Source organism: Pristis pectinata, chromosome 4 (genome assembly GCF_009764475.1).
Source record: "Pristis pectinata isolate sPriPec2 chromosome 4, sPriPec2.1.pri, whole genome shotgun sequence".
NCBI classification, from domain to species: domain Eukaryota; kingdom Metazoa; phylum Chordata; class Chondrichthyes; order Rhinopristiformes; family Pristidae; genus Pristis; species Pristis pectinata.
The window spans coordinates 74,897,937-75,042,115 of record NC_067408.1 but is presented as its reverse complement, the minus strand read 5'-3'; the positions used below and the strand labels follow the sequence as shown (position 1 = coordinate 75,042,115).

At 41.8% G+C, this 144,179-nt stretch overlaps 2 protein-coding genes across 3 annotated transcripts in view; one reads left to right on the top strand and one right to left on the bottom strand.

The window, feature by feature from the left end:
- The window catches only part of upk1a (uroplakin 1a), a 10,590-nt gene extending 5,878 nt beyond the window's left edge, over nt 1–4,712 (top strand). Inside the window, exons 4-8 of the mRNA XM_052015056.1 lie at nt 1–12; nt 890–1,012; nt 1,266–1,445; nt 3,129–3,212; nt 3,705–4,712. The exon at nt 1–12 is cut by the window's left edge and continues 63 nt beyond it. Of these exons, the coding sequence (XP_051871016.1) occupies nt 1–12; nt 890–1,012; nt 1,266–1,445; nt 3,129–3,212; nt 3,705–3,755 (450 nt within the window). The 3' untranslated portion in view covers nt 3,756–4,712. The remainder of the gene's footprint in view (nt 13–889; nt 1,013–1,265; nt 1,446–3,128; nt 3,213–3,704) is intronic.
- A 24,328-nt stretch (nt 4,713–29,040) lies between these two features.
- On the bottom strand, nt 29,041–113,731 carry arhgap31 (Rho GTPase activating protein 31). Of its 2 annotated transcripts, XM_052014948.1 has the most exons (12): nt 113,122–113,731; nt 74,750–74,852; nt 65,723–65,867; nt 62,487–62,569; nt 61,426–61,533; nt 56,339–56,484; nt 55,121–55,319; nt 52,616–52,740; nt 48,476–48,535; nt 45,407–46,036; nt 43,735–44,033; nt 29,041–32,172 (listed from the first exon to the last, which is right to left on the bottom strand). In XM_052014948.1, exons 1-12 carry the CDS (start codon nt 113,222–113,224, stop codon nt 30,031–30,033), a joined length of 4,143 nt encoding a protein of 1,380 aa, XP_051870908.1. In that variant the 5' UTR covers nt 113,225–113,731; the 3' UTR covers nt 29,041–30,030. The 2 variants fall into 2 exon arrangements, with proteins under 2 accessions (XP_051870908.1, XP_051870909.1); XM_052014949.1 differs by lacking the exon at nt 45,407–46,036.
- Nucleotides 113,732–144,179: the final 30,448 nt, after the last annotated feature.

Sequence of the window (144,179 nt, the reverse complement as noted above, 5' to 3'; positions counted from 1 at the left end):
CACAGAGACTTTGTAAGTAATCATTATTCAAGGTGGTCTTGCTAATTTCATGACTAAACAAGAATTTGATTTAATGAAGTGGTTCTGTCTGAAGTGCAGCATAATGCATAATGTCCTTCTGTTTGATGTGAATTTTCTATTATCAAATTGAATATTCTATATGGTTAACAAGGTAATGACACCAAGTTTAAATAAATTTTACTCTTGCCATACACTAATGCGGCCAAAGGTAAATAGAGTTCAAAGTGGCACAACTTCTGTGGGGCATATCTTGTACAATTGAAGTAGGTTAAGTCCTAAATTATAGTTTATAATAAAAATAATTGGAAAGTGCTATGCTGGAGATATTCAAAATCAAGCAGGAACTTAGAAAAATGCACTTCACCCTTCATCAGAATTGTATTCTAGACTCCAGTGTGTCTGAATGCTGTTCAGCTTTCAGTGTTATTGACACAATAAATCAATCCAGCTGTAGCCTTGCTGCAATATCTATTAAATCCAGTTCTAGTCTCAGCCATATCTTAAAAATGCAGAAGACTCCTGTCACCACATATATTTATATCAGCTTTGATTTTTAAGATTGGATTATAAAGTTTGATTTAATCAAAAATCTATCAATTTTTACAGCTGTTCATTGCATTTTTGGTGGTCCTATGTGGGTAGCTGCAATTTTAGACAAAAGTCCTCAAGTTAAACTAATTTTCCATTCTTTGATGATTACAGATGTTTGAAATAAGCTTGTTCAGCACCTAAATTAACTTGGTCAAGCCAGTCTTCGGGCATCAAATCTTATTGTTTTTTGCCTCTTTTGATTGGAAATTATTCTGGTGGGGTGGTGTGGTCGGTGAGTGGATGTGTAAATTGACTTTTCAACATTATTTTCCCATAGTTTGTTCCGAATTTCTTCCTCAAACAAATGCTTCAGTTGTATTCTAACCGAAACTGGCAGAATGAAGCAGAGTTCCAAAACTACGTAGGCCTCACAAATACTTGGAATAGCATCATGCCTGATGTAAGTAAGCAGGGGTGAGGTTGGGAACATTATTAATGAAGTATCTAGTTAAGTAATATTTGGATGGAATAACTCAACACTGATAGCAGTTCCTAATAGAAGTGTGCTGTGGAGGCAGTGGCTTGAATGAGGATTTTGGTAATAAAGCTAAATGGGCAACCATTGTAGACCTGGCCAGGAATCTGCAATACTGTAATTTAACAGTTTTCTAAAGCACATGTAACTGAAGTAACTTGCCTTTTACTTCTTGCAGAACAATTGCTGTGGTGTAAATGGACCTCAGGACTGGATTCAGTTTAACTCTGCTTTCAGGTCAAACCATTTAGATTCTGACTTTCCCTGGCCTCGACAGTGTTGCACCACAACCCCTTTTGGCCAAATCCAAGATGTTAATGCATGCAAGCTTGGTATTAATGGCTATGTTTATAATCAGGTAAATATGATTATTCCACTTGAACATTTTTAATCTAAGGGGTGGTATTAAATGAGTTGTAATCACTATTGGGAATACTTTGGTCTTGGGCATTCCTTCAGTGGAGGATGATTTTGTTTTTCCACTTTGTGGAAGATACCTATGGATATTTTCATTCATGCTGGGGTGGCCATTATGCACCATCTCCTACAGTCTTGAGGCAATAATGCTTCCTCCAATCTTATTTGACCTCTACTGTTGGAGACCAGGCTTTGTTGCATGGGCTTGGCATGAATGAACACAGTAACACTCCAGCCCCACATTCCTGGACACGTGTCTATGCTGCTTCCTCACCCCTACCCCAAACTGTCAGCCTTCTCCAGTGTTGGTTTCCACTATCCTGCCTTTGTTCACTTGCCCTTTCCCTTCAACACCATTTGTCTGCAAGCTTTTCCATGACAGGACTATTCCCTCCCCCTTTTTGGTTTTTGATACAGCTGCACTCCTGCTTGCTGCCTTCCATCACCATTTGTACCCTCCAAGGCCAAATACTCTTTGACCTAGCCTGAGATCCTTTGTCTCCAGTTGACTGGGTGACCACAGTGCTTTATCAAGCAGTGATTTGTGGGCAGGTTGATGTGTTGACGTGCATTTTGGAGGAATATAAACCCTGGAAAATTAACTTGATCATTGAATGTGCTGGTATTTTGAAGATGAGGCCAAAAAAAATCTCATCTTTATTCATGAGGATACAATAACTTGCAGTGGACAGCTCTTGTGTTTGAAGGCTCTTTGCACTATAAGTGATAAGAACAAATTCTGTATTGACAGAAGTTGCTGTGGTAAGAGTTCTGAACTTGGCTGTCACTGGCATGCTATTCACCAATAAATATGCATGTGGACAATATTTGTTTCATCAAGGAAACATGACAAGTTCAACCACTTTCCCCCACCCCCTCTGATTTTTGGTAATCCTTACACAGCTTTGAAAAGGAAAATTTTGCATGTCAGATATTTTGTCTTACCAAGTGTCAAAGTTCCTTGATCTATGTGTGGTCAACTGAGGCATAGCTGAGATTGACGAGGAGATCATAATCCTAGTCTTAGCTAAGAGCCTGTTGGGTTTCTCTGCTTTCTTTTGGTCTTGCACATGCAGAATCATGGATTTGCACTTCTGGAACTGTTGGGTACAGTGTGTAAAACTGGAAGAATTGACTTATTTGCTATGTTGTGAATGCTTTTGAAGGCACTTTTTAATAGGATTGAGCAAGCCATGGTACCATTCCATTGATCTTTAATGATCCCAAGATTTGGGATATCTGTTAATTGTTGAAGGGAAATGTGTAAAAGCTGAGGAAATTTCTTTGAGAATATTTCTTTCAGTGTGACAAAGTGAATAGTATCTCTTCACACTTGCAAGGAGTTGATAGCAACTTCTAAAGGTAAACACCTTTTAGGAGATGCATACAAAAGATACCTTGCTTATTCATTTGTCTTTGGGCTGTTTAAAGAAATAACTAAACAAAAGTGAGTAAATGCCAGCAGTAAATCAAAATTGTAACTCACCTGTCCACTGGCTCTCAATTGAGTAGCCAATAAGATCTGTTGACACTATACAATCCCTACATGATCTTGTTCAATATTAATAATTTTTGACTTGAGCAAACAATATAACATTTGTATTAATGGTTTGCTATTTTTCAGGGTTGCTATGAATTTATCTCTGGACCTCTGAATAGACATGCTTGGGGTGTAGCATGGTTTGGATTTGCCATCCTTTGTTGGACAGTAAGTCTTTATCTTTTAGAATGCATTGTTCACTAGTATTTTTATGTTCAGTCTAAAGAATTTTCAATTTTCAAGTGTATGAATACTATTTAGTCCCAGTGCTGCCTTCTCCATTAATTCAACCTGACTGCTACAACTTGTTATGGAATTGAATTTATACATCACTGCTGTAGAAAACATTAATTTGATTCACTTTTTTAAACTCACTTTCTCTGCCTTCAAAATGAATCAACAAATGTTCAGTGGGTAGGACTGAATCAAGATTAAGTTCCTGTCTAATGCCAATCTTCAAAACCTAGTACAATAAAAGTTCAGTACAATAATTGAGTACAAGACCTCTCCTGCACTTTAGGGAACATTCCATATGCACAATCTGAAGAGTAGGAATGGTTCTCCATGTCCTGTCCAATATTTAATCTCTGACAACTTTTATTTCAAACTTTTTATTCAAATTATTGTGAAATAACACAAGCTAACATTTTCTTGTTTCAGTTTTTTGTCCTTGTTGGAACAATGTACTACTATGCTGTCCTGGAGAATTGAATCGCACTATTGGACTTCTAATGGATTTGAGTTAAATGATTACCAACTGTCTACCACTTGCAATACTGAGGAGAGCACACTTAACCTGCACCTGTGACGTATTGGGAATTGTAACCTGTTCTTGTATAACATTTCATGGTTCTCATCTGCATCTTGGCCTGATGAAGGGCCTCTTGAAGTAGTTGTAATTCCTACCTAGGTTCTTATCAAGCAATATTGCAGTCCTCTTCTATGGAATCATGAATTTCAACTGATTTCTTTATGCTGCTATAACCCTGCCATGAGCAATTGACCACTGTAGAAAATTGGATTTTTACTCCCCATATTTGCCTATTTTAGTTAAAAGAACATGTTTTGGCCAGACTAAGTGACTTAATTCACTAATTGATATAAACATTAGCTGCCTTGGATTTATGAATGGGCATACCTTTAGCTGCTCTTTGGTGGATTCAGATTTATTCTTATCAACTGGTGATAGTGGACATTGCTTTTCTGAAGGTGATAATTTGGAAAGGAAGTAGCAGCTTGAAGCCATTCCACAAAACAGTGTAAATTCTAATTCTCCCTTCAGCTTTAATTCTATTACTTTAATAGGTTTGCAATTTTCCATGTTTTTGTTTGAAAAATTGATCTTGTTTGTTCACTATACTTTTCATTTAAGTAGTGGTAGAACTATATGAACAATAAAATCAGTGGCAGAAGTTGTGGTGTTTTGTATAGTGTAAACTGAATATAACTGGAGATGTGCTGTTAGCTTGCATGGAGAAATGCTGGACAAATCTAAGTACATAGAGGCATTGTCTTGGAAAGTAAGTGCAGGTAAATTTGGAAATTGTATTAGTCTTTCTACCTGTAAATGGGTCATGAGTATTGAACATGTACATTAAGTTTTCTTTTATATCATGTTAATGTATGAAAGCATTAATTTTTAATAAATTATGAATCTTCAGGACATAATTGGTTAACACAACTTTCTTAAGTTGAGAATACAGCTGTTCCAGGCTACAAAATGACAATGGATGATCAAGTTTTAAGTATGAAGTCATGACAGAGCTGAATAGTGACTTGGCCTGAATCTCCCTCCCTTCCCACTGCCACCCCCCCCCCCCCCCCCCCCCCCCCCCCCCATTTAGAAAGGTACCATGAGACCAGATTTGAAGGGGGTGCAGTGGCACAGCTAGTAGAGCTGCTGCCTCACAGTGCCAGAGACCCAGGTTCAGTCCTGATCTTGGGTGTTATCTGTGTGGAGTTTGCATGATCTCCTTGTGACTACACAAGTTTCTTCTCACATCCCAGACATGTAGGTTGGTAAGTTAATTGGCCACTAAATTGCTCCTATTTTGTAGGGGAGTGGTGGAAGCTGGGGGAGAAGAGAATGTGGAGAGAATAAAGACTGTTGCAAATGGGTGATTGTCAGTGTGGACTCAATGGGCTGAAGGCCCTGTTCCGTACTGACTTTATTCTCAAACTCTTCAGCTTTAACCATAGTCTGCAATGTAACTCCTAAACTTGTGCAGGATTGATGCATTCTTGCTACATTTTCTAAAATTTAGTCTAGTTGAAAATGATTGATGATTAAACTATATTTGCATTACAATCTACTGGAGGAACTTGGCAGGTCAAACAGCATCTGTTGTGGGGAAAGGAATTGTCAGGACTCCCACTGTAGGGTTTCAACCCAAAAAGCTAACCATTTCTTCACTACTTCCCCCCCCACCCCACCCCCCCCCCACCCAAATAAAAACAGATGCTGCTTGACCAGAGTTCCTTCTGTTGCTCCAGATTCCAGCATCTGCAGTTTTGTCTCTACATTTTGATCATGCTCTTTCACAGACTGTAAAAAGCCTTTGTAAAATCATGGGCTCAGCAATAAGGTTGATGCAGTTTTGTTTGTTTGAGCTGCAGTGAACATCTTGTCCATTGTGCACAGAACACTTGCTCCAATTTGAGGAACATCTCGATAGCAAAGTGAAGTGGTTAAGGATGACCAGCTTTCCCTGTGGCAGGTTGATTTGTCTCCCTTAATAGTCATGACTCCAAGTGTATGTTCACCAATGAACTTTATAGATAAAGCTGAATTTGATTGACATTAAGGGAAACTTTCTGCCCTGAACACATTCTTCCTAAGGTGGTGTGTGGCCTTTACAACTTGGTCTGGGGTGGCTGTGAAACTGGACTGGATAGTTCAGTTTTCAAGGGTGAGGGAGGAGCAAAGCAGGTAGGCCTCTTAGCCTGACATTAACAGATGTTAAGGATGTAAATGCAGAATGTATTAGAAAATGAAGCAATCAAATAGAATCCACGTGATTTTATAAGAAAAAATGTGTTACAACCTCTAACAAATTTGTCAAATGGTGAACAAAGGAGACAGAGATAATGTATTTGGGTTTCTAGAAGGCCTTTAAGGTGCTACAAAAGGTTACTGCATAAGACAAGAGTTTGGGCAGTTGTGGTTAATTGTCTTGGATAGGTTATTAGCTAATGATCATGATAAATGCTGTCCAAAAATTAGTTACTAGTGGTTACCTTTGATCATTGCTGGTACCTCAACTATTTAGAATATATGGATGAATGGCTTATGTCCTTGAGCTCGACTGTTCTTGGTTCCCTGTAGCAACCAACCTACCCTTGATGCACTCCACCCCTTCCCACTGAGCTGGGAAAATCTGGATCACTTTCCAGGTGTCTTGTATTTTATCTCAGGAATCACTCCAAAGGAAGACATCTAAAATCTTCATTTTCAGACCATAAGCTGGACACTAAACTTGTGGCCTACAGTGATATCACCCTCCTGCATACTTCAAAGCCATGGACTGCCTATTGAATGTGCACAGAACAGCAGCAAAGGAGTCTCCAATGTTGTCTTGCAAAATTCCTAGCAGTTAGGATCTAATTGCATGGAGCCAGCTCCAATGCATAGCCACTTTCTATGTAAATAACATGCACTAAAAGCAGGTGCCATTGGAGGAAGATATGAATGTTTAGGTTGGTGGAGGGATGCCAATCAAGTGGACTGCTCTATCTTAAGGTGTGGAGCTGCACTCATCCAGGCAAATGGAGAGGATTCCATCTTGATAAGTGGTGTGAGGACTTTTGGGGTGGCAGGAGTTACCACATGATATCCAGATTCTGACCTCTCATAGAGCAGCAACACAAATATTGCAACTATGATGATAGTGTCTTACTTACAACCTTTCCCCCCCCGCCCCCCCAAGGCCTTTGGTGGTTGGGGCTCAGTCATGGTCATACCATTGAATGTCAAGGATAGGTGGTTAAATTCTCAGTAGGTCATTGCCTGGCACTTGGTACACATAACCAGCACATGCATGAATGTTGATCAAGTCTTAGATCAGAGAAACTGGCCTGTTTGCCTAACTTGTCCATGCTGACTCTGATTCGCATCTAATCTAATCCTATTTGCCTGCATTAGGCCCCTATGGCTCTACTCCCTTCCTGTCTAAGGACCTGTTCAAAAGCTTTTTAAACATTGTAGTAAAGGCAGATACAATTACATCCTTCTGCAGCTTATTCCAGACAACCACTACCCTCTAAGGGTGGGGTGGGGCGGGGAGAAACTTGCCCCTCAGATCTTTTAAATTTCTCTCATCTTAAATCTATGTTCTCTAGTTCTTGACTCTCCTACCCCTGGGGAGGAAAAAGACCATCTATCCCCTATGCACCCCATTTTGTCTCAGCCTCCTATGCCCCACTAAGAACAAGCTAGCCTATCCAATCTCCTTGTAACTAAAGGCCTCTATTCCCTGCAACATCTTAGTGAATCTTCTTTGCACTCTTTCTAATGCTACTACATCCTTCCAAAACTGCACAGAACTCCAAGTGTGGCCTAACTTGTACAGCTGCAATACAGTGTCCCAATCTTATACTCATACCTCAGCCAATGAAGGCAAGCATGCCAAATGCTGCCTTCACTACCCTATCTGCCTGTATTGCTGTTTTCAGGGAGCTATGAACTTGAACCCCAAGGTCTCTCTATAAATCAAAGGTCCATGCTATTTATGTCCTGACACTATTTCAAGTCCCAAAATGTATTCCCTCATAATTGGCTGGATTAAATTCCATTCATTACTGCTCTGCCCAATTTTCCAGCTGATCCATGTCCTTCTGTATCCTTGGACAACTTTCTTTCCCATTTATGTGTCATCAACAAACTTGCTAATCGGTCCATCTATGTTCTCATCCAAGTAATTTGTGTTATATAACAAATGTCAAAGGTCCCAGCACCAATGCAGTACACCACAGGTTGCAGACTTCCAGGCAGAGAAACAATCCTCTGCCTTTTCGCCAAACCAACTTTGGATCCAGTTTGCCAACACACCAGGGATCCACATGCTTTAACCTTCTGGACCAACCTACTGTATGGGACTTCTTCAAAAAGGCTTGCTAAAGTCCTGCTTCCCTGCCTTCATCAATTTTCTTAGTATTCTGCTCAAAAAGAGAACTCAGATTTGAGACAGGATTTCCCTTGTACAAAACCATGCTGATTTCCCCCTAATCAGTCTCTGCCTTTCCAAGTGAACATAAATCTAGTCCCTTAGAATGTTTTCCAATAATTTCCATGATAATGCAAGGCTCAGTGGCCTGCAGTCTCCTGGATTATCCCTATTGCCCTTTTTGAATAAGGGAACAACATTTGCTATCCTCCAGTCTTTTGTTATATCACCCGATGCAAAAAATCTGTCAGAGCCCTGGTAATCTCCTCATTTGTTTCCTGTAGTGTCCTGGAATAGATCCCAATCAGGCCCTGAGGATTTATCCACCTTAATGTATGCCAATGTCTTTAACACTTCTGCCTTTCTGACATATATTCAGAATATGTAGACCCCTCCCCTAACTCTCTATCCTTCACATCCTTCTCATTGATGAATATTGATGTTAAGTATTCATTTGGGACCTTGCTCATATCCCCTAGCTCCACACTTGGATATCCTCAATGATCCCTGAGGGGATCTACTCATTCCCTTGCTACCCTCTTGCTTCTAGTATACTTATAAAGGGATTTAAGTTTCTCCTTGGTCCTGCTTGCCAAGGCTATTTCATGTTCCCTTTTTGCCCTCCTATCTTTAAATTCTTTCTGATATCCCCAATAAACTTCAATTGCCTATATCTAACATACGCTTCCTCCTTTTTCCTGATTAAACCTTCAATTTTTTTTAAACAAGGTTTCCTAATCTTACCATCTTTGCTTATTATCTTCATAGGGACATGCTGACTCCAAATTCTTACTATCTCAGTTTTAAACGTCTCCCACTTACGGATGTTTTTCTCTGTAGCAGCTACTCCAAATCTGTTTCACCAAGTCCTGTCTTATTCTATTGAAATCGGCCCTCTCTCAATTTAAGACCCTAACTCTAGGACCATCTTTTTTCATGACAACCTTGAAACTTATTGAATTATGGTCACTATTCCCAAAGGGTTCCTCCACAGACACTTCCATCACTTGCCCATCCTCATTCCCTAATACCAGGTCAAATACAACCCCTTCCTTAGTAGGACTCTCTGCTTTTAAAAAAGCCCTTTTGGATGCATTTTACAAATTCTACCACATCTAAACCCATGGCAATCCCAGTAAATATTGAGAAAGTTAAAATCCCCCAATATTACTACCCTATTATTTTTATAACACCCCACTGTGATTTGCCTACTTATCTGTTCTAATTCCCACTGACTACTGGGAGGCCTATGGTATAACTCCATCAAAGTGATTGCCCCTTTCTTATTTCTGAGTTCTACCCATTTGGCCTCATTGGCCAATCCCGACAGAATATCCTCCCTGAGTACTGCTGTAATGCTCCACTTGATCAGCAATGCAACGCACCTTCCCACTTTGTACTCCTCTCTGTCATACCTGAAACTTCTATACCCTGGAATATTGAGCTGCCAGTCATGCCCTACCCTCATTGCAACAATATTGTAATCCCATGTGTTGATCTGTGCATTCAGCTCATCTGTCTTACCTGAGAGGCTCCTTCTACTGTAAATGCAGTTAAGCCTACCAGCCCTATCAGGTCTTGCTGCATATAGGCATAGATCGCATTTGACAAAGAGTTTTGAATGGAATTGATCATTGTGAAATCATCAGTGAATATCCCCATTTCTAGTCTTATGATATAGTTGGTTGGACCTAAGACGTGGTCGTGAAGAGCTCCTGTGGCAATGTCCTGGGACCTTCAACAGCCAGAAACTTTGACCTCTGAGTAACCTATGCCTGCACCTGATGGAGTATTTTTCATTTGCTGCTTTCTGTCTTTAGTTTTATCTAGATGCTACACTTGCTCAAATACTGCTTTAACATCGAGAACAGTTGCTTTCACACAACTGTTCACCTCTCCGGTTCATGTCTGGACCAAGGCTGTGATGAGGTCTGGACGTAGCAACTCATAAACTGGATATTGGTGAGTAAGTGCTAACTGATAGATTGGATCATGCGTTCCATCATTTTATTGACGAATGAGAGCGAACTGGGTGCTAATTACCCAGATTGGACGCATACTGCTCTTTGTGGACAGAATGTCTCTGGGCAATTTTCTCCATTGTTGGGTGGATGCCAATGTTCTAACTTTACTGGAGCAGCTTGGTTGAGAGGTGCACCTGGTTGAGAGGTGCACCTCTTCAGTACTACAGCCAGGATGTTGACTGATTCCAGAGCATTTGTTGTATCTACTGCTCTCACCCGTTTCTTGAAATCATGTGGAGCTAATTATATTAGCTGAAAACTGGCTTCTGTGCTGGTGGGATCTCAGGAGGAAGCCAAAATAGATCAACAAAACAAAAGAGCTGGTCATTGACTTCAGGAAAGGGGGCAGGGTAAATGCAGCTTTCTACATCAACGGTGCTGAGCTCAAGAGGGTTGAGAGCTTCAAGTTCCTGGGAGTGAACATCACCAACAGCCTGTCATGGTCAAATTATGTAGATGTCACGGCCAAGAAAGCTCACCAGTGCCTCTACTTCCTCAGGAGGCTAAAGAAATTTGGTTTGTCCCCTTTGGCTCTTACGAACTTTTATTGATGCACCATAGAAAGCATCCTATCTGGATGCATCATGGTTTGGTACGGCAACTACTCTGCCCAGGGCCACAAGAAACTGCAGAGAGTTGTGGACACAGCTCAGTGCATCATGGACACCAGCCTCCCCTCCTTGGACTCTGTCTTTAACTCTTGCTGTCTTGGTGATGCAGCCAGCATAATCAAAGACCTCACCCACCCGGGTCATTCTCTCTCCTCTTCCATCAGGTAGAAGATACAGGAGCCTGAGGGCATGTACCACCAGACTTAAGGACAGCTTCTACCCCACTGTGATAAGACTATTGAACGGTTCCCTTATACAATGAGATGGACTCTGACCTCATGATCTACTTGTTGTGACCTTGCACCTTATTGCACTGCACTTTCTCTGTAGCTGTGACACTTTGTACTGTTACTGTTTTTACCTGTACTACATCAATGCACTGTACTAACCCAATGTAACTGCACCGTGTAATGAATTGACCTGTACGATCGGTATGCAAGACAAGTTTTTCACTGTACCTCGGTACAAGTGACAATAATAAACCAATACCAATACCAAAAAAACCCAATGTACTTCTGGCTGATCATGTTGCAAATGCTTCTGTGTCATGTGCTGCTCTTGTTGAGAATTGGGATGTTGTTGGAGCAGCCGCTGCCATTTAGCTGTTTAATTGTTCATCACCATTCACAACTTGATGTGACGAGACTGCAGAACTCTGACCTGATCCATTGCTCATGGATTGCTTAGCTCTGGTTATTGCAGGGTGTTTTCATCAAGACAACAACAAAACTGGATGGACCACCTAGTGTCAATCTAAGTGCTGAATTCAGACACAGGAAAGCCACTCTCAGGCCAGTCAACCTTGCAAAGTCTTCCTCGTGCATGGATATTTGTGTTCCAGCTTCACCAGGTTGGCATCTCATTTTTAGTCATAGCCACACAGCACAGAAGCAGGCCCTTCAGCCCCTCAAGTCCATGCTGATTGTCAAGCACTCACTTGCACTAACCCTACATTAATCCCATTTTATTCTCTCCACATTCCCATCAACCACCACCCACACACACTACGGGCAATTTATTGTGGCCATTTAAGCTGGCGTCCTACCCAACATTTGGGATGTGGGAGGAAGAGTGTGGTGTGTAGTCTGTGAGTATGACTATGTTAGGCACCATGGAACAACTCTCCTAATTTGGATGCCAGATGTTTGTGAGGAAGACTTTGCGAGGTTGACTGGCCTGAGAGTGGCTTTCCTGTGTCTGAATTCGGCACTTAGATTGACACTAGGTGGTCCATCCAGTTTTGTTGTTGTCTTAATGCTGCATTTATGATACAACTGAATGGCTAGCTAGACCATTTTGGAGGATACTTTAGAGTCAACTACATGCCTATAGGACTGGGGTCGCTTTACCAAACTAGGTAAGGATGGCAGATGTGCTCCTTTGAAGGGCATAAGTAAATCTGATGCACTATAACAACAATCTGGTGGTTTAGTGATCACCATTACTAAGACCAATTTTTTTTTAATGGTCTGATTTTTGCTGGGCTATTACATTTGATGGGGAGTGGAAAATGATAATTAACAGGTGGGGACTAAATTTTTCCTCCTTATCTGGCTGCTTTAGTAGATGCAAACAATCCCATGATATGAAGAACAACAGGTGATCTCTCTTAGAGTTCCAAGGAGATTCACCCCTCAACAATATGAATGAAACATCAATTACCTTAATGCCTGGAATGCATCCTGATTAGTATTACACAAGCCCTTTGTTGTTGCCTTAAATACTGGAAGCTGAATGCACAACCACAGGAAGAGCTTGCGTGGGCAAGCACATGTATGTCACTGTATAACGTGGGTACAGCACTGGTGGAGACAGGTCTGTCACCATGTAACACTGGGGTGTATGATAGTGATGGGACAGATCTGGTTACTTCATAAATATGAGAACAATGCTTATAAACACAGGTCATTGCATAACATTGGGAACCATACTGAGGTTTTGTCACCATATAGCAATAAGGTAACGTACTGGTGAGCAGAGATCTGTAACACTGTAACACCATAATGGTGAGCATGGTTCTGTCACTATATTACACTGGGATACCACACTGGTGGGCACAGATCTGTCACTGTCTAACATTGGGTTAGTGTATAGTGGGAACAGGTCTGTCACTATCTAACACGGGGTAGTGTATGGTGGGCACAGGCTTGTGACTGTTTAAACTGGGCTTGTGTAATACTAATCAGGATGCATTCCAGGCATTAAGGTAATTGATGTTTCATTCATATTGTTGAGGGGTGAATCTCCTTGGAACTCTAGGAGAGATCACCTGTTGTTTTTCATATCATGGGATTGTTTGCATCTACTAAAGTAGCCAGATAATGAGGAAAAATTTAGTTCCCACCTGTTAATTATCATTTTCCACTCCCCATCAAATGTAATAGCCCAGCAAAAAACAGACCATTAAAAAAAAACAATTGGTCTTAGTAATGGTGATCACAAAACCACCAGATTGTTGTTAAAGTGCATCAGGTTTACTTATGTCACTGTGTAATACCGGGTTAGTGTATAGTAGGCACAGGTCTGTCACTAACACTGGGGTAGTGTGTAATGGGCACGGGTCTGTCACTGGCTAACACTGGGATAGTGTATGGTGGGCACAGGTTTGTGACTGTATAAACTGGGGATAAAAAGTCATTACAGGCACAATGGGCTTTAAGATTCCTTGAATTATTACCTGTGCCCTGCCCATCCTTTTGTTAGAGATAGACGTGTCCATGAACTCGAGGGTTTCCCAAATAAAGTTGATGCTGTAAAGTACAGTGGTTACTGAGGGTGACCATGGAGGAAGTGGGTCTAGCTTGCTGACCTTGTGAAGTGGAAAGTGTTTGGCCTCTGAGAAGTTAACACAATCAGCTAGCTTGGGTTTTTGTATTTTTTCTGAGTCAAAGTCAAGTTTATTGCCATATGCACAGGTGCAATGAAGAACTTCCTTGCAGCAGTATCACAGGCACATAGTATCACATAAGCAGCATTCACAAGAAAAACATAAATTATACATAATTTTTACAAGAAGGAACACAATTAGAACAAAAAAAAGTCAATTTTAGTGCAAAATGGCTAAAGTGGTCATGGTGTTGCTAAACTGTAGTGATTAGGGTTGTGTTGGTTGGTTCAAGAACCGAATGGTTGAAGGGAAGTAGCTGTTTTTGAACCTGATGATGTGGGACTTCAGGCTTCTTTACCTCCTGCCTGATGGTGGATGCGAGAAGATGGCATGGCCCGGATGGTGGGGATCTTTGATGATGGATGTTGCCTTCTTGAGGCAGTCCCTCCTGCAGATACTACCAATGGTGGGGAGGATGTTCCTGTGACGTATTGGGCAGAGTCTACTACTCTGCAGCTTCTTATGTTCCTGTGCATTGGAATTGCCATACCAGAACATGATGCAACCAGTCAGGACACTTTCAACAGTACATCTGTAAAAGTTTGTTACAGTGTTTGGTGACAAGCCAAACCCCCTGAACCTAAGAAAGTGAAGATGCTGGTGTGCCTTCCTTGTGATTGCTTCTATGTTCTGGGCCCATGATGGGTCATCTGATATGTTAATGCCCAGGAATTTAAAGCTGCTGACTCTCTCCACTGCCGATCCCCCATTGTAGACTGGTGCATGTTCACCCTCCTTCCCCTTCCTGAAGTTAACAATCAGCTCTAGTTTTACTGACGTTGAGCAAGAGGTTGTTGTTGCAGCACCACTCAACTAGGTGTCCTATCTCGCTCCTGTAAGCTGATTCATTGCCACTTGTGATTCGTCCAACAACAGTGGTCTCATTAGTGAATTTGTATATGGCATTGGAGCTGTGCTTAGCCACACAATCATGTGTGTATAGAGAGTAGGGCAGGGGGCTAAGCACAAAGCCTTGAGGTGCACCTGTGTTAATGGTCAGCGAGGAGGAGATGGTATTATCAATCCTCACTGATTGAGGTCTGTCAATGAGGAAGATGAGTATCCAGTTTCAGAGGGAGGTACAGAGGCCCAGGACTTGAAGCTTGATGATGAGTTTGGATGGGATGATTGTGTTGAATGCTGAGCTGTAGTCGATGAACAGTAGGGTGATGTATGAGTTCCTGTTGTCCAGATGGTCCAGACCAGAGTGAAGGGCCATAAAAATCGCACCTGCTGTTGACCTGTCATGGCAGTAGGCAAACTAAAGCAGATCCAGGTCATCTCTGAGGCAGGAGTTGATCTGCGCCATAACCAACCTCTCGAAGCACTTCATTATGGTGATTGTAAGCGCCACCGGACGATAGTCATTGAAGCAGGTCACCATGCTCTTCTTGGGCACTGGTACAATCGATGCCTTTTTGAAGCAGGTGGAAACCTCAGACTGCAGGTTGAATATCTCTGTAAGTACTCCAACCAGTTGGTCCGCACAGATCTTTAGTACTTGGCCAGGTATGCTGTCTGGACTGGATGCCTCTTGTGGATTCACCCTCTTGAAGGTGCCCAGACGTCAGCCTCAGAGACTGAGATTGCAGGGTCATCCGTAGATGTGGGGGCTCATGTGGGTGTGTCATAGTTCTCCCTATCAAAGCCTGTTTAAAAGGCATTGAGCCCATCTGGGAGTGATAGGTCATTGCCACTTGTGATAACTGATCTCACCTTGTAGGATGTAATATTGTGCAAGCCCTGCCACAGCTGCCAAGTATCCATGTGATTCCAGTTTAGTCTGAAATTGCCTCTTTGTGCTTGCAATGGCCTTCTGGAGGTCATACCTAGACTTATATGACTCTGGATTGCCACAGGTCTAGCCCTCAGCAGATTTCTAATCCCCTGGTTCATCCAGGGCTTCTGGTTGTGAAAGACTCAGTGCTTTTGAGGGTACACACTCGTCCTTATGATGTCGGTGACGATTGTGGCATATTCATTTACATCACATTCATTCATCGGAGTGTTGCTTTTAGTATTGACTTCCAAATGTAATCACACAATTTTTTGAGGATGGTAATGCTTTCAAAAACTGCTCATGTTTAAGCAAAGGTAACTGGCAGATCCTCTGTTATATTTTCTTCCCCCTCACTTATATAAGATGATGTCTGCTGTTACATGAAACGCTCTGGCCCATTAACCTGTACTACTCCCAGGATCTTCTGTTATGCAATGGTACTTGTGGCCCCAGCTACGCAATCTATATTTAACACTGGGGCAACATAATGGTGTGCACAGGTCTGTCACTGTATAGCACTGAAGAACCATAATGGTGTGCACAGGTCTGTCATTTTATAACACTGATGAACCATAATGGTGTGCCCAGGTCTGTCACTGTATAACATGGGGTATCATACTGGTGGGCACGGGTCTGTAACTGTGGGGTACCATTCTAGTGGGTGCTAGTCTGTCACTGTGTAACATCGGGGTAAAATTCTTTGAAATCATTTGTCACTCTCCATTGAGTATAGTCCAATGTTTCCTCAGAACATTCCCTTGCTAATCCTGCGAATCATCAAGTGAATCCATGCTGCATCACCTCCAAGGCAAGTATGTCCTGCCCTAGGTACAGGGACTAAGAGTGCACATGGTACTCCAGATGTGAACCCAAGAGAATGCTTCAGAAGATGAGCACTGTGATCTTACTGAAGCCCTCTTTAATTGCAGCATGATGTCTTTAAAGCCTTGTATTGAATACCAATATACCATTTACCTTCCTGGTTGTTTGCTGTGCTTCTTTTTTACCTTTTGCATTTAATATTCTTCTGTACATCTGACAGGTGCGTATTTTCTTCATTATTTTTGCTTTATTATTTGGAACTGATAACAGCTCAGAACTTAATTCCAGGAATTTCCCTCAGTAATCTTAAAATTAGCTTTTTTAAAGATCTTTTTAATTTGTAGTCAAAAATAATGTATTCTGCAGGTGACATTATCATTATTTCTAGTGGCTTCAAAATGTCTGAAAGCTGTTAATATAAAATTCTTTCTCACTTGGATTTGATGAGTAGTTCCTTTAGATAAAGGTTAAAATATTTGCAATCATTCCTGTTTGTTTACTCATTTTTTTCGTAAGTTTGGCACAGCCCTCTACACTGCTTTCAGGCAATGCCTGCAGGTATCGATACGCCACAGTGCGTTGGGCTTTATGTTGCAACAGGGATGGTCTGAGTTTAGCTGGTGATCAGCAAGAGTAGATGTTCAGGTGATATAATTGACCTCAGCCTCATATACCACATAGGAGAAGGCATTTTGTCCCTATCCTGGTTTTTGAAAAGTCATGTAATTAGTGCCATTTCTTTGCTTCTTACTTGGAGTGCTGGAAATTTATCTGTATCATACTTAATTCATTTTATAAAGTCACGCTAAATCTTATGTCTGTGGAATCAAACTGACGTTTGTCTTCAACAAAAGAAGGAGGTAATTTGTTATGGGGTGGGAAATATTGCTCCAAGATTAAACCTGAACCTGTGAACGTGAAACAAGTCATGTAATGACGTCAATGCACAGAGTTGAATGGGCGTGATCTCTTTCCTTGTACATTCTCCTCACTTTGAAAATCTGCTGGAGGATATTAATAGATGAGCATTTAGATAATTTTAAGCAGTACTAAGCTTGGAAATTGCTGCTTGACAGGTCAGACAGGTTTGGCAGAAACCACACTGAGCCTGCATCGGTTGCTTCATAACAGCTCCCTGATGCTTGGCTTCTTTACATTACTCGTATTCCACATAGAGCTAGGTCAAACTGGCTGTTGCAGTGAGTATGCTCTTTGCATTTTGTTATTGAGAAAAATAAATTTACAAAGCCAAAAGACATAGGAGCAGAATTAGGCTATTCAGCCCATTGAGTCTGCTCCGCCATTCGAACATGGCTGATTTACTTTTCCCTCTCAAACCCATTCTCCTGCCTTCTCCCTGTAACCTTTGACACCCTTACTAATCAAGAACCTATCAACCTCCACTTTAAATACACCCAATGACTTGTCCTCCAAGCCATCAGTGGCAATGTATTCCACAAGTTCACCACCCTCTGGCATAGGAAATTCCTCCTCATCTCAGTTCTAAAGGGATGTCCTTCTATTCTAAGGCTGTGCTCTCTGGTCCTAGACTCTCCCACTACTGGAAACATCCTCTCCACGTCCGCTCTATCCAGGCCTTTCAATATCCGGTAGGTTTCAATGAGATCCCCTAACATTCTTTTAAACTCCAGCGAGTACAGGCCTAGAGCCATCAAATGCTCCTCATACATTAACTCTTTCATCCCTGGGATAATTCTCGTAAACATCCTCTGGACCCTCTCCAACACCAGCACATCCTTCCCAAGAAATGGGGCTCAAGCCTGCTCACAATACTCCAAATGTGGTCTGACCAATGCCTTATAAAGTCTCAGCATTACATCCTTGCTTTTATATTCTCGTCCTCTCAAAATGAATGCTAACATTGTATTTGCCTTCCTTACTACCAACTCAACCTGCAAGTTAACTTTTAGGGAATCCTGCACTAGGACTCCCAAGTTCCTTTGCACCTCCAATTTCTGAATTCACTCCCTGTTTAAAAAATAGTCTACGCCTTTATTCCTTCTACAAAAGTGCATGACCCTACAGTTCCCTATGCTCTATTCCATCTGCCACTTCTTTGCCCATTCTCCCAACCTGTCCAAGGCCTTCTGGAGATTCCCTGCTTCCTCAACACTACCTGCCCCTCCACCTATCTTTGTATAATCTGCAAAGCCATTTGCACTAAAACAATGCCACCTGGACTGAACCTCTTTCAGTTGAATCCAGTGAGAATATATAAGAACTGAAGACATTAATTTGAACTCCAAAGAAGAGCAGCAGATTCCCCTTGTGTCTTCCCCTCGGTCTATCCAGTAGCAATACACACAAATCAGTAACAAACAGAGCCATCGATCACATTTGCAGTACCTTGCTGTATGAAACTGTTCGCTGTATTTGATCGCTTAACTACAGTGGCTCCACCTTAAAGATAATTCATTGGCTATGATACAGTTTTAGACACTTTGTAAAACTGGTAAAGTGATGTATAAATACTATTTCTTTCTTCCCAGTTTCCAAATGAAAGCATCAGCAGTAAGTAGCTTCTTTTAATCGTTACTTCAATAATGACAGCTCTAAGCCTTGCTAACCCAAGTGTAAACTTGTCGAATAGCCAACAGTTCATCAAAAAAGAAACCGTAGATGGTGGAAATCTGAAACAATTACAGAACTTCAGTCAGGGTGTTGAGTATCGAAGTCAGGAAGTCATGTTGCAGCTGTATAAAATTTTGGTTAGCCACATTTGGAGTATTGTGTGCAGTTCTATTCACCATATTACAGGGTGTGGAGACTTTGAAGAGAATGCAGAAGAGGTTCACCAGGATGTTGCCTGGATTAGCGAGTATTAGCCATAAGGAGCAGTTAGACAAACCTGGATTATTTTCTCCGGAGCATTGGTGGCTGAGGGGCGACCTGATAGAAATACCTAAAATTATGAGATTAGGGTGAATAAGGTCTTTTTCCCAGGGTGGAAATGTCAAATAGTAAAGGACATAGCTTTCAGGTGAGAGGGGGAGATTTATGAGGCAAGTTTTTTTTTACACAGAGAGTGATAGGTGCCTGGAGTGTTGCTGCCAGGGGAGGTGGTGGAAGCAAATTCAAAAGCAGTGTTTAAGTGGCAGTTAGACAAACACATGAGCAGGCAGGGAATGGAGGGATATAGACTATGTGCAGGCAGATGGGATTAGTTTGGATTGGCATCATGGTCTGCACAGACATTGTGGGCCGAATGGCTTGTTCCTGTGCTCTACTGTTCTGTATTCTAATTACTTAAATTTAAATCCCCCAGCTGCTGTAGGGTGGGATTTAAGTCTTAGGAGAAACCTCATCCAGAAAAAAGAGAAGGAAAAACACAAACATACAATCAGGAAATGTAGAAAGGGACAGGACTCGAGCAAGGAAGTGAGAAATAGCTCCCACAGACAGACTGAATGTAACATACATCTCTTATACAATGCAAAGCACAGATGGAACAAACCTGTAGATTCCTGTGAAACAAACTTGTGCTGACATGTGTGAGGTCAATTGCAGGCAAATCACTTCCCCACTGTAGGAGACTCTGGCTAACAAGATGCTTGTGATGGGTGGAATGGGGATGTGGATGGGTGGAACTGCTCACTGGCTCCTCTAGTGGTAAACTTACCCAGGAAAGGGACATGCAGGATGCAGAAATTGGAACTGAGGGCGGAAACATGTAAGGGCATTTAGAGTCTCATGTCAGTTGCAGGGGAATTGCTGGAAAAAATTCTTAGCGATAGGATATACGAGCATCTGGAATCCAATGGCTTGATTAGGGAAACCCAGCATGGCTTTGTGCGGGGCAAGTCGTGTCTTACTAATCTGGTTGAGTTTTTTGACAGGGTGATGAGAGAGATTGAAGAAGGTAGAGCTGTGGATGTCATCTATATGGACTTCAGTAAGGCATTTGACAAGGTCCCACATAATCGGTTAATCAAGAAAGTTCGGATGCATGGGGTCAGTGGAGAATTGGCTGTGTGGATCCAGAACTGGCTTGCCTGTAGAAGACCAAGGGTGGTGGTTGAAGGGACTTATTCAGGCTGGAGGCCTGTGGGTAGTGGTGTTCCGCAGGCATCTGTACTGGGACCTCTGCTGTTTGTGATGTACATAAATGATCTGGATGAGTATGTTGATGGATGGGTTAGTAAGTTTGCAGACGATACCAAGATTGGTGGAGTTGTGAATAGTGTAGAAGACCGACGATGGATACAACGTGATACAGATCAGCTGCAGATGTGGGCAGAGAAATGGCAGGTGGAAGTTAACCCAGATAAATGTGAGGTGTTGCACCTTGGTAGGACTAATGTCAAGAGGCAGTACACTCTTAAGGGCAAGACCCTTAACAGTGTTGAAGAGCAGAGAGACTTTGGGGTGCAAGTCCATGACTCATTGAAAGTGGCTACACAGGAAGACAGGGTGGTTAAGAAGGCTTATGGAATGCTTGCATTTATTAATTGGGGTATTGAGTATGGGGGTCAAGAAGTTATGATGTATCTCTATAGAACTCTGGTTAGGCCGCATTTAGAGTATTGTGTGCAATTCTGGTCACCTCACTATAGGAAGGATGCTGAGGCTTTAGAGAGGGTGCAGAGGAGGTTTACTAGGATGCTGCCTGGATTAGAGGGCATGTGCTATCAGGAGAGGCTGGACAAACTTGGGCTTTTTTCTCTGGAGCGGCGGAGGCTGAGGGGTGATCTGTTGGAAGTGTATAAAATTATGAGGGGCATAGATAGGGTGGACAAGCAATATCTTTTTCAAATTATTGAGCGATCCAATACCAGAGAGCATGCACTTAAGGTGAGGGGGGTAGGTTCAGAACCGACATGAGGGATATGTTTTTTATTGAGAGAGTGGTGGATGCCTGGAATGTGTTGCCTGATAGGGTGGTGGAGGCAAATTCATTGGGGGCTTTTAAGAGGGGCTTGGATGGGCACATGAATGCAAGGAAAATAGAGGGATATGGGCATTCTGTAGGTAGGAGGGAATAGCTGTGTCGGCACAACATTGCAGGCCGAAGTGCCTGTTCTATGCTGTACTGTTCTATGTTCTATGTAACTCATGACAGTCGCTGGTCATTGCTGCACCCTGAGCAATTTTCTTAGCACCCTTGGACTGGCACATCAGACAAAAATGGAGAAGAGCCAAAATCAAACCCAACTTACAAAGAGTAGAACGATGAAGAGAAAATTGAAAATTATTTGACCAGCCAGAAAGATGATTGGAGAAAAAAAAAGAATAAATACTTGAAATAGATCTTAGAAATCAACATTACATAATGTATTTTTATAAGTTATAAGGTTTCATACTCCCAGGCTAGGATTTTACATCACTATTGAAAATGTCGATAATTCCTTGATATAACGCAGCCAGGGCTGTATTTATCTCACAAATACAAGGCTGAAGTAAGAGGCATGAAAACAGACAGGATTTGCATTTACCTGATACCTTTTGTGAGTTCAGAATACCCCAGTGTAATGTAAGAAGCTTTGCAGTCAATGTGCACTTACCAAAAGAAGTGAGGTAATACCAGACAATCTTTTTCATGAGTGACATTGGCTGATTGATCAAAGTTGTCCAGGTTGCTTTAGGAGCTCTCTGTAGAGAGCTGTGGTATTCTTTACGTTTTCCTGATATAGGGCTTCAAGTTGGCAAGTCTGCTCCCTGAGGTTTGATTGCCTCTGTTGCTAATTTAAATGGCCAGCATTTGCCAAGTTGAAATCAATGAAGCAGGAAGGGGGAGGACTCATGGCTTCACGATGGGGGAGCCACTTCAAAGGCGCACATAGAATGATGGTATTGTCTAGGAAGAGACCTTTTTTTCTCCAGAATGAACTTAATATAATAAGGAGGAAATTTAACTGCAGAGAGTGTAGAATGAGAGAGAGGGAAGGAAACAATATCATGAATCTGGAACCAGTAAAACCTGACACCACTGTGGCCAGTGAAGACCATTCAGCCTACTAACTCTGATGGTTCCTGGCAGACCATTCACTTCAGTTGCATTCTCCTGCTCTGTTTCTGCAGCCTTGCAAATTATGTTCCCTCATGCCTTTCCATTGCCCTTTTGAAAGTGTTTTGTTTCCACCATCCCTACAGGTAGTGAATTCCAGGTCATATTCACTGCATAAGAACTGCTTTTCCTTGCATCCCACTTGTGTCTTTTGCTCATCCCTGGAACCATTTTAATTTCCAGGAATTCCAATCCTGCCACAGACCCTCTTTAAGTGGATGTGGGTCAGAGTTGGGCTATAACGTTATCAGGCCAGTTCTGTGACTTGCCTCTTCCTGTGGCCAGGTCACACTGGGGACAGCCTGCCAAAGTTACCTCTTTGATTAGGTGAATATAAATATTCATCGGCATCAATAGATTCTTCACAAAACAAAATATTGTGGAAATTTGAAATTGAAACGGACGAAGCTGGAAATACTCAACAGGTCAGGCAGCATCTGTGGAATGAGAGATGGAGATCTAGGTCAATGACCTTCCATCAAAACTCATCACTTAGAAGTGATTACCTCTGTGTCAAAATCACTGATATTAAATGAAGACTGAGCCAACAGTGGAAAAGTAAAATTTTAGGTGTGAAGTTTATACTTCTGGATGATCCCATCATAAACATCCCAATCTAAAAGTTGACGAGCAGAAATTCTTGTATTAAATATTAATGAATTTTCCTGACTGGTGATTGTTCAATTGGCTATTCCATTTTAGAAGAGAGCTTTGTTGACTGCGCCTGACATCAGAATGTAACACTGCACACCCTGTAGCAGTGAGGCGAGACAAGTTTGGCTGCATTCTTTCCATACTGCTCCAAAGGAAGAACAACCAGAGCTCAATAAGATGCAGGGATCTACATAATATTCCAGAGATGGCCTTTGAGTTGATGGTTAGGATGCTTGGTTAATTCCTTTTTAAGTTTAAAAAAAAGGAAGAGATTAAAAAAAAATACAGCATATGCTGGGAGCCTGAATCCAACATGGATATGCTGCTGGCTGACGAGCAACACTCATAAAAAGACGTAAACATTTTGGGTGTTACCTGTCGTCATAACAAATCCTCCCTTCTGCTGTTAATTGGGAGCTAACTCATTATTTCCACCCTGCCTGGCTACAGAGGTGTCATCATGTGCAAACTAATTTTTTTACTGGTTCCACATTAATGATATTGTTTCCTTCCCCTTCTCTCGTTCTGCAGTCTCTGTGGTTATCTTTCCTCTTTACTATATTAAAGATCATTCAGGAGAAAAGGGGTCTCTTCCTTGGTACTAAATACTTTCTTTAGCTCCTCTCTATCATATTTCCAAATTGAGCCTGTTGGCCTGATTTTGATGAATAGCTGGTCATTTCCAAGTGATTAGTTCTGATGGAAAATCAGTGATGTGTAACTTTAAGTCAGTGTCTCTCGCTCTATCCAAATGTGCTGCCTGACCCGCTGAATATTTCCAGCTTTTTCTTAAATTTCACCTCTAATTATTCATGGTTCCTCACAGATTATTTGTTGCTAAAGGAATCATAGGACATAGAGATCATTGAGAAAGTTGATGAGAAAGATGAAATCCTATTGAATGGTGAATATTATCCACTCCTGATTCTAATTCATATGTTTCTCATTCTGCAATATGCTTTAATCTCTACCCCAGGGCTCGAGTTAATCCATGATCAGCTACCTTTTCCTTTCAATTGCTTTTCTTGACATTACCAAGCATTTCCTCTTCTCAGTTATTGATTCCACACCTTTCGCTGCACCTTCTTCAAAAAAGTCATCGTTGACCTTTCCATGCCCTCCTCCACCCACTGGGTGGTCATTGTATCTCTTCTGCTGAAAGGTTATTAGCCTGAAACATTAACTGTTTCTCTGACCTGCTGAGTATTCGTAGCATCACTTGCTGGGATGTAGTGAAAATGCAGTAAGTACTTTACGAGCTAGTTATCTCACCTACAGTGTTGCTTTTAGATATTTTAATTATAACTGCAACAATTTTTCTGCCATTCTTGATTGGCAAAAGCAGAAACTCCTGTTAATAATTGGATTCTAGATCAACTGAAATTTCATTTTCTCAGTAACAAGCTTTTGAGAGGTTATGGTTATTTCAAACTTTTAAGTCATTCATCTTATTTATTTTATCCAGGGAAAAGGAACTCGTATATTGGGCTGTGATTAACACATGAGCATAAGAAATAAGAGCAGGATTAAAATAAAAACAGAAAATGCTGGAAATACTCAGCAGGTCAGGCCACACCTGTGGGAAGAGAAACAGAGTTAATGTTTCAGGTCAAAGATCTTCTGTCAGAAAGAGCAAGAGTACGCTCTCCACTCCTTTGAACCTACTCCACCATTCATTAAGATCATGGCTGATCTACTAAATCAACACCAGCCTCTAGCACTATCCCCATATCCCTTGACTTCTTGAAAATCCAGAAATGCATCCATCTGTTCTGTGAATAACCACAATGACAGAGCCTCCACAGTACTCTGGGATAGAGAATTCCAAAGATTCACCAGCCTCCAAGCGGTTAGCGTAATGCTTTACAGCGCCAGCGACCTGGGTTCAATTCCAGCCACTGTCTGTAAGGAGTTTGTATGTTATCCCTGTGTCTGCGTGGGTTTCCTCCGGGTGCTCCGGTTTCCTCCCACGTTCCAAAGACATACGGGTTAGGAAGTTGCGGGCATGCTATGTTGGCACTGGAAGTGTGGCGACACTTGAGGGCTGCCCCCCAGAACAATCTATGCAAAAGATGCATTTCACTGTATGTTTCAATCTGCATGTGATGAATAAAGATATCTTAAAAAACTGTACAGCACAGGAAGAAGCCCTTCAGTCCACAATGGCTGTACCAACCATGACGCCAATCATGCTGACTACGCCAATTTAAACTAATCCCATATGCTGCACCTTGTTTGTATCCCTCCATCCCCAGCTGCTCATGTGCCTGTCTAAATGCCTCTTAAACATTGCTGTCATATCTTCTTCCACCACTTCCTCTGGCACCAGGATCCAGGCACCACTCTCTGAGTAAAAAAAACGTGCCTCATAAATCTCCTCCAAACTTTCCCCTGCTCAATTTAAATCGATGTCCTCTAATATTTGATATTTCTGTCCAGAGGAAATGACTCTGACTATCTACCTATGCCTCTCATAATTTTATACACTTCTGTCAGGTTGCCCCTCACCCTCCAACGCTCCAGGGAAAACAATCCAAATTTTTCCAACCTCTCCTTATAGCTAATATTCGCCAATCCAGGCAACACCCTGGTGTATCTCTTCCGCACCCTCTCCAAAGCCTCCACATCCTTCCTGTAATGTAGAAACCAGAACTGCACACAGTGCTCCAAATGTGGCCTAATCAAAGTTTTATACAGTTGCAACATGACTTCCTGACTTGCATACCCAATGCCCCGATTGATAAAGGCAAGTATGCATAATGTCTTCTTTACCACCCTATCAATTGTGTTGCCACTTTCGGGAAGCTATGGACTTGGAGCCCAACTTCCCTCTGTACATCAATATGCCGAAGAGTCCGACCATTAACTAAACTTTCCTTTCCTCTTACGTTTGACCTCCCAAAGTGCAACATCTCACACTGGTCCAAATTAATCTCCATCTGTCATCTCTCCACCCATATTTCCAACTGATCTATATCCTGCTGTTTCCTTTGACAACCTTTCTTAGTATCCACAACTCTGCCAATTTTTGAGTTGTCTGCAAACTTGCGCATCAGCCCACATAAATTTTTACCCAGATCGTTGACTTGTATCACGAACAACAGAGATCCCAGCACTGATCCCTGTGCAACACCAGTGGTCACAGACCTCTTCTCAGAATAACACCTCTCTGTCATCTGTTGAGAAGGTGGTGGTGAGCTGTCCACTTGAATCACTGCAGCCCTTCTAGTGATGCTGCTACCATTGTGCTATTGGAGAGGGTTTAGGCCTAATGACAATGAAGGATTGGCTATATATTTCCAAATCAGAGTGGTGTACATTTTGAGGGGTGGTGGGGGAAGGGAACCTACTGGTGTCCCCATTCACCTGCTGCCTTTGTTCTTCTTAGTGTGGCAGAGATCATAGGTTGGGGGGGGGGGGGGGTGGTTGCTGTCTGAGTAGTCTGTGCAAATACCTGCAGTGCATATTGTAGATGGTACACAATGCATTCACTGAGGTGGAGGCCATGAATGTTTAGGATAGTTGATGGGATACCGATCAAGTGGGCTGCTTTGACCTGAATGCTGTTGAGCTTCTTGTGTGATGGAACTACATTCGTTCAAACAAGTGGTGGGTATTCCGCCATGCTCCTGACATGAGCTCTGTATGTGATGGAAAGGCTTTGAGGGGTCGTGAGGTGAGTGACTCACTGCAGGGTACCCAGCCTCTGATCTGCTCCTGTAGCAACAGTATTAATGTGGTTGGTTTAATTGAGTTTTGGGTCAATGGTGACCCCCCACCCCCCAGTGCTAATATGCTAATATTATGGAAATGCCCATTAGATTTCAGTAGTTGATGGGTTGATGGTTAGATTCTCTTTTGTTGGAGATGGCTATTGTCTGGAACTTGCATGTTAAGAATGCTATTTGTCGACACCAGCCCATTCCTGAATGTCATTCCATCATTCCCCCGTTTTCCTGGGATATGGTGTGGCAACTCCCACTGGTCTGCTCTCATACCTGTTTCTCAGCCAGTACAGTATGAACAACCCTGAGTAGCCAAGTTAAAGTATTAAGTAAGAGTTGTTCTGAAATTTCTTTAAAGTCATCCCAATAGGGTGTGAGGACAAGTATTTTTGTACCAGTATTACAAACATCCTAAGTCATTTTGAGTCATACTGTGTAAATCAAAAATTCACTTGGAAACTGGTGCGGTATGTTGGTTTATTATTTTCACATGTACCGAGGTCCAGTGAAAAACTTGTCTTGCATACCGATCGTACAGATCAATTCATTACAGCAGTGCATTGAGGTAGTACAAGGCAAAACAATAACAGAGTGCAGAATAAAATGTTACAGAGAAAGTGCAGTGCAGGTAGACAGTAAGGTGCATAGTCACCATGAGGTAGATTGTGAGGTCAAGGGTTTGTCTTATCATATTAGGGAACCATTCGATAGTCTTATAACAGTGGGATAGAAGCTGTCCTTGAACCTGATGGTATGTTCTTTCAGGCTTTTGTATCTTCTGTCCGATGGGAAGGGGGAGAAGAGAGAATATCCGGGCTGGGTGGGATCTTTGATGATGCTGGCTGCTTTACCGAGGCAGTAAGAAGTGTAGACAGAGTCCATCGAGGGGAGGCTGGTTTTCGTGATGTACTGAGCTGTGTCCACAACTCTCTGCAGTTTCTTGTGGTCCTGGGCAGAGCAGTTGCCATACCAAGCAGTGATGCATCCAGATAGGATGCTTTCTATGGTGCATCAGTAAAAATTGGTGAGGGTCAAAGAGGACATGCCAAATTTCTTTAGCCTCCTGAGGAAGTAGAGGTGCTGGTGAGCTTTCTTAGCTGTGGCATCAACGTGGTTGGACCAGGACAGGCTATTGGTGATGTTCACTCCTAGGAACTTGAAACTCTCAACCCTCTTGACCTCAGCACCATTGATTTGAAAAGGAGCATGTGCATCATCCCCTTTCTTGAAGTCAATGACCTGCTCTTTTGTTTGGCTGACATTGAGGGAAAGGTTATTGTCATGACACCATATCACTAGGCTCTCTATCTCCTTCCTGTACTCTGACTCATCATTATTTGAGATATGGCCCACTATGGTGGTATCATCTGCAAACTTGTAGGTGGAGTTAGAGCTGAATCTGGCCACGCAGTCGTGAATGTATAGGGAGTAGAGTAGAGGGCTGGGGATGCAGCCTTGTGAGAATAATTGTGTCGGAGGTGTTGCTGCCTGTCCTTACTGATTGCGGTCAAGTTGGTCAGTTGCAAAGAGAGGTATCGAGTCCCAGGTTTAGGAGTCTGGAGAGGAGTTTGCTTGGAATTATAGCATTGAAGGCCAATAAACAATAGTCTAACATAGGTGTCTTTACTGTTCAGATGCACCAGAGATGGAGTGTAGGGCCCGGGAGATGGCATTAAGATGGCTACTTCAGGAAGTGGTACTGGTTTAAGAGAGTTTTAAGACATCTTTATTAGTCACATGTACATCAAAACACAGTGAAATGCATCTTTTGCGTAGTGTTCTGGGGGCAGCCCGCAAGTGTTGCTACACTTCCGGCGCCAGCATAGCATGCCCACAACTTCCTAACCTGTGCATCTTTTGGAATGTGGGAGGAAACCGGAGCACCCAGAGGGAACCCATACAGTCACAGGGAGAACGTACAAACTCCTTACAGACAGTGACCGGAATTGAACCCAGGTCGCTGGCGCTGTAAAGCGTTACGCTAACCACTACACTACCACGCCTGCAATAGTGAAGGCAAGTGCTGGTAGCAGTTGGATGCTGCATGAAGGACTGAAGGATATTTGTGAATGGGTGAGCTAAGGTGAAAGGGGTTCCTTGTCTGTATCCATCTATTACCTTGAGAGGAGGGAGAATATCTCATTGTATCCCTGATGACACGTGCTTCAGGATTAAGAATAAAAAACACTGTCCTGAAACATTAACTTTGCATTTCCCTTCACAGCTGCTGCCTGACCTGCTGAGTATTTCCAGCATTTTCTGCTTTTAGGAATGACAAAACATTTGACAAGTATATTTTTGTTCAAACAGTTTAATTCTCATACGTGACAAAAATACTTACATTTAATATTTGACAATATAGAAATAATTTCAGTACATATGAGAGGTACATAAACATTGAAACTGAGATGGTAAAGCATTTACAGAAACACTGATGCTGTCTATTCTCTGAGATGGTTGTATTTAGATAAATAATACAGTAGTATGTCTAAAATAGATTATCTGCTTTAGTCAAAAGTGACTGTTTAATTCATAATTTGTCATTCTTTGCTTTTCTGTGAGGTATAAAGAAATCAATAAAATTTTGGAAGGGGAAATAATTTGAATTTACATTGCTCTATTAATATCAGTAATAGAGTAATGGGTATAGTAAGCAATTGTAAAACAACATGGTGTGCAATGATAATGAAAGTCAATCATTAAGTGCATTAACCATCAACAATGGATCCTCCACACTTATTGTACAAAAGGTAAAATCTTTCTCTTTACAAGGATTGCTACAAAATGTAAGGAATATTACAGTAATGTACCCCTTGTAGAAATTAGGCTAAAGTGAGAGATGATTCATCAGCAGGACTGATTTTTGCTGTTACCAGCTCCCACACATTCACAAGGCACAGATTTCATTCAGAGAAAGCTTATAAAATATTCTTTTTAAGGAACTACTTGGCTGTTACTTTGCATATTTTACACCATCCTTCACTCATTTTGATTTGATCACAGATGTGTTTAAATCAAAGTTAGAATCAAGCACCGTTTTTTGTTTATTAAAGGCTTAGCATTTTTAACATTTAAAGTTGGTTTAACTTGTAAACCAAATAACCTTATTCCTTACCATGTACAAGTCTGGATTCTTTACATTCTCTACCTCCTCCTTACTCTGATGTATATTTTAAAACTGTGACAGGCATTTGAGCTTGGGAGGAAGAATACATTTGGTGTTGGTGATGAAAAAGATCATTAAAGAACAGAATCTTTTATCAGGAGTCTGTAGTCTGTAGGATCATTAAAAGTAGTCATTCAATTTGCCTGCCACCTCTATTTTCAAATATCATGGACCTCCTCTGAGGCTGGTAGAAACAACTTGTTGAGGTCTCCAGCCTCTGCCCACTTTTAGGCATGCTCATGTGATTTCGAAGGGTGACGCCCTCTAGGCCTTTCTGACTGTCGGTAAGTTCATGCGAGTAGCTGCTGGGAGTTGGGTGATCCGGCTCTGGTGTCTGTGGCTCCGGACTGGATTTCACTGGGCTGAGGGGCACCTTGCTGGGCTCTACAGGAGAAGGGCGTTCCATGCTCGGCCAGGGAGGGCTGAACAGGATGAGGCTCTGGGGCCTGCTTGCCTTTGATCTGTGCTGTGCGTGTCGTGTAAACGCAGGCTTTTGCTGCACTGCGGACCTTTCCATTCTCAGAGGTGATGGGCTGTCGAGTAAATCTTCTCCGTTTGCCTTGGAGGTTTTCTTCACAACTGGTGCTGCTTGACTGGTTTTGGACTGGGTGAGTGAGATATCCGGAGAGATGGTGCACCATCCATGTTCAGGTGTTTGAGACTTTGGCAGACCATTTTCCTTCCCGTCTTCAGGTTCTGCCACCGACGAATTGGTTAAAGATGAATCCAGTCTTTGTTTGCTGTCAGGGCAACTTGGTTCACATACCGCAACTGGTTGCAGAATGGTTAGTACTTTGTCCAGAGGGAGGGAGGGAGGTGTGAGGTTCTTCTTTGGCAAAGGCTGGGGGACCTGGGTAAACTGCACCTTTGGTGGAATGACAGGAATCGCTTTGACTTGACACATCTTTATCATGTAGGTCGTTCGAACAGCAGTGACACCGACTGGGATTGATTGAACTGGTGATCCATCAGATACAGAAGGTTTATTATTGACTGTGGAGTATGAAGCAACTATTGGCGCCTTATCTTCAGACTTGAAACAGTCCGCCTCAGTTCTATCAGGTGTTACCACTGTGGATTCTACATTGATGCTCTCTAAGCACGGTGTTGTCCCAGTGCTTACAACATGTAGACCATCCAATTTAGAAGATGCTATTGAATTTTCTTCAGCTGGTGAAATAGTTCGCTGCTGATGTATGGATGTTCCCTCCATTTCCCTGAGGAAATTTACAGATTTGATTACAAGAGAGCTATTGCTTAAAGACTCACCATTGCAAATTGGTAAAGGAGTCTCTGGGCTTTGACTGTTCCAAACAATCTTGTTAACAGACTGAGATGACATATCATAATGCTCTTCAGGAGCTAGTTTATCTGTACAAGCATCCGGGGACCATAATTCCTGAGCAGCATATTGCCATTCATCAGGCCTTACATCTGGTGATATCTTTGCCAAACATTCTTCCTCATCGTTTTTGACTTCAACCAGCTGTAATGAAAGGGAGCTAGGTTGCTTTAATGTGTCATTGTCCATCCAGTGTTTTCCAGGGATGCCAGGTTCACTGGTATCAGTTGGCAAAGCTTCAGATTTCAGATTTGAGCTAATATCTGCTAATTGCTCCTCTTGATCACTTTTATTGCTAACATCTGAGCATAGTTTTGAAAATTTAATATCAATTTTTGAGTTTGGTTCAGGTTTGTTAATGCAAGGTTCTGAAGACTGAAATTCATGAGAAGCAATCAAATATTGATCCTTTACATCTGAATTAGTATCAATTAATTGACTTGAATCTACAGATGCTCCAAAACACTCTGTTGGTGAACTCTCTGTTAACGCCTTCAAAATATTTTTATCTGTTATCGGGTGTTTAAGCTCCATCTTGGAGGAAGCACTCAGTAAGGACCCCATAGATTTGATTTGCTGAGCCTGGCTTTGATCAGGTGTCTTGGTGCTATTCCCTTCACTGGAACATTTGTTACTTGTGGCGTTTAAAGACATTTCCTCTGGAACAGTTTCAACCATTAGAGGTGAGCTTTGTAAGAACAAATTAGGGAGACTGTGCATTCTTTGCTGTCCAGTAGTATTTACTGCTGTTGAGGCATCAGGCAGAGGTGTATACTCAATATGACTGTCATCACGAGATTGGACCAAGTTTTCTTCCATCTTTTCCAGAAAGATGTGAGGCCCAGTGATTTCCTCAGGTTCAATGATCTTAAGCTCTTTGGTATGTGGCCACAGATGCTCCATAGATAGCTTGGCAGAGGAATCTGTGTCCTGCAAAAATACACACACAATGACAGTTACGAAGCTTGCATTTATTACAGTGGAATTGCATTTTTAGTGTACAATGTTTGTTGACTAATAGGGCACTGTATCAGATGGTGAAAAAGTATTATGTGGTAACTTAGGCATCTACACATTGGTCCAAGCATTAGTTCAATGGGATAAATGCACTAGTTAATGAACAGACCAGGAAGATTCTCCACCTAGGGCAATTGCTCTTAGCTCAGGGATGTAATTGACCTGAATACTCCTACAATGCAGAGAAGAAAGTTAACCAGGATTCCTACTCCTTATTGCTGTGCATTCACTCCTGTTGGACAACGAACATGGTCATGTGGGATGAGGAAATGGTTATGACTGGCCATGATGGTACTCCTGACTGAGTTTCACCTTACGTTGCTGTACTGAGAGAGTGCTGCATTGTCATGGGAGCCAGCTATCATTAAAAAAAGCCCCTTCTTACCTCTTCGGTGACACAAAAGAAATAATGACAATTTTTAGAAGAGCTACAGGTTATCTATGGTCTCCTATAACCAACATCATTGAAAGATAGTATCTGGTCATAGGATCATACAGCACGGAAACAGGCCCTTCGGCCCAACTTGTCCATGCCGACTGTGTTACCCAGCGAGCTAGTCACATCTGCCTGCATTTGACCCATAGCCCTTTAAGCCCCTCCTATCCATGTACTTCTCTAGATGGCTTTTAAATGTTACTAATGTGCCTGCCTCAACCACTATTTCCGGCAGCTCATTCCAAGTAAGCACCACCTTTTGCATGAGGAAGCTGCCCCGATGTCACTTTTAAATCTCTCGCTTCTGATCTTAAACCTATGCCCTCTTGTTTTTAGCGCCCCCTCCCTGGGAAAAAGACGACCTGCTTTCACCCTGTCAATGCCCCTCGTGGTCTTCTCTATCAGGTCAGCCCTCAATCTCCTCCATTCCAGGGAATAAAGTCCTAGTCTACGCAACCTCTCCTTGTAACTCAGGCCCCCAAGTCCAGGCAACATCCTGGTAAATCTTTTCTGCACTCTTTCTAGTTTAATAACGTCTTTCCTTTAACAGGATGATCAAAACTGGACACAATACTCCAAGTGCAGCCTCATTAACATCTTACATAAGGGCAAAATAACTTCTCAACTCCTATATTTGATGCCCTGACTGATGGAGGCCAGCATTCCAAATGCCTTCTTCACCACCCTATCTACCTGTGATGCCGCCTTCAGCGAATTATGCACTTGCAATTCCAGGTCCCTCTGTTCCATAACGCTCCCCAGGGCCCTACCAATCACTGTTTAAGCCCTACCCCGGTTTGATCTCCCAAAATGCAATACCTCACATTTATCTGGATTGAAAGCCATTTGCCAATCCTCAGCCCACATACCTGGCCGATCACGATCCCCCTGTAATTTTTCATAACCTTCTACACTGTCTACAACATCACCTATGTTAGTATCATCTGCAGACTTACTAACCATGCCTCGTACATTCACATCCAAATCATTTATGTAAATTACAAACATCCCAGCACCAACCCCTGTGGCACACCACTAAACACAGGCCTCCAGTCTGAGAAACAACCCTCGACCATCACCCTCTGCTTCCTACCACTGAGCCAATTATGAATCCATTCTGCTATCTTCCCCTGGATCCCATGCGATCTAACCTTCCAGACTAGCCTGCCATGAGGGACATTGTCACATTATTCTTTGTGAGATCTTGCTATGCACAAAATAGTTACTATGTTTCCCACATAGCAAGAATAGTTTCTCATTGAGAGTGCTTCACTGGTTGCAAAGTGTTTTGTGATGTCCTGAGACTATGAAGGATGACGGATAGATCAATTATTTATCTACTTGCACACATGTGTAAAATGACCTTGCAGATCATTGGATCTTGTTGGCAGGTACAAAACTGGGGGAGGGCCAATTATGACAGGGTAAGACAGGAGCCAAGGGGCGTTGATTGGGAGCAGCAGCTGTTGGACAAGTCCACATCTGACATGTGGAAGTTGTTTAAAAGACCAGCTGAGCAGAGCTTAGGACCAGCATGTTCCGGTAAGGAGTAAGGACAAGGATGGTAAGGTAAGGGAATCTTAGATGACTCAGGAAGAAAAAGGAAGCATGCTTAAGGTTTAGGAAGCTAAAATCAGACTGGGCCCTTGTGGAGAATAAAGATAGCAGGAAAGTGATCAAGCAGACGACTAGGAAGGCCAAAAGGTACCATGAAAAGTCCTTGGTAAGCAGGGTCAAGGAGAACCTCAAGGCATCTTATACTTGTATTAAGCAAAAGAAGATAACTAAGGAAAGGGTAGGTCCACTCAAGGATAGAATTTGGGCTTGGAGTCAGACCAAGTGGCTGAGCTACTAAATGAATACTGTACTTTGGTATTTACCGAGGAGAAGGATTTGAAGGATAGTGTAGAGCATGCTAATGTGTTGGGTCATTTTAAGATTAAGGAGGAGGTAGTGCTGGGTCTTCTGAAAAGCATTAAGGTGGATAAGTCCCCAGGGCCTGTTGGCATATATTTCAGAATATTGAAAGAAGCAAGTGTGGAGATTGCTGTGGCTTTGATAAGGATCTTTGTGTCCTCACTAGCCACAGGTGAGGTCATGGAGGACTGGAGGGTAGCAAATGTGCCTTTGTTCAAGAAGGGAAATAGGGATAATCCAGGTAATTATAAACCAGTGAGCCTTGTCAGTGGCAAGGAAACTACTGGAGAGGATAGTAAGGGATAGGATTTATGTGCATTTGGAAGGGCATGACCTGCTTAGGGACAGTTGGCATGGCTTTGTGTGGGGCAGGTCATTTCTTACAAATTTGATTCAGTTTTTTGAGCAGGTGACAAAGGAGCTTGATGAGGGTAAGGCAGTGGACGTTATGGACTTCAGTAAGACATTTGATAAGGTCCCTCATGGTAGGTTGATTCAGAAGATAAAGATGCATGGAACCCAGGGTGAATTGCAAGTTTGGATTTGGAACTGGCTTGCCCACAGAAGACAGAGAGTAGGGGTGGAAGGCTGTTATTCTGGCTGGAGGTCCATGACCAGTGGTGTTCCGCCAAGATCAGTGCTGGGACCTCCGTTGTCTGTGATATATATCAATGACTTGGATGAAAATGTAGATGGTGGATTAGCAAGTTTGCGGATGACATTAAGATTGGTGGAGTTGTGGACAGTGTATAAGACTACAAAGAATATGGCAGGATATAGATCAGTTACAGATATGGGCAGAGAAGTGGCAGATGGAGTTTGAGGTGTTGCACTTTGGAGGTCAAATGAAAAGAGAAAGTATGCAGTTAATGGTAGGCCCCTTAATAGCATTGAGGTACAGAGGGATCTTGTGGTCCAGGTCCATAGTTCACTGAAAGTGGCTACGCAAGTGGATAAGGCGGTAAAGAAGGCGTATGGAATGCTTGCCTTCATTGGCAGGGGTGTTGAGTATAAGAGTAAGGAAGTCATGCTGCAGCTCTATAAAACTTTATTCAGACCGCACTTGGAGTATTGTGTGCAGTTCTGGTTGCCCTGTTATACGAAGGATATGGAGACTGTGGAAAGAGTGCAGAAGAGGTTTACCAGGATGCTGCCTGGATTAGAGGGTATGAGCTACAAGGAAAAGGTTGGACAAACTTGGGTTGTTCTCCCTAGAGCATCGGAGGCTGAGGGAAGACCTGATAGACGTTTTTAAAATTATGAGAGGTATAGATCGGGTGGACAGTCAGAACCTTTCCCCAGGGAGGAAATGTCAAACACCAGAGGACATGCTTTTAAGGTGAGAGGGGGGAAGCTTAGTGGTGACGTGTGTGGCAAGTTTTTTTTACGCAGAGAGTGCCTGGAATGGGTTACCAGAGTAGTAGTGGAAGCAGGCAGTTTGGTAGAGTTTAAGAGGCTTTTAGATAGACATATGAATATGAAGAGATATGGATGATACACAGGAAGAGGACATTTAGTATGGATGGGCATCAAGGTCGGCACAACATCATGGGCCGAATGACCTGTCCAGTGCTGTGCTGTTGTATGCTCTATGACCGTATGGGTGAGATGCCACAGGGCTTTTTGTACCAATGAAGATGACCTTCAGCAAGAATCACTTCGTTCAAAAAAAAAGAGGGAGCTTGCATTATATAATATCTTTTACTTTTTACCTAATATACTTTACAACCAACCAGTCCACAAATAACAAATCTACATGACCTGATAATCTTTGTTCATTAGTGTTGTTTGATGGAGACATATTGGCTAGGACACAGCAAAAACTCCCCCACTAGCATGATGAGTTCTTTACACCTGCCCAAATAGGTAGGCTATCTGCTTAACAGTTCATCCAGAAGCCTGCACGCTCAGCAGTGCAACATTCCTCTGTCTTGCATTGACAAGCTGACCTTTAGTCCTGTAGTGAGATTTGGTCTATCACTGCCATCCTCTAGTGGAAGTAGTGGCTATTGACACTTTGAATTCACTACTGTAGGTAATATTTAAGGAACTGCTTCATGATTCAAGCTCCCAGAGCACATTGTCTTCAACCAGTCCTTTGTATTGGAACTTCAGGCACAGAGATCAACAAGTCCTGTCAGATATCCATTTATTAAACTGAATGGATAGAACATACATCAAAAACCATACATCTCCACACTTGTGAGTCAGAGTTGAGATTAGGTGAGTTAATCTAAAATGGCAAGAGAGGAATTCAAAAAAATAATATGCAAAGGTTAACATTGAATATGTAGTGGGAATTCAGGGGTGGAGATAAATGACCTTTGAAAAATGTTCTATGCACCTGTTGATCTCTGTGTCTGAAATTCCAATACACAGGCCAAGTTGAAGGCGGTTTGCTCTGGGAGCTTTTGTGCGGTATTTCCTTAAATACCCCCTGCAGTTGTGAAGACAAAACGTTCATACTCATTACTTCCACTAGAGGACAGCAGTGCTACACATCCATGGAATATTGGTAAGATCCAAGCCACTTTCAGATCTAAACATGACTTTACTCTGCGAAGAAATAATATTTGGACAGCTTTGATTATAGTTTAAAAAAATGTTCAAATGGCTATCAGATTTTGCATGGTGTGCATGAATAAATCTTATTTTAGTTATTGTGAATATAAATCCTGAAAACCTGAGGATGATTCATGCATGAGGAAAACAAGCCAGATAACCCCCACCATATTTTGAAGGAGAATTACTTTTAAAGTCCCAGAACTTAGAGGCCACAGCAGTAACAATCATTTTGATATATCAACTTTTTTAAAGGATGTACTTCTGTAAGAATAAGGCAACTATGCCATTTTCAGTCAACGTCACTGTGATTCCTGGGTGAATAGAAGTTGGCACAGGCTATAATTGGGTGTGGATATGACACGGTGATGACATCTTCATTGGAGACTGGCCTCCATCAGCACTGTCACCAAGCCTGTTTCTGATGTAAAATCCTTCCTGTCTGTAAATTCTGATGTGGATATTGTGGAGACTGAGTGTCCAGTGCTGTTTGACCAGCCTGGTCTCTCTCTCTCTCATCTTCCACAAAAAGTAGGGAAATAGGGAAATATAATATTGTCTCTTTTCCAGTGCTGGGAGTTGGGAGATTGAAAGGGCAAGAGCAGGAGGCTCAAGAATTTATCAGCAGATTTAAGATACGAATTAAAACTGGCTGAAATGTCCATCTTTGTGACCATTTCCATCAACTGCTGTGTTCTTTAAATCAGAATGTAATTTATTTCTGGACTAACTCTGAGCATCTGTTTGACATGGTGCAATTACGTGGCAATGATGTAATATGACCCTCACAATGCCATGAATCATCAGTACCTCATTCAAATATGTCTTAACATTTCAAGGATAGTTCACCTAAAATGGCAGCCATAAATTTGGTGGGTAAAGGACTTAAGCATCCCACCAATTTCATGGATCCAACACCATTTCCCTCCACTCAAATACTGTCTGAAGGTCAGATGATGCTACCCAGAGCAGCTAAATTATCCTCAAAGATTGTTATGTTCAAGCAAAAAATATTTCTCAATCTAAATTGCATTATTGTTATTTTTACATGATCACATATGAGTTTTGACAGTGAGTGTTTACAGACAGTACACCATTGTAACTAATGATGTGACTCAATCATAACCACACCCTTTCTACTCACCTTCATTTCCGTCACTAGTAACAGAAGTCACCGCTGTGAAATGCTTTTGGGTATTTTGCATTCGTAAGAGTGCCATACAATTGCAACTTGTTGGGTTGAGTGTCGTGGGGGTACACACTACACCAATGACCTCTCACAAACTTAAGTTTTTTTAAAAGTTCCACCAGTATTGAAAAGAATTATGTTGGGAGTTCTCCCTTAACTAATTCAGTTCGTCATTCAGTAATGTAGGATTGCTCTTGGGCCTACACTTACGACCATTGGTTTAGGATATAGGAAGTAGGAATCATAAAGCCATTAATCCTATAATTTCAATAAGATCATGTCGGATCTTTTCTATTTTTCATTCACACCACGTGGTCATCACTGGAAAAACCAGCTGCCCTTGCGTCAGTGTTCCTTTAAATCGAATGGCTTCCAAGGCCATTTTAAAGAGCAGCTAAAACGTTCTCATAGGCCAGATTCCAAATGCCCCTCCCTGAAGGATATTAGTGAACCAGAAGGGTTCTGACAGCGACCCAGTGGTCTTGTGGTCACCATGACTGACAATTAGTTTTTTAATCCAGATTTGTTTAAAGAACTAAATGTAAATTCTGGGACTTTGTGGTGTGTCAGAATTCTTACCACATTGTCTGCAAGCTCTCAGCACTTAACATATAGAGTTTGGATTAAAGTTTGTGTAGATTTAGTTGGGACCTATTTTGTAAGTAGATGTTATGATGACCGTGCAGTAACTACATTTACTGTTGTGCAGTGTGACAGAAAGAACACTGGGACTTCCCAGCGCTCACAAATGTTGGAAGAGAAACCACTGGGGAAAGTTGCTCTACTAGCTGTGGGTGGCACAGACCAGGGTTCAATCCTGACTGTGGGTGCTGTCTGTGTGGAGTTTGCACATTCTCCTTGTGACCCTGTGGGTTTCCTCCAGGTGCTCTGGTTCCCTTCCACATCCTAAAGCTGAGGAGGTTGGTAGGTTCATTGGCGACTGTAAATTGCCCCTAGTGTGTAGGTGAGTGGTGGAGTCTGGTGCGGTGGGAGATTGTTGATGATGTGGGGAGAAAATAAGTGGGATTAATGCAAGGTGAGTGGTTGATGGTCAGCATGGACTTGGTGGGTTGAAGGGCCTGTTTCTGCACTGTATCAATGTCTCTCTACGACTTTATCAGATTTATGGTGGGTATTGAGCATTATCTGCCATAAGGCCAAGCTACCACAAAGCAGAAGCATCACAATTTGCCCATGTCCTTGGGACCATATCCAGCAGGGCTTCAGAGCCTTCAAGTGATGAGAGGTGAGGAAAAAGACAGGTTGCAATGAAGTCACCACCAGCCAACACCTTGGGTTAATAGTTTATCTCTTTCCACTTTTATTTTCTCCCTCCCTTCTCAAGGGTGGTAACTTGCAGTGAGGTCAGGGAGGGCAGGGTGTTTTCATTAGAAAAAGTGTATGTCTCCCTCCCTGATGAATCATTGAAATCTGAGAATCGTCAAATTTTCAAATTACAGGTGTGACACAGCAAAAATCTAGGTGTAGGTCTCAAAACAAATACAACAAAGGTAATATGAAATGAACAACCTTGCACTGTCTCTGGGGCTTATTATGTGTATATAGAAGATGGGTGATCTTACCCTTAGATAATAGTCTATGTGCACCTCACTCAATTTTTTGGAGAGGTGGAAATGGGTTCGATATTGCCCCTTTTGAGGTGTTGCGTAAAATGAACATCATACACAAGTTATTGATGTTAACCAATTGCATAATGGGATGATATCTAGTTGCTATGCAGTGACAGTTGTGGTTAAATCTGGAACATGGATGGTGCTGGATCCACTGTGGAGCATCAGTGTAAAACATTGGTCAGACCACACCTGGAGTACTGTGTCCATTTCTCGGTTCAATTCCGGACGCTGTCTGTAAGGGGTTTGTATGTTCTCCCTGTGCCTGCAGGGGTTTCCTCCGGGTGCTCCGGTTTCCTCCCACATTCCAAAGACGTACGGGTTAGGAAGTTGTGGGCATACTATGTTGGCGCCGGACGCATGGCGACACTTGCGGGCTGCCCCCAGAACACTCTATGCTAAGGTGTATTTCACTGTGTATTTCGATGTACATGTGACTAATAGAGATATCTTATTGGAAATATGTAATAGCGCTGGAGACCATGCAGAGAGATTCACCATGATGTTGCTTCGGATGGGGCATTTCATTTATGAGGAGAGACTGGAGAGGCTGGGTTTATTTTCTTTGGAGCAAAGGAAGCTGAGGGGTGACCTGACCTGATAATGTAAAGATCTATCAGGTCACCCCTCAGAGTAAAGATCTGTTTTCCAGGACGGGGTTATCTAAAACAAGAGGGCACAGGTTTAAGGTGAGAGATAGGGGGTTTAGAAGAGATCTGAGGAGGAAATTTTTTCATGTCGAGGGTGGTTGGAGTCTTGAATGTGCTACCTGAAGAGGTGGTGGAGGCAGATGCTCTCACAACATTTAAGACACTAAGGCATAGGTGGCTAGAGAAACAAAGGACTGCAGATGCTGGAGTCTAGATGAAAAACACTATGATGCTGGAGGAACTTAGCAGGTCAGACAGCATCCGTGGAGAAAAGCAGGCGGTCAACGTTTCGGTTCAGGATCCTTCTTCAGGACTGAAGATAGGAAAAGGGGAAGCCCAATATACAGGAGGGAAAAGCAGAGAAGTGATAGGTGGACAAAAGAGGGGAGGCGGGGTGGGCACAAGGTGGTGATAAATAGATGCAGGTAGGAGATAGTGATAGGCAGGTGCAGGGGAGGAGGGGAGAGCAGATCCACTGAGGGATGGGTCAAAGGTAAGGAGGAAAAAAAGGGGGAACGTAGAAAAAAGAGAGGGAGGCTAGGAAAGGGAAGAGAAGAAGAGGCATGTTTGGGGGTGGGTGTGTGCTGGGGGGGGTGCGGTGGGGGGATTACTTAAAGTGGGAGAATTCAATGTTCATGCTGTTAGGCTGTAAGGTTCCAAGATGGAAAATGAGGGGCTGCTCCTCCAGTTTGCGCTTGACATTCTCCTGGCAGTGGAGGAGGCCGAGGACTGACATATCTGTGATAGTGTGGGGGGGTAGTTGAAGTGACTGGCAGTGGGGAGATGCAGATCGCGGTTACGGACAGAGCACAGGTGTTCTGCGAAATGGTCACCTAGTCTGCGTTTGGTCTCACCAATGTAGAGAAGGCCACACTTGGAGCACCGAATGCAGTAGATGATATTGAGGTGCAGGTGAATCTCTGTCTTACCTGAAAAGACTGTTTGGGTCCCTGGATGGAGGTGGTGTAGGGGCAGGTGTTGCATCTATGGCAGGGGCAGTGGAAAGTTCCCGGGATGGGAGCAGGATGGGTGGGGGGGGGGGGGGTAGCGAGGAGTGAACTAGGGAGTCACAGAGAGAGTGGTCTCTGCGAAAGGCAGAAAGGGGTGGGGAGGGGAAGATATGCTTGGAAGTGGGATCCCGTTGGAGTTGGCAGAAGTGGCGGAGAATGATGTGTTGGATATGTAGGCTGGTGGGATAAAATGTGAAGACAAAGGGGACCCAATCCCTATTGGGTCTGGGAGGGGTGGGGGTGAGAGCAGAGGTGTGGGAAATGGCAGAAATACAGGTGCAAGCTCTCTCGACCACAGAAGGGGGTAAGCCACAGTTAGTAAAGAAGTTGGACATCTCAGATGTCCTGGAGTGGAAAGCCTCATCATGGGAGCAGATGCGGCGTAGGCAGAGCAATTGAGAAAAAGGGATAGCGTCCTTGCAAGAGACAGGGTGGGAGGAGCTGTGATCAAGGTAGCTGTGGGCATCAGTATGTTTGTAGAAGATGTCAGTGGATAAGGAATCTCGTGAGATGTTGATGGAAAGATCAAGGAAGGAGAGAAACGTATCAGAAGTAGTCCAAGTGAATTGGAGAGCAGGGTGAAAATTTGTGGCAAAATTTATGAAACTGTTGAGTTCTGCATGGGTGCAAGAGGTGGCACCAATGCAGTCATTGATATAGCAGAGAAAGAGTTGAGGAATGGGGCCGGAGTAGGCTTGGAACAGAGACTATTTGATGTAGCCAACGAAGAGGCAGGCATAGCTGGGGCCCATGCGAGTGCCAGTAGCTACGCCCTTGGTCTGTAGAAAGTGAGAGGAATTGTAAGTGAAATTGTTAAGAGTGAGGACAAGTTCAGCTAGGCAGGGGAGAATGTTAGTGGAAGGGGACTGGTTCTGTCTCTGGTCAAGAAAGAAGTGGAGGGCAGTGAGGCTGTCATGATGGGGAATGGAGGTGTATAGGGACTGGGCGTCCATGGTGATGATGAGGTTGTGCATGCCAGAGAACGTAAAGCTATGGAAGAGTTGGAGAGTGCGTGATGTGTCACGGGCATAGGTGGGAAGGGATTGGACCAGGGGTAGTATCCAGGTACGAGGATATGAGCTCCGTGGGAAGGGGATAATAGGTCTGCTGGGACAGTCCATCTTGTGGACTTTGGGGAGGACATAGAAGTGGACAGTCCTAGGTTGTGGGACTATCATATTGGTAGCTGTGGGGGGGGGGGGGAGATCTCCCGAGGTGATGAGGTCAGTGATAGTGCAGGAGATAATGTTCTGATGGTCCTTGGTGGGGTCATGGTTCAGGGGTAGGTAGGAGGAACTGCCCAAGTGTTATCGTCAGGCCTCTGCAAGGTAGAGGTCAGCACACCAGACTACCATGGCGCCACCTTTGTCGGCTGGTTTGACGACAATGTCAGGGTTGGTGCGGAGGAAGTGGAGAGCAGAGCATTCAGAAGGGGTAAGGTTGGAGTAGGTGAGGGGACCAGAAAAGTCAAGATAGCTGATGTCGTGCCAACAGTTGGCTATGAATAACAGGCCTGTAACAGGCCCGGTGGGGAATTCCAGGTGGAAGAAGAGGGCTGGAGGCGGGAGAACAGGTCATCAGAAGGCGGAGAGGATGTCTTACCGAGGAAGAAGGAATGGAGGCTGAGGTGGCGGAAAAAGAGCTCGGAATTCATTGAGGTGGGGGCCTAGAGGTAAGAAGATGAGACCTTTGCTGAGAATAGACCACTCAGCCTCAGAAAGGGGGAGGTCAGGGGGGATGGTAAAGACCCGGCAGGGGTTAGAGTTGGGGCTAGAGGAGCAAGGGTGGGGGGAGGGGGGGTAGAGGGGCTGGGCTGTTGGAAGGGGTGACAGGGGTTGGGAGTGGGCTGGTGGAGGTGCAAGGTGGGATGTAGAATTAGAAATAGATGGGGGAAGAAACAGAGCAGAGGCATAGGTGGCTATTGAGCTAATGCTGGTAAATGGGATGAAGTGTCCTGTTCCTGTGTGATACAATTCTGTGACACTATAATTACATTGATGTGAACACTTTCAATGTTCTTCTTCATTCCAGAGTACAATTCTACTAAATACTGAATTAAATGTACAATGATTTATCTAACCTGTTTAGTTGCTGGCTGCTCTTCATTGCTCCCGCTACATGGTCTTTGATGTTCATCTTCACATGGCCTCCCTGTTGAGGGAACGATTGAAGGAGGCACTTCTTCCGGCTCTGTGCTTTCAAAGGGCTTTGGAGAAACAGATGAGGTGGTCACTGACTCTGAGGATGAGAGAGGCTGCAGTGCATCAGAGTCCTGATGTGTGGGATTTAGGGAAAGCTTTGGTTGATTCTGGGATGATGAATTTGTGGAAACAACAAGGGGTTCAGTCTTCAATCCAGCCTTTTCTATGTCCTCTTCATCTAAATAACAACAAATAAACATTTTTGAGTTAGATAAATAATGTTGATCAATATAGAGAGAAATCCTCATCAAAGTAATCATTTTCTCTCAAAATATGAAATTTTGCACAGAAAACTCGAATTCGATCAGCTCTATGGCCGTTCATAAAACAAGATGTTTCCAAAAAATCTTTACTCTGACAGCTTGAAGCAAAGTGATGGGCCACTATTAATTAATGCATTTTCCTGAGATGACATGATTTCATTGACAGGGTCCTCAACTGGTTCATTGCCTGCATATTTGCTCTTAGCCCTTCTCTTCCCTCCCAGAACCAGGAAAGGGGTTCCCCTCAGTCTAAGCTTCCACGTTGCCCGCCTCTACATTCAATGAATAATCCTCTATAAGGCATTGTGCCTCCAATCGTATGCCACCACTGGATACATCTTCCACTCCCCTCCCAATGTTACAAAGAAACCCTTCAAGGAGAGTCTGGTTCACTGCTCCATCTTCTATGCCTACTCCCTCTAATGGAATCTTCCAATGCAACCACAGAGATACAGCATTTCCCCTTTTACCTTCTCCACTCCCTCCTTCCAGTGTACCTAATAGTTCTTTCTGGATGAAGCAATGATTTATTTTTAGTTGAATCTATTTACTATATGGTACCCACTACTCTTGATGTGGTCTCCTCTGCATGGGAAAGACCAAATGCAAGTTGGGTGATTAGGCATTGTAAAAGACCATTGTTTTGCAAACATGACCCCAAGTTTCAAGTCGCCTGTCATTTTAATTCTCCATCCTAATCACACTGTGTGCTACACAGTGAAGATCAACATAAGCTTCCAGCACTTCATCATCCACCCAGGCACATTACAGCCTTCCACAATCAACAGTAAATTGAACAATTTCAGATAATCTGCATTTCCTCAACTCTGAATTCAGATTTGCAGCATTCCTATCATTTTCCTTTGGTAATTTCACATAATAATTCTGCTCCACACCTTCTCCAGATCATTCACTTGTTTCTTTGCTTGATCCATAAACACCATTTTTCACCTTGCACTATTATCCCTTGTTATTTAATCTCCTGTCTTCCATCCTGTCAGGGACCTCCACTTCTCTCCTCTCCTGCCCCCTTTCTCCACATTCCTAAATCTGTCCTCCAGTTCTGATGAAAGGTCGTTGATCAGAAACGTTAACTTTGTTCCTCTTTCTCCAGATGCTGTCTTACCTGCTGAGTATTTCTAGCATCTACAGTATTTTAGTTTTGTACCGCTTTATTAATACTGTAGTGGAAATTATAGCACACGGGCTTATAAATAAGGTGCTAATCACATTTCAGATATATTATATTCAGAGACAGTAGGTATCCATTAGGATTTATGGAACATACCATTGAACTCGTGCTGGTCTGAATCAGTCTGCCTACGGAGCAGATCTCCCTTCTCTTCACTGGCCATGGAAATGATGCTGCTTTCAGCTGGTGATGGTCTGTCCATTGACTCCTGTGATCCTGGGTCATTTGGACTTTGTCCATCTTTTTGTGCTTCCTTGCAGGGTGTGGCACTGGGGCTGATAATTCCTGAGACGTGTAATGGCACAGATACAGAAAAAGGCTCAGAAATATTCACTGCCATTGGTTTTCTATGATGCCGCGGCGATGCTTCAAGGGGAAACAAGTTACCCGGGAAATTAGACTTCGGTGAAGAATCATTGAGGTTTGTTGAGTAAAACAACCGTCTAGTCTTTGGTGATGGTTCCGATTTGTTGAAGGCATCTCCACGAAAAACCTTCATCTGCTCTGGTTGTGCCTTCAAAATTGCTGGCTCTTTATCAGGTGTTCCTGAGCTAATGTTACCCACACATCCTCCAATTGCACCCACCAGGTCTTCCTGATCCCAATCGCTGTGCCTCCGGCTTAGATTGTAGGAACATGCTGATCCGAGAGTGTGTGATTTCATAGACGAGGAGAGACCTCCTCCCAGAGTTCCTCCGTGTTTAAATCGAACCCCCTTCCCTTCATCTAGGAAATAGCAATGATATTCTTAATAAGGCTTGAAATAAAATTCTGTGCAAATTAGACTTCTGAGGGATGGGGTTGGTATGTAAGAGCACATTATTTTTCATTTCACTCCTTTTCAGTAAGTTTACTCAATGCCCTACTCTCAAGCAATGAATTATTCCCTGACTAAGAGATAAGGCTGATGTGATGCTTAAACCTCTTTACCATTTGATAGGTGAGTAAGCAATCTATTATAGTTTCCTAAAAAGCATATTGGAAGGATATACAACATTACAGGAAATGTAGGTTGCTGAAAATGAATTCCAATGGAGATAAGTATAAAAGGAATTACCTGAAAAGTAATCAAAAGTCATTTAAACCTGCTGAATAATTCAAATTAGCTAAGGGTGAGGTTGAAAGAGCTGAGAGTTCTTTATCAACTCCTATTCTATGGTACAGAAAAAGATATTGAACAGAAACAAAAGGCAAGGGACATTGGATTTAAATTGCATAGCACTCTGCCAGTCAGAGAGAGCACCTCAAAGGTTGTGTTCCCTAATTATCTAGGTAAGTCAAAGTAATTCTGAGTTACTAGCAAAAACAAAATAGAATATGCTGGAAATACTCAGCGGTCAGGTAGCATCTGCAGAAAGAGGAACAGAGTTAACGTTTCAAACTGATTAGCCTGGGAAAGAGAGAATATACGCTAGGTAACAATGAACTTATGGTCTCTTTTTCCCAGTTTCCGGCATTCTTTTATTTTGCATTTCCAGCATCTCAGATTTTGATTTTAGCCAAAAAAAAGCTTTTCAATATTGAGAATACATGACTAGTGTGCAATGCAAGGGTATATTCAATAATGAATAGTCTATAGACATGGCAGGTACAGAACAGTTTCACATTAGAACAAGGATGCACAAGTCCAAACAGGTGAAAAGTACAATTGGAACCAGTCTCAAGCAATAGTTCTTAACATGGCGTGTTTAGCCTGGAAACAGATTTCTCCGTCGAATGGGAGGGACATAAAAATCCTAGAATGGTTCAAGAAACAAGTGGATAATACAATGGACTCTTGGGTCCAATGGCATACCACCCCACTCTTTACCTCCGATCTTCTCAATCTTAGTGATGGCCAGATTTATGGGGAGTTGGAGAGGGATAGAGTTTGAATTCTGACTTTGAAAACTTATGTTTTAAGACATTTTATTTTTTTATTTTTCCATTAATCTAGCCTGGCCTATGACAAGTGAATGTTTGACACTATCTCCCAAAAAATATGGAGGTACTCATTTAATATATAACGAGACGCCGGAATCTAAACTAACACCAAGTCTCTTCATAGAGGCACTGCCACTAAAAAGTCTAACTGTTGCTTTGAGAATGTTACAGTGCAGCAATGCTACTTGGCTGCAGGGCAATGGGTTTTAATAAGATAATCCCTTTAGTTCCATGGTTACTAAAAATGACAAGTAAAGTAAAACTTACATTGATCATGGCAGAATTAGAAGCTTTAGTAAAAAATCAAAGTGTTAGAGTGAATATATTATATGACCTTCAACTCCAATTAATTGTATTTGTACTCTTCCCATTTCTTTGCCTTTATTTGTCTTCCAAAATGTATGATTGGGTACAAGTTGAGGTGTGGCGGTTTTTGGATATCGGCTCTCATAGTTGCTTCCTTCTACAGTTATAGCTCCAAGACAGTCCTGCCCTCATGCAATGCTTAGTCATATACCTCCATCAGAGATCGCCAACCAAAAGCAGCAAATTTGGGCAGATTTTCTATATTTGTCCAAGAAATATTGAGCCTGAATATAGCAATGCACTATTGCCTTTATTACGATCAAGAGGCAGGGTTCAAATCTGAGACCTACCTGGCTTGTGTGATTTAGTATTGCACTAAGTGAATTAGTTACTCATAATATTGTTGAATTATAATTACGTTCAAGATCAGATTAATTTTAGTTCTTACCAGTTTGGTCATCCTTTCTATTTTTTTTGAAATTGTGAATGCCAATGATGTAATTGCAGGCATTGAGTTGCACTAGCTATTCAGCCCAATAGTAAAAGAAGGAATTAATTCACATCCACTTGTTAATACTTGTGGCTCTATTAATTTGTTTCCCTGTTTTGCAACACGAAACACAGCAAGTTCAATGCACCATTGCATTCAATTATAATACTGGCATTGAAAATGAGACCCAGATGAAGTAGCTGAAACAAAACAACAAGATTCCAAGATAACTCAGAATGTTTTTATTTACTTTTTTAAAGGGTGCTCATAGTGATTAATTTTCATGTGCTCCAGAGCAGCTCTTTTGCTATCTTCTTAAACTTGGACCCATGGTTAATCTGGTGTAACGCTTTTCATGGCACCGTGGATTACAGGTTGGATTTAACACCAGATTACATTCCATCTTCTTCATCAAAAAGAGAATATTCAACAATACAATCTCTTACCTTCTATTGGCAAGGAGCAAAGGGACTCCATACTCTTAGCAGGTCGAATGTTGCCCTTTTCTGTTTAAAACAAATAAAACAGAGATCTGGTGAGCAATAAATTTGTCTGGAGGGAGTCACAAGATAACCAGTTAATAAAGGTTTTCAGCCATTATACACTGTGAACAAAGTTTAGACTTTATATCAAATCCATGCAAACCACAACCTTGGGGTCAGCCTTGGCTTGGTGAGAGCATTCTTGTCTCTGAGTCAGTGGTTAAGAAGTGACACCTTTTGGATGGGACATGAACCCTAAGCACAGTCTGCCCTCATTATAGGCCTATTCAGAGGCTTTAGAGCTATGAGTCAGGAGTTGCACATAGAAAATAACAAGTATCTTTTGTATAAGAACACAAGAGCAGGTGTAGGCCACTCAGTCCTTCAAGCCTGCCCTGCCATTCAATATAATCATGATTGATCAGGCCCAGGCCTCCACCCTTCTGTGTAAATTCCCTATAGTCCTCAATTCCCTGATCTTTCATTCAAAAATTTATCTAGCTCCCCTTAATTACCTCCAGTGATCTAGCAACTGTATCATTCTGGGATAGAGAATTCTACAAATTCACCATCCTCTGTGAGTAGAAATTCCTAATCACCTCAGTTTTAAATGACAGCCCCCTTACCTTGTAACCATGTCCCCTCGTTCAAGATGCCCTCACTCATGGAAACGTCTCAACATCTACCCTGTCATGCCCTTGAGAACCTTATACATTTCAGTGAGACCACTCCTTGCTCTTCTAAACTCCAAAAAAAAAATTAGATCCAACTATTTTAGACGTTCTTTACAGGACAACCTTCTCACCCCTGGAATTAACCTAGTCAATCTCTTCTGGACTGTCTCCGGTGCTAGTATATTCTTTCTTATATAAGGGGCCCAAGACTGTGCATAGTACTCTGGGTGTGGTCTCACCAACACTGTCCACAAATATAACAATACTTCTCCATATCTAAATTCCAAACCTCTTGCAATAAAGGCCAAATAGCCATTTGCCTTCCTAACTACTTACTGTGCCTTCCTGCTAATCTTATAATTTTCACACACAAGAGTACTTTGATTCCCATACTTTACTCATTTGCAATTTATTTCTATTTAGATAAGGCTCTGATAGCCTGCCTTCTGATTCCCCGTACTGAAGTGCACAACCTCACAATTTCCCACATTAACTTCCATTTGCCAAGTTTTCGCCCACTCAGTCAACCTATCTATATCCTGCTGCAGAGTACAAATATCCTCATTGCAACTTGCTCTCCACCTATTTTTATACTATTGGCATACTTGGATACCTTACACTCTGTCTCCTCCTCCAGGTCATTAATACAAATAGTTCATAACTGAGAACCAAGAACTGATCCTTGGTTACATCCTTCCCACCTAAAAATTACCCACTTATTCCCTAAAGGACAGTAATAAAGCAGATGGGTACCATCTCTCTTCTTGAATATAGATAATTCAGTCACTATTTGCTAGTCCTCTAGGAATATACCTTCATCCAACAAATTATTAAAACATGTAATATTGCCTTCTCTGTCTCTTCCCTGGATCCTTTTAAAAGACATAGATAAAACCATCCAGACCAGAGCATCTGACTAATTTATTCTATACTTTTACTTCATAATTTCTAGTCCCTTCCTCTGACATTGCCCACCTGTTCTGTATTCCCAGGAAATACTGAAGCAGAGACATTATTTCATATTCCTGGTATTGGTGTCTGTGATTTTATTCCTGACCCCAATCCAGACTTTTCTTTTGCATATAGAACATTACACTATTTTGTTTTATCTTTTACTGCTCCTTTGTTTTATCTTCCTTAATTACATTACTTCATACATCCTCTTTGTCATCCTGGTTGTTTGGTGATCTTTCTCCAATTTGAATTATAGTCTGCTTTGCCACGCTGTCTCTTGCTGTTCACATATTTAGTGCTACCTCTTCCTGTAACCTTAGTATTTTTCCACATTCATCTAGGAGTCTCATAAATGTTTAATTTGTTCTCATTTATTTAACAGAATATATATTTCCTGGAATCTGTTGAAAATGATTTTAAGGGCTTCCTTTTGATGTTTGTCAATAAACTTACCCACTTTATTTTTCCAAATTCCATTCTCAGCCCCTCAGTGTCAATCTTTTAACAATCTGTGTGTTTTGCAATCCTTATCTAAAAGTGGATTATATTATGATCATTATTGTGTAGACCTTCTCTCCTTTTAGTGTCTCACCTCATTTCCCATTATTAGATCCAGGGGTGAATCTTCTCTTGTCAGGCTTCTTAAACACCATGTTAGAAAGAATACCTGTACACAGTTTAGGAGCACTTATGCCCCTTACCCACCTCTGTTAACTGGTGAATTTTTGAGTAGATGGAAGTGTGGTAACATGTAGCAGTGGTAGCTTTGGTGCAGTGGCAGAGCTCTCACCTCTGAGTTAAAGGTTATTTCTCAAAGACCAGATCTAGGGACTTGAGCGTATAATCTAGGCTCATACTTCAGTATAGCACCAAGGGGTCGCACTGTAGATGCTGCTGTTCTGCTGAGCCGTTAAGCTGAGCCCCACCCTCTGCCCCTATTTCTCAGGCAGGATTCAAAGATAAAATTAAGAGATTATTTTCAATTCCTCGTGATCATTTCACGTTTTTCTTCTCTTTTCCATCAGTGTGCAGATTCCTCATTCATTTCCTCCTCTTACCCTACTAATGGGATTGGTCCTTTATTTTCTTTCAATGATAGCCACATGGATTCTCTTACTCCCATCTTCCTCTCCCGCCATTGTTTTCCCCAATGCAACTAGTCCTTGCCCCCTTTTTTTTCTTTTTAAGATACGTTCAACTCTGCAAGGTTGCATTGTGGCAGAATTACCAATTTGGCCTACAGAAGCTGAAGTTTTAATTTGGCTTGGTGAGACTTTGAACTCATCTCTCATCTCGCCAAGACTCTGGATTATTGGTCCAGTAATTTAACTACAATGTTCTTAACACCATACTAAGCACATATCTGTAAGGAAGACTAACTTGTCTTATTGACAGCAATGACAAATTAACGTGACTGTCATACAACAACAAACTAATTAATCTTTTTCCCTTGCTCTTGACTGCTTGCCACTCAAATGTCTATTTAGAACAATGAGAAAATAAAAGACAAGGAAAGGAACTTTGGTCTATCAGTCTCATTCTATTGTCACTTCAAGCCACCAGGACAAATGCCAAAAGACATTTTGAACTTGCCTAAAATTTTTGACTCCACAGCTTTACATGGATTTTCTTGACATAATATTCTCAGTTTTTTATGCATAGATCAGTGAAGACGTCATCAATCTTTACTTACTTGTTACTTACACACACGCACACAAATGTTAGGATTACTCTTGTTGCTAGTCCCTATACCTTTAAACACAATGTCAGCACAACACTTCTCAAGGGTAGTAACCAGATATTCACTGTGACTGGTTTAGCCTGGCCATTCTAAAAGCTCAACTAAATCTCTTGGCTGTGATTCTGTCTGTATTTTTTCACATTGTTTTGATACTTAAAACAACTGGGGCCACAGTGGCTTTGGTGTAAAACTATAGTGGCTGATGTTGGATCAGCTGCTCGTTACACATGTCTCACTGAAATGGAATTCTGAATGGGGACAGATATAGAGTGGTCAGCCGATACGACAGTGGTTGCATTACACTGTAGCCGGCAATAGAACTGAGTTTACTGTCACGACCAATCTCTTTCTTTTCTCTTTGTGCTAAATCTATCCTCCACACTGAGTACATACGCCACTCATTTTTTTACCCATCACATGTTTGTAAGCATAACATTTCCATTCTTATTTCTTCTGCCAGTTGGCAAAACTGAACTGTTTCCTTCTGTAAAACTTGCACTCTCTGTGCTTCAAGTGAAATTGTTGGATAGAATGAATGGTGGGTGGAGAAACGGTAGAAGATAAGTGAGACTGCAGGGTGTCTCAAGTATGATTAACCCACTACCGCTCCTTTTACGTTTCCCGCTAGATGTCTGACCAATAATTTCTCTTCATTTCCTCAGAAGACGTTTGAGAAAAGCAGGATTTGCTGTGATCAAAAGACACACGGCCAGCAGGTGTCAGTATACTCCTTACCTGCAAACTGAGGTGCTCTCACAAACACACTGCCATTCCTGCTTAGTTTACCCTTCGAGTCGTTTCCCAGCCGCCCAAGATTAAATATGGATTTCCACTTCTTTGTCTTTGCAGAAAGCTTTCTCCTAGAAATGAGGCAACATCCAGCTTAATTGCAAACTGTGTTTAAACTCTGTGCCAAATTGCGTAATTTCAACACAGCCCCAAAATCCACATTACTTGAACAAACCAAACAAGTGGAATGAGAATATTTCATTTTGGCACCAGAGGAATCTGGCAGGAGAGGGCTGGGGTGGGGTGATGAATTAGAGTAGTCCTTTCTCATGGGGAAGATCCCTCGCAGTTTATAAAGACCTATCAAAGTATCCTCAATCACCCAGGCCAGGATCACACACCAGAACATCAACATTGCCCACCCCAGTACCACTGCCCACACACATCAACAGCCCTGACAGTACCACTCCACAGACTATGACCCCCACCCTTCCACCCAGCAGCGCTCCCCAGACATATTATCAGCTCACTGAAGACCACTGCCCAGACAAATTGACAGCCCACACCCGCACCCCCCCCCCCCCCAAGGCCATTTCCCAGACTCTCAACAGCTACCCACATCCCTCAGCACCATTTTTCACAACTATCAAGGGCACATCCCAGGACCATAGCACTCTTTAGAACTACTGACACACAAGACCACTCCCCAGGACCACTGCAATTCCACAGAACTCTTTTGTAGTATATTCAGCAACCAGGACCATTCCTTAAGACAATTCCCAATACCATGATTCCTGTGAATCACCGTACTGGGAATGCTTCCATTCCCCCTGTATCATAATCACTCAGGACTCAATCCCAGCACCATTCCCAGTACAATTGTTCTTGAAGACCTTTCCACAGGATTCAATGCTAAGTCCATCATTCTCCAGAACCATTCTAAAATACTCAGTCTACCATTACTACTATCTTCAGAGTACGTGATTGCCCCAAATGCAGCAATACTCCCTTCCACCTCCCTGTATTGTTTCAAATAGGAGCTCAGCTTGCTACCCACTTTTCCACATCATTTCCCTATGTCTTTTCAATTTTACCAATGATAAGAGATAATAATGACTAAATATTACTCTGCATCATCAGTCCTGGTACTAACTCCTATGCAGCACTGACATCAATATTGTTATAAATCAGCTCATCTTCTGACTCACCAGTAGCAAGCCCATGGGAATGTTGTTAGAACTGGGGCCCATGATTAATTATTTTTCTTTCAGTTTGCCTCAGGGGTGCTGAGGCTAATTGTGAACCTTCTCCTGGGACCTAAGCTGAAATCAGTGAACTCTGATGAGCTGGGGGTTGGGACGAGTGCTGGTGGGAGGGAGAGGGTAGTGTTGTTGTTATTGTTGCGGGAAGCCGGATGGGTACATGATTAACCCAGAGCCTTTTCTATGTGCCTCAGTCTAAAACGGGATCGACACACTGGGAAATTGCTGGAAGTGGATCTAACTTAATCAACTAAACCAAGCAGTCACTTTGATTGCAATTCAGTTGTTGGTGTGTCAAGCGTTGTCTAATAACTGCTTCTAATTTTACTTTCTTGATGTGCAAGAATATGTGGATTTTTGAAATTATTTTTCTGCTCCCAGGTGACTCTGGGAGTCAGGTTGACTGCCCGTGTAACTAGGCAACACAATTAAATGTTGACTAGTATATTAAATCATCAAATGTTATGTTGTAGAAAAGGCTGTATGCTTTCCTCTATGAGTCACCCACAGCTTACTCCCACTTTCATACCCTGTTGAATTCCTATTTCCATCTGCCTAATTCACTTTTAAAAACTTTATGGATGCGACTTGAACAAGAGTCTGTGGCAGAGGTTTTAGCTTTCTGACTTCCCTCCGTGTGAAGATGATATCACTTTTGCCCTCTGGTAACCCAGAGATATGCAAACCAAGAACGTTGCTGGCTTCATGTCATTCGGTTACCATTCTCATGTTGGGATCCCCGGACAGCCTCACCTCACACTTTCTCTGCAACCTCCAACACCCCAAGATGCCTGGCTTTTTAAGCCCGGCCTCTCATGCATCCTTCGCCCCCTTCATTCCATCAATAATCATTGTGTCCATATCTGTGTTGATCCTCTCTAAGATTCCCTCACCAAAACATTTTACTCTCTCTCTCCCCTTCCTGCAGAGACTGTTTAAAACTTACCTCCTTGTGTTGATACTGATCAGCAGGAGGAATCAAGGCTACTATGTCTCCTCCTCTGGAACGGAAATGAATCAGGCAATTTCCTGCTATGTATAGTTAGTTCTGGTTCTGCATTAACTAGTGTAAAATGTATTATTAGTGGCAGTCAATGTAACTGAAACCTGCCTGAAAAACCTACATTTTAGTCATGAATAAAATGCAGATTGGCTGGTCGGAAGGTATCAGGCTGTGGACTGCTGTAAGATTCCAGCTGGGAATTTGGAGTGCTCCGTGAAAGCAATAGGATTTGAAAAGTGTATTTACCTAGGATCTGGCAGATCGATGACTGTGTGATAAATGGTCCCAGCAGCAGGCCCAGTGTCCATTGGAGCACAATGTATTTTCTCAAGGCGAGCAGGGTGGTCTGGTTTCAAGGTCCTGGCCTGAGCCTCCTCCAGGGATAAAAGCTTCATGGACGGTGATACAATAGGAAGTGACTTGCATTTAGCAACAGGATTGTGTGCTGTGGAGCAAATTATTTCAAGCAGAGTGTTGGTGTTTACCAAGATGTTATTTTACTTATTCTCTATTCCTGCTTTTCAGCCAGATCCAGTGTAACTAAAGCAGTCTAGAAATTACTTGGCACAGCAGTAAAAACTTGTGAACCGTGCAAAGGGATTCCAACAAAAGCCTGATCTATATGTGATCAGGTTATTACTGTATCGTTCTCATAGAAAGCCAAGTATGTTCTGAGTCCCCTCTGCAAGTGTCACATTTATGCTTAGAGACCTCCAGACATGGAGAGTGACTCATGATGTTGTGCAACACACAGTTTAACGTTACTCGACCAGAATTAGTTTGCAGATGTGTCATCTGCATCTGGAACAGCTCACTCATGCAGAATAGGTCTTCACGAGGCAGGTGAGACATACTTTGCTGTGTCTGAGATGATTTTCCTGACCAGGCTGATTGTCATGGAATCCAGTGCGTGGATTCTTCTCCAGCAAGTTCATACCACCTTACGGTCATGGATCACAGGAGTCAGCACCTTTAATTTCCTACGCAAAGACACATGCAACCAACTGGAATATCTTGTAATGTAACAGAAATCATTGGATTTCATAAAAACAGAAAATGCTGGAAATACTCAGCAGGTCAGGCAGCATCTGTGGAAAGAGAAACAAAGTGAATGTTTCAGGTCCAAATCCCTTTGTCAGGATGTCAGAATCTCAGACCTGAAACATTCACTCTGTTTCTCTTTCCACAGATGCTGCCTGACCTGCTGAGTATCTCCAGCATTTTCTGCTTTTATTTCACAGGTTTCCAGAATCTGCAGTTTTTTGATTTGCATTTCATAAGTAACTAATTGGCAGTAAGATGCACTGTGTGTCCTGAGAATGTTATAAGATCCTGAATAAATACAAGCCTGACTTGCTCTGCAAGGATTTGGGCTGAAAAGACCAGCAACAAAACACAGAGCACATTCAAACTGCTCGGCTGGGGCTAGGGATGGAGACCTCACTATTGCTGCTTCAATCCTACCTTCAGTGTCCTGCTTGGGCTGGGCTGTGTTGCTGTTGAACAGCTGATTGACATGATTCAGGATGAATTCAATAACGATGGACTGAACTCGCACCTCCAGAAATGCGGCATCATTGTTATATCCAGATCCTTCTATTTCTTTTGACCTGTGGATAAATACACGGTTGCACACATAATGTTAGAGTTGAATTTTATAACACATTTTGGAAAGAGTAACCCAATAATAATCTGCTCTCAGTTTTCTTCATTTGAATCTGCACCTCATGGGATGCTTGCATTTCCAGAGAAGTATATTTTTTAAGATTAGTTTTACTGAGTGCTTTTCTGGGGCATGTTCTAATATATTCTGCTGCAATTTAAGTGCACTTGCGGGTTAATTGTGCCACACATTTCAGTGCTCTCACTCTTTCCCTGCCTTTGGTAACAGCATAAGTAGGTGGGTGGAACAGAAGACTTGTCTGAGCACTGATTTTTGACACATGGTTTCAGGCAGTAATAGCTGTAATAATTTATACTCATGGGACCAATTTTGGTCGTCAGTGCTTAGCATTTTGTCCTAAGGTGCCCTCCATTTTTCCTCTCCTTTCCTCTATAACCCTTCTTCCTTAACTGGTCTTGTGCTGTTACCAGTGCTCGAGATGTCTTCTACATGACAGGAAAGATGGCAACTGTGGCTCTCCTACTTGTCCCCAAACAAGCCCCTTACCTCTGCATAATCTCCAATATCAAATCTTGTTCTAATGGCTGCGGTCTGCTCCTCCCATGGTTATGCAGAAGAAAGTGAGGCAAGAGCAGCTGCAGCCCCTCCCCTCTCAGTATGATGCTTACACTGGGATATCTCACCCCACACACTTTGTGGAATCCTTGAAAGTCTTGAGACACAGTTATGCCTTCCTGCCCATCCCTGATTTTCATTGCTCTGTGATTGGTGGCCATGCCATCATATCCCAAACTCTGGAATTGCTTCCCTGGACCTCTCTGCTTTTTCATCTCTCACTTGCCACCTTGAAGACAGCTCTGGAAGCTGACACCTTGTTCAGCCTGACATCTTTTATGTAGCTCAGTGTCACATTCAGCCTGATAACATTAATGCGGCTATCGATGCAAGTTATTATTTGGAAGCAGCCGACAGGCACTTAAGGTCCCCATCCTCACATCCTCCCAAGGTCAAACCTGGGGGCCTTATAATGTTGGCAAAATCACGAGATATTTTATAGGCAGTGTCTTTGTGTGTGGGGCAGCGGGAGGGACTAGAGCCTCACACACCAAGTGGTAGGAAAAGTGTAAAGGGCAGGGGCTCCAGTGAGATACATCTGAAGGTGCAAGAGTTTGTGCAAAGCAGAGGTGTTTAGGAAGAGAAATACAGTGTGCAAGGGCCTGGCTGAAGCCTCTGGTATCGCCGCTGAAGCTTAAGGAGGGTGGAGAGGCACAATACATCACAGTCAGTAGAGCAGAAGAGCTCTTGTGCCAGTAGACTAGTTCTCTGTTCACCACAGCTGCTGCTGCTCAGTGGTTGTGGATCAAATTCCCCAGCATGATGTCTGACGGGCCACATGCAAGATTTTGCTGCTGACCTTTGCTGCCTGAGTGGGATGTTGGGACAGAGAAGATTTGAGTTGGTGTATCTACAGACCACACATTAGTTGGTCCTGTTTATAAACAATGTCAAAGCACTGAGCCGACAGTTTATTCTAAAATGAGGAATCAACAAGAACTTGAATTAGTCCCTTGAACGACGTCGGATTTTCAAGCCAGTGAAACAACTCTGAAGGGAGTTTGGCTGCCTGCAGATGATCTCATTTTCATGTTTGCTTTGGACTAATGGATGGTAAATTTCAATGTTATACAACAATGTTCTTTGTAAGTGTTTGACGGCTTTTCCCAGTCAGAGTTTCAAACTGTTTTTATTCAATGGTGAGTGGGAGCAAACCAGTGCAAAAAATTAATGTGGGTAATTTGACTCTCAACAGTACGGAGACCAAATGCACTCTGGGTGAATGCCACATAGAACACTTCCATTCAGATCACCAGTGTGGACGTGAGCTTCGAATTACTCACCATATTACTTCTCCTGCCCGACTCCCACTCTGAACTCCCTGCCCTTTGACTCTAACACAGTACCAATGTAAACGAGGAACAGGACATCATCTTCAGACTGAGGACTTTATTGCCCTCCAGACTCAATATCTGAATTCAACAATTTCAGATTAGCAGCAGTGCTTTTTTGTTTGGAAATGATTCTAGCTGCCGCCACTTACATCTCCTCCAGACCCATGTAAAAAGGAGGGAAGGTTGCAGAAAGCAAAACAGAGGCAATGTTTAAGGTCAGGCTTGAAAGCCCAGTTGTCCAGACTTAAGAACAGCTTCTTCCCCATTGCTATCAGACTTCTTAACCAACCACCTCTCTCACACACCTTTCCCAGTGGTGCTGCCACATTCTCGGTCTCTTAATTCCACCTCTCTCGATCATTCCGTAATTGTCACTTCAGCATTTCTTTTTGCACTACTTCAGATTGCACCACAATCTTTGCACCATTTTGCTGTCTTGCACTCATCATTCTATTTATTATTGTATTTATTATTACCATGTATACTGTTTAGTCTGTGAGCTTCATGCGAGCAAGGAACTTCATTGCACTGTGGTGTATATGATAATAAATGAATCTGAGTCTGACCTTTCATCAGGAATGAAGCAAGTTTTAAGCTGCAGGGGAAGGTGGAGAAAACAGACAGGAATATTTTGGACAGAGGATACCAGGAGAGATTTAATGACGCAAGTGGTGATGGTGCCAGTCGAAAGTGGGTGGTACGAGTATGTCTAGAGGAGATGTAAGTGGAACATGTGATGTATCAGAAGAGGGAAAATGTGAGATGCCAGGCTAAAAATGGCCTCATACCTGTTATAGTTGAATTCAGCATAAAGTCTGCAAGCCTGTAATGTGTCAAGACGGAAAATAAGATGTTGTTCCTTGAGCTTATATTAAGCTTCATTGGAGCAGTGCAGGAGGTTAAAGACAGACAGGTAAGTGTGGGAATGAGATGCAGAATTTAAGTGACAGGCAACTAGAAGCTCAGAAGCCAGCCTTGTGGATGTGACCTGCAAAGCCATTGTCCAATCCACTTGTGAGGAGTCCATATTTAGTTTGTCAAGATTCTCTGGACTCATCCTTGTTCCTTCATTTGTCTCATCACTGATTTTTTTTTTGTCTTTTGCCATTATAAAGGGTGGGCATTTATTGTTTAGAAGAATGACTCCATTGAAATATCCAAAATGCTAAGGGGGTTCAACAGGGTAAATATGGGGAGGGTGTTTCTCCAGTCTGAGGAGTCGAGAATTGGGGGCGGAGGGGGTCACAGTCTCAAAATAAGGGGAAGACCTTTTAGAAATGAAGTGAAAAGAAATATCTTCACTCAAATGGTGTTAAATCTTTGGAATTGTCTATCCCAGGGAAGAGGTGTGGACAGTCGGTGATTACGTTAAAAACTGAGAACAGTAGATTTCTGAATATTAAAGGAATCAAAGGGTATAAGGACAGCTCAAGATCGCACCTGTGGTCTGAATGGAAGTGTTCTACGTGGCCACTTCCTCTCCTTCTGTACTTGTTTAAGACCTGCAATATTTATAATTTTCTCTTTTTCTGATGAGATGTCATTGACCTGAACTATTGGCCCAGAATTTGTGGTCAGCGGTGAACCACTTCCACTTGCACTTGCGGCTCACCTGCAGGGAGTTCCCACTTACCTTGTGCAGTTCCAGCCCCATGCATCACAGGGAAGCCCTACATGATGACAGGAACTTTGGTAGTAAGACCATAAGGTATAGGTGCAGAATTAGGCCATTCAGCCCATTGAGTCTGTTCTGCCATTCAATCATGGCCGATTCTTTTCCCTCAACCCCATTCTCCCCAAAACCTTAACCACTTACCAATGAAGAACCTATCAATATCTGCCTTAAATACACCCAATGACTTGGCCTCCACAGTCCTCTGTGGCAACGAATTCCACAGATTCAGCACCCCCTGGCTGAAGAAATTCCTCCTCATCTCAGTTCTAAAGGGGTGTTCCTTTATTCTGGGGCAGTGCTCTCGGATCCTAAGCTCTCCTACTAATGGAAACACCCTCTCCACATCCACTCTAACCAGGCCTTTCAGTATTCAGCATGTTTCAATGAGGTCCCCCCTCATCCTTCTGAACTCCTTCAAGTACAGGCCCTGAGCCATCAAACGTTCCTCATATAGTAAGCATCACATACGATGGCATCACATGCTGGGCAAAGGGACAGGGCAGAAAAAGTCCCGCAATCAAAAATACTAAAAAACAAATGACAGCAGGTTAAGCCACAGACTCTGGCTTAACCTACTGTCAAAAATATTGACGTCTATTGACACCGAGCCATGTAAGAACATATTAGGTCAGATGAAAAAGATTGGTCAATGAGGTAGGTGTCAAGAGGTGAGAGGTGAAAAGATTTAAGGAGGGAATTCAGAGTTTATGGCCTAGATAGCTGAAGGCATTGCTATCAATGGTTGGGTGAATGAAATGAGGATGTGTTTGTGGCAGAATTAGAAGAATATAGAGTTTTTGTGCTGTTATGTCTTGCACTATACTGCTGCCACAAAACAACAAATTTCATGACATATGTCAGTGATAATAAACCTGATTCTGATTCCAGGGCTAGAGAAAATTATGGAATTGGAGGCCATGGAGGGATTTGAAGACAATGATGAAAGTTTTAACTCTGGAGAGTGCTGGACTAGAAGCCTGTGGATGAAAAGTAATGGAGTGAGCTACGCTTAGGCAGCAGAATTTAGGGTGAGTTCAAATCCACAGAGAGTTGAAGAAGGGAACCTATTGAACTAATATTGCCACACTGATTTCTGTTCAGCTATCAAATAAAGTTTCTCTCTCTGCGGATGCGAGCCAATCTGTTGAATACCTTTGAACATTTTCTGGTTTTACTTCAGATTCCCAGCATCTTCAGTTTGCCCTTTGATTGGCATAAAGTGGTATTTTCATCCAATTTGTTTCCTCTTCTGTACAACCACGTACAAGCTTGCAAATAGAATAAGTTAGCTTTAGTAGCTTACCTCAGTAGATTGGGAGCCCAGACAAGGGCCAGGTTCCTGGAGTGCATGTTTGTCTTGGTGCTAAAGGAAGCTATGTGTGTTAGATGTTTGCTCAGGTATTCCAAAGTTCTGCAAGAGGAAAAAAGGTGGGGGAAAAGTTTATGAACAAGATTGCCAGCACTTGATGAAATTTTGATTTTTGTTTAATACTAGAAGGTTAAAAGGGGAAATTAAGCATTTGAATGCCTTGCGCCACAAATTCATACATTTACCCAGTAAAACATCTAAAACCTATGTATTAAAAACAACTTTTTTATTCATTCGAGGGATGTGGACATTGCTGAGATCAGTGGGTCTGGAATCACACAAAGGTCAAATGGGGCGAGGACAGCAGATTTCCTTCCCTGAAGGACACTAGTGACCCAGATATGGTTTTATGGTATTCCAATGGTTTCATACTTACCTTTATCAAGACTAGGATGTTTTTGTGATTCCATATTTATTTAATTACTTAAATTTATATTCCCCAGTTGCCATGGTGGGATTCAAATTCATGATTTTGATGAACAATCCAGACTTCTGGCTGTCAGGCTAAACACCTAATCACCAGTGCTACAGATGTTAATAATGTAACAGCAGAAACGATTCAGATACTTTAGCAGAACAAAACCAGATATCACCATGGTTCGACCATCCCCTATTGGTACTGAATCCTGGGGAGAGGGCTTGAGAAATCCTCCCTCAACATGCTCTCCAACATACAACATAAAACATACCTGACTGGCTGGTCTTTCAAAGCTGTGCAACATTTGGGGGTCAAAAGGCACTAATAACTGGGGAGAAGCAGCTTCAGAAGACAATGTCATTCTTATTTTTTCCCACTTTTATTGTATTTTAGCCTGTGTTTCCTCTTGGGATATTTTCATCTCACAGCCATTTTGTAGTTGAGAGTTTCCTTGCATGTTAGCTGTCTGAAACATGCTTAGAAAAGCACTAGACAGCACATTGGGCATAGTTCTGACTGATCACTTTGCCGAGGCAGTGATTTATTGAGCGCGATGCTTGTCGGCCGGTTTTATTACCTGTAATGTGGAGGAGGTAGCTCTTTGATGACATTTTGGATCCTCACCAGCTGCTCCTCCTCTGACTGAGCAGTAACAGCCTCCTGAAGGTGGAAACAACAGAACTTGGTGAAGCGTAACCCTTGGTCTGTCTAATTAGATTGGTGAAAGGTAACTGGTTGTTAGATGAAGAAAGTTAATAAAAACGCTTGATGGAGACACCAAATGAAGGGTCTTGACCCGAAATGTTGACTGTCCACTTCCCTCCATAGATGCTCTCTGACCTGCTGAGTTCCTCCAGCTTTTTGTGTGTTAATCAAAATGCATATCTGGCCTAACTCGGTACACTGGTAAACCAATACCTTCGTGAGGTTGTTGAAACCCCTCACCCAGTGCAGACAATCAAACTCTATTCTATTTTCATTGCTGCAAAACCGTTGATTTCATTTGGTTTCAGAGTTTCATATTACTGAATAATAAACAATATTATAATAATAATTATGATCCAGACCTCTGGCTGCCAGGTTCAATACTTAATGGCCAATGCTATTTGACCAATATTTAGTCATGGTCCGAGGGGATTTCAAAGTTACTCACTGACAGGAATGGAGCATAATGTTTAAGCTTTAACAGTCAGTGTGTACCTATCCTGATACGTGTTTACTGATGGGTGAGTTGAGGGGAATTAGTGGGGACCTGCCATCCTTCCCCACTCCCTCCACTCCCCTCCCATCCAGAAGCCTGAGCCAAATGGAAGTCTTAAGCCTTAAAGTTTGGCTGGGTATCAGGGCATATGGAGCTAGAGTGTACAATTGGAGCTGAGGTATAGATCAATCAGAGGAGCTGCATTAGCTGATTGACCTCCTCTTGCTTCTAAGTTTGGACTTGTGAATGCTCATGAACACATGGCCCTGTGAATATGTTTGGAAAAATGCAGTCAGTACACTTGTTTGAGTGTGAGCAAACTTCTATATATATGTGGATGTGCTCACGCCAATGTGCACGTTCCTTATTTACACAGATGAATGTATGTCTGTGAGTTCATGACTGCTTACACTGTTTTGTGCATTCATAGACTCAGAAAAAAATCTGTGGCACAAAACGAGGCTATTTGGCCCAATGTGTCTGGACCAGTTGAAAAAGAGCTTTCCTGCCTAATCCCACCTTCCGGCATTTGGTCCAAAGCCCTGCAGTAATGATTCTTCAAGTACACATGCAAGTACTGCTTCAGTGTGTCAGAGCTTCTGCCTAGGGGGCGGCACGGTAGCGTAGCGTAGCGGTTAGCGCAACGCTATTACAGTGCCAGCGATCAGGGTTCGATTCCCGTCACTGTCCGTAAGGAGGTTGTACGTTCTCCCGTGTCTGCGTGGGTTTCCTCTGGGTGCTCCGGTTTCCTCCCATATTGCAAAGACGTACGGATAGGTTAATTGGGTTTGAAATGGGCGACGCGGACTCATTGGGCCGGAAGGGCCTGTTACCATGCTGTAAATAAAATTTATATAACACCCTTTCAGGCAGTGAATTCTACACCACTGGCTGAAAAATATTTTCCTTATCTCCCCTCTAATTCTTCAATCAATTGTGATAATTCTGCACCTCCTGTTCTTGACTCTTCCACTTGGGGAAATAAGCCTTTCCTCTTTACTTGGTATTGGTATTGGTATTGGTTTATTATTGTCACGTGTCTTGTCTTGCCTACCATTCGTACAGATCAATTCATTATACTGTGCATTGAGGTAAATATAAAAGAGTAGAATGATTATAGTAAAAGTAATGAGTAGATCTGCAGAGAGCAGCTTGCAACGAGTCACCACACTCCGGCGCCATCTTGCACCATCGGCGCCTCTTTACTCCACACAGGCCCTTCATACACCTCAATAAAGTCTCCCCTCAGCCTCCTCTCTTCCCAAGAAAGCACCCCTAACTTATCCAATCTTGCCTCATACTAATGGCTTGACAGAACTGGCAACATCTTTGTCAAGATCCTCTGCCCCTCTCCAGTGTGGTCATATCTTTCCTGTAACACAGTGACCATCTTTTCCTCTTTCTCATGTCGGTAAATGCAGGGGATCAGGAAGCCCAAATAGTTTCCCTGTCCTTCCCGGGCACCCTGCATGCAATATCATAACTCAAACAAATGAAGAATAATATGAGAGAAATAAAAAAGGTAGGGCTATGCATCAAAAGCAACCAATGTGCCAACACCATAGAAAATGCCAACAACCACACCATAGGGAGAATAAATCCTTTATAAGACCTACTTGCAAAGGACAGGTTCCGAGGACCATGGAGAAGCAGATTTTATTGGCACCCCTTGCGGTGCAAGTTGAATCTCTATCAAAGTCATAAAATTCTGGCCTATGGCAATCATTGTAGGATTAAATGCAACTGTATATGCCAACAGCCTAGTCTTGCTCATTCAACATCGCATTTTGACACCTCAAGAGTCAGGCATCCAAAGCGATTGACCTAATATTTACCCTTGTATACATTTTAGGAGGGTTCTGTTCTTTTCCCATCTCTAATGGGATCAAGAACAAGCCGAAAGGACTTGAATTACTCAAATTTCTAAAGCGAAAGTAAAAGCCTTTGCTTTGCAGTAAGTAGCTGTCTTTGAGAAAAATGTCAGTTAGCCAGATGGCCAAGAGACGTAAATCTTTCATAGTTGCTGAGGTCCCTGGCCTCTTTGGCTTAGCAGAAAATGAATCCAAATGTCTTTGAGCTTCAGCAAAGTGGGATGAAAGTGAGATGGAATTTAATGGGATATTAATGGTTGAGCCATAAATTTCCAATTAGTCCTGTGCTGTCAGAAACTGGCCTCTCCTTCCTCAGGGCGATTTCCTCTGCACACAAGGAGTTTGGCTTCTTTGCTGCGACAACGTGCCCACTTTACTGAGCACGGAAATGCAAAATCAAACAGAGCATCGAGCCTGAACTCGGAGTGATCCCAGCTTGGATTTCGCTGGGGAGCGAGGGAAAACAAATGCAAGTCTGCTGGGAGCGTCACTCATGATCACCTTTTGCCAACCTTCTCTCGCAGGTGTAGCATCAGTTGTGATGTTTTGTAGCCCTCTCAACTCCCCATATATCAAAAGCCATGCCAGCACACACCACCTGGGGTTACATAAGAAGAATGGCAACGTGCTGGAGAGCAGCAGTTTTTTTTATAGGATTGTACCTCAATACAAACTACTGCCCTCACCGGAGGAGGAGGAAGAAGGAGTAAATTTGAGAGATGGAAGCGAAGGTGTACTCACTGTGAATTTTTTGTAGAGTTCGTATGTGAGGAGCGGATTGGGTAGTTCTCGGAAGTAGAGCTTGCAGAGGGAACCCACACAGTGGATGTCCTGTAGATACACTTCCTTAGTCAGGTCAGGCCGCTGCTCTGTGCCAAACTCCTGCCTGCAACAGCAGCAAAGAGAGGTGGCGACGGTGAGACATTGAGATGGATCAGAGTTTCACAGTGGAAAAGTGGAAAATCTGTTTTCCTCACAAATGATTGACATCAGCCTTGTTTGAACTGCAATTGTGGAGCTTTAATATATTCTTAAAAGACAACTATCCAGTGATTGAAATTGTAACACAACAGTCAGAATGTTTTGTTGCAGTGAGGGACCTGCAGACAGACTGACAGTGATAGCAGTCAACTCCACACAGGGATGTGGACAGGAACTTCAGTGTCTGCTTTGGAGAGGCATATTAAACACATGCATCATACAATGTAGAACATACTCCTGCATCCTTAATAACTTAATCATTATCGGCCTGGCTGGTAGGCACCCCACACCACACACATCCCTGATGCCAGGGTTGATAAGACTAACCAATCTGCATTATCAGAGAGGCACAGTTGGAGGATTGCAGGGCTGTTCAACATTCCCTCCCATTTATGACACCAGGGCCCTATGGAATGGAGTACCATTCGAAGCCCGGCAATAATCCGGAGGAAATCCGATTATTGCTATCAGGTCCCCTGGGAGCAGTCTAAGAGACCTTCCCTTTGCTTTGGTGTTGAGAGCAGAATAGGCCATGCTTTGATTAGTTGCTGCTGGCAAAGGTGCTTTTGGATTTTCTCTAACCCCGATAATATTTATGAAGAGGGGACAAATCAGTGATGTCATGATCTGTCTGCTCTGCATTAGCTGGGTGGATGTTTACAATGTAGTCTCTATTGAATGTTTATAAAATGTTTCAAGATTTACCATGGTATCACCTGCCAATATCTCAGTGTGGCCTCTCTTTGCCTCCAACACCAATGTTTTCAATTCGCTAGTCTCTGATTTTATCAGTGACAGAAGGGGATCTATCAAAAGGAGACAATTTCAAATAGTTTGTGTTCTGTCCCATGCTGTGCCTGGTGGTGCATGATTGCCACTAAGTGACAAAACAGCCAGGCCAGAGAGTTGAGTGTATAGATTACTGCAGTCATTATACCTAGGCACCAGTACAAACCAGCATTCAAGATGAATGGTTGATCGTCTAAAGGAGGGTGGATGTTTGAACAGGTATGGCAAGAAAACCTGTTATACGTGGCTACCTATGGTTTTGATCTACAACAGGAGATAAATCCGATAAAGCCTGTTTTACACTATCATCCAAAATTAAAAACACCTTATTACCTCAATTATAAATTAAGGCTAATTAAGCATAATAGATGATACCATGTTGGGGTGTAAAGCTATGATGTGACATTGGAATCAGCAAAAGCAGCACACAGAGTCGCAGGCAAGCACTGCAGTAATTGATGCTATAATTGATTGTAAACACTAAAAAGCACAGAGAAAAATGTGACAAAATTTTTATTTGCAACCTAATAACCACGATCTTCTTTGAACAATACACAAAAAGTGCTGGAGGAACTCAGCAGGTCAGGCAGCATCCATGGAGGGAAATAAATATCTTCTTCCATGGATGCTGCCTGACCTGCTGGGTTCCTCCAGCACTTCTTGTGTATTGCCCCAGATTCCAGCATCTGCAAAAATTTTTGTGTCTATGATCTTCTTTGAGCTGTTGTTTTTGATCGTCTCTGTTACAGCTGCAAAAACACAGGGGTACCTATTTTCCCAGCACTGTTTGGCTGTATTAAGCTTGTGGCCTAGGCTCACTTTCCTCTTCTGTTATTTCTCCAGGATAACTATATAAATTTCAAAATACTTTCGTCAAAACCTTCATTAAATGCGTATCTCGGTGCTACTTCTGCCAATTGTTAATAGACTGTGACGCTGCTTTGAGATATCAATCAGTACATGCTGAGGGTGGTTTTATACACAGCAACGATTTGCATTTCCTTTGTACCTTTCAATGGAGTAAAATATTCTAGAGTGCCTCAATAAAGTGCTTTATGAGAGCTAAATAAGGACCAAACACTTAGAGTTATAGCATCATACAGCATGGAAACAGGCCCTTTGGCCCAACTCGTCCATGCTGACTGTATTGCCCAGCGAGCTAGTCCCATCTGCCTGTGTTTGGCCCATAGTCCTCTAAACCTCTCCTATCCATGTACTTATCTAGATGGCTTTTAAATGTTACTAATGTGCCTGCCTCAACCACTATTTCTGGCAGCTCATTCCAAATACACACCACCTTTTGTGTGAAAAAGCTGCCCCTGATGTCCCTTTTAAATCTCTCATCTCTGATCTTAAACCCATGCCCTCTTGTTTTTAGCACCCTCTCCCTGGGAAAAAGACTATGTGCTTTCACCCTATCTCTGCCCCTCATGATCTTATATACCCCTATCAGGTCAGCCCTCAATCTCCTCCGTTCCAGGGAATAAAGTCCTAGTCTACGCAACCTCTCCTTGTAACTCAGGCCCCCAAGTCCAGGCAACATCCTGGTAAATCTTTTCTGCACTCTTTCTAGTTTAATAACATCTTTCCTATAACAGGATGACCAAAACTGGACACAATACTTCAAGTGCAGCCTCATTAATGTCTTATATGAGGGCAAAATAACTTCTCAACTCCTATATTCGATGCCCTGACTGATGAAGGCCAGCATTCCAAATGCCTTCTTCACCACCCTATCTACCTGTGATGCCGCCTTCAGCGAACTATGCACTTGCAATTCCAGGTCCCTCTGTTCCATAACGCTCCCCAGGGCCCTACCAATCACTGTTTAAGTCCTACCCCGGTTTGATCTCCCAAAATGCAATACCTCACATTTATCTGGATTGAAAGCTGTTTGCCAATCTTCAGCCCACGTACCTGGCCAATCACGATCCCCCTGTAATTTTTCATAACCTTCTACATTATCTACAACACCACCTATTTTAGTATCATCCGCAAACTTACTAACCATTTCTGGTACATTCACATCCAAATCGTTTATATAAATTACAAACAACAAAGGTCCCAGCACTGACCCCTGTAGCACACCACCAGACGTAGGCCTCCGGTCCAAGAAACAACCCTCGACCATCACCCTCTGCTTCCTACCACTGAGCCAATTATGAATCCAATTCACTATCTCTCCTTGGATCTCATGTGATCTAACCTTCCAGACTAGCCTGCCATGAGGGATCTTGTCAAAGGTCTTGCTAAAGTCCATATAGACAACGTCCACCTACCCTACCAGCCCCACCCTCATCTACCCTCTGGGTTACCTCCTTGAAGAACTCCAAAAGATTTGTCAGACTTCTCATGCACAAAGCTATGCTGACCGTCCCCAAACAGACCCTGTTTCTCCAAATGTTGGTGGATCCTATCCCTCAGAATCCCCTCCAGCAATTTACCCACTACTGATGTCAGACTCATTGGTCTGTAGTTTCCTGGCTTTTTTTTTGCTACCCTTGTTAAACAATGGTACCACATTAGCCACTCTCCAGTCCTCTGGAACCTCACCTGTGGCCAGGGATTAAGCAAAAATCCCTGCAAGGGTCTCCGCAATTTCTTCTCTAGCTTCCCACAAGCTCTGAGAATGCATTAGGTCAGGCCCTGGGGATTTATCCACTTTAAGGCCTCCAATACTTCCCCCCTGCTTATTTGTATGTGGTCCAAGACAACACCACTCATTTTCCCCATTTCCTTACCTTCCATCATTTTCTCCGCAGTAAAAACTGAAGAGAAATATTCATTAAAAATCTCACCCATTTCCTTTGGCTCCACACACAGATGGCCATGCTGATCTTTAAGGGGACCTATTCTCTCCCTAGCCACCCTTTTACTCTTAATATACCAATATAATATACCTATAGAATGGGTATAGAATACTTGGTAAAAGTGGTTGATTTTATGGCATGTCTTTTGAGGGAGGAGGACAAATCAATGCGATGAAGAGGTTTAGGGAGGAATTTCAGTGCCCAGATCCCAGGGTGGCAAAAGATTACTGACTATGGTATACTGAAGATCATCTAACTGGAATAAGGCAGCAGCCAGGGTCTATATTAACTAGAAATTCTAAATCTTCTCACGTAACAAATATTTATTCTTCTATAAGGTGAAAATCTGGAACAACCATTTTCAGGATGACAACAGCATCCACCAACAGGCAACAGCTAATGAGTTTTGTTCTGATTCCTGCCACCTCAATGTGCACCTAGGTACAAAAGAAATATTTTCGAGATATTGCTTTTCATGAGTTGGAGAACAATCATTGGTTTCCTTTTCCTTTTCTACTGATGAGGTAATCTTTTTGTACAGGCGTGTGCGGGCCTGATATTCAATATCCTGTAAGATGACCATAACACATTGTAGTTGTGTGTAACACGGGAACATTCGGAGTCCAAGGCAAAGGAAATGGAAAATTGAATTTAGGTAATACATTGTGGGGTTGAGGTTATATCAGATTTCTGTCCAAAGGTACCGGTTGAAATGCAAACCACTTGTTCTGATGTTTTGCCTTCCTGTGTGTGCTGGGAGTGTTGCCATTCCACCTCTGAAGGACCCTGTCCCTTTCCACAGCTCAGCAGCCATGAGTAACAAAGGCCTGAAACAGCTGAACAGCACTGATGGGTACTCCATAAAGTCTGCACCAAGGAGCTTAAAATCAATGTGCTTTGTGTTTTTTTTTCATAAAAGGATTTATTGAAGATATTGCACTGCTCTAAAGTGTAGCAGATGAAGAATCACTAGTAGTGGGATTGGATTCCAACTGAAAAAAGAAAAGATGTTGGAGGACTACTGGGAAGGCATGGGCGTGGTACTAAATGGAAAACTCTACAAATAGTCGACACAAGCTTAATGGGCTGAATTACACCCTTGGGTGTTGCGTGACTCTGAGCACGAAAACGGATGGATGGGCCTGCTTTTCGCAGCTATTTTCAGTTGTCACTCTCCATCTCCTGTGAACCCACCAAGGGTGGAACACTTCAGTGTGACACTCGCTTGTGGTTTAATGATCAATGTGAAACAGAGCAGACGTGGGAGTTGGTGAGATGAACGACACTGCAGCCAGTTATCTGTGAATGGTCACACCTTACCTCAAGCAAAACTGGAAGTTATGTGACCTATGTGACCTATAGCTGACTGCGACTTATTTGTCCAAGATGTCTCTTGGGTGTTGCAAACATTAAAAACCTCAAACTAAAACTCATTATTACCAAAGAAAACTTTCTGTTACCAAACCTTGCTGCAATAGCAGCCAGCAGTCAGTCACATGAAACCATCCTTACAGGCATGGAAACACAAATCATTGTTTGTGGACCAGTATCATGTGGCATGTACTGACTCAGAACACTGATTAGAAGATCAGTCAATACAAAATGTATCATACACAATACTGGTCTGCAAACAATAATTAATGCTTTCACGTCTTTAAAGGTTGTTTTGTGTGATTGACTGCTGCCTGCTATTGCAGCAAAGTTTGGTGATGAAAAATTCTCGTTCTTTCAAACACATGGGCCAGGCAGGGTAATTATTGGCTCATTGTTGTTTGGTAATGTAGGAGGATGGGTGATGGCATAAATGTTTAATTTTGTCTACTTGAGAAGGAATGGCTCTGTAAGTATTAATAGCCAAGGAGTCCAAATTAGGTCATGTTTTTATTGAACTGGCATTCAAAGAAACTTGGCAGCATCTACGAAGGGAAATAAACATTCGACATTTCGGGTCGAGACGTCCCGATGAAGGATCTTTACCCGAAACGTCAACTGTTTATTTCCCTTCATAGATGCTGCCTGACCTGCTGAGTTCCTCCAGCACTTTGTGTGTGCTGCTCCAGATTCCAGCATCTGGAGAATCTCCTGTCTCTCCTTTCTGCAACTATTGTTAAGTTCACATGTTGATTTACCCTTTGCACTGCATAATTTTGTAATTATAATTCATGAGAGCATGTTTAATGGTCCATGGTCTTGACTTCTTTCTGAAAAATATTTACTAAGTTATTCTCAGATATGGGTATCAAAAGGAAGGCTGGAATGTTTTGCCCTTCTTAACTACCGTTGAGAAGGTGGTGATGGTGAACTGTCCTCTTGAACCAACGCACTCCTTGGGGAAAATGTCATCCCACGATGTTATTGGGTACAGTCATGGTCTTAATACAGTGGTCATGAGTAAACAGCTGTGCATTTTCAACTCTGGATATTACTTGTCTCTGCAGGGGACCTTGAGAGTGCCAGTGTTCCCATTCACTTCCCACCCTGTCTTTTATGGATCATGAGCTTGGTAAGTGCTTTCAGACTATGGTGGCTACTGCATTTTTGGCATTTTGCCAACCACTTTACTTGTAAAGAATGTGTGACAAAAATCGCAGTATCTCTGTCTAGTTTTGGATAATATCTTACATCTCATCACAATTGCAGTTCAGATGCTTGTTTCAAGTGTATTGTATAAATATATTCCAGAGTCAGTTTGCACTTATTTTTGAACTGCAGGCGAGAGGAAAAAAACAACTTAAATGATGAGTGAATTATTCTTCAAAATGTGTGGCAGACATTTAACCGACTGTCTCTTATAAAAAACCTGTCTCATGGCAAGTGGTGACAGAACATTTAAATGGCTGGTTTATTATATGTACTGTGATGAATAATCAGGAAGTTAAACCAAGTGGAAACCCCATATGAAAATTTGAGTTAGACCAGCTGATAATCAGAAACATTTGACAGCAGATAAAAGACCAAGTGACCTACAGAAGACCAGCTTAGCGTCAATTGCGATCCTTACTATTTTGTTCACTGCAGCTGATCCTCCTGTTCCTTCAGTAAACGTAAAACTTTATTACATTTCCTTTAATATTTTAAACATAAACACGAGATCTGATATGACCTACTATTAATTTTGAAGAATGAATTGAAATCTTAAGGAGGCATCATAAAATCTAGTATGTAAAAGCAATCTGCTGATAATTACCTTCAGTACATTATTGAAAGCATTACTAAATTCTAATGGAAAGAGAATGGGGAATTTGAAAGCATGATCAGAACTGAATTAACAAAGGCTCTAAAGGTTTAAGAGTTCCCAAAATACCAAAAAAAAACTAGTTGGAATATATTTTCAACAAATAGAGTCTCTTATGATCTGAAGACTGAGGGGTCATTCCAGCTTTGAGTAATGGTGTATAATGGCAATGTCAGAAGAGTTGCCTATTATTCATGTTGTTTTCCATTGTCTCTATATAGGGCAATCTAGTCAGCACACCCATATTGCCCAGTGTTAAAATTAACCTTCCACCACACACCTGCTTCTTTATTATTAACTTCATAACCCTGATCTATTGATAGCCCCAAAATATGGTCAATTATTTACTGTTGTTATGGAAGGCTCAGGCATGTTCCCTTCACTAATTCAAATGGCAGAAGACCCACACAATGTCAAACATTTGTGTACAGGCTACGACTAATTTCCAGATGTATTTACAAGTAAAATGAAAATATAGAAGCAATACAGCAAGATATTAAAGAAAATAAAGGTTATTGATAACTGAAGACAATGCTTAAGGATAACTACAAACAATGTGCCAGCTGGAAATAATTTCACCTCTGCGACAGAACAGACATGAATATGTCATTTAGACTGACATTCCAGTATAAGAGGGAGGTAATCCTACATTGCTATGAAGCTAAGCTATGAGTTCTAGCTGCCAGTTTGGCTGATGTAAAATATTCCATTGCACTCACTATTTGAAGGAGAGTAGAGACTCCTCTTCATCTGCTGGTCAACATTCTTCCTTTAACTAAAAATTATATAGACCTTCATTTTTTTGGTCACTGGTGCTAGTGTGCTAAAAACCTCTTGTAGTTACCCAAAAAACAACAGTGTCTGTCTGCACTTTACATAGGATCTTGTGATACCTAGAGGACACAATTAGGTACTTTACAAATGTGGGTCCTTTCTCAGAAAGTAAACACACTTAGTGCAGCTCCTTTGAAGAATCAGTGCACTTTCTCTTTCCTTGATAGATCTAAGTTAGACATTACACATGGATCATAAGAGCTGTGAATATCAATGGAGCCAGGGTATCATTGCCAGAAATGAAAAGTATCGAGTGCCATATGTTTTAGTGGTATAATTCCCCCATCATCTAGACGCCATAAATGAAAAAAGATCCCATGGAATGTTAATGAGAAGCCAAACACACATTGTTTAGGCTTTAAACATCTGAGCATGTAAAGCAATCAACTTTTCAGTGATTTACTGTGAAGGTGACAGGCAGGGCTAGACAAACTGCTGCAAGCCCAGGGCCACATATACAGTAGTGGCCGTAAAAACCATACATTGTGAGACAGGGTTCCACCTCACCAAAATTTGTGCCAGTGTGAATTGGCCACTAACCCCATTTGACGTCCCATCTCTCTTGGGGCTGGAATAAAACAGACATCAAGTCTTTTCTGCCTCCATATAAAAGATTCTGCAGGTAGAAGGGGCAAGCTTTTGTTTAAAATCAAATTTGGTAATTATTAAATGAAAATCAAAAGGATCACGGATCTGAAACGTTGACTGTCTTTTGTTCCACACATGATGCCTTAACTGTTGAGTTTTTCCAATATTTTCTGTTTTGGTTGGTAATTATTAAGATGCTCTTTAATATAACGAAAAATAATCTGAAGCATTTTACCTTTTAAAATTTCAAACACTTTAATAAGGGATTTTTACAGTGCTAAGGACCAGGTCAAGAGGGGACTTAGTTCAGAAATGAGGTTGTCTTCACTGAGTAAAACCAGGCATTATTATTATCTCTAATGAAGCTTCAAGCATGACAGCTCTTAGGTCAAACACAATATGCCTGCACCAATTCATGTTTAAGGATAAAACTTAGCTTAACCTGGAGGAACTTAAATACGGAGTGTTGCCTCCACTCCTACAATTTTACACTGTTAAAACCATATGAAGCTGTTGCAAGTGATGCCTTACCTTAGCCTTTGAATGTTGGATGTAATTCCTGAGAGTCTGTAGACCCCATCTACAATGCCATGTTTCTCAATGAATTCTGCACAGCTTTTCAGGACTTGAGGAACTGTTTAAACAGAAAAGGTGGAAAATTGCTTCAGTGCTCAATGCATGAAACCTCTTTCACCTTAGGTGATGACTATACAGTTGTTCACTGAAATACAAAATAAAGCAATCTTCAGAAAGAATAAAATTTTTATTCTAATAATTTTAACAGTATATTGTGGAGTGAATCTTGATCTATAAGAACATACAGGAATAAATGTGATAAGGTGTGTCTTTTTTTAGTTAATAACTTAAATCTACATAGCATTTTCTCCTAATGCAGCTTATACCCGAGTAAACATTCGTTCTACATCATTACTCATCATGGTTACTGTGACACATTCTAATGTAAGATTTCAGAGTGACAGTTTGCTTGAAAAAATGCAACTGGGTTAAAGTTTTATTTTTTATTTTATTTTATTTACTTACAGCGTGGTAACAGGACCTTCCGGCCCAACGAGTCCGCGCTGCCCATTTTAAACCCAAAGTAACCTACCCATATGTCTTTGGAATGTGGGAGGAAACCAGAGCATTCGGAGGAAGCCCACACAGACACGGGAGAACATACAAACTCCTTACAAACAGCGACGGGAATTGAACCCCGATCACTGGCGCTGTAATAACGTTGCGCTAACCGCTACGCTACCGTGCCACAATTTTTGAGAGACTGCTTTAAGATTAGAAGGACAGTATTAAATAATACTTTGCACAACTAAGGATGGTGCATAACAGTTCTTTCGCCATGAGTTTCAGTGCATTAATCCAGGATCCACAGTCAGACTAGTTTGGGCAGAAGTGTTACAGAAGAGAGGGCAGATGACGCAAAGTGGGCTATGTCCCCCTGCACCAAGACCATCTAAAATATATAAACAGTGAGCTAATGGACATGTTTGCCCGTGTATCCTCCAAAAGCTGGGAAATTAGTTTCTGAGCCTGGGCCCCTCCACTTCTTCTGGGTCTAGTTTGTAAATTGTTCATGCTTACTTTGAAATTATACAAAGCAAGTACCACAATGAAATGGTATATGTTTCTTGAGCATGTAAATTATTTGCATGCAAGCCTTTTCTTTTGTCACTCCCTTCAGGAACATTGTAGCAAGATGACAGTGTAAATGGGAAGTGTGAAGAGGCAGGGATAGGAATTTATTGGGCCCTGGGTAGAATGGGCTTGTTTGGTTGAGGATCTGAATGTGCAGCATTAAGTCCTGTGTTTACATGCAAGTGGTGGCTGTCTCTGCAAGGTCTGAAGTGGAAAAAAGTCCCCAGCACATTGCTAAAGGCATAATTTTAACTGATCTAAAATTCATTGTGGGACTTTATTTCTGATATTAACTGAAGCCTACATTTGTAGACAATTCCCTTATCAATAAATGATAATTTTCTGTTTCCTTTCCTAATTACTTGCTGTATCTGTAGACTAGTCTTTTGAGTGTCATGCAAAAAGACACCCAGGTCCCTTTGCATCACCCAGCTCTGCAATTTATTGCCATTCAGATAATATGCTTCTTCTTTGCCAAAATGAATAAATTCACATTTTCCCACATTGCAGTCCATTTGCCAGGCATTAGCCCCCTCATTAATTCACCTAAATCTCCTTGTTGTCTCCTTATCTTCACAACTTTCTTTCTTGCCTGTCCTTGGGCCAGCAGTATATTTACTAACCATACTTCATTCTTCATCCTAATCACTTACATAAGTTGTAAAAAGTTGAGGCCCCAATGCTTACCCGCATGACTGACACTCATTACAACTTGCCAGCCTGAACAAGACCACTAAAGCTGTCTCACTGTTTACTGTTAGCCAGCCAACCATCTGTCCATGCCGATATGTTGCTTCCTAACACAAGCTTTTATTTTCTGCAATAACTTACGACACAACACTTACTGAATGCCCTCTGGAAATCTATGGATGATATATCCACCAGTTCCCCTTTATCCACAGCACCGGTTACTTCCTCAAATAACTCCAATAAATTGGTCAGGCATGATTTCCCTATCACAAAATACTGCCCTGCCATAATGTCCTTTGTAATAGCTTCCAACATTTTCTTTCTGACAGATTTAAGCTAACTTGCCTGTAATGCCCTGTATTCTGTCTCTATCGCTTTTTAAATAAAGGAGTTATATTTGCTATTTTCCAATCTAAAATAACCTTCTTTAAATCTAGGGGATTTTGGAAGATTAAAGTGAACACATCAACTATCTCACTAAGCACTTCATTTAAAACCTAAGATGAAGTTCATCGGGTCCCAGAAACATATGAGCCCACAGCTCTAACAATTTAAATATTGTTCAGGCAGTGTTGTTTCCTCATATACTATTAAAGAAATACAAATAAGAAAGAGAAATCATTGGAATGAAATCATGGGGATAAATGCAAAATAGAAACCCCATTTTGAGATGAAACCTTGACCCTTGTCAGTGTGTATCAACTTAACGCTACGTGTCCAATGAATACAATGTTATGGCGCCCAAGAGGGTGACATATAAGGCTACAGTCTCTTGTTCAACAATCTCTCAATGTCACTGGAATCAAATCATTTCCATCCCCACCCAAGGGCAAGGCTTCTCTCAGCTCAGGTTGAGAGTTGGAGCAGTGCCAGCTGGAATTGGTGGTATGGTTTGTGAGCCGGTGCTCATTGCAGCCTAGAACAGCTGCCACCAGCAGCGCAGGAGATGTGAGAAGTGGACTGACACAATCGACACTCCAAAACCTCAGTCTGTTCAAAATCACTTCATTGGGTATGCAGTTTAGAAACATAACATTTACATTGTTTAAAACATCCCGATCTGTATCTGTGATTACTTTCAAGGAATAAGATCCACCTCTGGCCAGAAACTAATTCATAAAGTTAGACGGTTGTGAGCTCAAGTCTCATTTCATAATCCAGGAGGGCAATTCAACATAGTGAAGAGGGAGAGCCACATTGTTGGAGATATTGAAATTTGGAGCTGAAGTTAAATTGAGATCATGCCTGTCTTCTCGTGTGAAGGGAAAAGATCACATGGTCCACTCTGAGAAGCATGGGGGACTGCAGTGTACTTTCCTCATCCAACACCTGGCTTGGTTATTTCTCTCATTGTCGTCTGTCTGGGGTTTTCTGTAAACAGATTAACTGTTACATTTCTCACAGCAGAGCAGGAACTGCACCATTGGTTGTGAGGCATTGCAGCCATTGCTTGGAAGTGTTGACACGTACTGAGGACTGGCAATACCATTTCATATGGCCCTCTTGAGTTGGGAAATGAGGGCACTGCATATGTGGAGCATGGTGTGTTTACTACTGGCTGTCGAGGGGTGACTGTTGTTTTAAAGCTACTTCCACATTAGGCAGTCGACTGCTCTCTAGGTTATACCAACTGTCTGCAAAGGCTTGTTGAACCATTTTGGAGAGCTCCTTGGAATAAGCAGTCATGCTGTGAGCTCTTTGGTTCCTTACACACAGGGGTACACAAAAGACCCAGAGATTACTATGAAACATATTCCAAATGCTAGGATAATTTAAGCCTCATGCAAATACAATTATTAATAGCTTAACCATCCAACAACTTGCAGCAAGAGACACTCCATGAGTTGCAACCTGCCACAGATTGCTGCAGGATTTTCACTACTTGGCTGCTAACCTCCCAAGTGCTCCTCTAATCATGAAGTTACTGCATTGCTCATTAATTACTAATTAAACTTGCTGCAGGGAGTTAGGGCAGCTACTTAGCAGCTAAGGAGCTTTTTATAATGAGATTTATGTTTTTGCAATGCCAATCAATTTCTTGGCTCACAAAATGGACAATTTAAATTTTGAAGCCTCTTTCTGCAGATAGTAAATAGTTGCTTGTGATTTTTAAGCATACTTGCTGATACTTTTGTGTTTACATTTCTTTATTTCTCAGTCCCATCTTTTCATTCTCTTTTTCTTATTTCTCTTTCTTCACCTGGTTTGAATCTGATTCAACCTCCCTCCCTCTGTCTTCTGTCATTTTTTTACTCTCAAATCTTATTAAGGAGATGGACAGTTAAGCCAAACATCATTATAATCTCAGATGTGCCATCTCTGCACTTCAAGCAAGTAATAGGACAAAACATTTTCAAGCAGTCGAGTTAGAGACAAAGTCTAACTAGTGGGGCACACTGTGAGATACCCTTCCCCAGCAAATCCTGAGTCAACGCATCCAAACCTCCATCAGGTGGAAGGAGCTATGTGCTGCATAAGTGCCAGGGTCCACTCACTAGGGAGGTCCAGCACTGATTCTGCCAAAGTTCACCAGGTCAAGCAAAGATCCCTTTATTATCTTCCCAATGGCATAATCTTATGACGCCACATACATAGACCTGAGTTGTTACAGAAAATAGAACCTCTGCAAAATACTGCCGCTTGAAGATTTTGTCCTGTTTCCACCAATAAGATAGTGAAGCCACCTTTTGCCCCTTTCCCATGCTGAAATTTGCATGTAAAATCTTTGGCATTTACAGTTTCCAGCCCACATCCTGGCAGCTTGCCGTCAAAACGTTAAATAATCCAATGCATTGAATTCTTCTTAAATAATATAGTTACGTGAATTCAGCAGCAAAAAATAGTAACAAGATGATGATTTTGTGCAAAAAAAGCTTTGAAATTTTAGATAATCTGAAAGAAAACTTTGAATTAACACATTGTCTACAACATGTAAAGTAAAAGAGATTCTAAAAATGGGTGCAACAAGGCAAACCAGGATTTTTCCATAGCAATATATTTGTCTACTCCCCATCAGAAGAAGTACATTAAGGTCTTTTCATTGACACCTTCCAAGTATGGCAATATTGCTGTTGGGTTTGGCACTTTTGCAACTAACTCATTCCCTGCATTGTGTAATTGCTAAATCGAGGTTTTGAATGGCTGTTTCCATTGCAAGCAGGAAGGTTGAGGTCACAGGAAGTGAAAACTGGTTGTTTGTTTCAGTAAAAGCAACACACCCAACATGTGAGTGTTCTTGTTGTGTTGAAAATGTAACAGACGTAAGATCTGCACCTCAAACTGTGCAAAGCAGCTGCTCTCATCATTTATAAGTAAAGGTCTGAGTGAAGACCTGTGAAAACAGGAAAGGTGGCCCTGTATTCTGTCAGGTAGATTTCCATTCTAAAATATTTACTGAGGCCTTATAATAAGTTTATATATAAAATGTAGACTGTGTGTTAGTTAGCACATACTTCTAACACACAGTCTACATTTTATATATAAACTTATTATAAGGCCTCAGCAAATATTTTATGAAACACATCCATACATTGTAGCGAAGGTATTGTATGATGAAGAAAATATCCTCCTATGCATTTAAGGAGGTAACTGTATATCTTGACAATTTATGAGTGGGTACATTGGCAAATATAATTTATGAAGTTACAGCAAATTTCCTCCTGTATGAGAGAACTGAAAAGCCATATCCAGACTTCTTACGCTGGGAATGATTCACCAAGGGGTTGCGGGTTAACTGGCCTTGGGATCAGTAATTTTCAGGAGGGGGACAGGGTGTTGCTGGTGCACTGTTGATTGCTGTGGCTTGGGAGTAGCGTCCTTGCAGGCTGATGTGTGTACTGCCAATCAGAGGAGGTAGTTAGTGAGTCATAAAGAAGGGGCTGCAGCCTGACTCTCGCTTCCCTGCTACCAGGCAAAGCCAAACCTTGTTCTGATTCCCAGTGTACCTCAGGTGCATATTTTTTTGGGAACTTCTTGTTGAACCAGGTCACGGAGGAGGATGCTTCTTTCCACAGCCAGCAATGATAGTTGTGCTAGCTATTCATTACAGTGCATTTCCTCCACTGAACAATGAACCGAGTTTCCTGGGATGGTGAGGCTGGATATGTTTGAAAGGACCTTCTTGTTTGAAGGAATCAGGATGGTTAGATGTTGAAGTATGACCAGGATATGTAATGTAAATGGTCTTTCTGGCCATGCTCCCTCTGTTAGCTGTTGGACAGGGAGCAATAAAACCTGTGGTGTGTGTGGTACGTGGAATGCATGATTTGGAGATTGACTTTATAGATTTTACTTCAGGTGGTGATGTTTGGGGTTCTACAACTATTAGGAACCTTTTCTATTCCTTCTTTGGGTAGTGGTTGGACTAGAGCTCATTCCCAGTCTCCCTGAGGCTGCAATGGCAATGGATGAAAAGATGAAGTCTGCAAAGTGTTGCAGGGTATGGGAAGTGATGCTTCATCTGGAGATGATGGAAAGAAATTTCTCAGTTTCCTGCATGCCCCGCCCCCTTTCTCACACCATGTTCTTGCTCTGGCCGGGTCAAGCCCTCTTGAGAGATTTTATTTAATAATTATCATAACTTCTTATTGATTATAGGATAGGTCAAAATAGCTTTAACTATAAATTACTGGAGTCAGGCATCAGCACATTCAATGGCTTTTTTATTGTATTCCATTTGTATTAGTTCTTGTGTACAAAACACAGACTAAATTGAATAATTCCTGAGAACAGACAGATGGATTGGAATTAAACATAAATGAGAGCACAAAGCAAGTATGTGCCCACATTTCAAGCCTACGACTTGAAATTCAGGCACATACTGACTTTGTGCTCTCATTTACATAATTTAAGCATTGAGCTACTGCTGGATGTGTGTTTGACTGGGTGGGTACAGTAGAAGGAGGGCCAATATTGTGAGGGTTAAAATTAACTTGCACTACTCAAAGTTACTCTGCATGTTAGCTGGTGCAGGCGTGGGCAGTCATGTACTGGGAAACAGTGATAAATTGCACAAGGTGCGTACAGTTGTGGATGCTACACCAGAAGGCCAGGTGGAGGAATTGCAAAGCAAGAGAGTTACCTGATATACACAGGAGCCCAGGAGACCCTCCAGTCTCACACTCAGAAGATAATGGTAACAGGTAACGGTGGAACTCAATGCTACAAAGCAAGCTCAGAGTTCCTGAATGTAGTGGTGCAAGAACTTCAATGACCTCAAGTAAATAGTCAAGGTCACTGAATGCATCAACAAATCACATAGTCCCCAATACACTACTAGTCTCGCTGTTTGATTCACCACATCCCCATCATCAACTTCTTTCATTCAGAACTCATACTTAACATTCACACGGTCCACTGGATGCTTGCATACTTAAACTGCTAGAAGCCTCAGTGTCCATACTTCACAGCTCAGATACACTGCCAGCAATTTAAGGCAGGACACTCAAAATGATTGCATAGTATTCACTGTGCACTCCTCTTGCTTGAGAGAGTAGGAGGTGTTTGTAATCCTGGTAAAACTGCATATTCTCTCTGTCTGATGGTCTTCGGCAAGAACTCTTCTGGTTTCCGGCAAGAGGGAATGAAATATATTTAGCTTTCTTTAAAAGTGCCTCTGCAATCTCCCTTATGTAAAAGTGCTTGGAAGATTGTGAGTTGTTGCAGATATCTCCAGCTCCATGGCCACGATGATCTTCACAGTCCCTGGCAATGCAGTCCTTGCTCTGCTCTGGTTGCAGATGTGGCTGCAGTAGTAGGCACATTTCAAAGGGAACATCTTTAGTGAATAGCAAATAATGAAAACAATGTTCTTTATTAGTGCCCAGCATGTTAATGACAAGGACTCTACAGTAGTGATGCCACCAAATATTCAGGGTGGATGGTTGGACTCTCTTGCTGAGATGGCCATTGCCTGCCTCTTCTGTGATACTTGCCACTTATCAGTGTATGAACGTTGCCTTGAAGTAGTTTGTCCTGCTGCGTGTTCCCTGCTTGTCTTCTCGACGATCTGAACTCTGAGGCGAGTGCCTTGCAGTAGGAGAGAGAGGGAGGCAGACAGACAAGGTAGAGGGAGACTATGAAAACAGAGAAACTGGGGAGAAAGAGAGATTAGGAGAGGTTGGCAAAAGATGGAGATAAGGAGGGAAAAAAGGGACATTGGATAGAATAAGAAATTGGTATTGGTATATCATTGTCACTTGTACTGAGGTACAGTGAAAAACTTGTCTTGCATACCGATCGTACAGGTCAATTCATTACACAGTGCAGTTACATTGAGTTAGTACAGAGTGCATTGAGGTAGTACAGGTAAAAACAATAACAGTACAGAGTAAAGTGTCACAGCTACAGAGAAAGTGCAGTGCAGGTAGACAGTAAGGTGCAAGGTCACAACAAGGTAGATTGTGAGGTCAGAGTCCATCTCATCATATAAGGGAACCAGTGAAAGTGAGAGAGTCAAAGTGAGAAACAGAGAGAGAGAATGTGGAGAGGTAGCAAGCCTGATATATAGCATTAATGCTTCTACTATTCCCATACACTGTGTCTGATCGTGGGAGATTTGAGCAGCACTCGTAAGGTCACCAGGCCTTTGATGAGAAGGAAAAAATAACAGGGATGAAGTGGGGTTGGGGGTGGGTTGTCTGAAGTGAGCAGTAATTATAGGAAATGATCAGTGATACATGGGTGGCTTCATTGATGCAGAAGATGATGATCAAAAAGTCATACTATTTTGCTCTACCTGCAATCATTATCCACTCAGGCATTGTTTCAGGAGCACTGCAACAGGAAGTCAGGTTACTTCTTTCAAAAATCACCCATGAATTTTATTTTCCTAATTACAAAACAACTCTAGTATCTCTGGCGCAGTGTTTTGTAGATTGCCCCTCTGGGCAGTTAGTGGCTGATGACTGAGGGAAAGTGTTTATTTCCCATCTCTGACTGCCGGTGGTACATCTTTTCAGCCTTGTTGCAGGGTAGTAATGGTGGTTCCAGGTGTCACATTGCTCTGTCAGCAAAGCCTCTCATTCACCCTTTCAACCTAGCTGCAGCTTCATCTTCTACAGCATAACATCCCAAAGCCTTCCCACACTTTTCCCAACTTCAGGCAGATATTCACTGTAGGTTCCATCTGTGAGTCATTTTGGCTGCTGTGGTGATATCTATAGTAACCCAGCTCTAGACTGGATCCAGTCCACACATACCACTGTTTGCAAATGTTTTTTACTTAGTTTTGGAGAAGGCCCAAATAGGATGAATGAAAAAACCCAGAGACTCACCCAAACTGAGTACATGAATTGCTGTATTCATAACTTTGAACAGTATGAGACTGTACGCTGCTGTCCAAGTTTGAATTATATTAAAAAGGCACAGTATTTAGATCTTGGCCTTCAAATATCCAAAGCTATCTGCAGATGACTTTCTGAATACTTTCACTCATTTTACTCTTTAAAATGGTTGCTGCCCGTGACGGGACAGTTTTTGCACTGGCTGGTATGTCAATAGTGCCAACATTCTTGGCCATTCAGTTCAGTCTTCACTGCTCTGAGCCTTACTGATGCAGCAGCCAGTGACAGATCACTTTATTCAGGTTTACTAGCTGAGGTTTTAAGATCACTGCAGCAGAATCAGATTTGTGACCTCAATCAGATTCAGCAAGGTGCTAGAAATTGGACAGTTTGGCCATGAATGTGGTTAGGTCCCACACACACACACACACACACACACACACACACACACACACACACACACACACACACACACACACACACACACACACACACACACACACACCATAGCCAAATAATGCGAATGCTGGAACTCTGAACTGTAAACAGAAAATTTTGGAAGTACTCAGCAGGCCAGGCAGCATCTTTGGAGAGATAAACTAAGTTAACATTTCAGTTGATCGTCTTTCATCAGAAAGTGCATTTCTGGAGTTTAGGTAAAGGGTGCCATCCTTGTTGGTCTTCCATACTTTATGTCACATTGGTTCAAGGTTGGCCACTTCAAAAAGTATCTAATGTACAGTGTGAACTGTCCAGTCCACTCTAAGTGTATCAGTAATGTGATATCTAGGTCTTTAGATCAGTTTTTAATGTTTCTATGTTCTTCCAGGTTTTCTAGGAAGAAATAAATTCTTCCTAATTTTTATATGAAAAAGGCAAACTCCCTCAACAAGAGGTGTGTGCATCCCTACTGTCTAATGAGATATGATTTTTTTAATGTAATGTGCATGGGTGTGCATGATGGTGTTATATCTGTGACATGCGTTCCTCTATTGACTGCCTTTCAATACAAAAATATGCAATGAAGGTGACTTGTGGTTAATTCATGATGCATTTTGAAGATTATAAGAGAGAGTCTGATTGCACTCTGCTCCTTAAAAAGCCTGATCTATAGTGTGAAAAGGATAATGGCACGGATCCTGGCACGGTAGTGTAGCGGTCGGCGTAATGCTGTTACAGCTCCAGCGATCTGGGTTTAATTCTGGCCGCTGTCTATAGGAGTTTGTATGTTCTCCCCGTGTCTGTGTGGGTTTCCTCCGGGTGCTCCAGTTTCCTCCCATATTCCAAAAACATATGGTTTAGGAAGTTTTGGACATGCTATGTTGGTGCCGGAAGAGTTGCGACACTTGCGGGCTGCCCGCAGAACACTCTACGCAAAAGATGCATTTCACTGTGTGTTTCAATGTACAGTACATGTGACTAATAAAGATATCTTAATGAAGCTGCTTTTATAATTCAGGGAGAGCAACCACTAGTAATGAACAGCTTCACTCATGTAGAGATGCAGAGATAAGTTTATGATAATGCCATGTCCAAATTAAAGTACAGGTCAACATACAGGAGACCCAGTTAAACGAAGTAAGAACATTTATGGCCTTCATGGTAGATTCTTAATCTTACAGCAGTTTAGAATAAAGATGTACTTTCACTGATTTTCTTTGAATCTATCCTGTTATCCAAGTATTTGTTTTTCATTGATTTTCCCCCTTTGACTTGAACTAATTGATGTACTGTGACTAATGTGAATGCATTCCATCCAGTCAGCGTCCATTAGCAATGTTACATAATGTGTAAACAGTAACCAGTATACAAACTGCGTTTGTAGATTCTGATGATGAGATGGATGCATTTTGTTTTATAGCATGTGACTCACAAATGATATTTGTTTGAACACAATTAAGCAAAAATTGACATGTTTTGATGGGAACACAGACACAAGAGTGACTGCAGATGCTGGAAATCTGGAGCAACACAGACAAAGTGCTGAAGGAACTCAGCAGGTCAAGCAGCATCTATGGAGAGAAATGACCAGTCAACGTTTCGGGCTGAGACCCTTCATCAGAACTCAATGTTTTGATGGGAGTTTGGCCCTGTGCTTACAGTCATGTTATTTACTGGGTGACAGGCCTGTTGGCTCTTTGGTGGTGTTGTTGTTTACCAAGACAAATAAGAAGGATATGGTTGTCAACTTTCATGTGCTACATAGTGAGATTGATTTTGAAATGTGATCAGGTCTTCTGAGGGCTCACAGCACACAATGTGGGGTTGAGTTGCCGTATCTTTAGGCCTCTGCACAGAGACCACTGTTGTCAACCACTGTGCAAGACAGGTGCTGATGTTGTACTTAGAGTGTGTCATGAGCCTTGACTGGAAAAATAAGCCTTAATGAGAGGATGAAGGACTGCCGATGGGTGTGTTCAAAGGGCTGTGCTTGCCTGAGCCTTTATGAAAGACAGACTTGGAGCCTTCTCTGATGGACCAGGTGTTTCAGCATATTCCATGAACGGTCTCCTTCTCTAAAGGGGGGGGGGATGGGGGCCTGGCCACTCCAATGCTTCCTCCAGATGTCTGCCACGGTTGCCCAATCAAATGTTAGAGACGGGGGCTGTCTGCTCCCATCTCTGTCACTTTTAAAACCTCCACCTAAAGAACTTCCACCATGGCAGGAGATCAGGCATGTAAGTTTGCGCCTCTCATGCTAATCTTTTAAATTAGACCTGCAGACTATGTGAAGCCGCGCTGGAAGTCTGGGGTTTGCATAGCTCTTGTACAAGGTTCCTCACACGTTGTCTGTGCGTGAAAATCTCTCCCCTAAAGATCCTTGAAGAAATGGATGCGTGCCAACTGTGCAGCACCATTTTAATGTGCAATCTATAGTTTCCAGCTCACCATGCTTTATATAAGATTCAGCACTAATTCCATGAGAAACAAAGCAGAAGGAAATGTGACGCTGATTTGGACATATGAAGCAACTTGACCGATAACATCATTACCTTGTAGTTGCAAATTATGATGGTACTATGCATTCCCTGGTCTGTTTCTAAAAATGAAATGAAATTAAAATTACCCATTCTTCATATATTACAAGTATAAAAGTCTTCACAGTAACATTTCAGACTCTTTTAGTGGCATGGAGTCTTTCAACACCAAATTTCAAACTTATCAGTTTGGCAACAGGTTTTGCATAATGACAATGGGCCTGTGAAATAGAGTGTCTCTCCCTCTCTGTCTCTCTCTGTCTCTGTCCCTCTCTGTCTCTGTCTGTCTGTCTGTCTCTCTCTGTCTCTCCCTGTCTCTCTCTATCTCTGTCTCTCTCTCTCTCCTACCCACTGTCTTTGTATCTCTCCCTCTCTCTCTCTCTCTCTCTCTCTCTTTTTCCGTCAAGCACCGAAGAACCTTGCTCTTTTTCTAACAAAGAAATTTGCTTTCTAACTTTGTACAATTCCTGCACCTGGTAGCCTACAATATACTGTGATCTGTCCGTAGCCATGGGATATTTGGTTTATTCTTGTTGATGTGGACAAAATGAAACGTGATGCTGAATGGTTGCTGATGGATTATTAGACATCATAGGCAAATTGGATTATGGCTGCCTTGACCAGAAGGCTGAAATGTTCAATGAGAGTAATAAGTCAAACTGGACCCTGTCACGACCCTGGTTTGTATAGAAGAATCAGTTCACAATAGACAGTGGACAGTGTTGTCCATTCCTCACTGCTGCCTGCCTTATCCAAAATGGGAATGCTAATTAGTTAAAAAAATGCATAGCAAGGATATTAGTACTAGTGGTGTGTTAGAGTACACATCCTGTTGGTCTCAGCTCTTTCTAGCACAACCTGTGGGTTCCTGACTGTAATGATGTTACAAGCTACCTACAGATGGGAGCAACTGGAGATTGTGAAGCTAATTTAACAAAAACAGACAGCTCACAAAAAATGCTGACCTCATTTACATGCATTCTTTATTAGTCAATGCTGTTGCAATTCTGGTGAAGAATGAGGCAACACTCTAGCCCGTCACAGAGCAAGAAACCACAAGGTGGAAGTTCACAGTTGATACACACTGATATGAATATTTGAAGGGACCTATCAAGGGAACAGATGCACTTATTTTAAAAGTCACTCTTTAGATGTGGGCATTGCTGGCAATTACTGGTCACCATCAATTACCTTGAGAAGACAGCAGTATGTCTGAAATTATAAGTTGACCTCATTGGCTGGGAGGCTGAAGTCAGAACATAGGCCAGACTGGTTTCAGACGCTGACTTCTTAGCCTAAAGAACATCAATCAACCAGATGGCTTTTTACTAGAATTTGAAAGCTTCGTGGTCACTTCAACCATGTTTGCAGATTTTTGGAAAAGAAAGCTGAACTCCAATTCCTAACCTACTGTATGTGGCATTTGGAACTCATATTTACCAATTTACTAATCCAGAGCCCTGGTTATAACTCCCAGTCAAGGGCTTTGGATTACAACTCTTGAGCAGCTCTTTAAGCCGATCATTCATGGCCCACTTGCAAATAAATCATTCCAACTTTATCAACTTTTATTGAAACATTTAAAATCCTGAGTGGTACGGCAGGGTAGATATTGAGGCGCTTCCACTGGAGGGAGAATCTTGAAGGAGGAGACATGGTTATGAGAGGGGTGTCATTTCAAACTAAGACATAGGAGTTTCTTATTGTAAAGGTTGGTGAATCTCCGGAATTCTCTACCCTGGAGAGGATTGGAGGGGGAATCATTGGGGGCATTTAAAGAGGAGGCAAACAAACTCTTTTGAAAGATCACGGAACTGAGTGTTCTGGGGAACAGCACAGAAGAGGAGATGATGCCTGGGGGCAGATAAGCCATGATCATATTGAATGGTAGGGCAGGCTTGAGGGGGGCTTGGTCCTATTTTCTTATTCTTATTATCAATGAGTTTAAGTGGCAACTAAAGCTTGATGGGACAGTTGGGAGTAAGTGCGGGTCGATTTGAGTGAGGTTACGTTAGCATTCACAGATCTGTACATGGATGGTGGGAGATTCAGGGTAGGATTGCTCATCAAAATTTGCAATGGATTTGCAATGTACCTCCAGTAGAATCTGCTCAAAAAGCTATTGTACATTCAATTTATATGTAAATGATAGAAATATACTTGCATTGATAATTAGATCTCACCCAGTGGATTCTGTTCATGTGCCTGGATCTCTTGTTTCTGATCTAGTACCTCGGTGTTGTGTAAATCTTAATCCAGGTCCACATCCCTTTATTTGAAGGTCACAAATCAGTGCTGAACTGACAATGTTCTTTTTTGTCATTCAATGTTTTTCCCCCATTGTTAGTAAGAAACAATGAGGCAGCTAAATGAATATTGAACAAATATCCCTGCAGCAGCTCCTTGGTAACACAATGACAAAGGAGTCACAAACTGACGGAAGTATGGTGATCATATCCTGCGGACTTTTCCAGCCTCATTCTGGCAATCTATTATATGGATTTCTAAGTGCAGCGTTCTCAGTGTCTGTACATGGGTGTATCAGAGTGTCCAGATCAAAGGGATATTAGCTAAAGCTAGCCATTGGGCCATTTAGCAGGGCAATGAGGAAAAATTTATTTACTTAGGGCAGTTACTTCCTTTCAACATTTGGCTTTTGAACCAGCCTGCATAACCCTAATCACTACCTTGGTATAGCAAGACTATGGCCACTCTGCACTACTATGGACTTTGTTTTTTTTTCTGTTCTAATTGTGTTCTTTCTTGCATAATGTTGTATAATTTATGTTGTTAATTTATGTTTTTCTTGTGAAGGTTGGGTATCTAAAGCTATGTGCCTGTGATGCTGCTGCAAGTAAGTTTTTCATTGCACCTGTGCAAACATGTATTTGCGCATATTACAGTAAACTTGACTTTGACTTGAGAATCTGTGGAATTCTCCACTCCTGGGGCTTGGTCAGGTTCATGGGGACATCTATCCAACCTCTGCCTCTATTTTGTGTCTTAGTGGGGCTCGGCGAATGGAGGAAAGTGGAATGGAAATAATCACATGCATCATGACTGTCTCTGACTGATTTTCTGTTCACTCAAACTAACTGATGGAATACTTTGTGGGCTTCTTTAGACCATGTTATTCTCCCTGACTGAATTCCCTCTTTGTGCACTGCCGAGGTAAGTCAATATTGCTGGCACTGGAGCAGTAAGACTTTCTCTTGAGCCTCTGCCCTTGATACCTTTGCTTTCTAAAGCTAAAAGACGGTTCTGAAATGCCTTTTGGCTTGTGGGGCTGGGGGATGAGTGCAGATTCTCTTGATTTTCAATGGTGCAGTCAGGCGCAGGTGGCTGTGTGGTACCTGATTCATTCTGTCTCCTACGGTGCAGCAAGGAAGATCCTCCAGGGATAGAGTGGAGACTGGGTAATCCTCAGTGCTTCCTACAGTAGATCTATTGGGATCCACCATTACAGTGCTCACCAGTACATTGAGTGAGTGCTGCAGACCGAGCCTTCACATTTTGGGGGTGAAGTGATGCCAACAGGGCCGAGCATGTAACCTAGGCACTCAGAGTTTTATAAGATACTTTTTTATTAGTGACATGTACATCGAAACACACAGTGAAATACACCTTTTGCATAGAGTGTTCTGGGGACAGCCACAGTGCCCTCTCTCTGCTTAGAGGGCAGATTGAACTAAAGTTTTGAGAAGGAAATTTGGAGAAGTTACCCTTGCTGCTGTGGTGATGCAAGCAACAGTATGGACATCAATGAAACAATAAAACTGGAGCTCATAACCACCCATTTCCATCCACCACCCACCCCCACTCCCCTGACCAGCTGTCACCTGCTAATGAGAGGCCAAAGAGTGGTCCCAGAAACAGAGGTGAGCTCACCACTGGAGTACAGGCCAGGCAAGGTTCAGGTATCACCAGCCTGTAACACAACTCCAGGAGCAAAGCATCAACCAGAACAAAGGCTTGGCTTTGTCCCGCAGTGTTACCTGAGGTAAATCCCATCCACGTATTTATCTTCCTCTGGATTTGATTTAAAACAAACAAGCAAATGGGTGAGCAGATCTGGCAGACAGCAGTGATGGTATTTTTCTGCTGTTTTTAATCACCACTTGTTTTTGTGATTAAAACAGCTGAGTGAAACGTTTTATAAAAAATAACTTTTTAACGCTCTTTAAGTGTCACCGTGAAGACCTGTCACGAGAAAATTCTGTGAGGTTACATTAAGTCAGTTGTGACCTCCCCTTTAGATTGAGGATCAGTTATACAAAGGAAGTGCAGATTTCAAAGTGTCTGCCCTGCTGGTACTCATTGTTCAAAGCAGATCTAAATTTAGTGGTGTCCAGTAACAATACACTAAAGCTATAAATAATTCACTTGTGTTTTATAAAATCTCACTGTTATTTTAATGGTTCTATTTATTTAAATACACATTATAGGTCATTTGAATGATAGGTACAATGAATCATTTGCATCAATGTGCCACACTCAATATGATCTAGTAACAGAATAATTGCAATGATGTGATATAATCAAATCCTGATTTCTTATTCAACACAAAGAGAATCAGAGCAACCTGCAGTAACATGAAGAGTTTGTCAGTTTCCATTTTATGCTCTTGTATGGCCTTCAAACTCAAATGGGGATTTGACAATGATCATGAAAAATACACATCTCTGGACTTTTTGTGAAGGTGATGATGTTGCGCCTCAAATATTTGGCAGAACATTTGCACGTAAAGAGAGTGCCTCACTTTCTTGCAATATTGAAAGGTGCTCTCAAGACATGGTGCGCACAAGAATTTGATGTTCAGTTCTAAATTTCTTCTGTGTTTTACTAATTAGTATTCTGTTGCATTATATACTACAAGTAGTTCTTATTATCACATTTGGTTGGGTGATGCTGCTATTCTGAATTTAGGACACTAGAAGTTGTTACACTTCTCAAAAATTAGTCAACACTGAAAGCTTCAGAATGTTTGGTTTATATGAATGGGTCGTAAAGGCTTGTATTTAATGGATGATTCTGTACAGGTCAATAAACATCATGTGGCACACAAACTATTGAGATTATATAACAATGCATTACAACTGATCCACACAGATATTAGTAATTCCTAAAATGCATAAAGACACAGTTTATTTCTATCCACTACATATGGACCACAAAATTATATTTTTAGAAATTTCACATGTATATTTAGCAACAAAGTTTGCATGGCTTTGACTGGGAATTATAAATTTGAGCTTCTTAAAAATAATATATTATATTTTTATATTGTTCTTGGAGAAATTTTCCAGAACTGCCATTTTGCTTGGCAGCTGTTAAAAAAGAGGTTATTAATTCTTTCTCCACAAGGAGAGTATAAATCAAGGGTATATTTGAAATGGCTAAACAGAAATGTTCCTAAGGGGTAAAAATTCAGATACATCGCTCTTGATATACTTCAGGAGTTCAATGTGTATTCCCAGTGTACTTTTCTATCTATTGGCTTTAATGAACACTAAACCACAGATATGCATCTGCCTTCCATGTGTACCAGCAGTCGAATTTTTTTTTAACCTCAATATTTTAAAAATCAATCAGAAGGCCTTATGAGCCAAGCAGCCCAACAAATTGTTTCTGACACCAGAAACACCCAGTAAACTTAAGACACTGCTCAAAGAGTTTCCTGTATGATATTTTTAGATAGAACATCACAAGGTAGTGCCTTAAGGGCAGAATGTTAACATTACCAATGGGGACAACTAATTATTTATGGCCAAATATCTTCATTAAACCTTGAACCATAATTCAACTGGAAGGAATTATACACAACTGATTTGTTTTTTTTAACAATTTATAAACCAAGAAGACTAAACATTATAGAACTGGTTTTTACAGCAGTTGAACTGAGCAGAATCAAGGGATAGCAAAGAAAATAGTTCCAAACACTATCCTGTTGTACAACGGATACTGAAAAATACCACATGGAAATGAAGTACACTTTTTGTCAGAAATCCAACTGCAGTCCATTGTTTTTCCAAAGCAAGTGTCAAAGGTTAACAATCATTCCATAGCAAACATGGAATTTTTAAGGAAACATGTTATAGGTTGCAACACAGCATTAGACACAAACTTAACAAATACAAGATTTTTTTAAATATGAAGAGAAAGATCCACAAGAGCCAAACAGGAAAAAAAATGCAACTGACACAATGAAGTTCTCCCTGGGGTATATGAATGAAAAGGCATTGTCTTAATCAAAGTGGTTAAGTTCACCATGCATGGTCTGCTGATTTTGATTTTATAAGTGACAAGAACCTTTCTGCTACATCTGCCCCAATAGAAACTCTTTTCATAACCATAATATTTTCAATAGATGTTGGACTATTAGAACCTCAAACCTCTCTCAGCAGGATCAGTCTGGTGACGGTTACCCAATCGACGTTAGACTTCTGTATTTGCAAAAACAACAGTTACTACTACTACTAGTATTTATATACAACCTTTGACAGCAAAATGTCCCAAAGTGATTCTCAGAAGTATTATCACACAAAAGTTGATGCTGATTGACACAACCAGAGAACCAAAAGCTTAACCCAAAGTAGGTTTAAGAGAGCATCTCAATGAGAAAAGAGGAGGGGCAGCGGTAGAGTGGTTTAGGAAGGGAATGCCAGAGCTTTGGCATTGTCACAGATGGTGGAGTGGCAAAAATTCAGGGAGGGGCATAATGCCAGAATTGGGGGAGCACTGCTTTCACAGAGAGTAGCAGGTCTTCAAGGCATTGCAGAGAAAAGGAGGGCAGGGCTTGAAAACAAGGATGAGCATTTTAAAAGCTACATTATTAAAGACCTATCACCTTGCTATCAATTCTCTATTAGTTATTACTGAAACTGTGCAACAAGAATTGCTAATTCTTAAACCAGCCCTTTGATGTCTTGCATATATGAATGCAAAGGATTTCTCAGCATCCTCTACACTGTGGCTCTTGTACAGAAGTAAATTGCAGTTAATTATTGCTCATTAAATCAGAGTGCAAAGAGTATATTTATAAAAAAAATGGAAGGACTTGTATTTGCATAGCTCCTTTCACAACTTCAGGATGTTCCAAAGCGCTTTATTGCTACTTAACTACTTTCCAGTATGGCCACACTAGTGCTGCAAGAGATGCAATAACCAATCTGCTCACAGCCAGCTCCCAGAAACAGCAATCTGAAGCAAATATTCTGTTTCACTGATGCTGATTGAAGGATAAGTTTTGTCCAGGACTGGGAATAACTCCCCTCTTTGTTTACATTTTTAAAATCCAGCTGAGAGGACAGATTGGGCTTCACTTCAACGAGGCCCAACATGGTAACATTCCCTCACTACTGTACTGGAGTGTCAGCTAGGAGTTTTGTGCTGAATGGAAATAAGAGCTATAGTCTTCTGACTTGTACACAAGAGTGCTACAGCTCAGCTACTGTGAACATTCATCAGACAATGGGAAATCGATATTTGCTCTGCTGGGATACCAGTAAAAAATGATCCAAATCTTTTGCCTCCAGCAATGATTGATGTGAGGTTTGCATCACCACTCAGATGCCAATGGCATGCCCAATCATAGCAAGAATAAATAAACCAAGACCAGTTTCTCTGAAGTCTCACTAAAGGAGAGACCATTTGGGGGGAGCTAACATAAACAAAATCATAATTTCAATTTTATTCATTCATACACACACACACACACACACACACACACACACACACACACACACACACACACACACACACACACACACACACACACAATTACAGCAACATAAGTTAAATGTCCACGCGTAAGGTCAAATGCTTGGTTCATTAGTGGGAGTTGCAAGTGCCTTTATGTGTTTGTCACATCCTTTAAGTTTATTTGGCTAGCAAGCCCTCTTTCCACTGATTGACTTGATTCTAAAGTTAGAAATCAGATGACTGGCCCAGCAGTGAAACACAAACTAAGTAGCAGTAAAGTATAATTATTTCTCCCTGTTCATCCTGCAACGTTCAGTAGAGGAAGGATTATTTAGCTTGGAGATTGATTAGAATGAAATAATTTAATTTTCACCACAAAAATTAAGACGTTTACCTGATTTTTATTATTGGGGTATTATGTTCATACCTGAGATGGTTTTGTCTTTTAAGTGGCACATACTTTCAGCCCAAATTTCAGCTGGGAAAATAATTCAGTCATTTATATTAAAATCATCAAATGAGTTGTGACAAGGAAGGGATAGAATAAGAGCAGCAAATTGCCACGAATCACTTGATGATTTGTATTGCTTTGCTGTGACACTGGTGAAAATGACAACTCAAGCTCCTCTTGAATTTCAATTCATTGCTGCATTTGTCTTATTAAAATTAGTTAAACTCACTGCAGAAAGTCTCACTAAACACCCTAGTGGGAATTCTAAAAACATCTGGTATTCCAGCAATGCCACAAAACATCCAGCCCAGCAAGGGGACAACTGCAACTTCGGAGTCTCATTCCTGCAGGGAGGAAGTAGTTCCTCGAGTGGCACAGTGGTGCAGCGAGCAGCCTCACATCTCCAGAGACCCAGGTTGTGGAGTTTGCATGTTCTTCATGTAACTGTGTGGGTTTCCTCCAGGTCGTCTGGTTTCCTCCCACATCCCAATGATGAGTGGTTTGGTAGGTTAATCAGTCATTGTAAATTGCCTCTAGTGTGTGGGTGAGTGGTAGAATCTGGGGGGAGTTGATGAGAATGTGGGGGAATAAAATGGGTTATGTATAGGATTAGTGTAAATGGGTGTTGATGGTAAGCATGAACTCAGTGGGCTGAAGGGCCTGTTTCCATATTCTATCTACCTATGACTCTATTTTAAATTTGTAGTTTTCCTTACTTTTCCTTTCTGTCTCTTCTCTCTCTCTCTTAAGCCTATATTTTGTGTCCTCATTTTATTCTCCTTCTGTATCTAACTTTAATTAATCCTGTTTTCTTTTCCATCCATCCTAAGGAGAGAGATTATTGGTGCCTTGCTCACCAAGGTCTCAGATGCTGCGATGTTTTAGTTGCACTGTTATCAACTTGCACCTTCTCCTATTTCCAACTCAAATAACTTTTTTGAAATTGAGGTACTCTATTCCAGCAAATTTTAAGATTACTTCTCTGGTGGGGAAAATGGTCCTATTAATAATTTCTGGAGTGGTTGCTGGACAATTTTTACAGGCAGGAGGGGAGATGGCAAGTGATACCACAGAACAATGAGAGACTTGGAGTGTCTGTATTCCTTCCAGCCTTTCTGTGCTGTTGGGATAACCTTTTGCCAGGAGTTTCCAATGTGTCATCTTGACTTTAGTGAACTAAGTACAATTGAGCAAACATTGATTGATCCTTCACACAAGTAGCCTGGCTTTATATATCTGCCTAGTCAGTGCTGATAGGCTCTTTCACTACAGAGAAAATTACAGTACATGATCACAGTCTCCACCTGATATCCGCATCTGCGTGGCAGCCAGTTAGGCCACCGATCGAGAGTATGAACCCCTGCTGAGTTCAGGAACACTGAAGCCACTTCTAGTACTTCTACTCCAAACTCGGGTAGATCAATCAATTTAACACAGACCTAGGAATTATGACTGGGATCTTCTGCTCTATGATCACCAGTACCAATGAAGGTGCCAAAGAAAATAAATGGGGTAAGGGTATGACAGCGGGACATTTAAACAACAGATGCGGGACTAAATAGTGTCAGCATGGATTTATGAAAGGTAAATCATGTTTGACAAGCTTACTGAAGTTTTTTGACAATGTAACTGGTAGAGTAGTTAAGAGAGAAACACTGGATATGGTGTGGATTTTCAGGCGGCTTTTGATAAGAGGTTAGTGTGCAAGATTAAAGCACATGGGATTGAGAGTAATATATGGCCATTCTTGAAACAGAATTAGGATAAATGGGTCTATTTTGGGGTGGTGACTAGTGGGCACCACAGTATTTGGATCCTGGCTATTAACAATGTATATCAATGATTTGGATGAGAGAACCAAAGATAACATTTTAAGTTTGCTGACAACAGCATATTACTAGGCAACTTAGATAAATTGAATTAGCAGGCCAATACAACACTGGCCCAGTATTAAGTGTATAGGTGAGAACTTCTCTACTTTGGTAAGAGAAACAGAAAAGGCAGAGAATTACAAAAATGGTGATAGATTGGGAAATGTACAAAGGAATCTGAATGTCCTTGTACACCAGTCACACAGAGCAAATATACAAGTACAGAAAGACAAATGGTATGTTGGCTTTCATTACAAGAGGTTTTGATGATAGGAAATTTGATAAGATCACACAGTGTATTGCATGCATTTTTCTGGTCATCTTACTTGAGAAAGGATATACTGTACTTGCCACAGATAGAGTTCATTGAAGGTTCTTCAGAATGATTCCTGGAAAGGCAGAACTGCTGTATGAGGAGAGATTGGGTTGGTTAGGTTCACTGGAACTTAGAAGAATGAGAGGAGATCTCATTGAAATGCACATAATTCTGACAGGGCTTGACAGGCTGAATGCAGGAAGGGTCTCTCCACTGGCTGGGGGAAAAGGATCTTGAACTAAGGGTCAGAGTTTCAAGATCCAGGGAATGGCTGAGAGGAGGAGAAGTTCTTTCACTGAGACAATGCTAAACCCTTGGAATTCTCTACTACAGAGGGCAAGTCACTGGATATATTTAGGAAGGATAGAGATAGATTTCTAGGCACATCAAGCATCAAGGTGTAGGCAGAGAGACCAGGGATATGGTATTGAAGTAAAAGATCAGCCATGACTGTACCGAATAGCATAGCAGCTCGAAGGGCTGGATGGCCGATTTCTGCTCCTATTTTTCTGTGTTTTTTATGTTCTGCTGATGCATAAAGTAAAACGCTGAGCTGGAATGAGGCCCAATCTACTTCAAATGTAAATTCTTTCTCTTGGATCTGATTCAGATCAATAACAGCTCACAGGTAAACAATTTCCCCTGTCTAGAAAATGGAATCTAATCAGCTTCACTTTCAAGGACAGCTGAACAAATTTCCAGAATGTCAATATTAATAAACTATTGTCCCTTCTGTAACATTCTTGTGCTGATGGAAATGCTACACATTAAGGAGCAGGTAAAATGCTGTAATCTGATTAGGGGATTTCTGGTGGTGACTTTTGGATTACTTGAGCTCTGAAGTTCTGAATGATGTGATTTAGTAGGATTATCCAGGTTATAGTGCAATGATGATTAATGTACTCTGCCAGTTTAGGAACTTGCTAGTTCAAAATTGACAGCCAGTGGCTCTCTGCTCTTTTGTAAGTTACTTGTTTGTTATTCTAGGTGCTTGATTAAAGAACCCAAAAGCCACAATCTTTGTGATTTCTGTATAGAATTACAGACTTAGAACTCCCAGTCCACTGGCTCATACTCTGAGTGTAAGTCAGAAAATATTCTCTGGTGAAGTGATCCTCAGTTCTATCAGGTTTTGCAGTTAATGGAGTCTGGAATCACTGTACAACTTCACCCTGAAGGAAGTAACAATAAATGATATTTGCTAATGAATAGACAATTTATTGTACTGACCACTTATCTACAATGATAAACATAGAGTAGAGATTTGGGGTCACTCAGTCTGATATGACTTGCCTATCTTTAAATGTAATGACTGTATCTGATTCCACCACTTCCTGTGGCTTACCTGCCTAAATGCCTCTTAAACATAGTGATTATATCTGATTCTACCCCCTCCTCTGGCAGCTCTATCAGGGCACCCCTCAGCCTCCTTTGCTCCAGGGAAAACGAGCGCTGCCTATCCAATCTCTCCCCATAACTTAAGTCCTTCAAAGTAGGCAACATCCCAGTGAGTCTCCTCTGCACTTTCTCAGGGTCAGTCTTGCAGATGTCAGCTAACTGTTTAATTTGATTGCAATCAGCCTTCCACATACCTTAACACAATCTGCACATTTATATTGGTGTTCATCAGTAAATTCTATCAGATGTACTCTTCAAAGGACTCGTTGAGCCCTTTGATATGTGCTTAAGGTCTTACAGAACTGAGCTGGTTATTGCCATAAATTCCCAACACCCATCAGCCTTGTGCTTGCCGACCAACATTGGCTCCCAGTTAGGAAGCATCTCATTGGTAAAATTCTCATCTTTGTTTTCAATTCTTTGGCCTCTCACCCACTCTCCTCCTGATCCCCAGCCTTTCAAGATACCTACACTCCAATTCTGGCCTCTTTGTCAAACCAAAATTTAAATGCATCACCTGCATTGGCCAGGTCTTCAGCTGCCAAGGCCCTAAATTCTGGAATTTTCTCCTTTAATCTTTCTGCCTGTCCACTTCCCTTAGCTCTTATAGGATGCTTTAAAACCCATGTCTTTGATCATTCTTTAATCCTTTGTCTCTAAGAATCCCTTCTGTGGCCTGATGTCAGATTTTCTCTGGTCATTCTGTCATGAAGTGCTGGGGGATATTTGGCTGTTGTAAAGGTGATATATAAATGTTGAATATTGTTAGTATTGCACGTCACTGTGTGTTTTATTTATTGGGCAAGCATTTTTATTCTAAGTAGAAGATAGGAATGAAGTACCCCACTTACATCACAAGCAATTGTTACAACTGGCACGGTCTTAAGCATTTGTTTAGGCACTCTAGTGTACTTAGAAATTATTTTGCCCTCACACAATTACCTGGAGGTTGTAATAACAGAATTCTCTCATGATCTTAACACTATATTCTTTCTTTTGTGCATTCCCACATACCAAAATGGGGACACTAGTTTGCATCACAAAGTTGGATTATGAACATTGGTGGAATATGACATGGTAGAAATTGTAAAAGTGCTTGCTTTCATGCCATCAGAATAACCGTCAAAGAAAATTCTTCTGAGTTATTTGGTCTTAATTTTCTCCTTGCAGGAAGGGAAAAAAATCCAACTCATGCCCCTTTCAGGAAATATTTTTTCCCATATGTTCATACTTCCTCATGACATAAACTTAAAGGAAGCCATTCGGCTCATCAAGTATATGCCAGCTCTCATTCCCCCACTGATTTTCCCTGTAACCTATTTCCCCAACATTCCCACCACCCCTCCCCCCCCCCCACCCCCGATTCTACCACTCACCCATACTTGGACCAATTTACAGCAACCAATTAACCAAACAAGCTGTGCCTCTTTGGATTTGGGAGTAAATCGGAGCACTTGGAGGAAACTCACGCAATTACACGGAGAACATGCAAATTCCACACAGACAGTAACATAGATCAGGATTGAACCCAGATCCCCGGGCAGTGATGTAGCAGCTCTCCCATACTTTATTAATTCCACTTTAGTTTTCTTTGTGGATTGGGGAGTAAGAGTTCTCCTCTGCACCTCAGGAGGAATCCTCCAGCTCCCCCATGCCAGACTCCAGAGCTCCCCTCTCCTGATCACATCCAGAACCCCGTCATCACTCACTGGATGGGTGGATGTGTTTCTACAATTCCCTGATTGTGACTGCTGCCTCTGAATTCTTATACCCACCTGTCAGCTAGGATTGGGCAGGGGCCAGAGAAAATATATGTCCATACCCACTCATTATACCATTCCTGAATCTCTGCTTTAAAATAAGGGCCCCAGAGTTATTTCAATTTATCAAAACTCTGCCAAAGGTTTTAACTACATTTGCCAAAGTTTACTCAAATGCTGATTAATGTCCTTGAAATATTTATTGTTTTATATAATTGTTTAAATTTATAGAGGAGTTTAGCATTGCCACAAGACAGGTTAGAGTTAAATTTCTTACAAAGTTTCGTTCGGGTTTATTAGATTTCCTCAACCATTTTTTCAAATATTTATGTGTTTAACTTTTTTTAGGAAACATTTATACTTGGATGTTAAAATTTCTAGTTAAAGATTACCAACTATTCAAAATATTTAGGTAGTAAAATTGTCCCTGAGGATAAAATTGGCCACATGTGATTCTTCTTCTTCTTCTTCTTCTTCCATGTGCAATATTTGAAGTGTCATTCATTGGGTTAAACTCAATCCCTGACCAGTGTGAGATGGCAATGAATAATGTGAAGCAGTTTCACCCAGGGCACGTGAAGGCAAGAAATTATCCCACACAAGTGGTAATTATGGTATGATCGTCTTATGGCTGCGTCACATGCAAACTTTGGCAGGAAGCCAGAAGGTCACATGAGTGCCGAACTTGGGAAATCAAGTGGGTGTAAAAGAGAGAAGACCTTGCCAGGAATGTTATGAGAGCCATCGAGCCTCAGAAAGCCCATTAAAGATAGCATGGTGATATAACCATCACAGATTAAGGTATGTTGCACAGAGGTGCAAGTCCCTAAAGAAAAAAATGATGATAGTCATTGCTCCAGATACCAGGGGGTAAAGATGTGGAACAGTCCCACTGGGAAATAATCCACACACTGGAATTGAATAATGAAGAGGTGACAACAGGTGTGTTGAATGGACTTTACCACATGTCTGAAGAAGAGAATAACAACAAAGCACTTAAATCCACCCTTATTCATTGAGAATGTCATGATAAGAATGCATGTTGATTTATCACAGTGTCAGGGCAACGGCTGTGCCATTTGCAAGGACCATAAATATTGTGTCAGGCAACAAACTTACACAGGATATGGCAGTGAGGTCAGCTCAAGTAAAGCAGGTGATGTTGCAGTGGTTGATACTACATGTACTGGTAAAGGGTTTGATGCCTACAAGGCTTCTGTTGTTTCCAGAGTCACTGAATGGCCTTGGTTGCTTTGAGGGAAACTGTGCTGCATTGTGGAGGTGACACAAGTGCTCTGAGGATCCCATGAGTTATGTTACACTGGGCTTAGACTTACTGATGTCAGCTCAATACGGAACAGCCAAAGTGTGCCAAGTGAGGCTGGAAGTGGTTATGGCTAAAGTGCAAGAATTGCAAGTAATCCAGAGATCAGAGGCAATGAATTTCTAACTTCAATAGGAATAGCATGAAAGAGAAAAGATTCAGTGTCTATAGGGAGTCCAGATGCAAGACAGAGTGAGAGCAGAAGCATAGATGAGGCACAGATCAAAGCAGAAAATGATATGGTTGGGTTTACGGTGTTTAGTGATATACTGAAAATGATGTACAATTGTAACTGTAGAAGTTAATAAGTATTATTTGACTGTTATACTATTTAATTTGATGTTCAGTAAATATGTTGTACAATGTATTTATGGTTATGGTTAGTTAAGGATGTAGTACAGGATGTAGGGTTAATTTGCATGAAGGAGGCGTATTTTATGGAAATGTTCTATTCTTGGAATGGATACTGGATGGATGTTAAGTTTAGTTTATAGAGGAGGATTTGTAGTTGAGGGCAAACATGTATTCCGTTAGATTAGGATCTATGTCTATACATAATATTTGTTGATCGTATAAATTTACATAGATAAGTATATTGCTGATATAATTCAATATATGTAAATAGCTGGTGGTTTGCATGCGGTAGTTACTTTTTTAAAGAAAACATTTAGTATATATAAATATATCCCTTTAAGAACTGTGAATACCATGTGGTATGACTATTGCTTGTGCCAGCAGCTGTTATTTGAGTGCTGACTCCTTTCAAAAATGGTGCTTTGGTGGAAATTCCACTCTTATTACTTGCCTTTGTGAACAGCAACACCCCAGAACCTATGGACACTGCAATACAGATCTGGCAAAAGGGATGTTTGTATTTCTTGTGCAGGTTGGAAGAAGGCAGTGAAGATATACAACATGAAAATGGCAACAGGGGTTCCTGGAACTGCTGACCTGCACCAATTTCAAATGTCTACTAATAACTCCCTGCCAGAAAATCTGTGCATTAAACCAGACGATAGAATGGAATGAAATTTTGAATGGAATGTAATTGTAAAGGGTTGAGGAAAATTGTGCAAACCAGAAATTACATTCCATGAGGTATTTACCTTGCATCCAGATTATGTCCGTTTTAGGTCACCAAGTACACAGGAAGTCTCATCCCTGTACTTCTAGGCAACTGCCTCATGTGTAGGCCCATGTCTTATAAAGTGGATTTTATTAAAACAATAAATGTCAGATCTGCTACATTTAAAAGGCAATAAATTTCCCAGAGACATTGCGTAAATACAAAGACCGCCTGCTGATTTCTTTAGGTGTGCGTCAATGGTGTTTCCTGACAGAACATGATAACTCAAACACAACACAGCAGTTTATCCCTGATTTTAAAGGGAGTTGTTGTGAGGGGTTGGTTGGGGGAGGGAGGGGTTTGTGGATGGGAGGTTAATTGTTATGAGCTTTTAGATCTACATCCGAAACTATTTTTTGGAAATGATGAAAGAAGTTATTTGGGATATTTCTGAATCACCGGTCACATGTGCAAAACCCCTCAGCCTTGCACCTTGGGGAGACCAGCTCAGAATCAGATGGATGCAGAGTTCTCAGCCTTTCAGAATGTAGCCAAAGAAAAGACATTAAACCATAGAGACTGGAATGAGAAAGATAAATCAGTCTTGTTCCTTTCACAGGGTCGGGTAATCCCTAATTCCCCAAAATAATCTGGCTAAACTTCAAAATGTTCATTGATTCCCACATCTCTGCCATTTAACCTGGACCAGCTGCTCACTACAAACTCCTCCATGCCTCCACATTCCCATCTGCACATTAATCTTCCCAGTGTATTTTTCATCTTGAGATGTGACTATATTTGGCAGTCCTGGAACTCAGATGGTGGGAGAATGAGGTCCCTGTAGCAGCTCCTTGTATTTCGACTGTTATGATGGTCAAACTTGAACTGGTGCCAGAATCACAGACCTACATTTCAGGGTCTGCTGATGCGATGAAGGGAGAGAATGTGGCTTGTTTACACACACTGTCGAGGAAGCCTAGGAGCTTTTCCACATAAAAATACCTTTATGGCATGCTCATTGTTTCAAAGTTTATCCATGGCCCATATCAGAATTTAGAATCCATTCAGTCAAGTCTGAAGGTTGGAACAATCCACTACAACCATTCTGAATTTTCAATGACCTCATTGTAATTTGTAACCCTGGAGTGTTTTCAGTGATGGGATTTGGTGCCTTGTACCTGCAGAGGTGCAACAGAGGCACCAAGCCTGCTCTCTGCACAAACGCATGGCTGCTTGCATGCGTTTGTGCAGGGGTAGGGATGGGGGGAGGGGGGAGTGGGTGTAGAAGGGGGGGGAGTGACGGGGTCAGGATGAGTGTGAGGGGGTGTGGCGAGGCAGAGTTGGGAATAGTAGATAGCTCTTGAGAACTATATCAAGCTTAAGAAATTATATATACTTTTGTTTAAGCTCAAGTCCTCTGATTTGATGGCAATCAATCTTCCTGAGACTGATTGCCAATTCCTTGCTCTAACATTGAACTCACCTGCAGCTCAGCTTAGAGCTGGGGATGACTGGACAGGAGGTTCACACTCACTGTTCAACCCAAATCTGAATCCTTAACTACTCTGCGACCACACTCTCAGCTTTCTAATGTTGACCTTGCATTTATCCAGGGAATCTACTGGACAGTGCAATGTTTATGTGTGGTATGCAATAGAACTTTTTCAAAACTCTGATACAGCCACGGTAATGCCATCTTGCTTCTGGGTCCTCAAGAGTACGATTATGTTTGGAAATGCCTGGACATGTGAATTGTGTCCAGAAATGTACAAAGTATGTTTGGATACTTGCATAAAATTCTTATGCATATGCATAGCCTATGGATGGCATGGGTCACTCATGGTCACAGCATAAATTGAAGGAAAGTTGGCTTAACTAGTGCGTCACCATGGAATTTTGCACCTGATCCTTTTTAAACTTTTACTTTCACCTCTCCTGGCTGCCTCGCTGCAGGTTTTGTCTCTCTGACTGGCAGTCTCCTTTGAGCTTCAATGGACCTCCCCCTGATCATGCCCTGACTCTCTTCCACCAGAAAGCAAGTTAAATGTCCTGACCCAGTCCATGCAGTCCCAATCCCTCACCTACTGAAAGCCAACGCTCCTTATCCCTTCTCAGTGACTCTCTCCGTTGTGATCTCCCTGCTACCTATGACCCGAGGCCGACCTAATTTCATCCCCAAAATGTACAAAGTGTTCAAGGCTGCATCTATTGTGCACAACACTCAGGTGTAGTGGGATATTGCAGCAAAGAACCGATGCACAAAAGATATTGGGCCATTACTTATCGTCAATTTAATGGGTCATTTGAGGAGATTTCTAGGCCAGAGTTCTGTGACAGTTTCATGTGGCTTTCCATATCACAATAATTGTGAGAAAATTCAGAATTTTTTTTTATAAGGTATTCATTTTACAAGAGAAAGAGAAGAAATAGGAGGGTAGTTACAGAAATCACCAGTTCTGATGGAAGATTAGTTAACCAATAGAGTTAATTCCATTTCTCCTTCCATGTTTCCAGCATTTTCAGCTTTTCTTTCAGATTAGCAGCAACTGGGTTACATTGTATTTGACAGTGATCGATAATCTAGCATCAGAGAAAATAACTCTAGGTTCTGGCAATGTTAGTGACTGATCATTTATGCTTTATGTCCACTATTTTAGAGAGGGCGTGACTCTTTCTGGCATAAATAAGGAACACCCTTGTCCCGTAGGAGTGCTGTTGTACTTAACGTTGCCACGTTAGGTGGCTCGCTCTGAGAGGATGCAGGGCTGTCCTGAGACCTGATGGTATCGGTCTCTCCGTTTGCTGTTGGGTTTTAGACCAGATTGCCCTCACTGCTTGACAATCAGTGTAGAGCTTTGGCCTGTAGAGATACCTTGATTAGGAATTATGGAGGGGAGGGGGAGGGGGGACATTGGATGAAAGACAGGCATGGTAGTGTAGCGGTTAGCGTAACGCTATTACAGCGCTGTGTCTGCGTGGGTTTCCTCCAGGTGCTCCGGTTTCCTCCCATATTCCAAAGACGTACGGGTTAGGAAATTGTGGGCATGCTATGTTGGTGCCGGAAGCATGGCGACACTTGCGGGCTGCCCCCAGAATACTCTGGAACACTCTGCAAAAGATGCATTTCACTGTGTGTTTTGATGTACATACGACTAATAAAGATATCTTAGATAGAGATTCTCAGAGGTCACAGGTCTCTGTTGAGCTCTTACTTTCCACAGCTCCAATTTGAGTGGGAAAGCTCAAACACTCCCAAGAAGCACACAAGACTTTAAATCTCGGGTGCTCCTGGTCCTGGTATTGTTTGTTGTCATTTGTAGCTTTGTCTAAGGAAGTCAGTGATTTCTTGAATCAGCTGTGGATTCCCGAAGCACTCTGGATCTACGAAACCCAGCTTGTCATTTCTGACTGAAGGCCTTTTATCTCATGTTTAAGTAACAGCCCAGCTGAACACACTTCCCATTTAATGGCTTATGTACTGCAAAACCACTTCAAGTATACTCTGAAGATCAATCTCACTTGTATGGCCAAACTCCCTTTAAATAATGTGCAGTGCAGTCTGCCCTATTGCATTAAATATATTCTTATAATCCATCGATCATGGTTCATACCAGTGTTGATTTCTGAGCTTTAAATCCTGATGTTCAGGCCACTCTTCTGTTTGTGTTTATCATCTCTATGCCATCTCAATACCTTTAAATCATTGGTACCAACTTGTATCATCTGCATATTCAGTGCAGTATTACAAAGAAAACAAATAAATTTGGGTCATGATGTGTCCAGTATTGTAAATCAGGAAAAGCAGAAGTCCCTAAGCTACAAGTGTATAATGTAATCTGACCAGTGAAGGAAGAAATAAGAACACAAAGTAACATAATTTATTCAGATTGTGAATGAACACAACCTGCTCTTGACATCAAGACAGCATTTGATTGAGTGTAGCATTAAGGAGCCCTAGTTAAACTGGAGTTGATAGGAATCAGGGTGAAAACCTTCTGCTGGTTGGAATCATACCTAGCAGAAAGGAAGATGGTTGTGGTGGTTGGAGACCCACCATCTCAGCCACAGAACATCTCTGGAGTTCCTGAGGGTAGTGTCTTTACCCAACCATCTTCAGCTGCTTCATCAATGACTTTCCTTCAATTGTAAGATCAGAAGTAGGAATGTTCACTAATTATTGCACGATGTTCAGCACCATTCCTGACTCCTCAGATAATGAAGCAGTCCACATCCAAATGGAGCAAGACCTGGAGAATATTCAGGCCTGAGATGATAGGTGGCAAGTAACACTCATGCCACACAAGTGTCAGGCAATGACAATATCCAACAAGAGAAAATCCAGCTATCACCCCTGACATTCAATGGTATTATCATCACTGAATTCCCTACTATCAATATCCTGGGGTTACCATTGACCAGAGACAGAATTGGAGGAGCCTTGTACACAATGTTGCTATAAAAGCAGATCAGAGGCCAGGAATCCTGTGTGGTGTAACTCATCTCCTAACTCTCCAAAGCCTGTCTGATATCTAGTGATGGAATACCCTCCACTTGCCTGGATGAGCGCAGCTTCAATAACACTCAAGAAGCTCGATGCTATACAGGACATAGCAGTCCGCTTCAAAGGCAGCCCACCCACAACCATTCACTCACTCCACCACCGAAGCACAGTAGCAGCAGTTTGTACCATCTACAGGATGCACTGCAACAACTCACCAAGACTCATTAAACAGCATCTTATGAACCCACAACCTCCACCAACTAGAAGGACATGGGCAGAAAAAGCACGGGAACACCACGAGATGGAAGTTGCCCTCCAAGCCACACACCGTCCTGAATTGGAAATATATCGCCGTTCCTTTACGTCATTGTGGCTATATTCACGACTCAAGGACTGTAGCAGTTCAAGGAGGCAGCCACCGTCAATTAAAAGCTAGCTCAGCCTGCAAAGCCCACATCCCTTGAATGAATATAAAATAAAACTACAGAAGTGACTTCTGTTAAAACTGGATTGAAAATGTCTCATTGGTTGACAGAGGCACATGAGTAGAGTGTGGCTGAAAATAAACTATACTTCAAAAAGCCACTGTATAACTGCAGAGCTTTCAATTTGTACCATGCTATTGGAATTTCCTTTTATTTTGAAGCATCACGTAAGTTGTTTGCTAGCATAAAGGTATTTTCAGAATGATGAAAGCTAAATAAAAATTAATCCTAATCTCTTAAAGAGACGTTATAAATTTTCTTACTTCAGATGTAGTTCTAATCCCTAACAGTGCAGAAGCTTGTAATCAAGCTGATAATAATACATCACCATTAGGAACATTGGCAGCACAGTGGTGCAACTAGTAGAACTGCTGCCACACGGCTCCAGCAACCTGTGTTCAATCCCGACCTTGGGTGCTGTCTATGTGGAGTTTGCATGTTCTTCCTGTGACCACGTGGGGTTTCTTCTAGGTGCTCTGGTTTCCTCCAACATCTCAAAGACCTGTGGGTTGGCGATGGACCACTGTAAATTGCCTCTAGTGTGTAGATGAGGGATAGAATATGGGGAATTCAGGTGAATGTGGATAGAATAAAATAGGAGTCGTTTAGGATTAATCTAAGTGGGTGATTGACGATTTGGTCACTGAAGGGCTTGTTTCTGTCCTGTATGACTCTGTGATTCTCCATCGCATTGATGCAAATTGCTATTTGCTTGCTTGATTCGGAAACAGTTTTAATAAATGAACCCTTAAAGATTCACATAACAAGCTAGGGTTGCATTATAATTTCTATGCTCATTGTGAGTAATGGGTGTGAAGAGTGAAGCTCCCCATTCACCCAACCTCAGAAGTACACCTCAGACTCCCACAGACTGACATGCTTCTACAACTCAACCAACTGCCATTAAAGTGCCTGTCCACTCCAAATGAGGAGAGTTTTTGTGCTATCCAGTGGGAACCAGGATTGAGAAAAAACAACTGGAGCAAAAGGACACAGAACTGGAAAACCAAAACAAAAATAGAAAAGGTTGGGAGTCGGAAACAAAAACAGAAAATGCTTCTCATAGCTGCTGTTTGACTTGCCAAGTGCTTCCAGCATTTTCTGTTTATGTTTCAGACAAACCACATCCATTGCATAAGATACCAAGAGGGGACATTGATTCTATTGGTTCCTACTGTATTTAAACCTTATCTGCAAAGTTGCAAAAGCAGCAGATTAACTCATTACACACCCGTCTCTACATCATGACAAACAACTCACTGTACTGCAGGGTAAAACAATTACCAGAGAAGAACTTAAATTTACACATCACTGCACTTTAGAGACATCAGTCCCACTCTTTTGAGAAAGATTATAGCTATGTATGTATATTTTTCACGAAGACATTAAAAGATGGTGGTTAGGTGGGGGTCTTGAAATCCTTTTTCCAGAGAATTGGATTTTGACAGCGCCAAAAACAAATCATGAAACAATAGCAATAATGTGCTTCTAACATTTCCCAGGCAGCTAATAATAGATTAACTAGTGAAGTATCTATGGTTCTTACATCTCACTGTAGAGTGAGGACTGATTGATGACGAGTACAAAAATTCCATGTTAGATATCACTTGCTGACCATTGCTGCAATAAAGTGAGATGAGTGTGCTTTGATTCAACAAATCGAGGAATGAAACTGATGCAGCTGGTCATCACAGAGAGGATCAGCGCTGCCTCATGATTCTCAAGACCTGGTACCAGATCTATTCTAAATTCAGTACATTGACAGGGAAAGCAAAGATAAATTTCACAGTAAAGTAGGAGATATTTTGCAAGAAAAGAACTAGTATATACAGAAACACTGTACTCCACAGGGACATATGTCAACATGGACAAATAAAATAATACAAATTGGCATTAATGTACAAATGACAATGTATAAGTTAAATGGCAAGGTTACTGTGCCGCAGAAAGGAGCTTCTTTCATGTTTAAATGGTAAATTGCCCTGCATCAGCCCAGATGCGATCCCAGATAAGAAACAGGACACGACTCATGTGGACTCTGTTGTTGAGTTGTTTGGCTGGGTCAGCTTGAAACACATGGAGCTTGCAGAACTTGGGGAAAAGTAACAATTTCATGCTGCATTTATATGATGAAAATAAAAAAAACTGCAGATTCTGGAAATCTGAAATAAAAACAAAATGCTGGAAACATTCATCATGTCAGGCAACATCTGTGGAAAGAAACAGAGTTAATATTTCAGGTTGGAAATCCTTCATCTGAACTGGGAAAGAGATAAAAAAAATGGTTTTAATTTGCAGAGGGGGATGAACAGGACACAGCCCTGCTGTTAGCAACACTTAGCAGAATGTAATCACCTTTTAGCTGTCCCATTAACCCATTTTACCTGACCTCACACAATCACAGATATTCCCTTATTCCTGTCCATCCCTCCTGCACCTTCCCTACAAATTAAAACCACCTTCTCTTCATCTTTATTTCCAAGTTCAGACTCGAAACATTAATTCTTTCTCTTTCCACAGAAGCTGCCTCATCTGTTGAGCATTTTCAGCATTTATATGAGGCTTTTTGGTGACTCAATGGACACAGCTCAGCACACCACGGAAAGCAGCCTCCCCTCTGTGGACTCTGTCTATACTTCTTGCTGCCTCAGTAAAGCAGCCAGCATAATCAAAGACCCCACCCACCCTGGACATTCTCTCTTCTTCCCCTCTCCCATTGGGCAGAAGATACAAAAGCCTGAAAGCACATACCACCAGGCTCAAGGACAGCCTCTATCCTGCTGTTATAAGACTATTGAATGGTTCCCTAGTATAATAAAATGGACGCTTGACCTCACAATCTACCTCGTTATGACCTTGCACCTCATTGTCTACCTGCACTGCACTTTCTCTGTAGCTGTGACACTTTATTCTGCATTCTGTTATTGTTTTACCTTGTACTACCTCAATGCACTGTGTAATGAATTGATCTGTATGAACAGTATGCAAGACAAGTTTTCCACTGTACCTCAGTACATGTGACAATAATAATAAACCTTGTCTTGGAACTCTTAAAGAAACAAAATAAATACAGTCATTCTTCCTCTTCTTGATAACAAAATGAAGCTTCCCAAGGTTTTGTTGTTGGACAGAGCAAGCTATTTAGAGATGTTACTATTTGTGTGATCTGCCTCTCCACATATTAATGGATCATGCTTAAATTCTGATAATGCAAGTAATGACAATCCACTATAGGCCATTAGTGGGTAATGAACAGGTTCCGTTTTCACAGATGTTCATGTCGATTTTGTCTACAAGTTGGAATAGACACAAAATCACTCGATATGGCAACCCTACCTCCACTGTATTGTAATAAATGGCATCAAAAGCACATAAGACTGATAAGAAAGAACCATTAATAAAAGTGGAGAGAGGAAAGTAGTTCTGCTGTTCATAGGAACAAATGTATGTATAGACCTCATACTTTTGAATTAAATAATATTATGGGAGCTTGTTCATATGTAGGGGGTGTCCATAACTCGGGCATTCTTAACCCGGGGTTAGACTGTACAATAATACTTATAAACTCTTGGCATAACACCTAGCTGGAAACAGATTGCAGCACACAGGACTCGGTGCAGTACACGTTAAGAATGAAAAATGTCACGGTTGAGTAAAAGAGCAGTGCTGAGTATGTAGCAGAGCGCTGCATACTTCCCTGTGTTGATGGAGGTACACTGAAACACGGTATTTCTGTGGAGCCTGGGTAAACACTTCTGCAGGTTTGGCACCAGCTCTGCCCATCCGTCCACCAGTTGCAACCAGGTCTCTACTACTGGCATTAGGAGCTGGACTGACGTGTGCAAGGAGCCGCAAACATCTAAACACCACGTGTTTCCAACGCAGCACTTGGGGAGAATCGGGACTCCTGAAATGATTGAAGCAGAGGTATTGGCCTTCAACGATTTGGCCACCTCATCAGTACATGAAAATCCCAAACAAAAACCTGCAGATGCTGGAAATCTAAAATTTAAAAAAAAACAAAATATTGGTCTCTTCCCACAGATGCAGCCTGACCTGCTGAGTATTTCCAACATTTTCCGATCTGTATTTGATCTGTTGGTCTTGGACGGCAGTCAGGCAATCTTACTGAGGCGACGCCGCATTACTTGTGACCGGGATAGAAAGGAGCTTAACCCTGGGACAAGTGGACATTGAGTCCTACGAGAAAGCTTTGCTTCCCAGCAGGAAGCAGTGCCTGAGGCTGGTCGAGTGCTGATAGAAGCGATCTCCATTGATTCTCTAACCAACGAGGAGACTGACCCGCTTCTTCTTCGTACTTTTGAAAACAGCAATGCGAACCAGATAAATATTGAGCAAATACTGATATGTAATAGGTGTGTGGTGAGGGGTCGGGACATTGTTGCTTATGGGGATCAATAGGGACGAGGTTGATTTTATGGATGGAATTGCTCAAGTGAGCTGAGCAGCCGAGCCGACCCTGCACCATGTCCCACACGAACTCTCAACGTCGTCTGAACCTTTTGGTCTCACAGAAATTGTTCTTTCTTTCCACCTGCCAACCGCCGTGCATTCCCAGTCGTGAAATTCCTTCCGTCTCCTTTGTATCATCGTTGAATCACGCAGTCACGGGGGGGGGGGGGGGGGGGCGGTGAGGAAATCTGCTTGCCAGCTGTTTGGGAGCTGGCCAACGATCTCAACCTGGGGGTTGAAATCAGTCCCCACCTTTCTTTCAGCAACTGTAGCAGAGCTTTCCAGAGACAAGGATTGCCCCTTCCATCCTCACACCCTTCCCACCTGCCGTTACCTCGGTCAGATCCTGTCACTGGAAGGGTCTAGTTTAACAAATTACTTCGACTCCAGACATCTAAATGCCAGTACTGCAGTGTCAGAGAAAGCATCATTTTAAAACGAGAAATGCTGCTACCAGCAGTTCCGGCCAACGCATTGCCATTTAAGGCTTGCAGTGTGTGTTTCTTAGTTAATGCAATCTCGTTGACTTTTCTTGCATTTTATTCGGGAAAGTGCTGTCCCGCTGCTGAGCGCGACAAGAAAATAAGGAGTGAGTGGTGGCTTTAATGCAGATCTATCAAGAACTTGCAGGGCAGTACTGAGCTGTTGGGAAGCGTTTTAATGTCTGAGCTCTGAAACCAATTGCGTTCACAATGCTGAGATTAACTGCAAGTATAGGACGCGCATAGACATCCATTTGAAATCCCCCTTCGTGATGTTATAATCAGACTGTAAACCATATATGTTTCATTTCATGTTATGTCATTTCTGATTTAATTGAAATAAAATTTCCTTTTACTAGGTTTGCTGCAGCACGGTTTATAATAGAACTGGGAACGGTGGTGGCGCGCAGGTTTTAACCAATCACACCGAAAAGCAGCTTTTAAAAACGATGTCAAAATAAGCGTTTACTTTACCATCCTGATTGGAGTTCTGTAAGTGTTCGCCCAGGTCACAGCCAAACGCAGTGTCCTTTGCACCCTTCCGCTTTGCTTTCTGCTTTGCTGCCTTGTTCTTCATCGGTGAACAAGTTGACTTCAATAATCCTTCGCTCAAAGTGCTCTATCACGGGAGCTATCCGAAAACAACCATGAGTTTCTTTTCCTACAAAAAAACAAAATCCCAGCAAATCTCTCTCGGCCAAATGCAGATTCACATCCTGACACGACGTTTAATCAGTAGGTTCTGACAAAAAATGATTTCTGCAGAGTTAACATTGTGGGCGACAAGAAACCATAGGATTCCTTGCTTGTCCTTTCACCGGAGACAAATCCGCTTCTTCTCAGCCAATTCTTCAGGTCTGCGCCGCTTCAAATTTGCAGGAGTTTTCTCTTCCAGGCCCGTAAGACCAAAAGTTTAAACATCAGCTTCCCGTGCCTCCCTTAAAAGTTTTTTCCCTTTCCAAAGCATGTCAATGGTTTATCGATTTGTGCTCAGGAAATGCTGTAAGAAACCAAGGAAGTGAGGCACTAAGGACAAGCTTTACTCCTAGCCGGGTCTGACAGCAGGGAGATAACGGCTCCAGCCTTTAACAGTCACAGCCTGACAGGAAACCTGCTGTAGGCCAGACTTAGTGCTCAGTGCTAAACCACATCCTGTTGCAAAGTCTCTGTTTCAAAACACACATATATACACAGAAGAAATAAAAGTCGCAATGCTTTTCATTAAATGAACACCAAAATGTTATGGCACAGATATAATTTGCCACATAGCTGTTGAATTATATTCTTAACAGTATTACTTGCTCTTTTAAAACGCTCTATTTCACAAGTGGCAAGCAGGATTAATATTAGTCACAAAATGTTTATTTTTAAAGCCAGGGCTCCACTGCAAAATCAAATCAATGTTTAATTTCCTGCAACATGTTCCTGTTTATTTTCCCCTAAGCCCCGAGTCATTGTGGATGAAGACAAGAACCTGCACTTACGTAGCACCATTCACAGCTTCAGGATGTTACAAAGTGCCTTACAGTCCGCTCAGTCTTTTGATGTATGCTGGTGTTGGCTGTTGAATGTATATAACTCTCCATTTAGTGTTTGGGTCCTCTTGATGGGTCACAGCATCCAAGGCAAACCATCTGGAAGAGCAATTATATCTTTTGTTATGAGGTTAAACATTTTGCCCTCCCAAGTGCCCACAAATTGCAATCTCTTTCAAAACTTTTTCAGAAGCTGGTAAAAATTAATGACCAGGTGCATTGCTTTTCTTTTTTATGGTTCCTTTCTTTTTTGCTTTGGTGTTGTGGCTTCGATTTATACAGTCACCTGGTGGACATTCACTAAAGAGATGCCCTTCACGTAGTCAGCTGTGGCTCAAAGGGAAGCACTCACTTCTGGGCCTGCAGGTACTTCACATATTAACATACAAATCCAAGCTTACTGTTCGGAGAGGCAGTGAGTGCTGCACTGTCTTTCAGATGAGATACTAAACTGCGGTTCTGTCTAATCAGTTAGGTATAAGAAATCACATAGCACTATTTAAAATATTAGAGGAGATTTTCCCCTGCATTTTACCCAATATTTATTATGTAGTCAATATCACTATGAGATGATCTGATCAACATCATGCTTCTGCTTTGTCAGAGTTTACTGTCAATAAATTGGCCGTTGTGTTTCCTGCACTTCAAGACTGTCTGTGAAATGCTTTTGGGCATCATTAGGTCAGGAAATGGGTTGTAGAAATGCAAGTTTTCCACCACTGCACAATAGCTATAGACTCTGTTCAGTTCATCAATCCCCATCACTCATCGCCCAGCAATTTCTGTCAGTGTACACTTAAAGTTCACCTCACTTTCATTCACTCGAATCTACTGCAAGCTTCACACACACACACAATTCACACCTTGTATGCACTGTCAGCTCTTCAGCCATGATAGGCATATCACCCAAGCCCATTAACTGTTCAAACTGCTGCCATCATGCCCATGGATACTACCATTCAACGGGGCTTGCAGAATCTCACAACAAACGATTCTCCAACTTGTTTACACTCTTCCCACTTTCTTCTTGGACAACTGCCACGTGCAACTGGTGCCAGTAGCAATGAAGCAGAATGGAAGGTCTGTGACTGCAACCTCAATTGCAAGTGCGGAGGAGGTAAGCAAAAATCTTTTAATCTCAGAGGCCTTTCTCCTCTCTACAACCTGGCAATGTGGTGGGAGTAGAATGGGAAGAGAGTGAAAATGAAGTGACCTCATCAATGACGAAGTAGAAATGAAGTTGATGTGTCCCCTGTAGTGAAGCTTCAGAATCTGGAATCCTTGGAAACCAAGAGGGCTCTGGAGTCTCGTTCACCAAGTACATTCAAGGCAGAGATTTGATAGATTTTTAGATACTGAGGGAAACAAGGGATCTGGGGTTAGTGCACGAAAATGGCTCTGAGGTTACAGATCAGCCATGACCTTATTGAATGACAGAGAAGGCAAAAGGGGCTGAAGGGTCCACTGCTTCTATTTCATATGTTTTAATGATGCATGCAGTCAGCAGCGTGATTGCAACCATTTTGCATAATGTAGAAGCTAGTGCAGGGGTAGGATCCACACGTGCTGAGTTAGTGGATGTGTGAACATAACAAGGCAATTAGGAGCAGATGTCAGCGATTTGGCCCTTCAAGCCTGCTCTACCTTTCATTAGCCCCATGGCCAGCCTTCTACCTGAGCACCATTTTCCTGCATTCTGTCCACATCCCTTGATTTCTTTAATATCCAGAAATCTATCTAACTCAGTTTTCAATAAAGTCAGTGGTCTATCAGGTCGTGGATGGCATTCATTATAGTCACATTACCCATGTGTGAGTGGTTTGCCTGTAGCTAGTTATGGTTCAGTAGCCACTTTTTGTTTTTTTCTGGAGGCTCAAGTATAGATGTCATGATAGACTGCCTCAGAGAAAATGCTGCTGCCAGAATATGGTCATTGGTTAGACTTTTTCCCAGTGCGACAATGGCTAACACGAAGGGACATAATTTTAAGGTGATTGGAGGAAGGTATAAGGGGATGTCAGGGCTAAGTTTTTTACATAGAGAGTAGTGGGTGCTTGGAACGCACTGCCTGCAGAGGTTGTGGGGGCAGATACATTATGGACACTTAAGGGACTCTTAGATAGACACATGAATGAAAGAAAAATAGGGGGCTATGTGGGACGGAAGGGTTAGATACATCTTAGAGCAGGATAAAATGTTGGCACAACATTGTGGGCTGAAGGGCCTGTACTGTGCTGCAGTGTTCTTTGATGAGCTGGGTTTCGCCTTGCACCAGCTTGTCAGGAATTGCATGCTAGGTGTGTTACACCCCTGAGTTCACATTTGGGGTTTGCAAAGTGATCTGAATGTATACAGTGGTACTCAATGGCCTACCCTTTCTATTTGGAAGCTCAAATCTTGGTGAAACTACAAGCTTGCCTTGACTGCTGCATTCTTGCAGGAATGAGGTGTACTCAACTGTCATGGTACAGAAAATATCTAACCAACTCCCTTATGCCGCTGAAGCAATCTGTGAGCATTGTTTGTATTTCCAGCTTCAGCATAGAAAGATGCAGAAGTGTACAAGTTGATGGTCACCATAACCTGACACTGTCTCTAACCCTGCTCTGCAGACGTAGGTGTGACTGGGGTATTTAGCATATTTCAGTAAGAATCTTTTCATTGTTCTTCAATCACAGGTTGAAGACTTTCAGAGGATGAAGAATCCAGCAGAGGTATCCCTTTCCTTTTCCTGACTTCCAGCATTGTCCTTCTCGGCATGTCCTGTCTTCATTCTCTGCAATGCTGCATTTCAAGAGGAATGGCCCCTGAGGCACCCAGGAGTGATTGAGTACTGCAGAGGCCATGAAGTCAGTGCAAACTTCACGAGCTGCTTGTGCATCTGAACTCCAAAGAAGTCTGGAAGCACCAAACACTAATCTGACAGTTAACCTGTAAGTTAACGATGACCTCTTTAAATAGCAATGTGTTAGGGGAGGCAATGGGAGGGATCCCTGCTGCTGTCAAATACTGGATCCTCCATGTGTGCCGGATACTTCATGGATGTTGCATTTGACAGTTGCACGCTGATGCCCTTTAGGATCTGTCTGCTCTGCTTATTTCTGACAGACATAGCATTGCACCTTCCCATTGCACTAATGGGTTGTGCAAAGTGTCACATTGGAAGCAAAGAGACACACCAGTCATCCAAAGAATGGCCATGAGTAGCTGACTTTTATGGCCTGAGGTTTTTTTGTGAAGGAAGGGTGCACAGGGCAAGATTGAATGTTAAGACTTTGTTGCTGTCAGAGAAGGCAGCAGAGGGGCAATGCTCACTGTATACCAGCTTGTTTAGTTTGGAAGGCAGCCACATCTGTGCATTTCTGTTTTTTGCCAGAAAAAATATCTCTATATAGCCCTTTCACTTTTAATGGCATCATTTTACAGATTCAAATATAAAAGCTGCTGAAAAATAATGTCCATATCCCATTTCAAGGCAGTTTCACTAAATTAATACTAGACATTAGAAGGAAATTGGCAAAGAAAAAACTGTGTATGTTCCTAATTCAACATCTATTTTCTTGAATCTTGTAAACTCAGGACCCCATCAAATTTATATATAAATGCTGACAGATCTGAATGGTGCCTCACAAGGCATACAGAAGAGATAAGGGTGATACTCATGCTTTACTGTGGCTCTACATAATAATAAAAAAATAATTTCTTCGATCAGCCACCCTCCTGTTTTCTTTAGGTGACTTTGTGACATGTGGAATGATGTCAATTTGTGCTTGGCACTGTTTTATCTGGAGCTCTGACAACTAAAGACACAGGCGACACTGTGGTTATTTTTGGAAAGTCTTGTTCACTCCCAGGTTTTTCATTGTTTGGATAATTTCCTTTCTAATGCTGCATACTGATCAACTCTTGAAACAATTAAAGGCACTGCTCCATTCTAACACCAAGTTATAAAGACCAAGATACAGATTTTCAGTCTAAGACAGTCTGAATTCTGTTAGTGATTCCTATTTGCTTAAAGGCTCGAGCAGCATTGTGCTTCATGGCAGGTTAAAAAAGAAAATGTTAGACAAATATTTGAAAAGTCTTTAAAAGAATGAAGGAAAACGTGAGGAATTTCAGACTTAACTTTTCTCAGGCCAACCTCATGTGAATTGCTTCTGGGTTCCTCTCTGTTTGAAAACATATGTATAACCTGTAAGTTTTGAGTTAGCAAATGCTAACTGGATGAATATCTCAGAGAACCTTTTAAGGTTATCACTTTCAGTTCTTACAGATCTAAAAATAGTGGCAAATTAATAAAATAGAACCCAGTCAATAATTTCCAAGATAACAAATCCAAATGCTGGTAACATGGTCATTCATGCCTTTCATCATGATGCTTAATCAATCTATTACTCTGCTGGCTGACCTTCTATTATCCACCCTCCATAATTATCTCCTTTGCAGCCTTTACCAATCCTCGCCTATGGTAGCTCCAGGGGCATGCACATTTAAAATGACCACATTTGAAAGGGCACAACCCTAATCACGACCTCAGTTTAGCAACAATATGACCACTTTGACCACTTTGCACCACGATGGACTTTTTTTTTGTTCTAATTGTGTTTTTTCTTATATAATTTTCTATAATTTATTTTAATTTTTTTTTCTCGTGAATGTTGTGCCTCTGATGCTATGTGCCAGTGATGCTGCTGCAAGTAAGTTTTTCATTGCACCTGTGCATGCATGTACATGTGCATATGACATTGACCTTGACTTTGACTTTGACAAGGCTGACGAGGCTGATCCAGTCTTGGTCTCAATACCACTTTCCTGCTTTCCCTTCATACCCCTTGACACCCTTGTAGTTTAGATGAATCTGGATCTCTCCATAGAAGATATTCAATAACACAGCCTCCACAAGTCCCTGGGGTAGGAATTCTAAAGATTTACAAAGCTCTGAGTGAAGGAATTCCTTCTCATCTCCATATGCAATGGATGACCACTCTTTCCGAAACTATGTCCTTAGTTCTAGATAACCCTACTAAGGGCAACATCTTCTCAGCATCCACCTTGTCATTCCCCTTCCAAATCTTTTATGTTTCAAAAAGACTTCCTCATTCATTTAATGAGTATAGGTCAACTTTTATTCAGAAGTCAACCCCCTTCTTCTCAGGAATCACCTTGGTGAATCATCTTAAACTGCCTCCAATACAAGCACGTTCCACCTTAAATCTGGAGATCAAAACACTTAATGCAGTACTCCTGGTGCAGTCTCACTTGTGTCCTGTAAAGTTGCATCAAACTACTTTACCTTTATGTACCATACCCTTCCTAGTAAAGTCCAACATCCCATTAGTCTTCCTGACTACTTTCTGCATCTATCTGTTAATCTTTAATGTTTCATGTAAAAGGAACTGAAAGGTTCCGTACTGTTCTGTATTGCAACATTTCTGTTTCAATAATAGTTCACTCTTTCATACTTCTTTTCAAAGTGAATAACTTCACAATTTCCCATGCTGTATTTCAACTACTCAAGTTTTTCCCAACACCAATCTCAAGAGCCAGTTGCCCAAAACTGGCTGAAATAGACAACTTCTAATGTTCCTCTTCCTTCACCAAAGTATCTGGCCTTCATTTAACCATCCTAAGTCATGTCAAATCCAAGCTGGGTATGTGGGAGAGTAACAGGATCTGTAGTGACCTTTCTTTCCTGCTAGTGATTCGTTTGAAGACCAATGCCATCATACACATTTGCACCTCTTTCATTTAAAGCAAACATCTGGATCAGAAAGGTCATTACCTGGATAAGCTGTCTGAGCTCAACTCACATTTAAGTGGAGCTGTCAAGCCTCTAGAACTGTACTGGGGACTCCAGGAATTAAAAATTACTATCCTGATTGCTGGAATGAGTAACGTGAGAAAAGCATTGATCCATTTAAAGAAATTGTGTGATCTTTTTTGCTTCATTTCTGCCCTTCTTTTCAGTAGTTATGAAAGTACTGGGATAGGGGAATAAGAATGCTTGTCTCGATGGAGCAGTTGCAGGCCATGAAATGAAACCTCAAATTCAGCCAGAGCAGACAATCCCTGCCTTAAGTTGTGGAAGAATAAAAGAAGGCTGGCCTGGCCTTGGCTGAGGGAAAGGAGCGTGATGGATAAATCCAGTGAATCAAGCCAAGAGAACAAGGAGTGAACCTGGCTGGTCCTATGAAACAAATGAAATGTGTGGTAAGGCAGGCATTCATTGCAAAGGTCTATTTGACATGATTTGTAAGGCACGCCTGCAAGGCATTGTGTTCTGTTTGAATTGCTGACCCTCCTCGAAAGGAAAAGACTGTGTGTGTCCCAGTGGAGACAGACGTGAAAGCAAACAAGGAGAGTGTGGATTGTAAAAGACAGACACCCATAAGTGATCCTTGAAGGGTGGCTGGGGATTAAGGGGAATTACTTTAAGTGACCACAGCAGTGGTTCCCTCCCCTCAACCTTCCCACTCTGACTGCTACAAATAACTATGTTCTATTAACGGAATGTTAAGAGTTTTCATGACAAAAACAGCATTAAAATGAAATCCTGCATTTAACAAGGTTTCTTTTACTGCTCTAGGATGTCCCAAATGTGGCACTTTTGATGTGTAAATACTATTAGTTCTGTGTGGGGAATCTTTCCATTCAAAACAAAGCAGCTCGATATTGGAGTATGTTTTCCAAGCAGCTCTTTTAAAGAACCATAGATACTTAGAGCATAGAAAGTCATCACTAAAGGGCAGTATTTACTTTGCAAGTAATGTTAAGGCAAATGATATATGCTGTTAATTATGCATAATTGCTATAACGACCTCAGGGTGGGGATCTGAAGCATGGGTAAGGTTGGAAATCTCAAACTTGATGCCAGGAAAGGTGCTACTCCACAGTAATCTTGGGAAAGCCATTTCTCACTTTCAGACCAAGCTCGCTAGAGAAAATTATGCCTTTTCATTTCATGTCTATATCCCTTTAAAGATGCGATAATGTTAATTACCGCTTGCCAACCTCTCTGGCACTGAAAATTAAATTTTATAACCGTGGATTTTATTTCTGCAGGTTTTGATTGCTGTTCGAAATATTAAAAATGTCAGAATTAAAGGTAAGACATTTTTTAAATCCTCCTTCCACTCCATTTTATTCTTCTCTTGTAATCTAGTTATTTTCTTTATTCCTTTTCAGTGCCTAATTTGACATTGAATTTGCCTGATCTATTTTACACTTTCTTCTTGCACCGTGTGGCATGCTTCACCAACCTTGAATTTGTTTGGTTATAGAGATGCCCTAGTGGTTTCCCTCCCTCACTCAGATCACAGAGGCCCATCATGCTCATATGTTCAACAACTTGCTAAGAAAATAATTCATAAACTTAAGGTGCAATGGCAAGTTGAACTAACAGGAGAAATTATTAATTTGCTAGCCAATGCAAAATCTGGGCAATAAAGTTATATATATCTTTAAAAAAGTCTCCTCATCTTCTCTCTGCTGCTTTTACCAATTATCTAAATTCTGCTTCTTCTAGTTATTGATGTGGCCATCAAGTAAAGCAGTACCTCCCTAGCTCTTCAGCACTTTTGATCCGGAGACATGAGGTTGAAGCTCATCATGAATACAGAAGCATTTAGTATGCAAGCAATAAAAAGCTCACCTCAGTAACGGTGACAATTCAGGGAAGGAAGTCTGCCATCCTTATATGGTCTTGTCTGTAGGTGACTCCAGATCCAACAATGTGGACAAATCATAACTGAAATGGCAAAGCAAACCACTCTGTACAGAGAGCAATAAAGCATGGATAATAAATTGTCTGAAATGTCCACACTGATAGATGAACAAACAATAATTCTATTAAAATCCTTCATAATTTTGGGTACCTCTGTTGCTTACCCTTGTTTAAGTTGAACATTCAAACTATTCAACTCTCTCAGATCTGAAGTACATTGTACCTGAATTCATAGTGATCACACAAACTTTCTCTAATTTTTTGCATATGCTTAAATAAGAAAGAGGGGGTATTAGTACAAGAATGTAATAGGTAAGCATAAAACTACCTTGTTTGAAAAAGGCATTGCAAAGTCTCCAAAATAACCATGAAGCTGGTTGAAAACCTAACGTGCCAGTGTTCAGTGGAACAAGATGGTGGTTAAGAATTAGAGGTAGAAGGTATTGATCCATGTAAGTGACAGATGATGCAAGGGATTTTGCTCATAACTTGACCTTTTCCTGAAAATGCTGTATTTAACGTACAACCGGTAAACAAGAAAGCAGGAAAGATGAATGGAGGTGAGGGGAGGATGAGAATTGAAGGGGAGGGGTGGTCCTCAAAGATTTAGAACCCTGATTGTATTTTAACCCAGGTCTCAGTGAAACAGCAGTCACCATGTTCCTGGCCATGGGAACCAAAAGAAGTCCTCCCAGGAAAGGTGAATCAGAGGACTGGAAGAGTTTGGGATTGTTGGTTGTTCAGTATGAATGAGGATGATTCATTAAACCAAAACATTACATAATTGGAAGTGAGGTTAATGGCGGTTGATCAAATATAACCTGTCTCATACTATTGTTCAAAGACAAAATAACACCTTTGTCCTTCATGTGGCATGAAGTCTATTTGTGGTCTGCTTCCAGGCAGTGTGACTTTTAAAGTCATTGGTCAGCTGCTAGTACTTTCCTGGATTGTATTGTGTGCCGTCAGCTGGGGCTCTGTTGATAGTCCTCTTGCCTTTGCGCCAGAAGGTTCTGGGATCAAATCCCACTCCAGAGGTGAGTGCCAAAATTTAGTTTGGCAGCCCAGTGCAGTGCCATGCTGCTGAAAGTACTGTCCCTAAAATGGGATGTTAAACTGGGGATCTGTTTATTCTCCCAGGTTCCACTGTACTATTTTGAATCAGTTTTGAGCCGTATTTGTTCTTCACTCAGCACTGTTGGGGCAGGTCATATGGTTGTTATTGCCTTGCTTTTTGTTGTGTGTTTACAATGTGGAAACTAGTTGTTATACTGCCTACATTAAAACTGGCCTAGTCTTCAAATAAAAAGTGATTTAGGGTGCCTAGAAGGATTGTTCTCTTATATGCAGATTTTTAAAAATCAGAATGTTAACAATAAAATATTTCAAATATTTTGTTTAATGTGAAGCACTTGGAACTCCTTGAGTAAATGAAAAGTGCGATATGAATGCAAGGCCTTTAATTTCGGTTTGTAGGTCTATCACTGAAATTGGCTGGTTGGCACCAGTTTGGGACAATTGTGCTTTTCCATGTCCAAGGAAAAACAGTGCAGGGAGGGGGAGAGAGGCCAATATCAATTCACAGATGTTTATTGGTTTAGCAAATCTTTACACTTAGTTTCTCATTATATGGCTAGAACTAAGAAATAGTTAGTGGTGTTCTGTGTCTCAACAGCTATGTGGGAGCGAGTTTGGAATATTTGTCACTAACAATCTCAAGATTACATTATGAGATTAAAATTTTGTTTTGCAAGTGGAATTGCAGCTTTCTTTCAGATGTGGAAGGGCTGAGCAGAACAAGGGTTGGTTCCCAGACCCAGTGGAGCCCAGGCAGTAGGTGGTACAGTGACAGAGCAAATAAACTCTCTGGGGCATCTGCCACAGCAGATGATCCAGAGGCAAAGTGCAAGAATGATCAACAATCTGTTTGGGAGGTAGAGAGTTTCTAAACCTAAAGGAAGAAACAACTTTTACTTATTTAGATTCTTTCACAACATCAGTATATTCCAAACCATCCACAGTTAATGAAATATGTTTGTAGTCCATTCACAGCTGTAATGAAGGAAAAGCTGCAGCCAGTCTGTGCACAGTAAGCTCCCACAAACAGCAGTGATATTAAGTGCATAATCTGTATTCAAATGACGTTCACTATTAATCGGGACATGAGGAAGAACTCTTTGGCATTTTTTTAAAAGAGGGTGGATATGTCCCAATACATTATATGTACTTGTAAGAAAGGTAAAGTTTCAAATCAGTAAGTGTGTGTTATATAGATTTTAAAACACAGAAACAGATCTGGTTAGACTGGTGTATAGTGATAATCTCATGTGCTGAGCCTCTTCCATCTCCTATTGTTTCTCTTTCATTGACCACCTACCTGAAGCACACTTGAGGTTCAAGATTTACTCTTTGTGACAGAAAGTCAGCTGAGTTGGCTGCTTTCAAGTCCACTGGCCATGAAATAAAGCTGTGGGGATTTTACCTACTTGCCGTAATTAATGGGTTACCACTTAGCTTCCTGAGGGAATGGCTGAGAAGTCAATTGGAATTAGCTGCTGTTCTACAGCACTGAACTTGCTGGCACTGAGGGTGAGGTCAGGAAGTTCCATGGGGATCTTGCAGCAGGGAAGAATGTGAGCAAATTGGTAAATTGATTTACCGAGGTACAGTGAAAAACTTGTCATGCATACCATTCGTACAGATCAATTTGTTACAACAAAGCATCAAGATATTACAAGGTAAAACAATAACAGAGTGCAGAATAAAGTGTTACAGTTGCAGAGAAAGTGCAGTGCAGGTAGACAATGAGGTGCAAAGTCATAACAAGGTAGATAGTGAGCTCAAGAATCTATCTTACTAGGGAACCATTAAATAGTCTTATAACAGCGGGATAGAAGCTGTCCTTGAGCCTGGTGTTACATGCTTTCAGGCTTTTGTATCTTCTCTCCGATGGGTGGGCAGGGTCTTTGATTATGCTGGCTTCTTTACCAAGGCAGCGAGAAGTGTAGACAGAGTTCATGGAAGGGAGGCTGGTTTCTGTGATGTGCTGAGCTGTGTCCACAACTCTCTTCAGTTCCTTGCAGTCCCAGGCAGAGCAGTTGCCATACCAAGCTGTGATGCATCCAGATAGGATGCTTTCTATGGTGCATTGATAAACACTGGTGAGGGTCAAAGGGGACATGCCAAATTTCTTTAGCCTCCCGAGGCTACTATTATTATATTAGTAGAGGTGCTGGTGAGCTTTCTTGGCTGTGGCGTCAACATGGTTGGACCAGAACAGGCTATTGGTGATGTTCACTCCTAGAAACTTGAAGCTCTCAACCCTCTTGACCTCAGCAGTGCAGGTCTAACTCTTCTAAAAAGAATTCCTTGTCCTAATACTCCTGAGGAGAATTCCTGGTCCTTCGGAACCCATATAGAAAATTATGAAGCTTGCCTTGTATGGTTTCTTCTGCTTCTACTAACAGAACTTATTTTAATAATTGCTCTTTGTAGACTTTGTATCAAGAATTATTCATTTACCTGTTTAATGTTCAATACATTTGTTTCAATTTGTCATGGTTTGCAGCCTGACCTTAGACTGTATGGTCTTTGCTTAATGAAGTCAAGCAGATCTCATGATTCCTTGTACAAACAGCCAGTTCTGACCTGAAGGAATACTGCACAGTCAGTAGTGCTGCCTTTTGGATAAAAACTAAACCCAAGTCCAAAGTTCAGTGGACATAAAAAAATTCCATCCTATGAAAAAGAACTGGAAAGTTATCTCTAATATTCTGACCAATATTTGTCCCACAATCAACATAATTTCTGGTTTATTGCCCTTTTCATGCTGTGGATATTTTATTTGCCCCACACTTCCTGTGTTACACTAGTGAATGTATCACACTAACTGTAAAGAGCTCTGGGACATGTTGAAAGATGTGGTTTGGGTGAAGCTTGTTTATTGCATTTGAGCAATTTCCAAGAAAATCTACTCAAAATTAAAAATTGTCCTGAGGCAGGGAGCACGGCGAGTAAGATGCAAGTTATTTCCCAGCAAGCCTGTGGGGTAAAGCTGCTCTCACTTCTTTCTTATCAAATCAGTGTTTGATAAAAGTTGCATTTGCCTCTGATAACAACGTGTTGTCATGTGTTTCTTATCTGAATAATAGTAAAATTATTCTGAACAATCAGTATATTCAATGAATAACAACCCTCAGAGGAAACTGCAAAGGGGAGTACCCCGCCTACATTCCAGAAATTAAACAAAACTGAGAAGAATCAAACTTCTTCTGGACTCCAGGAAGTTCTCCTTACAAGCTTGCAGAGAATTTAAAGAGATGACTAGGCTCTGCATTCCACCTTAACTGTGCTCTTACCTCTTAAAGGGGCACTTTCAACCCCCTCCACCAACCTGCGTCCCCAACAATCCCATTAAGGCTGAGTGGTTCACAAAACTGTAAAGGGTGGCTGGTTCAGCTGAAGTTGGATATTTTCTTGTCAAAAGCTTTCATGTGATCTGATCTGCAGCATTTACATGCAAGGGGATGGTTAACTCAGTCGGGTGAACATGTGCTAGTTGAAGCTGTTCTTAGACTGACAGCCTTTTGGAAAGTTTTGGGGGTGGTATGATGGAGTCGACGTTGATTATCAGATGACTCACAAAGTTTTGCAAGAGGATGAGGAGGCTTTTGCGGGGTTTCTCCGGTTTAAAATTAAGATTTGGTGTTAAAGAAAGATTGAGCAGATGTACAGAATGTAATTTGGAGATTAGTTCTGTAGCCCAGAAGTCCATGCGATTTACTCAGTTAGGATAGGCCAGAATTCAGCTTTGTTGTTAATGAGCTAAAAATAAGATCACAAGCGGCTGCCTATTTCAGCCTTCTGCAATTAAAAATGCACTTTGGATTGAGTGAAATGTGCTATTAACCATTTCTGTGTCACTTCACTTCATTCTGGATATCTAATCTTTTGGTGTGAGCTCTGTTTATGTTTCTGACTTGATTTCAGCATTGGACGTGCATTGTGACATCATTCTCTGTATAATGTTCCTTTCAGCGTGTTGTCCAGGAAATTAGGGCACGTTGTTCCATGAGTGACGTAAGTAAACATATGCCATAGGATGGCACTGGATCGGATCCCACTTATGTACTATAATTGCATTCCATTCTTCCCTCCCCTTCCCTCCCTCCTCAGTGCTGACACAACCAACTCTGTCCACAATTTCCACCCACCAACCCCCTGATTAGATGGGCACTGACCTCTTGAATACCTGAGCCATCAAAGGCCCCATTACCCCATATTCAAAACCCAGTCTGCCAGCTCTCCAGTTCCTACTTATTGTCTCAACCCTTGTTCCAACTACCAGTTTGATTGCCCATGCATCTCTCCCTGCCTCCACTGGGCCCACATCCCTCATCCTCATCACTGACCTGATCCCACCCCCCCAACTCCAAGAAGTCCCAGTCAGGCCTCCAGCCAGTGGACATCTCTATCCCTAATCCCTGGCTCCAATCCCGGCTTCAGTACCAGCAGTTGTACTGGCTGGAGATGTGCTAATGGAAGCCAATTCCATGACTGGCACCTGGGTTGCTTGGCCTAAAATGTAACAAAATTCATTAACTGTCCTCTCAATCAAAAGTGCTCAGGATTCTGACTTTAAAAATTATCTTCTTCTCAAGTTATGCTGGCCTTCATTCCATAAGCAGTTTATTTCTTCCATAGTTTATGGCATCACAATTTACATCCATGAAAGTGAAAATCAATAGGAAATCCATGGCCCTGATTTAGCTTCCAAAAGGGCGATCTTTAAAACCTAATCACTGCATATAACAAGTAGATCAGGCTGGTAATGGTGGTGTATTATAGACATTATTACCTTTACATCAACACCATCATAACTTTCTGGATACTTTGGGCCTTGAGAGTAGTGGTCCTCTCTTACATTTGTGGGGGAACTGCCACTAATGTTGGATTAGTGCAAAGGATCACATGTTCATGATGGTCAGTGTGGACTCTGTGGGCCAAAGGGCCTGCTTCTGTGCTGTATGTCTCTATGACCCAATGATCAGAGATAAATATTGGTTAGGGAGACAATCGTGGACAGGGGGAGACAATGGCATCATTGGCCAAGGGGATGGTAGTGGAAGGGATATGTGGCTATATAACCATTAAGAAGAACAGTACTAGAAGGAAATGGATGCATTGGATTCCATGGTGGTGGCTGAGGTAGGGTTAGATTGATTCATTAATGGAAATGGAGGCCTCAAGCTCTGGATTCGAGGGCCTCATGTGTGCCATAATATTTTACACTTGTGATTTAAAAGTGAGTACAACATGTGGTTTAACTTAACACTGTTCGCTCAGCTGACTTTGTGTGTGTATGAGCATCATATGCATGGACCCAGAATCTGCCGGCATGCAAAGTACCTAATCCTGATAACTTTCAGACGTGAATGCTTCGTGTAAAGTGAATGTTTTCTGCAAAGTATTTTCTGTTGCTTTGCTTAGGTGAATTTGCTTATCTGCATGTGGTAGGAAGTTTACAGATTATAAGCAGTGAATCTGTAGAAACCCAAGCCATGGCAAAGAAGCTAATTGGCAAGCTTCAAATGTGCTTTCAGTTCAGTTGTGCTGTATATACAATATAATATCAGATATAAAGTACACAAAAACTGCTCAGTGTTTCAAAAACAGGTTAAATTAGGAAGCACTGGAGCCTGTTTCTCAGGCTTTGTCCCCAAGTACTTTACATGTGTCAAGATGGGAAGTAACTTGAAGGTTATTTCTCAATCAAAAGTGGAATGATCTCCAATAAAAGGAGGCCATTTGGCCCTCCATGCTTGTTCTTGCTTTGATGATCACAGTTCAGGCTAGTAGCAAGGAAGTACAATCAACTTCATTAGCACCACCCCAAATAAGATTCAAGGTCAGCTGTTGCTCCTAATCTTAACTGGTATCTTGTGACTCCTGGTGGAAATTAGAGGCAGGAGGAATCTGTCCCACTGTGGATAAACAGCTGACTTTCAATCTGGGAGTAGCCACTAGATGAGACAACAGGGGCTGTGACGCACATAGCCCTAACCACTTCGTCAGATAATTTTTAATAGTAATTGAGTTAGATATTGACCTTTTACCCGTATTCAAATCCTGTTTAGACTAATTGGATGAATGCCTCTTTCTGTCTGTCACTTAAAAGTTCCTGTGTCTAATAAGTGGGTGGTTAATCAGCCAAAGAACTGTGGACTGACTATTGCGGGAAATGGAAAACATCACCTTGGTGCAATAAAGGGTCAGCTTCTAAGGTTAGAGTCAATGGACATGTTGTTCGTCTTGTGTTACGTAGTTCTGCTGGCCTGCTAGACCCTAGTGGTTTATTTCTTGTCTTAACAGGTGCCTATTCTTTTTGCACAATTGTAAAGGGAAATACAGGCTTACATACTGAAACTGTTTTTCTTCCAGCTCCTCCAAATGTCTGGCACACCTAATGCATGGAGGAGCTCGGACATGGGCAGTGGAATCCGATTTCAGTGACTTTGGACCACACACATGTGGCCAGTCAGTGCCTTAGAAACTGTCCCTCACAATGACTTGTATGGCCAATGTTCTTAATACTTGATCACCCACCCATCCATTTGTGATTCCACATCCTCCCCCGCTGTGACCCTTGTCTAACCAACCCCCACCCCACTGATCTGCCACCCGACACCCAGCTTAACCATCTCCTGACCACCAACCCCCCTCCCCAACATTTCTTGCCTGCAGTATCCCATGGATCTCTCACCCCACTTGTCCATAAAGATCTGCCATTCAAAGTCCCTCATCCAGGTCACTCCCTCCTCTCAATCTGCTGCTCAACTTTCACCTGCCTCAATCCTGACCCCTGACCGCCCTACTCAATTCCATCCTCCCTGAATCACACCCCAATCCCACCACCACCATTCCCCAGGTCCTTCTCACTCCCCAGTGCCCGAGCACCCCTTCCTTGGACACCGTAGCTCTGTGACCTGCACCAGACCTCTGTGATGGCCAAGCAAGTAAAATGAAAGACCTTTGGGAGTATTCTATAGTGTATCTTGAACTGGTGCTCCAGATTTTTGTTGGCTGCCACATGAAGGCCAATTAGTTTTACCAGAGCTCCTCATAGAGTCATAGACCGGTGAAGTCATACAGCACAGAAATGGGCCCTTTGTTCATCATATTCATGCCAACCTTTTTGCCCATGTATACTAATCCCACTTGCCTGAATTAGGACCATATCCTTCTATGCCTTGTCTATTTAGGTGTTTGCCTAAATACCTCTTAAGCTTAATAATTGTATCTGATTCCACCACCTCCTTTGGCATTGCATTCCAGATATAAGATAAGATATCTTCATTAATCACACGTACATCAAAACACACAGTGAAATGCATCTTTTTTGCTTAGAGTGTTCTGGGGGCAGCCCGCAAGTGTTGCCACACTTCCGGTGCCAACATAGCATGCCCACAACTTCCTAACCTGTACATCTTTGGAATGTGGGAGGAAACTGGAGCACCCAGAGGAAACTCATGCAGACACAAGGAGAACATACACACTCCTTACAGACACTGGCCGGAATTGAACTGAGGTTGCTGGTGCTGTAATAGCGTTATGCTCATTGCTACATTACCATGCATGCCCAATCACTCTCTGTATAAAATACTCAGATCCCCTGTAAAACTCCCACCCCTTAAACCTGTGCCCTCTTGATTTTTATACCATAGGAAAAAGATTTTAACTATCTACTCTATCTATGCATTTTATAATCTTATATACTTCTATTGGGTCACTGCTTAGTCTCCTTCACTCCAGGGAAAACAAGCTCAGCCTATCTAATCTCTCCCCATAACTAAAGTCTTCCAATCCAGACAACATTGTGGTGAATCTCCTCTGCACTTTCCCCAGCCGCTTGATCCCACACGATGTTACATGCAGCCTTGCCTTTTGCACGCTGTTTAGCCACACCTTCTGGTGGTTCTTTCCCACCAGTGAGACAGCATATACTCAGGGATTGCAATGGAGAAGTCCGTGAGTACGACCGAGTCATGCTGTTGCTTGACTAGTCTTCGGGACAGCTCTCCCATTTTACACACTTGTCCCCGGACAATGCAAGGGGTCAATTGGCTGGGAGTGACTTTGACTGTCCAAATTCAGGGCCCAGAAGGGTACTGAGTGATCCATCCATTCTTTCTCTGTTTCACTGTGATACAACTTGTGGCCATTTTGAAGTCAAACACATATCTTCATAAAAGCACAGAAGGAACCATTCAGTCCACTTGGTCCATGCCAGCTCCCATTAATCCCTTTCCATCCCCCCCCAAATATTTTTCTGTATCCCTGAAACTTATTCTTTCTCAACTCCTCTTTGATTTTCTTTGCTATTAACATACACTAAGGGGTAAAGTACAGTCACCAATTAACCTACTGTCACAACTTTCCATTATGGGAGAAATCTGGAGCCCCCAAAGAAATGTCTTGTGGTCACAGAGGGAATATGCAAACACCACACAGACAACATCCAAGGTCAGGATTGAACACATGTCCTTCGACTGTGAGGCAGCAGTATTAACTGCTGCACCACTCTGCCACCAAGGTGTAGATGGTGGATTTCCTCCACTGAAGAATACGAGAGAACCAAATGGGTTTTTATAATGTGACAGTAATTTAGTGGTCAGCATTATGACTGATATTGTGTGTTTTAAAAAAATTCTAGATTGTTAATTAAAGTTAAATTCCACAACTGCTCAGGTGGGATTTCAGCTGATGTCTCGGGATTGTTAGTTTAGACTTTTGGATTACTAGCCTCATAACATAACCACTGTACCACCACCAAATCCACTATTCAATCTGAACCTAAATGTGCTGTCCCAGAGCTCTAACCGAAGCAGAATACTTGAGATGTGTAACTTTCATTCTTGAACACTGACATCCTTCGACAAAAAAAGCAAATTGTAGAGTCTGGAAATGTGAAATGAAAACAGAAAATGCTGGTAGGATCTGTGGAGAGAGAAACAGAATTAACATTTCAGATGGATGACCTTTTACTGGAATTTCAGAGCACCAACATCATTATCTATTGTGGAGCTGTTTGTTTAGCAATGAGATGATCTAAGCACCAATTTACACATTTAATGGTGGTCTACCTCCTGACACAGTTACATCCTGGATCACCTAAAAAAAGCTCCACAGATTTAATGGGAACAATGCTGGCTCAGAGTTGGCACATGCTGCTTACTGTTACATTGGATTGTTTGTTTCCCATTTTATGCTCAAGAAAGAGACTCAGCACTTGACATTTCCTCCACAATCAAAATGATCTCAGCCTAGTACCTGCTTTGAATGGTCCACGTTAAAATGGAATAGCTTAGTCTGACTGACGAACTATTACTGCAAATAGCTCTGTAGGTTGTCAGCTCTATCAGATGCAAAGCCAGAACAATAATGGATAGGTTAATTCAATTCCTCTTGGCTGGCTGAATGCCTAATTGATATCAGTAATTCAGGCCTACTGTCAAAGGTTCGCAAAGGCGTAACAATTAATTAAAGATTAGATAATACTGCTTTTGCAGAGCATGCACTTGCACTATTAATGTAATTTTGATTTGGCTACTCTTATTTCATGGTTTGCATTTTGAGCGAAATGAGGGCCAACATTACCGTGGTGTTGTGTCTGAGGGCAAAAATAAATAGAAATTTCCGGGTTATATTGGTGCTGATGTGCTGCTCTGAAAATTCGTCATGTTAGGCTAACTAATTCCCCTCACTTTTGATTATAACTTTCACAGGAGTGAGGAAGAAAATATACAAATCTGCATCCAGTTCCTGTAACATTAGACTAATCTTACATCTGAATTAGTATGCTTTAATTGCCAAGGAAGTTGTGGTACTTCAAGTGGTCTAAATAAAGTTCAGTGAGTTGGGATGTATGTTCACAGTGATTAAATGGATGGAGATGTTATGAGACGAATAAAAACTGTGGGTGGTGGTAGTGGTGGAAATGATTTGAGTTTGAGACAGAAATGTCATCAATAGTAAGTTCTAAAGGACATGGGTCTTGGGAACACTGGGTCTGAAATTGGTTGTTAATATTTTGGTGTTCTAAGCAGAAAACAGGGTATAAAGAGCTAATTTCAGGACAGAGGTCCTGTGTTAAGACGGCTGACATTTTGGTGAGACAACATTATAGGTGTCCTTTGTGTCTGCTTGGAAGTGGCATTAGGCTCTAGTGTATCTAAATATGTTACCATGACCCTGGCCAGAAATGTATCTGCTTGAAGTACATCAGGAATAGGAGCTAGGCTTGTACCGTCTTGGGTTACCATTTCTACCATGTCTAGCTTGGGGTCGTCAAAGGAATCTCTGGAGGTGCCGACAACAATGCAAGGTTCAGCTGGACCAGCTACATTAAAACTGTGGCTGAAAGAGCAGGTCAGCTGCTGGATATCCTGCAAGTGACTCACCTCCAACACCCAAGCCCTTTTTACCATCTACAGTGCACCACAGTCAGGAGTATGATACAATATTTTCGGCTTGCCTGGAAGAGTGCAACTCAAACAATTCTCAAGAGGCCTGACAACATCCAGGACAAAAGCAACCCACTTGACTGGCACTCTTTCCACCACTCTAAACATCAATTTCTTCCTCTGCCAGTGCATAGTGGCTGCAGTGTGTACCAGCTAGAAAATATACTGCAGTTACTCATACAGGCTTCTTCAACAACATCTTCAAAACCCATGACCTCTACCACTAAGGACAAAACCAGTAGGCACATGGGAACATCAACTCCTGCAGGTTTCCCTCAAAGTCACAAGCATGCTGATTTGGAGATATATCACCAGTCCACTGGTACTGGGTCTAAATCCTGGAACTCCCTACTTAACAGTACCATGGGAGCACCGTTAGCAGAAGGACTGCAGCATCTCCTTAAGGTCAATTGGGGATGGGTAATAAATGCTGGCCTTGGCTGTGATGCTGATATCATAAAATTGAATAACAAAGTACGGTGACCACATTCTCATTAAAGTTACTCAATGAATTTATGACAAATAGTTTTCTGACTTCTGCTGATTTCTTTGCACCTCTTTAATATGCTGCTGCAGTCACTGGTTCTCTGCTAGGTGGTGAATTCTGGGCTGCAGTAGCTCTATGGTTAATCACAGTGAGATCAGGAACAGGTTGATGCCTCTGCAGTCCATTAGGATTGGAAGCTTTTGGAGAACAATCCCATCAGAAACGTGGATGCATTAATGGTGATGTTAAAGGAGGAGGGTGAAGAGTAACGCTTACTTAAGGAAACAAAATAATCAACCACTGAATGCTTGCAAAGGCTTAAATCACATTTAGTTATGGGATAGAAAATAAGGCGTAGTGTTGGCCTGGATCTTGCAGCAAAGTGTTGGCAGAACCTCTGACATTTCCTTATGTAACTGTAAGCAACTTTGAGATTTCCTCATTTGTTGATACAAGCACCTTGGCCACAAGGTTGCTATTAGCTGTTGACTGCTGTTTTGCCAACTGCACTCTGACTCTGGATTTCTGTGTGGGTGTGAGAAGTTATGGAGCTCCCCCACCCCTTACGATGAGGAATCCTGATGACTCTCCTGAGAAGGTTGAAAGTGGTGTAGACAATGCTTTGCTGTGGGGGAGTATTTGTTAATTAAGATTTTTTTCTTTTATGTTTTATTGGTTTTTGATATCTTAATTTTTTTCTATTTTTTAACTAGTTCTAATAATAATCAATAACTTCTGAGTGTTTTTTCTCTATCTAAAACAATCAGAAACATTTACTCTTTGGCAATTCAGGGTAAGAAAGGTGGTGTGACTAAGCTGGCTGTCAAAAAAATTGCATCACTGTTTTTGTGGGTGAAGCTTGCCCTGCTACCAGCATTCCCACCCACTCATGCTGCCCAAGGCCTTGCTGCAAGGATTAGGTCAGTGCCTTACCTCTCAAATTTCTGCTGCTTGCATTGTCTGAAGTAAGTTTGTGCTTCGATCAGAAGCCTGTGGCAAGAGCCAGTGTCTTGCAAATTCTGGCTCAACATCCTATGTCAGCAACATTTTAAAGGGGTAGAGAATGAGATGTTAATGTATTATTGACATATCCTTTCCCAAGTTACACCATTACACATAATCTGAATTGCCCCATTGTACCCACACAAAGTATATTGCACTGACATGTTTGTTGATTTACTGTCAACACATCACTTAGTGTTACAACCTAGTGTATTGTTTTAAGTTTAGAATTAAGGCAACAACAATGAAGAAAATCTGTTAAAAAGTCAAAATGCATTATGTCTTCTCTACCTTTAATGTATTCTAAGGGCCAGTACACTGTTAGTGCAAAAGAGTTTATGGAGCAGGTTATTACCCGCTGTTAGAGAGTTCAAATTCTCCTCAGCCAGGAACACGTGCCTGTTAAAGGAAAAATACAGAGAGCAGAATATTCAGCTTTATAAGTGAGAAAACAGATTTTACAAGAAAGGAATTTTTCTCTGTTTGATCATCTGAGTCAACACCTGGAGGAATAGAAAGCGAGGAATGTGTTTCCAACATGAGCTTTATGTTTCACTTTACGAGACATCTGCCTATGTGGCTTTAAGTGAGAATAGCAATGAGCGGAGGTGGGTTTTGTTCATGTGTACGGCTATTTTAAACAAGTTTTTTTTTAGAAAAGCACATATAAAGTTGAATACAGTGAGAGCATCACAGTGGAGAATGTAACAAAAAGAGGATGCAACTTAAAGTGAAGGAGATTTCATAATCACTTAGAATGCAGGTGTCTTGTGATAGCTGCTTAAACCCAGTTGTACGACTGAAGGATCTGATTCTTTGAGATTTCATGCAACAGTTCCTTCTGACATCAATTAAGTACAAAATTGACCAATGGCTTAATGTTATTAAAATCTAAAGACAGAATTTGCTTGTGTGACTGGCTGAAAATTGGCCTTGCTCCTAAAAATAGTTTTCACTGTTACGAGTTAATTCATTCCAACCAGGCTACTGAGTGCCACAGGCAAAGAATATCCACAGTCCCTGTATTGACAGCCAATATATCTGTCTAACTGGGGAGCATTGTTGTTCAGTGGTGCCAGTGAGTGTCCAGAGACACATGAACGAAACCCACCTCCACTCATTCTCATTTAAATGCCTGACATTTTCTCTGTCTGACTGGAGGTCTGGGTGTTGATGGCCCCATTGCTGACCGTTGTTACCTCTGTTTAATTGGAAGGTATCTCTGCAGAGCTGGATTTGGGATCTGGAGTCCCAGAGCCGGCTAACAGTATCCGTGTGTGGGTGTCCAGAGACCCAGTGTTGATTGATATTATCTTTGTCTAACTGGAGGCTGTGGATACCCATTGTTGGCTGACAGTATCATTGTGTGACTAGAGGATGTCATGATTTAGAGCCCCAGTGTTGACATAAGACAGTATTTCCATTTTATCAAGAGCTACATCCACCTGAGGCAGTGGTTTTCAGAGTGTTGTGTGCACAGGCCCATACACACATCACTCTAGTGCCAGGCTCTGCTGCAAATTAGTTAATTTGACTTCCTGCAAATGCTGACATGATCCTTAGTACCTCCTGCTTAATATCTGCACTTGTCACACATACACTGCCTTGGATATATAGTTGGTTTTAAAATAGGGAATTCCTGCCCCAGTTGGTCCCAAAGAGTTCTCACAAGAGTAAATGCTTTAAAAGAAACTAATTAACCTGGCAAGTAAAATAAGTGAGCACATGAAGACAGAGAGAATAGAAACAGTCCGAATGATTTTCTCAGGTCATACTGGACAAGGAAGGGTTTATGCACTATACAGCTTATAAGCCCTCTGTTGCTCCTCACCCCAGAGCCAGGGCTCATTTTTGTGTAGTAATTCGTGAAGGTGTCACGATATCTGAGAAACTTTAACAAATACTGAAGCATCCTAAGGAAAGAAATAAAACTTCGTAGCGTTAGTTGGCTCACTCACATCCAACACTCCTTTTCCCAGACTAGTCTCAGCCCATCCTTGCTGATTCTGAATCCCAGATAGAGAACTTCACATTGCATAAATGCATGTATTCCATTTCAACAGCAAATTGTGCTTCTGTAACCTGATGAATAACTCCCTCTGCATCTCATGTGTTTCTATTCGGTCTCTGCAGCAATGAGGAAATCATCCTGATTGGATAAGAGACTTTGGGATCCCTTGAATTGTTTTATCCACCACAGACTCAAAGCTCTGCAAGGCTGACTTAACCCCAGTGGGTAGCTTGATGTAAAATAAAGTCTCTTAAGCATATTAATTGTCAGGTAGTTCTGACCCACTGAGTCCACATTCAACTGTCCCGAAGCAGGGGTCAGGTCCAGCTTGCTAAAATATCGAGAGCCCACAAATTTTGTGAATGAGTCTTGTGAGGTGGCCAGTGGGCTCGACCTTATCATCAGCAGTTCTGTTTGGGGCTCCACGTAATGCACAGTTTTATTAGCCTTGGGTTCCACCACCAATGAGGTTGCAGACACACTGTGTTACACCTTTACCAACACCCCATTTTGTTGTCCTCTGCCTGCAGATTGGGAAAATAAACAGCCAGTCACATCTGACAATAAATGGGCTTAGCCCCCAGACAAATGTGGGTGTGGGGCTTGTACCCAACAATGTCGCTGCATAAGTCAGTGAAGAGTTGATCTTGCTGTGCCAGAAGATTCTGCAGACCCACCAGTGGTTAGCCAACATGATGAATCAGTGGCCACTTGAAATGCAGTGTGTTTAGCCAGTTCTCCCCCCATTTTGGCTGTGTTGTGCAATTGGCAGTGATCATTGGCAGCCTTCTCTCTGTGCCTTTGACTGTGCATGATATTCCGCCTAAGACCTGCCTGGAGTACACCTGCCGAATGGTACTGCAGTTTACAGATAGAGTGGCACTGAACAATGCCCATATCTGTCATGATCCATTAATGTATAATCTGCACACATGTCAATTCCTGGTATACTGGATAGCAACTTATTATAACAGTGATATGGTAATTCCCACACTGCTGTAGACCCATGTCCTTGGCAGAGACTATACCATGACTTTTTGGGGATGTTCCCTCCGTGACTGATTTCTACAATGGCTTTATGGCCCTTGTGACCAAGGTTTCCCCACAGCAGCTGTCAGTGACCACGTGACATAACACTACAGACAAGGAAATGGACAACACCATTACTGTCACCTTTTGCTAACGCAAATGCTCATACTCCAGATTTACCCCCAAAACTGCCTTATTTTAGAACATAGAGCACTACAGCACAGTACAGGCTCTTCAGCCCACAATGTTGTGCAGACATTTTACCCTGCTCTAAGATCTATCTAAACCTTCCCTCCCACATAGCTCCTAATTCTCTATCATTCATGTGTCCAAGAGTCTTTTAAATGCCCCTAATGTATCTGCCCCCAGTGTGTTCCAGGCAGTGTGTTCCATGCACCCACCACTCTCTGTGTAAAAAACTTACCTCTGACATCCCCCTTATACCTTCCTCCAATCACCTTAAAATTATGTCCCCTCCTGTTAGCCATTGTCGCCCTGGGAAAAAGTCTTTGACTGTCCACTCAATCTATGCCTCTTAAGTTTCTTAAACTTACCTTCCACATCTGTGGCCATTCTACATTATCCATAGAGTGTTAAGTCCTCAGTATTAAATAACTCTGCCTGTTTTCTCTCATCAGTCAGTCTGCACACAAAATGATACCACAGCACCAATCTGAAAAATATCTGGAAGTTACCTGTTTATCAGTTGGGACATTGAGGATATTGTTTGCCCTCAGTAACACTTGTCCATACACATGGCAAATAGCTCTGTCTGTGCACTGACATATATGCCATTGCCCACTATCAGCCCTGTTGTACTTAGAGAACCCAATTCTCTATATTCTTTTCAAGAAGTTGCTGTGTTGCTGTTTCTTCAAGCAGCAACGTTCCAAACTCAGTGCAAACCCTGATGCAGGGTCTCGACCTGAAACATCGACTCTCCCTTTGCCTCCACAGATGCTGCTCGACATGCTGAGCTCCCCCAACAGTTAGTTTGTTTTTTGCTCCAGATTCTAGCATCTGCTGTCTCTTGTGTCTCAATGCCTATGTAGTGCTGAAGGACAGATTAGTTTTTCTGCTTACAAAGGCAATAAGAGAAATAAGGCAACCGACAGAACATCCTTTCTTGAACGCAGTAAACTCTCAACTGAGAGGAGTATCTGGTACAACAATGTATCAAATGTTGTCCACGTACCACATGGTACCCTAAGTTCTTAAAGGTATATTTACACTTGCTTACACCTTAAGAGGGAATGCAGTGATTTACCAGAATGATGCCTGATCAGGTTACAAAAACTACAGTTGTGTTCCCCGGACATTAACAAACCAAGGGCGATTTGTTTGAAGTTATCGAGATGCTGACATGGTAGGTAGGGAGAAACTATTTCATTGTTTGGGAACTCTAGGACTAGGAACATTGTCTGAAAATAGTACCAGTCCTTTCAGGTATAAGATTCAGTAGTAGCAATTTGAAAATCTTTTCTGTAAAAAACAATTGAGGTTGGCTTTGCTGTTAATTTAAAACGTTAACATTTATCAGCTTTTGTTAACCACAGGTATTAAGAAATATAGAGGACAGGCAGGTACATAGAGTTATGGATCTCACTGATTGATGGATAAACTGGAGGGGATAAATAACCTCCCACTGTTCTATGTAATGAGAAAAAGTTCTTATCTTTGGAGTACTTCACTGATGTATCACAACCGAAAAGTTTTCTGAATAAGAAAATTTCAAAAATGCTATGGCTAATACAAGACTGCAGTATCCAGAGATCCACCTGGGTTAGAAGTTTGAAAACCTGTACTTCATATGTAAAGAACAGAAGTTTCAAGATTTCATTTTATTTTTCATTGTTCTAACCTTAGGAAGTTCCTTGGGATTTCGGATGACTTGGCTCACTCCAGTTTTGAGGATTCTGAGGTGGCTAATGAGGTCAATGTGGGGACTGCAGGCTCCCCCATAGATGGGTCAGAAGGTTCCTGATAGGGCAGGCAGCTAGGTAGGTAGTGAAGCGGTGCATTCCTTCTGCCACTTACACAGGGCTTCTGTGTGCTCCTGATGCATGGACTCAAGGTCTCAGTACCTAAATGTCTAAATGCTTCTTCTCAACTTCTTCAAGGTCTAGATGCTTCTTCTCCACTGAGCGGTCATGGGCCAGAGATTCCGAGGAGTCAGTGGGAGCGTTGCATTTTTTTCAAGAAACTTTTAAGTACATCTTTAAATTGTTTTCCCGTCTGCCTGGTAATCTCTTCCCACAACAGAAATTAGAATAAAGGTTTTGCTTTGGGAATCTGGTGTGGGGCTTGCAAATGATGTGGTCCATGGAGCCAGCTCAGTGTAACTAAGACCTCAGTGCTGGGGATGTTGGTCTGGGTGAGGAGACTGACATTGGTTCATATATCCTTCCAATGAATTAGGAGGATTTTGTAGAGACGGTGTTGGTGGTATTTTTCCAGTGTGTTGAGATGTTTGCTGGAAGTCTCAGAAGCATATAGGAGGGCAGGGGTCACCGCTGTCTGGTAGACTGTGAGTTTTGTGCCAGGACTGAGAAATTGATCTCCAAATACCCGTTTTCTCTATCGACCGAAGATTGTGCTGGTGCATTGAAGGTGGCGGAGGATCTCATCATCGATGTCTGCCTTTGCCAAGGGGTGGCTCCCAAGATGTGAGAAGTAGTCCACAGTTCCAAGGAGTTGGAGACACAAGAGACTGCAGATGCTGTAATCTGGAGCAACAAACAATCTGCTGGAGGAACTCAGTGGGTTGATCAGCATTAGTGAAAGGGAAAGAAAATGTTGGCCTTTTGGGTCGAGACCCTGCTCACAGCAACTTTCTGAGGAGCTGCTGTGAGTCCTGCATTGAATACAAAGATACCCTCTAGTGGAGGTGCTTCTCATTACAAAGATCCTGCAATGCAGGGTAGCTGGTGGGCAAGTGTTGCATCATGCCACTAACTGCATGGGGAATAACACTCATTGCCTCAAAACTCTATAAAATGATGAAGGACTCAGATTAAGTCTGTACTCTGCACAACTCTATCCATCCAGCTACATACCTGCTGCAGGGGCCGTTTCCAGGTTCTGTAACTCTTGCTATTCGCAATGGAATGTACAATCTGATTGAGCCAATTCATGCCTCTTACCACAAGCACCACTCTCTGTAGTCTCATTAATAAAGACCAAGATGTACTTTATTGCTTTATGGCCTATCTTCCTTATGCTGTGATGGTCGAAAGTATAGTTGTGGCTGAAATATTAGTCATAAAGATGATGTGCTACAGCTATTTATTTACAAATTTGAGTAGACATCTCATATAATTAAGTGCAGATTTGCACCAGCATAACTGAAGCAATTTTGTAGTTTAGAGTTCATTGGACAGGAACATAGATCTGCTGTGAATTAGCCTTTATGGCCAGTACAAGGGATCTGATGAGGTTATGCCATTTTCTTGTATGGATATGCTGTTGGCACCAAATTTAATATGCCTGAAGATGTCTTTATATTTCATTCAGTACTGACACACTGATAATAACTCAGTCCCTATCCTCACCGACTGCAGGAATAATGGTTCCCTTGATTTTCATCCTTTTTATGATTTTTATTTTCATGAAATTTTGTGGCCCAATCAGCCTCCTCTGTTCCCAGCAATAATTTGCTTCTTAATGTGGGCCTTTTAAGCCCCAATAGTGACACTCCCTTGCACTCATGGCTAAAAATTTCCTGCCAATCAGTCAGAGACAGGGATCAAACATAGGACAGTACAGCACAGGAACAGATCCTTCAGCCCACAACATCTGTGTCAGCCATGATGCCAAATTAAACTAAACCTATCTGCCTACACATGATGCATATCCCTCCATTTCCTTCGGTCCAGGGAAAACAATCCCAGTCTTTCCAGTCTCTTCTCATAATTCATGCTCTCCAGTCCCGGCAATATCCTTGTGAATCTTTTCCGTACCTTTTCTAGCTTAATCAGAGTGGTTCTAGTTGGACTGCTCCTTGGAAAGTCCTTTACAGACTTAATGAGATGTATGACCTCCTTCTCTGTTGTGTTTTTCTGTGATTCCAGGGGGCAGACATTATTCCTCAAATACACTTAACAAATACATTCCTCAAATACAATGAACAGATGTAGTAGATAGTTCAAACTCTCCTCTGTTTCTGAAATTCAACTCCATATTCTTCATTGGAGGTTCACTGCAGGGGCAATCGTGCTGCTGGTAGAGCTGCTGCCTCACAACTCCAGAGATCTGGGTTCAGTCCTGACCTCTGGTGCTATCTGTGTGGAGTTTGCACGTTCTCTCTGTGACTGCTTGAGTTTCCTCCATGGAACAGGAATAGTGTAGATGTGTGCTTATGATCAGTGTGGAATGGCTTGGCCAAGGGGCCTTTTTCCATACTACATGACTCTGTGACTCTATGAAAGCAGAGTACAACAAATAGGAGTAATTTCTACCAGATTTATGATTCCTGATCTTATTACAAAATATTTCCCCTACTTTCGCTGTACTCTCTACTGTTTCCAGACAAGAAAAGCACAATAGACTGTAACTTCCCAAGCTCAATAGCACAGAACTGAAGAGCTCTCCTGTGCCAATTGAGAAACATTGTACAAAATAAAATAATGTAGGCCAACAGAAACAGTGAAAGACATTCAGTGAATAAAGGTATCTGCATATTGGAGCCCAGAAAAGAGCATGCACAATGTTGATTGGAGCAGAAGGGATTGGAGTCATGTGCTCCTGACACTGGTGTTGCTTCTTCTGCCGCAGCCCTAAAAAACAATGTCTTCAGTAGAGCTAAATATTGAATTATGTGTCTTCAATAGAATGATATGTTGCTTCATCCTAGAAGCAATATGTTAATGACATTTCTGTCTGCGAAATTCCCCAGAGTTGCTAATGATGGTTCCAGAGGAGAATTAGGTTGGGTTTCCAGTAATTTTACTTTAATGGGCATTGGGACCATTCCAGCTTAAACCCTCAAGTGGGACCAGAATTCAGACTAATATTTCAGTTGAACTGTTATGGAGAGAAAAGTAAACTTGAGCTCGCAATGTTAGTTTCTCAAATGCACTTCTTTTGAATTATAACAGTGATCATTCACCAGAAAAGAAGAGTTATTGCAAGGCAGCACTTAGTTTTGTTATGATTGCCATATCTGTATTTGAATTTAATTATTGTTCAGTATGAACTGTTCAGCCTAATGAGAAATGCATTGGCTTTTGGGAGAGTTAATGATCTTAGTTTTTCTATTAGTGCAGAGCACAATTTGACACAATGGGCTTTGTTAACTTATTTCAGTATGGTGTGTAAGATGGACAGGTAATCAATTTTGCTGTATGGTCCTTAATGATAAATGATGTTGCTTTGTGTGGTGCATTGTAATGGGGCTGCACATTATCTAGAGGCGAGGGGAGATCCTCATTCTTCATCTGCCATTGTTCTTTCAGCCTAATGATTGTAAAATTGCCCATTTGGGACATAATTCATGGGCATTAATTTAGAATTAACTATTGAAAGAAACTGTATGCCTACAGCAGTAACATAGCACTCATATACAAAATGAGCAAGCCAAATCAAGCATAATGTCCAGGTGAACTTGATTCTGCCCAGTTGGAGCTCAATTATCATCAAGCAAAGATTTTCAATTAGGTACTGTAATGTTGTACACACACATTATGATAGACTGGCCAGAGATAATGAGAATTGATTTTTGTAACTTTTCGAAAAAGTAATGTGAAGGGTATTGCCTGCATTTATTGCCCAATCCTAATTGTCTTTAGGAAGGTGAAAATGAGCTGCTTCCTTGAATTGCTGCAGTCCCTCTGGTAAAACTAGTCCACAGGGTTGTTGGATAAGCAGTTCCAGGATTTAGACTCACTGTTGATGAAAAAGGAGTGAAGTATTTCCAAATCAGGGTGGTGTACGACCTCAATGGGAACCTGGATGTGGAGGTACTCCCATATATGCATTGCTCTTATCCTTCTTGGTGGTTTGAGGTCATGGGCTTGGTCATTGCTATCGAAGTACCTTTTATGGAGTTACTGCAGTGCATTTTGTAGGTCACACTGCAGCAACTGTGTGCTGGTGGTGAAGAGAATAAATACTTAGAATGGTTGATTGAGTGCCAGACAAGCTGGGAATTTATTCTGAATGGTGTCAAGCCTCTTGAGTGCTAGAGCTGAACTCATCCACATTGGTGGAAGGAATTCATTTACAC

Coding starts and splice junctions, on each gene's coding strand:
- arhgap31 (XM_052014948.1), bottom strand. CDS start 113,224: ATGAAGAACAAGGCAGCAAAGCAGAAAGCAAAGCGGAAGGGTGCAAAG. Junction 62,570..65,722: donor AACTCTACAAAAAATTCACA/GTGAGTACACCT, acceptor TTCCACCTTCAG/GAGGCTGTTACTGCTCAGTC. Junction 61,534..62,486: donor CTACCTCCTCCACATTACAG/GTAATAAAACCG, acceptor TTCCTCTTGCAG/AACTTTGGAATACCTGAGCA.